Source organism: Lathamus discolor, chromosome 4, assembly GCF_037157495.1.
Source record: "Lathamus discolor isolate bLatDis1 chromosome 4, bLatDis1.hap1, whole genome shotgun sequence".
NCBI classification, from domain to species: Eukaryota; Metazoa; Chordata; class Aves; order Psittaciformes; family Psittacidae; genus Lathamus; species Lathamus discolor.
The window spans coordinates 38,586,471-38,728,266 of record NC_088887.1 but is presented as its reverse complement, the minus strand read 5'-3'; the positions used below and the strand labels follow the sequence as shown (position 1 = coordinate 38,728,266).

General features: G+C 52.8%; 2 protein-coding genes across 8 annotated transcripts; both read right to left on the bottom strand.

Annotated features, from left to right (window-relative positions):
- Positions 1–27,208: 27,208 nt before the first annotated feature.
- Positions 27,209–109,492, bottom strand: BCOR (BCL6 corepressor). Of its 7 annotated transcripts, none has more exons than XM_065677147.1 (15): positions 109,279–109,492; positions 66,592–66,722; positions 65,077–65,155; positions 61,337–64,165; positions 60,607–60,660; positions 59,966–60,149; positions 51,846–52,127; positions 51,100–51,453; positions 44,448–44,776; positions 43,857–44,126; positions 38,188–38,354; positions 31,155–31,300; positions 29,886–29,963; positions 29,526–29,676; positions 27,209–28,343 (listed from the first exon to the last, which is right to left on the bottom strand). In XM_065677147.1, exons 2-15 carry the CDS (start codon positions 66,675–66,677, stop codon positions 28,049–28,051), a joined length of 5,304 nt encoding a protein of 1,767 aa, XP_065533219.1. In that variant the 5' UTR covers positions 66,678–66,722; positions 109,279–109,492; the 3' UTR covers positions 27,209–28,048. The 7 variants fall into 7 exon arrangements, with proteins under 7 accessions (XP_065533219.1, XP_065533220.1, XP_065533218.1 ...); XM_065677148.1 differs by lacking the exon at positions 109,279–109,492 and adding an exon at positions 85,813–85,867; XM_065677146.1 differs by lacking the exon at positions 109,279–109,492 and adding an exon at positions 85,207–85,742.
- Positions 109,493–111,013: 1,521 nt separating this feature from the next.
- Positions 111,014–119,224, bottom strand: LOC136013376 (uncharacterized). The gene is made up of 6 exons (XM_065677134.1): positions 119,195–119,224; positions 118,434–118,594; positions 116,441–116,522; positions 115,743–115,860; positions 115,061–115,101; positions 111,014–114,904 (listed from the first exon to the last, which is right to left on the bottom strand). Exons 1-6 carry the CDS (start codon positions 119,222–119,224, stop codon positions 114,602–114,604), a joined length of 735 nt encoding a protein of 244 aa, XP_065533206.1. The 3' UTR covers positions 111,014–114,601.
- Between the last annotated feature and the right edge of the window lie 22,572 nt (positions 119,225–141,796).

Below are 141,796 nucleotides of genomic sequence, written 5' to 3'. Positions count from 1 at the left end.
GATAGGTGGAACTTGCCCACAAGCTCAGGAAGTAGCTAAGTGGGGAACATGGACCTCTCAGCATACCTAACTAGATGCCTGAACACCTTAGCAGATTTGGGCCTTATTTTAAAACTTTGCTACATACACGAACCAAATCAGACCAGAGTTGTTCTTCATGAAAGCTCTGCAGATAAGCAGGAGACTCAGCCATCGCCTTTCTCTTCCTTGCTGTACCAAGAAGGAGTTATGCAACTTTAAACTGTACTGATGAGGGTGTACAAAATAGACCAAGCCCTTCCCATAGTGTCACTTTGCCATCTCATGAGGCCCTAGCATGCGTGTTTGGCTCAGTGTCAAGCCCCTAAAAGAGCTCGGGTCAGTCACAGACATCAGCAAAACATGACTTGAGAACTACGATTCCTGGTTCGCAGAGTACTGCCATGATGCCATCCGACAAGTAGCTAGAAGTTAGCTACACACATTGCAATGAAAATGGACACACGAAGATGCTCCTCACTGGTTAATATGGCTTGGGTTTTGTTTTTTGGGATTTTCTGTAAGAGAAGAGGTTTTGGGTGGGTGTTAATGACTTTGCAGTGAAGCATCAGGAAAGCAAGTCAAATAGAGAAGCAGTAACGACTTCAGCTTTAACATCTCTTGTCTCGAATCTCAGCTTTCCTGCGATTAAATTGATCAGTAGGAAAATCTGCACTTAGTTGTTTCTGGAAGTTAAAATGAAGTCATTATGGCTTGCATGCTATGTTTGCTATTATGAAGCTGCAAACAGAGCTGCAGAACGGGCATTTAGTGGGAAATATTGTCAGCTGGCAGTCTCAGGCACTTGAGTACCCTCCATAACATGCGTAACAGAATCAATTTAAACCTACTGAAATGGACATTGTCTGATAAAGTAATTCCTCTTTGAACACAAGATGGCAGCCTTAAATAAATGCAACCCCACACAGCTTTTAATCTTACACATCATTAAATTCCTAATTTACACATTATGTTTTCATGGGCCAACCCATAACTCATTAGTGTTGAACTCATGAGTTGTAAAGACCAACACACGAGACAAATGCTGGTTTCTTTATCCGCTTTTCTTTGGGTGGCAGTTGTCTTTCGATTTGCCACAGAGCCAAACTTCAAATTCAATGTTAAGAAAGCTTTCTGATCTTGTATGCTTTGTACACCCTCTACCCCAAAGAAAAACCTCTGTGATTACTGCTCTGTACCCGCAGATTTTACTGACGGAAGGTGGGGTAGGGATTGGGGAATACCAAGGTTTTTTCTCCTCGTTCAAGGTACTAGAGTTCCTTGGAAGATGTATCCTTCTGAGGGAGGATTTCAAACAGGCCTTGAAGTCAAAAGCGAAATGGACTACAAAAAGCACAGGGGTTTGAGCTGGTCTTCCCACTTTTCCACAAAAGTTAACACACAAAATGATGGTTTGATCTCTTGCTTTTCCATTCTCTTGTCTGGGTGTTGCCTGAAAGAAGACAAGTCACGAACGCTATCTGAAGAGGAGGGGCTCCATAGTGCCTCAGTACCACGACACTAGAAACAGCTGTACCAGAATGGGTAGCAATGGCAAGAGAAAGGCTACAATCACTTTCTCTGCCTTGGAAATGATGGGTCAAAAAATGTCAAGCGTAGAAGTCTTTGCAAGAAACCTGGAACTGCTGCTTCAATATTGCTCCAGTATATTGCATAACTGGCTATTGGAGCAGGTCAGGCCAAGGGCCCTTTCAAACCAGTTCCCGGTTTCGATTTCCCTGTGCAGGCAGTGGCAGCAGGAAGTGTGAGTCACTATGTGGGGCCACGGAACGCAGTGCAGCAAGGCAAGGCTTGAGGCTAAGCTTGTTCTTCCTGGGCTGGGCTGCAGTGTATCATGGCCACAGGTCATCAGTCTGCAAGAGCTACTACTTTGAGCAAGATAACGTCCAGCAGCCAAGGGCTCTGTGTGCCCTGCGGGAACTGGGTTGAGGTTCGCAGGTGGCCAGGAATGCTGCACATGACAAGGAGAAGTTCAGAGTCATCCCTTTCCACCACAATTGAGAAAATGCTGGGGAATGTCAGTACTCCTCAGGGGAATGTTCTGCTCTGCTATTGCCCGAGAAAAGCACAAACTTAAGACCAAGTGACAGTGATGAGGAGAGAGGAGCCATATTCCCACCTCAATCATAAACAGTTGCAGGATCTCCTTCCCATTCTCCAGTAAGCCAAGTGGATGCCATCTGCAACACCAGTGGAATAAATCTTGATGAAGGTCCTCATCTATTCTCTTGCTAGTCATGTCTCCAGCAGCTCACAGTGTTTGCACCACTGGACAGCTTACAGACCCTTCAACCCTTTTGGAGAATGACAGTGCTGACACAAATCATCTGCTCAGTATCCCCCTCTGGCTAACTTCTTATTCTTACAGGATGGATGTCTTCACCCTCACCCAGTCCCTTTTTCTATTTATTTCGTAAGTATTTATTTTTCTCCGGGTTTCTGCATCCCTCCTTTCTCTTTTCTTTCGGTGGAGGATAACATAGTTTTGTTCATGAGGAGCTAATGACCATCTAAAGGGGGAAAGGCAATAGAGAAAGACATAACAACCAGGAAAAGTATCTGTCTTTCTGCTGATACAACTTTCCCAGTGGAACCTTCTAATGAGCTTGCGGATGATGAGAGACAGTCAGTGTGCAGCAGCGGTGGATGCTCCTGTGTGGCAGATAAAGGGACTGTGTGTCTTCACAGAGAGTAAACGACCTGGGGAAGAAGGTGGGCTTGTGATGCACAACTGAACATCATTATTAGTAGGTTTTTCTTTTATCTCTGCCACAGATTTTCAGTATGACTTAAAATCACACTGGGCTTCTCTATGCCTTTAGTTTACTCCTAGGGGAAAAGGGTCTACACGTTGAGACTTGGAGACCCAAGTTGCATTCTGTCCTTCCTCCATATCTTCCTCTCCAGAAGTGTAATGCAACCTCTAGCAACATCTATACAACCTCGTAAGGACGTAATTTTGAAACAATGGGTTGCACAAGCGGACCGGGAAAGGATGGATTCCTTTCGTGGTTAAAGCGCAGCAGGAGGCCCTCGAAGATTTAGGTTCCATTCTAAGCTCTGCCCAATGGTTTGAACAAATCATTCAGTCTTTCCAAGCTTCCAGTTCCTCTTTTATAAACAGGGAACAGCATTTAACAGGGATGGCGCTAATTCGCTCCACGTGAAGGAGGTGAGGGTTGTATTCCTAGATGCATAACAGCGAGCACTCCCCTTGGCTTGCCAACTCCCCTAGAGTCCTGCCAGTGACGGGACACGGCCTCCAGAGGTGGCAATTACAGCACCGCCAAATATTGCAGCAATGCGTGGCACAGGGCACGGCACCCCTCCTTGGCAGGGCGCCTCTCCAAACAGGGCTGAGCCGCACAGCAACTGCTCCGGGGCGAGGCAGTGCCCTTGCAGGCAGCCCAACCCTGCCCGGGCAGTTCTGGGCGGCTGACAGGCTCAGTGCCCACTGCCTCTGCTGCCCTCAGCGCAGTGGTGGGGCTCAGTGCAACCTGGACCAGCCCCTGCCTTGCCTGCCTGCACCTTGCCTCTGCCCCACACACCCTGCCTGCCCTGCCCGTGCTGCCACACTGCCTGCTCACACTGCCCTGCTGCCCCTGCCCTGCCTGTGGCACTGCTTACACTGACAGTGATGCTCCCCCATAGCCTTCTGTTCCCCCAAGCCTCCTAGTGTCCCCCACTTCTGCACCCCTTTTCCATCGCCTACAGCCATTCTGCAGCCTCCTGTGGGCCTCCTTTTCCCCACATGCAGCCTCTTATCACACACAGGGCTCAGACAATCCTTTACAGGAGGGCCAGCCCCTGCAAGCCTCGCCAGGGTATAAACGAGACATGCCCTTCAGCTACACACTGCCAAAGACAGCACCTCACACCGTGCAAAGGGTTCCCTCTCTTTTGGCCTCCTTTGCATACCAGGCTTACTTCACACCCCTTTGCTGAAGAATATAGCCACAGACAACTGAAGTGTTGCACACACCTGTAGATCCAGAAGCACAAACAGAGGTACATATAATCCCTCTCTTACAGGCAGGAGACTGAGTGGGAAAACAGCAAGGCGGTGGGATCAGAGCATTAGTGAAGAGAGGTCTGAAAACCCAGCCAGGAACCAGCATGCTACCTTTTAGGAAATTGTATTGCCACTCTCGCAACTGCATTCACCTCAGTCACAGGCCAGCACATTTATACACAGTGCCGCAAGGCCTTCAGCTGCACTCACCGCTTGCCCATACCCTGCTGACATTTGCCATCCAGGCTGTTCTCAAACACTGCTATAATGGACAAATGCTATAGCAGAAACGAATGCTCTGAATCAAATGTATCCCTCCACCAGTCATGCTCCAAGTATGCAAACATGCAAGCCCTGGCTCCAGGATTGTGCTGCGTATCTCCCAAGCACTCCCTACCTAATTCTGTACCAGCCTACTTCACAGCCAGTACAAACTTCTGTAAGTGTCCCAAGTACAGCCCCTACACTTCCACAGGAGTGACTTCCCAGACTCTCTCTGCAACTCAGGTACAATGAGTACCTCCACACATCCCGTATAGATTTCCACTCTATCCAAGTCAATAGAGTTCTACTGGCAGGGCAAGTTACACTGTGGTTGCCAAACCAGGAAAGAGATCCCTTAGATCTTCCTTAGAGGTAGCTGCAGCCTGCTCAGAATGGAGCCTCAGACTTGCTTAGGGCTTTATTCAGCTTATGCATTCGTCCACTTGTGTTTAACGAATTAACAAAAAAAACATATTGTAATGTTTATTTCTATTTTTGCTGCAAAACCTACATCAGGAGCCCACTGTGTCTGACTCCCTATGAAAACAGACCAAGAGCTGACCCTCACACTGGACATAAGATATACCAAATAAGCGAGAAGACACAACAACCAGGAAGTACTAGAGATGATGGCACTATGTCACACAGACCTGTTCTGTCCTCTCCTCCTGCATTACCACACGCACCTACTTTCAAAATCTCTTACCATTCTTAAGAGTGCAGTGGGCTGCTTTATGCCTTCCTGCACTTCGGACGCTAGAAAAAACAGGTTTTTTTCCTCTCTGACACATCAGTGGCATAATCAGCTCTGCCTTGGTTTTCTCTGGCTTCCGTCTCCAGTTTCTGGCCATGAGTAGTGCCTTTGGTGAGATTCAACCTCACTTTATGCCCTTTCCATCGTCACAAGGTCAGATCCTTGTCCTTGTGACAAGGTCTCTACTTCCTTGCAAGTAACCTGCTGTGGCCAAGGTTGTTTTCCTTGACCTGGTTTATTGCCTTTTAAATGTTTTAGTGTTTTCACTGTTTCTCAGGTTGAGCACAGGATGTTTGTTGCGCTGGTAAGAGGTTAGTACTGTGAAGCCTAGGGAGTGATATATGGATGGTTCATACTTTCTTTTGGATTTCATTTTTCATCCCCTTGTGCTCTGTGGTGAAGGGAGCGTTTGCTGCTTGCCTAGGGAGACACCTGACATTTAGACTTCATCTTCTGAAAGAGCTTGGGCCAAAATTCTCTTCTCTGACTTTGGGAGTGGCAGAGAAGGACACACGATGGAAGAGAAGGAGGGGACATGGAGGGGTTTGTGCCCTTCACATCCCAGGCTGCAGTAAGGAACCGCACAGCCCCCTGACAAAAATCAGTTGATCCAATATAAAGGGAGCTTTCATTCCTCAGACACCTTGCAGTTTACTCAGCAGAAACTCCTTGTTCCTACAGTATTCCTGGGCCTTGCGGTGAAGAAGTGTAACTTGAGCTATAGTGTTCTGCTGTCACGTCCTAACCAGGGGAGTGCCCTGCTTTCACTGTCCCTGCATACCCGAGCAGAATACAAGGGCTGAAGAAAAGGAAAAGAATCTTCCCCTGGAGTACTTTGTGCTCAGGCTCAAAGCACTGAGATGGAAATGCTCAGGGTTTCCTTTCTTCTTTTCTGGCTCTTTTCTTTTTTCTGGCTGAGACCTAATTTTGCATTGTCCTAACCTGATTTGGCTGCCCCTGCCCCTGGCTGTAGCTCAAGTCCTGAGCCAGTAATGGTGATTTAACAGAGACAGATCTGACAGGAGCAGAAAGAACAGGGAAAGGAGACCTTCCTGAACATAACTCTCCAGTGTAAAATAGATAGGTATGTGAATCTTCCCATCTCCAGGGGCACCAGCAAGCAACGATCACACCTTCCAGAGCACTTGCTTTCCAAGAACTCAGCACACTTGGCTTTCAGAAACTCTCTCTTTAGCTACTTACAGCTGGTTTGCTAGATGGGGCTAACTCCGAGAGATGCTATAGGTATAGCTCATCTTCTCACAGCTCTTCACTCCTTACTTCCTCCACTCTGATCAGCCACAGCAGTAGAGGACAGTTCAGAAGGAGAGGGCAGCTCTGTGTGGCATACGAATGGTTGATCATGGGTCAGAGATGCCAAGAGAAGTTTGTTCTGTGAATGAAAGGTGGAAAGTCTGTGTTCCTCACGTGTAAGAAACAATCATGCCTGCACCTTCCCAATATTCAGACATCTGAGTTGCAGTGACTGACGGTCCATTAATACCTGCTGTACTGCGCTCAGCTCTGGGGACCTCAACACAAGAGGGATGTGAACCTGCTCAAGCAGCTCCAGAGGAGGGCCATGAAGATGTTCTGAGGGCTGAAGCACCTCTCCTGTGAAGACAGGCTGAGAGAGCTGGGCATGTTCAGCCTGGGGAAGAGAAGGCTCTGGGGACACACCATTGCAGCCTTCTGGTACCTAAAGGGGGCCTGCAAGAAATCAGAAGAGGGACTTTTTAAAAGAGCAAATAGTGACAGGACAAGGGGGAATGGCTTTGACCTGACAGAGGGGAGATTTAGGTTAGAGATTAGAAGAAATTCTTCACTATGAGGGTGGTGAGGCACTGGCACAGGCTGCCCAGAGAAGCTGTGGCTGCCCCATCTGTGTCAGTTTTCAAGGCCAAGTTGGAAGGGGCTTTGGGCAACCTGGTCTAGTGGAAGATGTCCCTGACCATGGCAGGGATTGGAACTGGGTGATCTTTAAGGTCTCTTCCAACCCAAACTACTCTATGATTCTATGATTGATAGCTAAAAAGCCCCCTTGGCACAGTTGCTAAAAGAGGTGTAAACTTTCTGTAAGTGACACTGTGCTATAGCTGTTGGAATAAATGCTACTTTGCTCTTTTCCCAATTTTAGATAAGGATTTTGTGTCTTCCTTGATGTGCTCATGCGATAAAGGTTCAGTGCGGATGTGTTCTGTGGCTGCCACTGCTGGCCTCCCTGTGGCTTATAGTAACTGCTTGCAGCACAGTAGGTTGCATTTATCTTTTACTTCATCAAGTGTGACAGGCTGCAAAAGTTAGACCTGCAACTTTTACACCTATGTAAGAAGCACAGAGTCATGCTCTGTCCGATTCTTTTTATGAGAAATTTCACAGGCAGGTTGTGCCTATGAGGTGGATTCTTCGTAGCGCGGAAAGGCTGGTGAGCTTTCTTTGTCATGCTTTAAAAGGAGGCCTGAATGTCCTTGGTCTGATAGAATTTAGAGTGCGTTTAATTTCCATGTCACTGAAATAAAATAGTATTTGTTTTAGAGATTTTGTGAAATACTGTTGTTGTTTTCTAGGCTGACCTTTAGAGGCTCTGTATTGCCGTGGCAGTATGTTGCTATGGGGATCACCTCACATGGGTGAGAGCACAAACCAGTACATAAAGATACACTGGGTGCTTTATGCTGCACCTATTCAATAGTGCTGTACAATTGGAAATTGCTCCCAGAAATCTAGTAGGCTGACTCATAAACACATAAGGAGTGCTCACTTCAACCTACATCTTTTTTCATTATATTTTCCTGTGTTGTTTAGTGAGGGTAACTTTTTGTAAGTTAGTTACCTATTTTCAGTGGGGACATACGTTTTGCTTTCATAAAATCGTAGAATAGAATCATAGAATAGTTAGGGTTGGAAAGGACCTTAAAATCATCAAGTTCCAACCCCCCTGCCATGGGCAGGGACACCTCACACTAAACCATGTCACCGAAGGCTCTGTCCAACCTGACCTTGAACACCGCCAGGGGTTTATCTTCTATATACAACTTCCAGCAAACTGAGGACCAGTCCTGGAGGAGTCAGATTAAGTCAAGGGTTTAAGATATCCATATCTATAATGCAATTAAATGCTTTCTTCTTTTTTTTTCCTTGTGTTTTATATTTTAGCATCACCCGTAAGGTAAAAGTGTACCGGTGGTTAACTCCTCCTGGAGAAATCCATATACTTTGAATACAGAAGTACTTTGCTGTTGGACAGATGGCTGAAAGGCAATGATTAATCTACTAACCTTGGATTTAGGAGATATGGATTTGACTCCCTGCTTGCTGCAGATTTTCCATGTGACACTGATGCATAAATATCCCAGAATATGGCCACTAGCCTCTGTGCTTGAGTTCATGGACTGTAAAATAGCATCACCCTGTCTCTTAGGGCAAGATGAGAAGAATGAAGGCACATGTCCTCAGCTGGATAATCCCAGATTCTTTACAAGGGAGGATGCAGGCCCACAGCAGCAGGCACAGAACATGACAGGGAGAGAATGTGAAGTGTGAGTAGGAGAGAAGGTGATGGCAAAATATTTTGTAAAGTTTTGGGGTGCTGTAGACATATATTAGAAACCAAAGCTATTGGAGGCTGTGGGGATGAGTACCATACAAGTGCCTGGAGAAAGCAGGACTGTTTCCAAGAACCAAGACCACAATTTGCAACTGCTCATGATGACACAGATTTTTCTATAGTTTCATGTCTTGAGGACCCTTCTGTTCTGTATGGGCATAATTAGTGCCAGTGACCATCTCCCAAGGGATTGTCTGAATGGGAATGCAGCCATCCTGAAGATAGAATATCTTGAGAAGGTTGTCTGAAGATAACAGGCACATCCTCCTAATCCCTGCTCTCTTTCTCCATCCCCATATCCTATATGCAACCTCTTTTTGTACACACCCAAGTACTTATTAGTTCCTCAGCTACTCTGAAGGACAGACCCGATATTTGACAAAAACCTCTTTCCTTCTTTGGCACCCTACATGAAAGACGAGACACACTATAAGCTAGCTATAGGGACCACATCCACTCTTCCAGTACTACCATACAACTCAAATGCGCAAGTCCTAGAAAAGGAGACTTTGCATGCTGAGCGTACTTGTTAAACATGTGTGATAGCCCCTCTAGTGACTAATCCATACTGGAGAATGGTTCATGTTTGTTGCTACACATGCTATCTTCAGACCCTCCTAAAAAGCAGAGATGAAGGCACACAAACCCAGTGTTCCACATAGTGATTCACACATCTTCCACAAAAGCATTCTCACCCCAAAACAGGGCTTCTCTCTGACTTTTTCATTAAATATCCATCATCAAAAGTATTTATTTAAGTGAATCCAGAAACCAAGTCTTCGAGCTGCTGTCTTCTGCAATTTCCTGAGCCAATCCTACTTCTCTATACAATACATCATTGCTTTGTGCTCTTTCTACTCCCAAGAAACATTCAAAGACATAGAGAACAGGCCTTAAAGGCACATGTGCCTGCACACGGCTGTCTCTACACCTCCTGAAGCTGCATAGGCTGAATTCTCATAGGATTTCAAGCTTGGTGGAGGAATGCATCCAGCAGACATGTCGCCAGCAGGGACTGGAAGAGGTATTGCCAGGTTTGAGTGTAATGGTTGATCTGTTGGAGAGAAAAATCACAAACGTTCCCCAGCAACTGGGATCACGGTCCATCTCCAAGTAGGGCTTCACATGTGGAAAGAAATTGCCTGTGGGTAATTGGGTTTGCTAGGGTTGCCTCTCTAATTAATAAGTGATTTGACTTGGAGATTGGAAATAATAGTTGAAATGATGGCATAAGCACAGAGGCATTTGGGCTGCTGCTGCTGCTGTACTACTAAGAAAGGACTTTCCTTGCACAGTCTAATGACACTATATGGCAGTTTGAGGAATGTGAAGTTGTTTGCCCAGGAGACCAACAATGTGATAATATTGGCATATAACCTTCTAGTATTTGAGTAATTAGTTGCTTAGCTACTTTGGATAGGTCATTATTTTGCAAACTGGAAACATTTGCAAGTGGTGATATTTTCCTCGGTATGGTGAAAGAGCTAAACCTATTCTGGCAGTGTTCAACTCCTAGAAATATATATGCATAAATTGTTTCTAATGAGACCATCTGCCTTTTATAGCCCCTTTGGAACTAAATAGTACCCAAAGACCACTCTGTCTTTTAGATATCTGTGGTCAGAAAGGCTGCTCCTGGCAGTAACAGTAGATAGTTTTTTGCAGACAGAGAAGCGTTTTGATTCCTACATTTCAAGACGTGTGTTTGTGTGTGCATGCACACATGACACTGTTTACATTTGTTAAAATTATTAGAAATCACTGGCCCAAATCTCTTCAGAGATAGCATCTGGTAACTCATCTGCTAAATTAGGATTTTCAAAGATAACAGAGAGTCCAATATTTCACTTATAGGGCTGGGGTAAGCTTTGTGAAGCTTCTTCACCATGTCAGTATCTTACTGTATCTGCAAGTGAATAGCATTATTTTAAAGGAATTCCCTTAATTTAAAGCCGCATCTGAGTTGCTGTCTCTGGCTTCTCACACTGAAGCACTCATGTATTGAGACTGGTATAAAAACCGCAACGTGCAGGGAGCTGTGCACTCATAGATCCTGCTGAGCTCGACCTGTCACCCTGCCAGGAGGGGATGGGCAGGGGCTCAGCACCTCAGTCTCCAAGCAGCATGTCCAATGCTACATCTGCATCCCAGTGCTAGGGAACAGGTTTCTTCTTTTGATTGTGTTTATAACCATACATCAATTTCTACAAAATAATACGGTAACCCGTAATTCAGCTCTCGCCTCCTCCTCGCTTTTTCTTGGCTGCAGCCAACAGGTGAGAATAGAGGAGTCAGGTGTTTTTCTTCATAGCTAGAATCCCCTTTCAGGTCCTTCTATGGCAGCACAGACCTTTAAAAAGCCTGCACTGAATGTTTGTTTGTTTGTTGTTTTTACTCTGCAACCACGTGGATGTGTTGGCATTAATCTGAAGCTTCCTAAAGTCATACTCTATGTTATTTCTCTTTAAGAAATCCCCGAGGTTTCTGTCTGAGGAGACAGCCTTAGGTATGCACTGACTGTCTCAGGGGGAAGGTCTGCACAGAGCAGAGCAAACCAGTCCCACAGTGCTGCAGGGAGCATGGAAGGATGCTAATGTGAGTGCGACAGGGTCGCACACAGCACTGTCACCTGGGTACACAAAACCATGCATTTTTATCCTGGTGATTTGAACACGTACAGCATCAGCTCCACTTGTACTGGAGGAGATGTCTCCCCATGCCCACAGCTTGCTGCCTATGCTGCCATGCCTCACACAATTCCCATCATCTCTGGGCCAGAGCTGGCTGCAACTGGGCATACTGGGTGTTCTGGGTAGGCAGGGGGGGACCAGGGGGATAACCCACACCCTGCCCCCGGAGGAGCAGCAGTGAGAGCAAAAGGAGCCAGGAAACCTTGTGTAGCCATAGCCTTGAGCTTGTTTCTGGATTAGCTCAACTAAAAGCCATCAGTGCCGCAGGGATAGCTCACTGGAGGGGTTTTTCAGGGCATACCTGGTAGGTGACCGGGCCTGCGGCAGTCAGATGTTTCCATGATACTCTGTCTTGAATTAAATATTATATGCCAGGTCATGTTAATTAACATTCCATCTGTCATAACCCAGCAGGGTAGTGAGCTGAATGGGGGAGATAAACACTTTCCTATTCACTACCTGCTGCCAATTAGCAGAGGAATTAAATAATAAAATGTTAAAAATGGCTTCACTCTTTTTGAGGGTTGTGAATCAGTGCTTTGTGCTAACTTGGCTGCTTTGGGTCAATCTAGAGTCTCAACTATACCCAAGACTGATCCAGAACTTCAGTCAGTGAACCTAGCGCATATTCTTGTCTTAATTACAGCCCGACAGTAGCCACGCTACGTACCGCACAGGACAAATGCACATTCAGGAGGCTTAGGGCTGGAGTTTTTTCAGCCATCATCTCTGATGTCTTTCTTTCAAATCTCACTTGCCCTATTTCCTCTCAGTGGAAAGTTTTTCTGGCAAGTTTGATGAAACTCCTTTGGTGTTTTTAGAGCTGGAGTGCTTTGAAATGTATCTGAACTTTCCTTTGCAGAACTTTTTCTTTCTTTTTCCATTTTTCCTTTCTCAGCTCAAACACGCTCCACAATTGCTTGGCCTTGTTGTGTACCTGTCTGAGTTAGGCTAACTATAATAATGAGAATATCCACGAGTTAGGGGCTTGTTCTATTTTCTTATATGCACTGAAATCCCATCTTCTCACATCAGTTGTCCAGTAGTCACTACAGAAATTGTTATTTAAACTTACATTACAGATAAGTATTTGCATGTGTCATTGCAAGGGATAACAACACACAGGATTTCTTATAAGGCAGATAGCTCTAGACAGAGTGCGTCCACCACCACAGCCACGCCAGTTGTGCGAGAGAGTTGGTGTGATCCTGCCTCATGCAGGCACGTTCGTATCAAGCTAACCAGTCATGGTGCTGAAGCTACTTGTTTTGCTCTTTGTCAGTGCTGTTTCTGCAGTTTTATCTAGCCAGCTTTAGTGCTACATCTGCATTCACAGTAGAAGCTTTTTGCAGTACAGAATAGGGTATTCCCCTACCTGCAGAGCACCCCAATGCAGATACCCTGTGACTTAGCTCTAAGAGGACAGCTCTGACAATGTGCTTGGTCCCTGTTAGTCTTTGTTCCTGAGATAATGGGATTCTCAAGATATGGAGAGTGGAGAGAGAGTTTACTTGTTCTTTTGAATATAATGGCTGGGCTTTATTTTGGTATTGTTTCCAGTGAAACACACTTTAAAGTGGAACTTGTTTTCTTCTTGAGGAGCTTGTTTGTTTGCAAATACAGAGTCTCTATCAGCAGGCCAGGTCTTCTGCAAACATGCTCTTAGTGTGGTTAAAGGCCATTACACACAAAAGTTACCATCTGGTTTGTAAACTACAGCTCCTGGGATCAGAGGGGGTACTTCCCTTGCAGCTTTTGTCAGAACTTCAAGACGCCTTCCTCTGGACTGGGTCACAGCTCTGAGCTGCAGGAATGTCATTACGTCTCTTTGTGCGTTTCAGTGAAAATGAGCAAAAGTTGACATCTTGGTCAAGAAAAGAAATGTGAAGTGCACAGAAGAACATTCAATCATAAGCAGGAAATACAGCAGTTCAATATAAAATTCAAGACATCGGCAGAGCAGGGTCCATGGAAGTGGACGATCAGAGGTGGAGGAGGTCAGGAGCAGGGAGGAATCTGTGGAGAGTCCAAGAGCGTATTGAGTTTAGTCCTTTTTCATTGTAATTGTAATCTGCTTCTGTGACAGATCCCCTGGAGAAGAAGGGGAAATGACAAGACAAATGGCTACATTCATTTTCATAGGTTTGGGCACTGAAGGGAGGAATTTGAATTTGCAGAGTAGCTTCTGTCTTGTGGTATTTCACAGGGTAGAAGCGCCAGTAGGAATGTTTACTCCTTGCCATCTCCAACATGAGGTGTGACTAGTACCAGAGGTAGACAAAGCGCTTATGTTTTAGAGAGCATGTCTTCCTTGTGCTGCCGTGTACCTTGTCAGTAATGAGCCTCGGAGTTTGAGAGGGTAAGATGTACACAAATGCCCTTGACTTGACTAGCGGGCTGGTTTCTGACCATGCTTCTGACCCAGGCCCACCACTCTACCTGCAAGCAAGCACTGTGTGCATCTTTGCCTCACACTAAGCAACTGAATATGGACGGGTTAATTTGGTCATCAGACAGGGCAAGATCCTAAACCACTGGGCTATCTTCAACACATCTCCTTAGCAAGTTCTCCAGTTCAGGCATCAAGAGAAGCAAAACATTACACAGAGTGCACACAGAGTTCAGCACTGCTTGTCGGCTGAGTGTGGCTATCTTAAACAATGCAATCATAGTCCCACTATCAGCATTAATGAGGAAATGTTCTTGCAGTCAGCTTTCTGAAGGTTATGCTGGTAATTTTCCCTCTTCTACCCAGCCATAGGTGAGCTGTGAGAGGCTGAGGGTCTATGTGGACTGTCTGTATCAGCGCAAGGGGACAGAACTGTCCTTCTGCTTTTCTTCCTCAAGTACCCCCTTTGGGACATGAAGAACATAGTTGGAAGCTTTTCCAGAGGTAAAAGCGTCTTTATTTCTGGCATCATAATGAAGTCACGAAGGAAAGTGTCTTCACCCTCACCTGCCAGTGCAGACAACACACACAGGTTGCTAGAAATAGCAATCCTTCCAATAAGCCCTGGCGCTAAAATGTTACATAAAGCACAATGATTGGCAGGATCCTCTCTTTGTGTTACCTTTCTGCCTTTTCTTCCTGGTCTCCAGTTTCACCTCTATCTCCGTAGTGCTGCTCCAGCCCTTTCTGATTTTATCCTCTTTACACAGAGGCTGTTTTCTTTTCGGACTTGTCCCTGTTCCCTGAACTATTTTTACTGGTTCCACCTCAGCCTCTTCCCCCTCTGACTCACTGCTGGGAATCCTCGATAGTTCCTCCTTCGCTCATCCCCACAGTGTCATTCCACCTCTGCTAGAGGATAGAGCACGCTTCTCAATTCCTGGCTATAAGGAAAGCGGTATCTTGGAAATCCAGTGCCTGAAGGTGGATTGGCAGTTGCTCCTTCCAAGGCAGAGCAGACAGGTTTCCCTGGCTTCTGCAGGGCTCAGCCAAATTTCCCATCACTCATCAGGTTTCTACACTGAAAGGGGAAGTGTCCTCAGTGTCTCTGCTGGGTTCCTCTGGGTTGCCCTTCAGATGTTATGCATCTGCCAAAGGGCCTGAGCGCTGGGTGGGAGCTTTAGACTCCTGCATGGTTGGAGACAGGCTGGAGCTGACAACATTCAAGGGCAAAGCTCCCTTTATTGCTCCTGCCTCCCAACATCACTCCTGCAGAAAGCTGTTCTCCTTGTCCTGTTAATAACTTTTTAAAGGCAATAGATCTTCACTCCTTAATAATTCATTTTCATATGATCAGATCTCAGGTAGGTTTTGAGGCTCTTGCTTTCTCCTGGGACTTTCTGGATGACAAGGAGCCTGTAAGCCACACCATTTAAAAATACCTGTGCTCAGAGACCTGCCCTCGGCCTCCCTCATTGCCTGGGAATTGCTCGGGAATTGCTGTTTTGCTTGCTGGCTCCAGCTGCCTGACAGCAGAGGCGCTTGGTGAAGCTGCATCTTTAAGAGCTGCATCCTTTCCCAATGCCATGCCTTTGGGGCTGTGCTCCCTCCCCCAGACCTTAGATTCCCTCTCTGTAGGATGTCAGCTGTCCTTGTCTCCTCCCTTCTGTGGGATGGCTTCCTCTGCTCTTACTGTGATAAGAGTTTGTTTTCTTCTCCAACATACCCTGGGCTAATAGCGCGCTCTGCATTTTTCTGCTTTGATAGCTGCACTTACGTTCTGATTTCTGCCACCCTCTCTCCAGGGGCCACACTGTTTTTCTTTCCTCACCCAAAGCAGCTCTACCATAAAGACAGGTATAAGTAATAGCACTGGGCTTGATCAGTGAAGGAGAGTTTGATTTACCCTTTGCAGAGATCATTCAGAATCGGGCACAGGCAAGAAACATCAGGCTAAGATTTAAGTGGGACCGTTTTTCTAAATGGGTTCCTTACTTCCCTGTTTCCATGGAGCAAGAAAGCTGCCAGCATCTGCTCTGTGCCTGATACCACCTCCTGTTCCTCCACTAGGAACTTTTCCCAAGGAACAGGAGCCGGCAATTTCCCAGGCCCATGGGGTTTTTTGGATCAAGGGCTCCATTTCCACCAGGGACATAGAAAGGTGCAAGGTGTGGGTTTGCTCTGCAGCTCCTGGTCATGCGCAGCCTATGTGAGCAGTGCATACCCTTTGCTCCAGGCACCTTGTACACCACTTGCTCCCCAAAGGAAAGGGGAGACACACATTGAGAGGTCAGACCTCTCAGAGGCTGCCTGCAGTGAGCATGGGGGCAGAGGAGCTGTTGCTTTGCTCAGGCACTATGCATCTCAGCATACCCCATGCTCTTCAGAGAGGAACCTGTTGCTGTTGCTTCCATTGCTATCGTTGTGCAGGTCTGATGAGAGATCTGATACTTTCCTTGCCCAAGCTGTGGCAGCCCTGTGTCCTGTGGGACAAGCAGCGTGTCCAGGGCAGGATGTGCACTACATGGTGCTCCCCAGGGCTGGGGCTGAAGGAAGACTCCAGCAAGCTCCAGGGAGACTCTTCTACACCCAGTCTTCAGCTAGAGGGAAATGTGGGGTTATGCCTAAAAGTTATGTGTTTTACAGCTTTTGATATGTGTGCTAAAGCTCTTCTGTGTCGCATGTGCTCCCCCCTGCATGGCTGTGCTACATCCTGGGATTTTACTGTGCAGATACCCCTGCCTTCAGATGGAAGGGGATGCGGAAAAAGAGGCTGACTGTGTACTAGCCCTGTAACAAAAGAAATGGAGCGGGATGTGTTAACTTTTGTTTTATTTAACTTTGCCAACTTCCAAGTCAGCTCTCAAGCACCCAGAAGGTTTTAGAAAATGTTTAATCTAACTCAGGCAGTTTCCTGAACTCCCGAACTGGACCACCCCATTTTCTGACACGCTGCCAGAAGGCCCCGGCGTGCTGCTCTTTCACAACTCCTTGCTGTCCTCTCACCCCCACCTCCAGCCGTTGTGCGCGCCTTAATATAGTCCAGAAAGAGGAACCTCCTCGGCCTCGCTGTCAGTGGCTGATGAAGCAAGCCCTGCCGACAGCCACCGATGTGCCTGGTGAATGATGGGCTCCAGCACGCTTGGAGGCTGCATAGAGCATGAGCACACAGCCTGCCTGCTCCAGGTATGCCCTGCCCACCCTCGCAGATCCCCCCTGTCTGCAGTGTGAGCCTCTAAGCTCTGTGACTGTCCCTAAAGAGCCCAGGGACACCCCCTGTCATAGAATCATAGAATCATAGAATAGTTAGGGTTGGAAAGGACCTCCAGATCATCTAGTTCCAACCCCCCTGCCATGGGCAGGGACACCTCACACTAAACCATCCCGCCCAAGGCTTCATCCAACCTGGCCTTGAACACTGCCAGGGATGGAGCCCTCACAACCTCCCTGGGCAACCGATTCCAGTGCCTCACCACCCTAACAGGAAAGGATTTCCTCCTTATAGCCAATCTAAACTTCCCCTGTTTAAGTTTTAACCCATTGCCCCTTGTCCTGTCACTACAGTCCTGGGTGTACAGGACAGTGGTGTAGTCTTCCTTCACACACACATGTCAGGCTTGCTGCCCTGATGTTTGCTGTCCTGCAGCCACTGCCTGTGTTTGGCAAAAAGCAAACCCTGCATCTCAGAATCACAGGACAGATGATGCAATGGGGAGCATCACCTCTCTTCTCCCATCTCCCTCATTGCTGCACTGTTTGGTCTATGCAGCTGTCCCAGGGCAGGAAGCAAGGAGGGACACACATAGCACACAAGGATGCTGTGTAGATGCCAGAGCCCTCAAAGATGGAGTTTTCAGATAGACATTAAAAATGATTTATTTTTCCAACAGAGCTGGAGCACAGCAGTTTTAACAGAGCTGCAGCTCACTGGGGCTTTAGTCACTCCCCCACTGAGTGCTGCTTGCTGTTGGTGGACTTACCACCATGTGATGAAAGTTTCCTCCTGAAACTTCATATCCTGCTCCTCTCCTGTACTTCCCTCTGTTGTCCTCCCATATCACTGACTCCAGATCATGCCAGTGAGCTCCCCAGAGCTCTCCAACACTTACTCATCCCCTATTCTTTCTCTTCTGCCTGATTGCTTGCCCTGTCCCACCTGGTCATAGAGGAGTTAGGATGACATAAAAAACTGGCTCAGCCTTTCCAGGGATTTCTGGAGGGATTTTCTCTCTTTCTCTCCCTGGACATGGACCTGACTGACTAATCTTCAGGATTTTTATCGGAAGAGATGTCATTCATCCACAAACACAAATGAAATAAGAAGTCAGGGGGAAGAGGATAAAGGCAGCAGTAAGAAAAGTGATGAATTAAGCTGCTAGGGTCACATGTCTATCTGCAGCTTCTTGCTGCCACAGAGCGCATCAGAAGCCACCCGAGCTAGCCCTGCAGCACAGCCCTGCCACTGGATGCTCAGTTCCAGCATGTGTAGGAAGCAGGGTGACATTCCCAGCTCCCCAGGCGGAGCTGGTGGGACAATGAAGCCTCCAGAGTGCAGGGCTTTCCTGCCCGGGGAGCAGCGTCGCTGCAGGGAACACACTGCAGGCATGCAACAGCAATTTTCTCGAGGCAAACCTTTGCCAAGGGCAAGGGCTTTCCTGGGGGCAGAGCCATCTGGGACTGGCAGGGTTTCACTTACTCAAGATGGCTGGCTTTCCTTGGGGCATGCAGCTCTTAGCAGGTCAAACCTCCTGCTTCCACTTGCTGAAAGCCTCCGCTCTGAGCATGGTGGCACTCAGGGTCTTCCGCAGCTTCAGAGTCAAGGAGTTATTGCTCAGATATAATTTCCCTATCCTTCACAGAATTATTGCAGGAGGGAGAGGATTAACAGGTATGCAAATCACAGCGGATGGCGGAGGGAGAGCCATACTAAAAAATTAATAAATGCCACAGTGGTATTGCTGTTCAGGCTCTCCCGTGCCTTTTTAGGAAAACTAATGTGCTTGCAGGGTGACTGCAGGCCTGATGGGCAGAGAGAGCCAAATTTCCCCCTCCTGGCTCCTGTCAGGTAACAGGATCTCCTGCACAGCTGGGGCTAGGAACAAGCAGCCAGCACCCCCTGCACATGCACACACACACCACAGGCACATGCACACACACTGTGCAGAACTGCAGCATCTCCATGCATCAGATGCTCAGGGCTGCTGCAGATGATGACAGGAGCACAGCAAAGGCTCCCTGTTAAGAGCGAGGGGACTCCCTAGTGTATCCCTTGCTGCCTGGACTGACCGTGGTCCTTGGCACACTGGGCTGCATGAAGACCTCATGTCATGCTGCAGCCACAGTGCATGCCTGCTCCAGCTGGATGGCTGTCATCTGTGCTGGCCAGCACCAGGCAGCTGAGACCCTGCTTCACCACGGGTATCACTCCAGTCACCCTGTCCCTGCTCCCAACCCCCTGCCCAGGTCTGATTTACACAGGAGGCAGCACATCTGCACCCCCAGCTCACCTAACCAAGACAGTATGCACTGGTGGGGGGGGGGGCTGATGGCAAGCTAGAGTGATTTGACTAAGTCAAGTCCCTTAGTGCTTGATCTCAATTTCTAAATAAATCTGCTTTAAATTACATCGATTTATGATTCACATATTTTATTTGATCAGCCATCACTGCTGCAAAACCTTCAGGCACTTAAGGTGTTTCTAGTCTCTCCATCCTGTCTGATGGAGACACCGCGTGCAGAAGGCTTGGGTTTAACCCCTGTATCTACCAGCCATTCCGCCAGCACCAGCCAGAAGCCTGTTTCCTGTCCTTTTACTGGAGCCATCTCTTTTCCTGGCTTTTGTACATCACAGCGGCCCAGTGTGATCATTGCACAGATTATCTATCCAGCATCGCTGGGGTCCCCTGCTGCCACACCGGGACACTTAACATGAAACTGGGGTGAGGATATTCTGGACACTGATGGTGACAGTACGCATCCCTGGGAGTTTATGTTTTAATGTTTGTACCAGGGAACCAGCTCGCTCAGTGTCACAGGGGTAGAAAAACACCTGATAAAGAAATAAACCTGTCAAATCAATTTGCTTTGCAAAAAGACCAAGCTCCGCAGAAGTCTCTGTTGTGTATTTTAGAGAATGCCTTATGCCTTCGCAAACAGGCTGCCTGGGATACCGCATTCCTCCGCGCCCGAGTGCTGCCGGCAGCAGCAGAGGGACTGTCCTTGGGGCTGTTTTGCTGTGATTTGGCACCAGCTGCCAAGCAAACCTGCTCTGCTCCTCCTCCAGCGCTGGCAGGGTGAGGGACACAGGGCTGTCTCACCTTGCGCTGACTCCAAAGCAACACCAAGGGCCCCACTAAGCACCGAGAGTTACCTCAAAGTGAAGTTAAAGGCAAACACCGGGCAGGAAGGACTATAATGTGTTAGAAACTTAGCGGGATGTTTGAAGCCCTGGCTAGTCAAACATGGGCTGAGCACAATGAGCTGCCTTTTCAAGATGACCTGTAGCTGTAGAAGTAAAGCTGGGAAGGGGCTTTCTGGATTACTCCAGTCTTTGCTGCTCATGGCATGGCTCCTCTGTGCCCACAAAATAGCCCAAGCCCACTTGCTTGGGCAGCAGTGGACTGCTTTCCTCCTGACAGCACTTGTTTACTGTTAAATAACCTTGAAGACAGAGACACTGCTTTGTGTCCATGGAGCCATGCGCTGGTCTGAGCCACTGGTTCCTCCAGAATAACACCCTCCCTTCTCTAATGTTTCCCAACAACACTGATAGCGCTACCCAGGGCCTTGACTCCCAGACTTACAAGGCACCTTTTTGCTGCAGTGTATTTGCATCTCTTTGTTGACTTTGCTAATCAAGCTCACTCCTAAGCCTTTGAAAACTGTAGGAGTCAAAGGCACCTCTTCAGGCATGGCAGCCATTTCAGGAGGGATAACCCCGTGAGGACCAGGCGCTTTTGGTCACTAGACTGTTAATGGTTACTTGGGGAGCTGGCGGATGGGCAGAGCATCCTGGCTCTGGAGGAGGCACATTCACCCATCTTTCTGAGCCAAGATAATGCCACAACACTGCCACCAAAAGGGCAACACTTCATTACCCATCCCTGACCCCTTGCTCTTCACCCACAGCCAGGCAGGACTGCCTCCTCCCCTTGCCGGGGGCTGGGGTGCTCTCCCACCCTGTACCCCCCGACCTAAGGGTCTTCTGGCCTGGCTTCTGCTGGTTTAGTGAGTGCAACCAGCCCATGGGAGAGCCCCGAGTGGAGCACCCCATCCAGCAGCAGTGATCCCTGGGATGGGCCCTGCTTTGTTGCATACCTGTCGCAATCACTGCCTTGACGAGTGAGGTGCTCACTGCAACAGGTAGCATATGTATGGTCCCTGTGCTGGGGAAGCCGAGTTGGCCAGGGCAGCTACTGAGCCACCCTCGTGATATGGAGCTGGGGGGCAAAGGATGAGCTCCACTGCTCCCAGCTCCCATCCCATGCTGAACTCTGCCCAAAGGCTGGACAAATTCAGAAAAGAGATTTCTTTTGTGTAGCCTGGCATACCGCACACACACTTAGAGCTGGTATTTCCCCCAAGATGTCACGGAGTCTGGAGATAAGATATCCAGCCTCAAACTATTTATTTCAGTTCCCTTGGCGCCTTATGCCACCAAGGTTCAGCATCGCAGCAAGGGAGCCCGAGCCTGGCCCCACCATGCAGTCAGACACCAAAAGCCCGTGAGATTCCTGTGGTGGTGGAGGAACAAGCACCCACAGAGCAGGGACACGCCACGTGGCAGTCACAGCCCTGGTCTGCCCACTCCCAGCGCTGGGCCCTGTGATTAACGGTGGTGGTTTGGGAGCAGCCAGGCCCGGCTGTTAGAGAAGAGTCCCTTCGGTGAGTGTTGGCTCCGCTGCTAAATTTGCATACTGTATTTGCCAAGGGTTATTAGTGTTGATCAGCTGTTAAATAACCTGCCCTTTTCATTTCAGGAGGCCTGTCAGGACTTGCCTTCGCATAGGCTTTAGTTAAGCAGGAGGTTTATGGCATATTGGAAAAGGGTTTTCTTGAGGGAGCCTTTTCCTTGAAATTTCAGCAGCTACAAATACCGAACACTGTCTCTGGCGCCACAAGCATCTGCCACATGTGTTGCCTAACCTCCTACACCCTGCATGGCAAAGGCTGCAGCCATGGAGCAGCGGAAGTCAATCTGCAGCCTTCACTGTGCCAGGGGAGGACCTGAGAGAGGAGAGGGAGACAAGGACAGATCCCACATCAGAAAATGAAAGTATCACTAGATTGCTGTATGCAGGTTTTAAGAACAGCCTCACCTGCTTTGCACATGCAGGGCTATAGTCTTTGGGGTGACTTAGGGCTGCGTTGCACCATCCTCAGTTTTAGCTCTGCCTCTGCAGGGCCATGCACAGGGACTAGCAGTTCAAAGGAGGTGTCTTGTGACTCAGAAGGAAACAGCCCGATGGGGTAAGAACTGCGCCTGGCCCCATGGTTAGGCCACACCATCAAAGGCCCTTGGAAAGTCCAGGAGGAAATAAAATAACCTGAGGACTGAGGGGAACTTTGCGATAACTCCCTGGTTCCCATGTGTAATTGTGCCCAGTACACCGCACATTTTTGAAGAGCCAGAAAGGAAGGAAAAATTCAGCAGGGAGCCAAAGAGGGATTTGGTACACATACTGGCTGGTCTTGAATAGCCCTATAGGAAAAAGTTGTGCTACTTTATGGGCAAAGGACCTTCACTGTTACCAGGAAGTGAAACAAGATACCCACCTGTATGACATCTCCCATCCCTCCTGCCTGCAGATTTTGAGTGGCTGTTGAACTCCAAGGCCTTTCCCCTGGTTTCTTCTGCATGAGGATGCATCTTATCCACTGCCCCAGGCAGAGCACACTGCTACAGCACTGCCCTCCTCCTCCTTCTCAGGGCTCGGCCACTACTGGTGTCAAGACGGCACCCACAGGGAGTGCCTGCCTGCCGGCAGAGATAAGGGAGAAAGCAGGGGCCCTGCAGAGCTGTGATGACCACATTTCCCTCAGCCATACCGAAGAGATGCGAGTAAGATGGGAGGGCAGCAGCGGGTGCCACACCATGCGGTCTTCACGTTCTCTTCCACCACCCTTCTGGGGCGAGGAACCAAAAGCAGCTAAGAAAACCCACACAGTTTGACTGTAAGAATCCTAAGACATGGAATCAGCTGTCTGCTCCTCGCTCACCACACTGGTACAGGGGCTTGGCCGCGCCTTGCTGGTACCGCCTGCGTTACGGTCATCAGGCGACAAAAGCCAGCAGTTAGGATTGATTAATTGATTTGTACATTAAATAGGTACTTCTGGTCAATTATTGGCAGCTTTGTTAATAGATTACTATTTAAACGGTTCTGATATTTTAAATTACATGGTTTTTTATAGATGCATGTTTCCTTCAAAAAAAAGAGCACCCCTTGCATCTATTAACATATTAAAGAGAAAATAAAACATCCAGACTGATATAATGCACAATATGGCATTACTCTGGGTGCTTCCTAAGCCAGGGAAATCTTATTTGTTTAATAATAAGTTAGTCATGAATATGCAAATCTGCATCAGTGCAGTACCTCACTGCTGTCACTATTAATGAGTTGCAAATTAATGTGACAACAAAAGGAAAATCTATTTACAGGCAGATTTGTGGTTCGTACCTGGCTCAAGAGAACAGCCATCCACAGTCACATTGGTCTGCTGGAGCAATATGTGCACATGGTGTGGACAAGGTTTGCTTTGGGGCTGGCAAACCCTTCACCCCCCAAGGGTAGAAAGCAGCATTGCTCCTAATGATCCACCACACTGAACTTGCAGGGAAATACAATCTCTTCACGCTACAGCCATGGTGAACCCATGCAAAGCACGCTAGCAGGTGAAATGCAGAACTGGCATGACTGATGTAGGTGGGAAGACAGTGGGGACATCTAGACGCAGTTCTTAAAGAGAACTTCATCTTCGTCAGATCTGATTGGGGATGCTTTTCCCCTGACAACACTACAAGCTCACAAACTGCAACCTGTTGGATTCCAGACATTTTCTCCTGACTCTCCTCCTAGCAGAAATGCAATGGTGAATGAGCACACTGAGAAAAGACCTAATACCCATCTTCACGACTGTGGCATTCAACTCTTCTGTCTTGTAGTTGTGCCAAGCCCTGTCCTACCAACACTGGACCCGTGCTGAAATGAAAACATGATGTTCTGCAAACAATTTTAAATAGATACACTATTTTTCCTTTAGCTCGCTTCTGTACAAGTTTAAAGTAGCAACATGTGCCTTTTTCCTATCTATCTGAACTGGAGAAATGATGCTGAATGTTTACCAGCAGCCCTGCAGAGCCTGGGAATGGCAGCTGCCTGCATTTACCACTCCCTGACACCTTGTTCATATTAATGCACAAACGATGGGTTTCATCTATAGTTTTGTTATTTAGCACAGAGATGAAGGGAGGAGTCAACTTCAAACTCTTTTGATTCATGCCATGAGATCACCCCTGGGAGCAGTTTTTAAGACAATTTCCATTCTGCTCCTGTGATCCTGCAAACTAGAAGATGGGTCGGGCTTTCAGCAGGCATCTGGGCTCTCCCTTTAGGAGATTACTCCCCAGAGAGCACAAACAAGGACCAAACGTCTCTGGCTCTTGCTTGCCACTCACTGTAGCGATGTCTTTGGCCCAAGTCTATGGCTAGGCCATCAGAGCAAAAAGGGGACACAACAGCAAAGCAGAAGAAACAAGAAGAGTGTCTGGAGGGAGAAACAATCCAAACGGGAAACCCTCTGTGCAGAACTCAGAACTTCTTGGGTACAACACAGTGGCAAAGGAGGAGTTCAGTATTTTGCGGTGCTCAGCACCGTCACTTATCTCAGGGGAAACCTACCATCCATGCCCGTGCTGTGGTTCCCTCCCACTGCCAGGCTTGGAGCTGGGTATTTCCTGGGATTTCCCAGCCAGCACCAAGTCAAAGTCTGACAAAGGTAACTCCCTCCAGTCAGGCTCCCCTGCCTGCTCCAGCTGGAGATCAGGTTTTTCCCTATTGCATCAGCAGTTCTTCAACACCTCCATGGAGCACAAAACCTCCCAGACACGCAAATCCAAGTGATAAGCAGGGGAAATGCAAGGAGACACCTTGGCTTGGGTCCCAACAGCATCAGTGCTGCACTTTCACCTTGCAGAAAGCAGGACACAGGATTGGCAGGGTTTTCCCATCCCCAAAGGCTGAGTTTCTGTTTCCTTGTATTTTATGAACCTGGAGCAATGCCAGTGGTGTGAAGCGATTATCTTTGGCCCAAGAAGGATGCACAGGAAAGTGCTTTACAGGAGAGCAGCGTGAGTCCAAAAGCTGAAATGCTGAACATCAGCCCACTCCCTGACGCGCTGATTGGAGCCAGCTCAGTCCCCAGCTCCACACCACACAGGATCCAGCCAGCATCCGACTTCCCTGCCTGCACTCACTGTCACTGAGTTGCTGCCATCTCTCCTCTCCCCAGGGTAGCTATCCCCTGGGCTTGCCTACTACCTGTGCAGCCAGCCTCTCCCATGACAGTCTCTCAAACAACCTCAAACAGGATCAGCCATGCCAGCCTCGGGCTCCCAGCAGCACAGGATGCTGCCCTCCTTTGCTGAACCCTCCATGCGCTCTCAGGCACGCTCACATAGCAAAGTCTCTTTAAAAAAGTGCATCCTAGGAGATAAAATGGTTGCGTTATGTTAAGGGACAGCACTGCCATCAGGTGTTCCCTGCCACGGCCCTATTTGTAGAGCGCAGATGTGCCGCAGGGCAGGCACACGCTTGCATTGTGACAGCATGAGGCTGTTGCTGCGTTTGAGCATGGATGCAAGTGCCAGCATGGAGAAGGCCCAACTGTACTCAGTGGAGATAGTGGAAAGCTGACTAAGCAGAGAGGTTTGGTGAGCACGTGCTCAAGATTACTGGAGGAGAAGCTGGCCTAAAGAGGAAGCCACGTCAATCTCCTGCTTGCCTGCGGGTACGGTGAGAAGTGAGGTGTCTGTCATGCACCCATGGAAGCGGTATAAAGCTGATTTATGCTCAGCTCAAACCATCCAGGCATTACGTAGCTCATCACGTAAAGGTGTCTGTAACAATGGCTTTTAATGCTCTCTTTCGCCTCAAGTTTTTCTGGCCCATCTCTGCTTTCTGGGAAAATCAGGGGTAAAAGCAGCCCGCACTGGGGAACAGGGAGGTCTGGGTTACAGTTCCTTGTGAAGCTGGAGGATGGCGTAGAAGGAAACCCAGGATATGCGTGTAAAGCAGTACAGAAGAAACCATAATCATCTTTATCCAAAGCCTGGAGAAAGATGTCAGTGATTGTATCAGGACGAAAAATTCCCTGTCCTGTGCAGAAACAGGCCTTTCAGCTGCCAGCAGCAGTCACCTGTCAGACCCTTCTCTTGCCTCTTGGCTCAGCTGCAAGACCACCTTACCCCCAGAAGCAGTCCCACTGTAAGCCACACAGTACAAACATTAAGATGGCAACTCACCACAAGAGGCATCAGTTCTGCATCATTCCCTGTGGGGCACCTTCAGGAATACGGTGTCATTCTCCCTTTCCTTCAGGATGAGGGTATTTGACCCTTTCTTCACCTCCCCCAAGAGCAAAGATGTAACTTGCAGTACACAGTCCATTAGATCACAACTCTGAGCCTCACTGCTCCAGACAGATTAACTTTTTTCCAGAGGCTTTTCTCAGATGGGCCAGGTGCTCTGCTCGACTCTTTTGGTGAGTGTCCTGGCCCTCATCAGGAGGGAAACGTGATTCAAACATCACAGCTGAAGCGTTTCGCTCTCACAAGACATACTACTGACAAAAACAGCCCCAAAGCAAAACTCCAGCGTTTGGGTTCACAGCAAGTCCCTTCCACAAGGGGAAGAGCACACCCAGACCCGTAAGAGAGGATCTGCCCAAGCCCAGGGAGCCCAGCCTCTTTGATGGAAGTACCTGAGCCATGTCAAAGCGACATTCTGTGCCTTCAAGTTCCCCCAAAGCACGCTCATAGCTTTAATGCTCCACATTCAAACTGAGGCATTTACCCTAGTGCTATTTTCCACCCCTCTGCAGACAGCAGTGAAAAGAGAATTCAGCCAATTCAACTTCAAATGATGATAAAGGAGGGAAAATAATTGCACCTATTCACAACTCTTCAACAAGAAGGCAATGCAGAAAGTGTTGTGAACACTGCTTTCAAACCGCTGTCCCACAAAGGGCGCCCACCCAACGTCTTCTTGCAACCTTGAATTTCGAAAGCCGATGCAGATTCTACGTCAGATTTCATCAGCTGCTCATCAGCACCCGTGCCAGCCCTGCTCCGCTTCGGGAACTGCTCCCAGAGCTTCCTTTCGTAGACGTTAATGCGTCAGAGCTCGTTTGGCACCCAGGCACGGGATTAATGGGAGTCAAGTTTAGCCTCTTCATTTCTCAACAGTTTTATTGCCTTTAAGAAAATTTTTGTAAAATATAAATACAAAGGCAGGAGATTTACTTACAAAGTTAAAACACAGATCTCAAACATAAACACACAATTCAGAAAATTTAGTTTATGTACAGTTTCAAGCAACTTCAACATATGTTAGTTTTTCAATATTTTACAAGGTACAGAAAAAATAGTTCAAAGTCTTCTTTAAATAAAGAGCATAAAATGTTTAAACATATATAAACAATCCGGTTTGATGTGTGAAAACTAAATTTCACAGCTTTTAAATTAGGATATAAAAGTTCTTACAATTAGTTGATGCGTATGGATATGGTTTAATTTATATTACAAACTATTGAATTATATTCAATAGCGGCTTACCTGGCCAAAGCAGGTAATTCTGTAAACAAAAAAACAAAACTCATATCACCAAGTGCCTTACCGAATTCTACCTCCCACACGAGCCACACGACTTTGATCACATCACCTAGAAAAGGTATGTTCTGTGTAATCAGTGCTTTGTATGAAACAAAGTCAATGTGTGGGTGTATTCTTTTAAAAAAAAGGAAAAAAAATGTGTTCCGAGTAATAACAAACTTATCCCAAAGCCTGTGTGCATTTTAAAGAAACATTATATAACAATTCCGTAAAAACTGACTGAAGTTAAAAAAAAATTCTTCCAAAATCCATCCAACAACTGGAATTCAGATCTCTTATATAAAGGAAAGATATTTTCATATTTAATAGTGTCCTTTCTTTACAGAAACAATTGCATCTGAACACATATACATAAAGAAGTAACTGTATAGATCACTGTACATTAAACGGCCTGATGGTTCACCAGAGGATGTCGAAGGGAGGGTCCTCGTGCGGATGCAACCAGTGAAGCGAGGAGCCAAGCAAAGTCTTGAGTTCGCTTGTGAACTCAACCAAGTCCAACAGCTCTTTGCTCTCTGGGTTAAAAGCTTCAAGGTCCATGGCGCAAGAGAACAACTGGCTGAGAGCAGTCTGTTTGTAAAACTCTGCCTCCGTGATGGTGACGACTTCCAGATTGGGGAAGTTGCAGCGGAAGATGCGAGATGACATTTTTAGCCTCTTCACCACGTCCGAGAGCAAAAGCCAGTTTCGTGGTCTGTGGAGGTGAAGGAAAAAGAGGCTCCAGTAACTGACATTTCAAGTCACAGGCTTGTTGACTCTTCACTGTATTTTCCTGTGACAAACCCTCCCTGACCATACCTGCACAAGCAACCTCCCTGAAATCAAGACCATTGCCCTAAGGGGTGCAGGTGCATACTTATTTACTCATAGTACTGCTGTCCATAGCTTTGAGGCAGGAGAGGGACCAGGCATGCAGGGGCACTGAAGCCTATAAATTCAGGGCTTGTGAGCATGCACGTGGGTCAGCAGCCACCCTAACAGCTGCTCATACGGTTAAAGGTTCACCTGCTGAGCCTGGCCCTCATTTAGCAAGTTAGGAGACGGCTTATACTTATAACCAGAAATTTCGGCACCTCTGACTTGCAGAGATGCCAATACTAGATACAAGTCAACAGAGGGCTGTTTTTCTCAGATTAAGAATGCATTTTTTAAATTCAATCGTTGCACTTGTCCATTTCAAAGAACTGAAGTTACATCCATCACCCAAATAATAAAACCATGCTAAAACCCACACTCCTGCATGATTAATATCTGAAATTGTTTTTCCCACAGCTGTCATAAAAATTGGTGCAAATGACAAACGGGAGCTGTTTACAAAACTAATTTAGATCTTGATTACAATAGATAATAAAACTTTCAGGTCTTTGCTTATTATTAAGTATCATAGCGTCTTCTGTAAGATATGTATTTGTTTGATCTAATTCAGATCTTTAAACCAGCCTTGATGCGAAGTCTAGAACAGCAGTAATGGTGTTCTTTCATTACCCACAGAGTGTGTCCACTCAGCAAAACAAACAAGCTCATTAAATAAAATTAAGAACACCTTACAGACACAATAGCCAAATTTAAGTGCTAGAAGCACTTGTATTTTCGGATGCTATACCAAGATGCCTGCCTGGGATGAGGGAAGGAATTTGTGTTCAAACGTCACTCATCCCATTCTGCAGTACGGCAGTCAAAACACAGCTCTGACAAGTCAGCCTTTCCCCCTTTCACCTCCTATTAGCCTATTTCTAAAAAAGCATGGCAGTTAAGAGTACTGCTCTCTCATTTACGCTACATGAATTCAAACGCTGTTCCCTGCGGACACAAACTGCCGCCATCCCGAGCAGATTGTCTCATCTATTTTTACCCCAAAACCTGTATTTGTTCTTACCCCTGAGAGAGACACACTTGAATGTTGTAACATGGCAAGGGAGGCTCATCTGAAAATTCAAATTCAAACACATCGCTAAAACCATCTTCATCTTCATCACCTGGGCCGGGAGGATTTGCCAAGATGTCAAAGCCAGATTCATCTTTTGGATCTAAACAAAATTGAATAAAGGTGCCAAGTCAGCATTGAAGAGACTGTTGCACGTCTTTGCTTTTTCTTCCAATAACGTGATCTGTAAATAAAATCAGTTTGCTTCCTTCCTAGCTTCCTCCACCATAAAAACAAAACAGCCCCCACCCCCACATGCACATGTTTTGAAAGTCTCCGCATACAAAGAAATAAAGGGTAACATTTGCTCACCGCACACAGAGCTGCCATAGAAATCCCAGTACAAACCAGGGTCATCAACGCTTCGACCTTGCAGGTCAGTCAAATACTCTGGAGAGGGAAAAACAACAACAAAAACGTAGCGATGAGAACAAAAAGCTGGCAAATTCAGCAGACCATGTGTCATACAGTCTCACTATGCATCCTCCATCAAAGAAACCCACACCGTATATCCCGACACACATGCTACAAACAACAGCATATACACACTGTTCTCGCCAATAGTCCTGTAATTTGCTTCTCTCCTGCATCCTTTCTCCCAGCACATCACATAATCACCCATCACATCAAATGATCAGTCACAGAGTAACAGGGACAGACCCAACCTCAAGCTTCAGAAACCAAGAGTGGCGTTCTGTTTTTGTGACACATAGGATGTACCCCACTTTTTAGCCTGCACAGTTATTCTGGACACCAACTTGGGGGTGAAAAAGGGGCCCCAAAGAAACTGGTAGGAAAGGTTTTTCCATACATTTATGTCCATAAGATGCCATTCTTTCCTGAAGACATAATTTGGGAGATTTGCTAGCTGAGTTGATGGAAAGATACTGAGACTCAAGATGTTAGGAAGTGTGTGACACTGGACTTTACTGGAGTCCTGACACACCTATGCACATTCTACACAGCACCATTTAAAAACAGGTAAGTGGATAAGTACTTAAACTGATTGACTGTGAACATTGCAAACATTTTCAGAAGTGAGTTATTAGGGAGTGTAAGTGTCTTTATCCAAAACTAACAGGAAAAAAACTAAAACCATGTTAGAACATGGACATGTTTAAACACAAGAGCCTTTAATACGGTTTTACAGCATTTTGGATATAAAATGAGGCAGAACTTGCAAAAAGACAAGTGCTAGCATAAAAAGCAAGACCATGGGAATACATGAATATGTTTATCAAACAGCTACTTGATTTGGTAAGTTTCTTATTTTCATTTCAAGCAGAAAACCGAAGGCACTGAAGCAGCCCGCTGACCGCCTACCTACCTATCAAATCTGATAGAGGCATAATCCTTATGACTTATTAAGAGTTTCAATTAGAAGGAGCCCCCATGCATGGCTGTGCCTCCCACCTGCAGCCACTGGGTTTCTGCAGGCAGAGAGAGAGCTACTGCAGCCTTCCCTAATTAATGCTCCTTGGCGTGGAGCCATCCCCATCACACAGCAGGGACTTTGGGGGGCCAGGGAATATCCCCCCACTTGCCATGACCATCAAAGCCCCACACAACATGGCCACAAACCTGTGAGGAAAGTCTCCATGAGCTTACTGTGGGTCATTTTCACGATGGTCCTCCCAGAGTAGGTCGCAAGTGTTGGATCAGCACCGTAAGATAGTAACAAGCGGACAATCTCCAAGTGATCGTTTTCGACCGCGTCATGGATTGGTCTAGGGAGAAATGAGAAAGATCATAGCATTACATTTTGACTCAACAGTATTACTCAAACGTGTTTGACAAGAAACTTCTGACTTCAGATCAAAGTTATTTATAGCAAATAACACTTCTAATACAGCTGCCGATTATCTTATTGTTGGTTTCACTTGCACATCATCCCCTCCCCCTTGTCTTTTCACAATCATACTGCTCAGGGCAGATATTTCTTCTATGTCTATTCATTGCTCTACATATTTTGAAGGCCAGTAAAATAATTACACTACTGTAACGGAAAGCAGAAGCTTGTGTGAAGCCTCACAAGTATCATTTTGGTGCAAATCACTCTACTGTTCCAAGCCTCTGACAATTTAACAGCGTGTTGCGGAGTAAGGGCTAATTGCCTCCGGACAAGCATGGAAATCAGTTACCCAAAGCTCCTAAATTATGCACATAGAAATAAGTTATGAAAATTTGCTAGGAATTAAACTTCTGTGCTATACCCTCTTTAAGCAGTACTTGTGAATATATTTGCAGCACAATTCAACCCTTCTACTCAGAGAACAGAAAAACATGTTATTTTAAGTTTAGTCCACCCAGACATTAACGTATTTTACATGGCGTGAGCAATCTATACAGGCTCAGACAGAGATTTTGTGAGCCTACAGATTATTCATTAATACACATGCCTGCAATTCCAGGTTTAGAATTCCTTATCGCTAATTATAAGTCACATTAACTTTTGCCTTTAAAATTGATTATACGGAACGGGAGTTGTCTGGGAGTAGGACATATTACCCTTCAGACTAATGAAGATGTGTTAAAATCCCATCTTTTCCTTAAAACAGCAATGAGCAGGGAACTGAAAAGGGAGTCAAAAGCATGGCTAGCAATCATGGCAGCTCAATTCAACTCTACACTCCTCCTCCTTGATGCTGTCAACACCGCTACCCCACAACAAGGCTTTCAAGCTCTCAAACAGATGTATTAAAAGGCAAGGGAAGGAAGGACTTTAACCAGGATAACATACTGCCTTCCTGGAAAGCTTTCGGAATGGTGTTACAAGGAGAAGTCATCAGGAAGCACAGAGAAGGAAACCCCTCAGCTCCACCTACCAAACCACGACTAGCTATCAACCAGGGCCTAAACTCCCCCCTGCAAAGAGGCCGCGTCCCACCACTCCTTCTTCCACGGGCAGCACATCACCTCTATGTCACCACAGACACCCCAGTGACCGCAGGGCAGAGGAAGGGCAGATCAAACCAGTCAGAAAAGGAAGGCACACCACCGTTCTCCCTCTATCCCACAGTGCTGCTGGTAGGAGGGGGACTCTAACCCATCTCAAAAGGAAGCATGCTCCAGGTGTGTTTACTCCAAGTACCTTTCTAGTAGGCTGTGACTGAAGGTGATTAACACCTGTGACACATGAAGCACTCTTGCTTGCCCGTCTTACTTGAAAGCTGCATGCGGTTTTGGTTTTGACATATGTACGCCATATACTGACATGAGGAAGTGCACTTGCAGAGTTTGCAGCTCATTCCCTATGGAGAAATGGCTTATCCCAAGCTGCCCCTGCATCCTGCACACCCCAGGGCACCAACACAGCGATCAACCAGGTCATCCCTGAGCTGCTGAGCTTAGTCCTCAATCCAGCTTGTGCCACCCCTCAGACACCTGGCACCAGAGACTGCAGCACATGCATGCCTTCAAAGACCCACATGCCGCTCTTTGGAAAGTCACTTTCAAATTTTAAGACTAAAGAGGTCCGTGAGGATCACTTGCAAAGTGTGAGGATATCCCTTCTCCATTTCTCAGGGAAGTCTCTAACATTACACTCACACTATGTGATGCTCTTGAGACAGACGGTGCTGGAGAAGCCAGAATCCCCGGGGTCCCACGCAAGCCTTATTCTCCCACCTCCTCCTACTGACTCAGTGCTTCCACACAGAGACAACTGCAACATCATGTGCCTACACAGCACCCAGCACCCAGCATATCCAGGATCTGGCCAGTGCTAAACATCCCAGGCGATACAACACAAGAGGTAACAAATAATAGGGGTGATGACACGGAGGCACAAGAAGTATCGGGTGTTTCTGGCTGTCAGCAAGCATCTGAGGCCTGAGCTGTCAGGTCACGACACGCTCAGCATCTACAGCGGGAAAGGTCAGCCTTGCTGCAAACCCTCCTGTCCCCCACTGGGCATGAAGCATCCCTGGCTGACAGTCTGGCAACAGGCACCGAGAACAGATGAGAGTGACGGCTGCCGCCAAATGCTAGGGACACTTTTTCTCCCCCAAGTCCCTCACTTTAGTGGAGTCTTTAATTTTGAACTGTTTTCCATTTTATTTTAGAATTAGGACTTTCTGGTTTTGCAGGGTGGGGGTGCAGGGCATTGTGGATTTGTTGGTTTGTGGGTTTTCTTGTTTGGCTTTTTCTTAAACTGAGTCACCTAAGTGGCTTTTGAAGCAGTAATGAATTCAAGATGATCCCTTAACTTATTAAAAACAGCATCTAAATTACCGCCTGGTGTTTCAATCGATTTAACAACACCCGGATGAGTTTATTAAAGGGCACCTGGGCATTCCCCAGGAAGGAAAAATCACAGCACATTGGCTGTAACTCCAGGATGGGACCCCCTCCCCATTTCTAATAGGTCACCCAACCCAGCACGGTGGTGCAGACAGGAGCAGACTGCAGGACTGGCAGTGGAGCAGGCAGCAGGGTAGGCAGACCAACCTTTGTTGCCTGCTGGAGCACAGAGAGGCTGCCCCAGGCATGAGAGAGGACTTTATAGAGGCAAGGGGAAGGAAAGGCGCAGTAAAGCCATGCGGAAGGAGGAAGAACAATAAATAGAAGTGAAGGAAGGAAAGAAAACACTGGCAGGGAGGGGGGAGGAGGTGGGGGGGGGTGAAAGGGAGATTCCCCATAGACAAAGCAAGGGAAAAAAAAGGCAATAACAGAGAGCTGACAGACTCTTTTACTGGCTAGCACAGCTTCTTGGCAAGCTTGAGCAGGACCATGCAAAGGCACAGCTACTTGTTTGCTTCTCCCACCAGGGCCAGCAGAGGAGGGAGTATTTTTCAGTCTTGGCAGAGTTTAACCATCCTATTTGTAGGATGCAAAAGTGACTACTGGAGACAGCAACTGCTTCAGATGTGAAAAAAAGATCCCCGGGAGTCCTCTCATGGGCTGCTTTGCCCGTATCATCTTTTCCACCCTGAGCATCGTGGAAATAAACACTCTATCCCTAATGGTACAGTTAATGGTAGTACATCTCATCTCTGAAACAAACCCTTTAGAAGGCCCCAGAAGGATCTGAGGACATTCGAGAGCTGCAATATCCTACAGGAGACACACGTCTCAAGCCTCTCTTGCGTACTCTCGAATTCTTTCTACTATTTTTACCACTACTAGAGTTAGGAAAACATTTCACTGGGGATTTATCCTTCCACCACCAAAATTATAAACTATTTAGACCAGTCAGGGTTTGCTCTCAGCCTTCCAGGCACCACCAGAATTTTCCTCACTGCAATAAGAGGTTTCCTAACTCACCAACCAATACCATGTCTCTGGCATCTTATTTTACTTCCATCTACCCTGTTATGCAATGCTGCCCCACGGAAGAGGCAAAGGCACAAGTTGCAGGAGGGCAGCTACGCAGGATGCCTCTTCTTTAATGCAATTAGCTGCTGGAGGGTATGTCTCTGCCAAGACCAGCTGAAAGGACACAGGAAGAGAGCCATCTTGGCATGGTCCTCCCAGGGAAAAAATAAAAAAGGCTGAGCTCATCAGCTGCCAGCAAGAAGGATAAAGCAGAACTGGCTTCGGAGAGCAAGTCTAGCGAGGGAACTCTGAAGCAATAGAGATGCCTTGCTAACAGGCAGGAGATGCCTGTAGTTTTGGCATGCAGCTTTGTTTTTAAAGTGATGCCGGTTCAGCTGAGAAAGTAAGAGAAGGACAAGGAGGTAAGGGCAAATACACCAGCAACCATCCTTGCTAATGTCAGGCACTGGTCGGTGTGGAGCTACTGCATTTACTGGGGTCCCGTCAGGGAAGGAAAGCCTCGCCTCTTAAGCACGGTCTATTATTATTTATAGGTAAGACGATTAAGAGCCCTTAGTGACTGCGGCACCTCTGAGACAGGTCTTAAAGATCTTGCCCGGTTCTACAATAATCTTTGATTAGCCACTAATTCAGTGGCAGAGTGCTTGTGTATTCAGGGTCTGCAGCATAGAGTTTAAGGGGGAAAGCATGGAAGACCACAGTATTTAGCCGGGCCAGATGTGCTGTAAACACGGCAGACAGAGGGACACCCTGCACCACAGGCAGCAGTAGGTGTGCAGGCAGAGCCCCAGCTGAGAGCGAAGGGAAGGACTGCACCATACCTACACCCCCCAGCCACTGTCACCCCCTTGCCCTGCCACTACAGTCTGACACTTCCTTTGTTTTTGGCTTCACCGAGATTTCTGATAGCATTACAAACTAGAGGCTGAAAGCCTACCTTATCTACTGAACTCAGACATTCTGGCTGCATAGGTGCATAAAAGGCAACACTGAAGCAAGAGGCTCAGGTCTTTGCTTCTCTTTCACACATGCAAAAGCACCGCACTGATCAGAGCACCTGCAGCACTTCAGAACAGGACTGAAAGGAGACGCACGGACTTTGCAGAACTTCACTACATCCTTCACAACCATATGGACATTTTGCTTAGAATGAAGCCACATCCTCACTTGTCACAACTTTGCAGAGTGTCATCCAAAACGTTAACCGCAGAGGTGGTAGGCAGCTAGTAACACAGACCGAAGCCTCAGGCACCCCGGATCCAGTGACACCCCCGGGTGCCATGCCAGCAAACCCAGCGTGTGCATCGCAGCTCACACAGTTACAGCACTCCTCTATGCACACTGACCTTAACTGGCTGAACAGAATGAAGCATATCCAGTGCCGCTGTCTGGAGGCACAAGAGCTTCCAGCACGACCAAAAATATCTTTGGCTAGTGGGCTTGTGAGGTGGGAGAGGCAGCAAGAAGGCATGTTTGGTGTAGTTAAAAAAGCAGGGGAGGGGGAGAAGTCATTGATGGTGGGTTTGTTTGGGGCTTTTTTGTTTTAAGATCTTACTATCTTTCCAAAGGGTGAACGTGTTGAGGAACTTGAATTTTAAAAGCAACACAGTTGAAGAAGACACACTTTTTTCCACCTAAAAGTTACAGGAGAAAAACTTACTGAGGCTTCATGAGAGAAATGGGATTTGCCTTACGGATGTCATGATTTACTCTATGGAGACAGAGAAGTCCGGCCCTACCTAATAGCAGAGGATAACAAAGTTCCCTACAGAAGCTTCTGCTCTCTGTCCTGCCCAACTTGGGGCAGCTAGACCATCCTTCATCAGTGTATTAGATGTGGTTTGGATTCACAACGCCTGCTGGGCAGCTTTTCAAACAAAAAGTGTGTCTGCCATCAGAAAAGACAGGGAGCTGCAAGACGAGTTCTGACATTACCGTCTATGATCAGATCATTATTACGTTAATTTCCAAAATGCATTTTCCCCAAAACAACTTTTCAGGGTATACAAGCCAAGTTTCTTTCTTGAAAATCAGCTCCATCTGTGAATTGAATTCAAAGGTGGACTCTGAACTGGTGGGTAATTAAAACTGGTCCAAAAACTTCCTGGGGTTAATTTTCTATACAGGTTATTCCGGCAAGTGAGGCAAAAATAAATTGGGATTCTTTTTATGGCAACTCGCTGCTGCTGCATAGGTCACATATTAAAACTGGAGACAGCAGAAAATGTGGGGCTGTTTTTCAGAGATCTAAGATTTCTTACAAAGAAGTGGGAGCTGGTGAAGGAATCAGACAAGCCACCCAGAGTTCTCTTGTTTATCCAGAAACGTCTCTTTTGGGCCGTGATGGGCCGGTAACGACTGACCATCATGAACTTCTAACGGGCCCACTTGGGACTTTTGTTTTCCTGGCTCCTCCCTTCCCAAGTTAATAAATAAAGAGCTTAAAAACAAAAGAGGCAGACTCTTAGTTATGCTGATTTTACCTCCCTGGCTATTTGGAGGGTGATAGTGAATGGGATAAACCATTTGAGATAACAAGCTGCAGGGGAGCTTGACAGAATACAAAGCAACCAGTCCCCAAAATGCATAGACTGGATAACGTTCTGCATATGGGGAGGACAAATAACCCCGAAGTCAGCCCCGCAGAGGTGGTTAAAGAGGTACTTTAGGAGAGGCACAAGACATTTAAAAGAGGTGCGGGAGCAGCATTTGACAAAGCAAAAAGGAAAAGCTCCTTATACTGTGAGCACAGGAACTAAGCACTCCTGACATTCTGTGAAGGAGATGAAAAAAGGCTAATTTGGGATAAAAAAAAAAGAAAAAAAATCAAAAATATCTAATGAGAAGATAGTTTAACAGCTCCGGAAAACAACTTTTTTATATAGCACATATAGGACTCACACACCCCATCGCCACAAAAGCCTCAAGTGCTCTTCAAAGTAACCCCACTAACAAGGCGAAGCCCGCTCTTTTGGCACAACTCAAAGGACCTGGAGCGCATACATAAGAGCAGGGCTGCAGCTCAAGTATCACTCCTTCCTGCCCTGCAGCTGGCAATTTCACAAAAAAAGCACAACTTATTAAAATTCCCCGAAGAAAACATATTACACTGAAGTCGAATCACAACAAACACATACCCCCACCTCTCTACTAACGTCTCCTGCCCCAAGACCAGCAGCAAGGAGGACACCATGCAGGGGGGTACTGTGGCAGTATTACCTGCTTTGGGGATTTCATGCAGGATGGGGAGGTCAGACTAGGGGATTATAAAGGAGAGGCATAAAGAGAGGGGGAAGGGGTGCTTCCTCCCAGCATCGGGGCTGGCGGTGCTGCTAACCTGGTTCCATCCTGAGCGCTGCAGTTGACGTCAGCCCCGTACTCAAGGAGATGCCGCACGATGCTCAGCCAGCCTTTGGCACAGGCCTCATGCAGGGCACAGTAACCGGCGTTGTCACGATGATTCACATCACACACCTTGTTTTCCAAACAATACAGAACTACTTCCTGGAAATAGGAGGGAAAACAGATACATACAGTTATTTCTTTATGTCAAGATGCAGAGATTTCTCTTCTTGAAGGAGAGCGGGGTGGAAAGGGCAAAACACCAAATCCCTATGATGCCTAAATTACCCTTTTTTGAGAGGGGTCAGTCAAAAGGAAAACAAAAGGTGGAGCCATTGAAAGTCGTTTATTCAGGAGGCATAGCAGAGACCGCTTGGTCAAAGCAGCACCGAGAGCTCCGTGCCCCCCAGGGACCTTCCCGTAGCCCCGAGCATCAGGAATCGTTGCAGAGGGAACAAATTTCACAGACAAAACTCACGCACAGCTTTTCGCTTCTCAAAACTTCCACACGTAAAGCTAGCGGGGAGGTTTTTACTCTTACATCTGCATTTTTTAGTAGAAAATTCTGCAAGCACAACAGCAGCACAGCCGACGTCAGTTTGATTTTAAAAAGAAAAAGTGCATGACCCGAAACAAAACACATTTAAGACACACAAAGGACAGTTTGCTATCGGCAAACAAAAAAAAAAGCCCGGCTCTATCAAGATCAGGGAAATCCCATTTTCACCCACTGCAGTTTTCTGCATGCAGAACTAAAGCCAGGCGCCAGGTTCCAATAACGAGCCCAGCGCCGTGGGAAGCCATGTGAATTTAACACAATTCATCTTGCAGTCAAATATACCATGGTCGAGAGCCTAAGCCAGACTCAGCTCTACGCTGCCGTGCGGCCTTGAAACAATGACTGCTCCATCACTCAACCGAAAATTTAGGATGGTGTGAGTCTTCCTCGATTCGTGTCAGATGCAGAAGAAAAGACCACCGCATTTCTAAGAGATGCTGTATGTATGAAATAGCCCCCGTGTTCCCAGATTAGTGGCAAGCCATTAATTTTGCATTTGCTCCTCTCAAGGGCTGAGCGACATCCTCGCAAAGCCAGACATGGCACAGAGAGGGTGAGTGTTTGCTTTGCCAAAGCAAGAGAATAAAACAATCGCTGGTTGCAATGCATTTATTATTCTTCCCGTTTCAAAATCTACCGGAAAGCCCGCAATAATCTGTGCTCTGGGTATACCTGACTCGAGAGCCGGTATCCAGGATACAGCATGAAACTGCTCTTTTAGCAGGCCCTCACTAACCAGGCTAAAGCTAATGAGCTGCCTGTCCCAGGCACCAGAGCATCCCCCTCACCTGCCACGGGGACCAAACAGTCCACCACCTACACCTGATGCAGCCATCGGCTCTTAATGTTCCTGGCTAATCAGACCAAAGGCCAAAAACTGGTCCAGAACGGATGCTGTTTACCCTGCGCTCACTCGAGCCCGTAAGAAAGGGTTGTGCAAAATTATACCCCGGAGGTATGAATTTTCCTTCAACACCAGACCACCCCGCCAGGCAAATTAGCAGATGGATATAGGTAGCAGAAGCAGCTGCCATATTCGGCTCCGCTTTTAGCATGCATTTACCATTTAAAATAGATTCTGCAACTCAAAATAAAAGACCTTTCATCTATTTTTGTAGAAAGGAAAGGCTCGCTCATCCTAGGGTGGAACACCTACTACTGGACGAAAAGGCTAATTTTGTCGGGCAATTCTGTGTTAAGAGGCTATAAGAAGAATGTCATTAACCACAAAATGTAACCATAAAGACCATAAAACTCTACATTGTTAATTAATTAAATGCCTCATTAACTTTTTTTTTTTTAGCATGATTTATTCAATTTACAAAAAAAATTAGCCATCGCTCCGAATGCAGGAACACGTGGTGCCACAAACGCACTTTTGGTTTCGCTAGAGAAAGGCTGTGAAAGTGCCACAAGGCAATTTAATGTCTGTTCAGGCGCTCTGTTTAAACCAGCAATCTGAGACTCAGCTGCAGTTAATCCAGAGAGTCAAGCTAGCACATCTCGAGCCAAGACATGTGCCACCACTGTTTCCGCTGCCTGCATTTTGTTAGCCAAATTGCAAACAGCAACGTTAAAAGGTGCATGGAAATAAATATGCATGCTCCATCCTCATCTACAAAGAGGTGCACTTCACTTTAGTCTCTTCCACCCGTGCCTTCAGCAGCTCCTGACCCCTTGCTCATCCCCCATGTCCTGGGCACACACGCTGCCACGAAGAAGCGCTATTCCCTTCTATGCGACCTCGAAACATGCCTCTTAGCTGAGGCACTGCAAGCCCCACATGCCAAATCCCAGAAATGATGCTCATTCCCAGGCAGGGTGCAGGAGACCTCAGGGAGCTGTGCAAGTGCCTGAGCTCCTGTGACAGTGCCACCAAGGACCCAGGCCGAGACCCTCATGTGAGGCAGCTCCAGCGGAAACCCTCTCCCCTCATCTTCATGAGTGTTTAAACCCTCTGGAAACACACATCATCTTTCCCCTACCCCTGTCACGTACTACACACTCCTCTGGTTTCACTGCCTTCCCAGGCAGCACTTAATCCCAAATTCACCAGAAAACTTTCCAAGCCCAGACACACACCAAAAAGCAACAAGTGGCACAAATACAGCCAGTATTTCCTCTCCTGTCACATTCATAACACAAGCCTTTTGTGATTTTTTTCCCAAAAAGACTCTACACTCCCTGTAATTCCCCCTTCACAAAAAGTAAATTACAGTTTTAAGACTACTATTGTCTGAACTCATTTGTTTCAAATGGGGGAAACAGAATGGACTTGAGAGTGCTCATACACTGAGATGGGTTGCTAACACCCTGATGAAACCAGGCCCAGCACAGAAGCCTAGTGAAGGCAAAGCTTCTCACCAGGTTCAGCAGGGTTCTCCTCAGACCGCACAGATTTCCAGAGCTGAAGCCCATTTGCCGCACTGCCTTTAAGTAGCCTTGTTGGCTGCCGCCCTGCAGTTTATCTGACCAGACACAAGCTGCATCTGTCCTTCAACATTTTGCTGTCATGTCAGCTTTTACAAACAGAGTCGTAACCACTTATGTCCTCCTTCCAGCAACTAGCCGTGGCACATCTGCACTGTGAGACCCAAGAGTGGGGCAGAGGCACCTGAGCTAGCAGCATTTGGGCTCCCTGTGGGTAATATATACAGTTTATATATATATATATACACACAGCTAATATATACAGCTCACCAGCACTTCTGCATGCCAAAGGTGACAACGCTGCCTCTGCGTTTGGGGTGGGATCTCTGCACAGCTGCAGGGCATTCTTGCTGCAAAGGCAGGCAGGCAGGCTGCCAAGGGCAGGCACAAGCTCACTCAATCTCAGGGCAGAGCTGCTGGTGCTGCTCTGCCCTATACAACATTTCTGCCGCTGACAGGGCTCAGCGGTGCCCTGCGGTGCCAGTCACTTCCAGCTCCAAGTCCTGCATCAGCACTCAGCATCCCTTTGCAAGCTGTGGCCCTGGTGGTGCAAACTCATCTGCCTTGCCTGCCACCAAGCTGGCAAGGGGCTGCAGGCCTGCATGATGCCACTGCAGCAGCCATGAGAAGGCCCCACGTGTCCATGAGCACCCAGCGCTCTGCTTCGGCACCAGCTCCCGACCATCACCCTGCAGCCACCAAAGGTTGCTGCCCTGCTGACAGGGACGGCAGAAACAGATGTATACAGCTGCCACAGGTCACAGACCAGCAAATTGCCTCGACCCATCCAAATTTATTTATTTATTTTTAAACGGAAGCATTTCTAACTTCTTGACCATTCTTATTTTTCAGGAGACAGAGGAAATTGGGCTTTCTACTAACTGCAGTAGTCTGGTTGCTAGCAAGAAAACCACCACAGCTACAGCGGTTCCATGGCTGACCAAAATACAGCAGCTCACCAGAGGCCTCATGCAGTCCCAACAAGGCAGCACAGCCACACACCACTCTGGACCTTGAAAGACACAGACTATGTCAGATCCCAGCAGCAGCTCAGGCACATGGACCGGGATCTCTCCCCTGTCCCACACTCCAACAACAAGGGGACCCACTGCTGTGCTGTCAACACCGGCCAGCCGATCCAGTCAAACAATTGGACTATTTAAGCCTATTAAAACCGTGGTGTTCACTTGAACTTCAAGTCGGAAAATCAAAGTCCCCCATCAGCTGACGATGGGAAGGCATGGTGTGCACTCAAGGTTAGGCCACAGCCCAAGAATCCCCATCTTGGTGAGCCCAGGCACCCTCAGCTTACTGCAACCAGCCCACTAATGGCCGATGTTGCAGAGAGCTATCAGCAGAGCAAACAGAGAGCCCCTGGCCTCTGCTTCAGCAAGACCTCGGCCCCTCACTACATTTTGGAGCTGCTCCCATTTTGCTGTGCTCAGCAGAGCGCACCAGGCACGGGAAGCGAAGTGCCCATGCATACTCATCCCGACAGACACCGTGCAGGAAGATCGCTAGGAGCACATGCTACGACTTATTCTGACTTTGGATACGTAGAAGATTTTATGTCTGTAGGAACCGAAATCATTTGAATTACGGAGCAATGTTGTTAACAACCACTTCTCCTCCTCCTAGCTAGAGCTGAAGTGCCCTGGGTTAGAAGAAGCCTTTGTCTAGGGTAAACAAAACCTTTCCAACAAGCCCTGCCTTCCAGAGCTGGAGGAGGCCTCTCCTCACAAAGCTCTCCAGCTGCACAAAGGCCATTTTGAGGCTTCAACAAATCCCCGAGGCTGGGCAGGCCCACCTGGGCCCAGGCCGATGCCATCTTCCAGCGGGGGCTCAACCGCAGCTCTGAGGTCCAAGCAGTGCTCTCACTGCCGGGGTGACCCCCGCAGTCACACCAAAGGCAGCCATCGCCCTCTGCAATGAAACACCTCTCCTCCAGATCTGAAGCTGAGCCACAGCGACGCTCATACCTACATGCCCATATTTCCCCAATAAAAGTGTGCTTCAAAACAGCAGAGCCAGGCGATTCATCGGTTTCTGATTTTTGTAGCAACAGGGGGGCCGTTTCATTAGACAACATTGTTCCAGCTACGCCAAGCAGCTCCAGACTCCGAGCATAAAGCATGCAGAGTGCTCCTGCAATGCATCTGATCATGCAAGAGGACACTCCAAGCGCTACATCCTGTGTCACATACCAGATACTCCTTGGAGGAAAGAACAAAAATAAAGCCCTTCTCCTCAACTACGCGCTCTTCACAAATAACAAAAGCAGAAAAACGTACAGCTCATTAAAGATCGCCGTAAAGACTACTTAAAAAAAGGGGGGGGGGGAAAGACATTCATTCTGTTTGCAGATGGTTTATATTTAAGGGGAAGCAAGGGTTAGCAATAAAGCTTTACCCTTTGCTCATTCACACAGGATGCTGCTGGGTCCCCACCAGCTGACCCAGCAGTGGTGGGGACTCATTCCCACAGTGACCTGCCTCCAAACCCCATGTGCCAGGGAAGGGAAGGCAGCAGGGGAAGGGGGGGCCCTGCAAATTTCAACCACCAGCTTCAAAGCCGCTGCTTTGCAAAACTGACCTCTGTAAAACTGGAAATTGGGGGTTAATTTTCGAAACGAAAGTAACAGCCATCAATCCAGCTGGGCGCTGAGGGTCCCTTACCTCGTACCCCAGGCGCGCAGCCCGCTGCAGCAGCGTTTCCCCTGCGTTCTTATTGACAATAAGCCTCCGCGCTTCGGGCGGCATGGGCCGGCTCGGGGTGGTCTCCTGAGGGGGGCTCGTGATCGGCAGCTGCGGGGGCTGTGAGCCGGGTAGTAATGAGGGAGTCTGCTGCAGGCGATCGTACAGCTTCTGCTCATATGGCTTGGCTGGCGAGGAGTCGCAGTCTGAAGTAGGCTCTGGTCGCTTCCTGACTTTCCTCGTTACCGTGACCTGTCAAAAACCATCATTGAGGGGAGGTTTTTATCCTTGTTTTTAAACAATCCAGTGATGGGATTTTATTCTGCTAGCAAAGAATTACACTTTCCTACTCATACTCAATTTTTTGCGACAGCTTTTAAACGTGAGATGCCTCACCCCCCAACAGTGCCTTGAAGTCAGGTTAAGAAAAGCAAAAACAGAACGTGCAAAGCACGCACAGATGAATTTGAATGCAATCCCCCCTACCCTGCATGTATGACAGTGCGCTAGTTTTAAGCAGGTTGGCTCTGCCTTCCGAGAGGCCAGTGGACAATTAAGTCTAAATAAAGATACCTTATCTTCAGCATTTTCGATATCTGTGGTGTCATCCCCTGTCAGAGATGACCTCCTTCTCTTCTCCTGCAGTGCCAAGTGTTTTGTTTTACACTGACGTTTCCCTGATGGCTTCTCACACTCGCTGTATTTCTGCAGCAGAGATGCATGCTGGAAATCCTCCTCTTCGTCTGTGTACAGCCCATCTGTCTTCCGGCTTTCTTTAATTTTCTGCTGTTTGGCAGCCAACCTCGAGGCTGGAGTAGAGCTTGGCGGAGCCGGCCTTTTGCCGTTTGCATTGGTGGATGAAAGGCTCTTCATGTGCGGAGACATTGGGAATACGGGCAAGCCTAAATGGGAAGGAAAGGCATTACACATCGCATGGTGTGTTAAAAGGAAAACGCATCGCTAGCACTTAACACAAGCTCCTCGACTGCTGAAGAGATCTATCAATTACATTTTCAAATCATTAATATTTTAAGCATTCCACATTCAAATTGTAAATAGCATCCAGTTAACGTTATGTTAACGGTTGTAACGCTCTGATAAAAATCGCTAAACGAAATGCCCCGTGCCGGGGCACTGCGAAGGCCATGCCATCGCAGCCCAGCCGCTGCAGGCAGAGCGGAAAGCCGCCGCCTCGCTGCGGGGAAAACTCTCCTGCTTACCTGGAACTGCTTTATCTGAAAGGAAACCAACTCCTCCAGCAGCCTGGGCCTGGCCGGGCTTGCCCGCCTTTGGCTAGGGGTGGTGGCAGGGCAGATACAGGGATGGCGGGGGAGGAGGGGAAGCAAGAGAGGCAGGAAGCATGGGACAGCGCCAGAGGAAAGTTGAGTTTAGCCTAAAGATGGCAATAAGATGGGGAACATCTCCCTGGCAGCATTTTTACTAAAGAAACCAGCAAAGAGAAGAAAGGCTACTCAAAGAGACGTCCCTGCAGAAGCCCTGTGCAAAGCTCTATCAAAAAGCATGCGGAGTTCCCGGGAAAAGCAATCAGCTGTGTTTTCCCAGTGACTCCATCCAGAAGCGAGTCTTTCTACGAGACCACAGTCCTGGGACTTATTGGAGCTAAGGTACTGCTGCCCATGGCAGGGCTGTGTTCTCTCCAGGGGTTAGCTCTCACAAACTGGATCCCACAATCTGGGCCACATGCAAAAAGCATGGTTACTTTTTTTTCCCTCAGAGTGCAAGCAGGTTTGCAACAAAACAAGGACAGGAAAGTTGACTTTTTATAGTCTGAATTTCCCTTGGGAAGAGAATTGAGGTGACCTCAGAACCAACTCCTCTGCAGAAAAATTAAAGGTTGCTGGAAAGGAAGGGACACTTCAGCCAAACAATACCACACCACTGAGGGAAGGTGCGGAAAAAACCCTGAGCACTTGAAAGAGGCTCCTTTGCTCTCAGAAGTCTCTGAAGTGATGCTACTTTCAGAACAGAAGAGATGGCAGGAGCAAATAAGGCAGCTGCTCAGAAAGGAGAGATCTTTCCTGAAAGAGACTCGATCCAGAGCCAGTAGATAGAAAAGAAAATCTAGAATGCGCTTGGCGGGCAGCTTCACACTTTTGTCTTCCCTTAAATAGACCTGTGAAAGCAACTTGCAGAAGGCTTTCTACATTAAAAGATGAAAACAGAAATCCCTTGGATCTTTCAAGACACTTTCTAGCAAAAAATGCATAGCGCAGCCAAGCAGATGTCAGGGAATTTATGGGACACACGATGCGCAGATTGTTCAGCAAAAACCCACTGAGCTCTTTAGGCTTTGCAATCCTGAAGGAAGGCACCCAGTCGTAGGCTGAGCCTATGGATGCAAGGCTGTCTTTCCAACTCTGCAGACAGCATGGAGAAATGAATGTCTAACTGTCCTGGTTCCACACAAACCTCACTGGAGTAGCACGTGAGAATCCCAATTCCAATACCAAAATATCATCATTCTCTACTTAATCACCTATTAAAAGAATTCCCAAGATGGAAAGCAGCAGCAGTGAGGTCTGGTGAGTGCAAAGGGAAGAAAGGAACTGCTGCATGTAGAAAAAGTAGAACAGAAAGAGAAAAACCTCACAGGTCTGGAGAAGGATAAAAATAGCAAAAGGAAGTAGGAAGAAAATACACAGGAGGAGAAGCCTATCTCAAAAAACTGCAGGCTTGCCCATGCAGGGATGCCAAGGCATGAGAAGCAGACGTTTAATTGCCACGAAGTGTGTACTCTAGCCTGCAAGCTCCACACAAACTCTGTGCTCCACATTCACCCTCCACAGTGGTGACAGCAAGCACCTGGTTAAGCGTGTGTTGCAGCGAAGAGATGGAGAGTAGCAACGCTATGCCCAGCAGCTTCGGGATCAATAACGCTGCAAGAGGCCAGCATTATCCAGAAAAATCCAAGCATCAGCCTGGGAAAACGGACAGAGAAAAGGCAAGTGCTTAATCCTGGAATCCCACCCCATCCTTCCGACCACTATGTATGTGAAGGTAGTAGAAAAGAACAAGAGCGAGTAGGAATACCCCCAAATACCCATGGATAAAAACCGACCTAATCCAAACCCCCAAAACCCAGACCTCTGACTGATGTGGGCTGTGGTGAGCCTGACTCAGAGCAGGACCTGCCTCCCTTCCCACAAGAGTGGGATGCAGAAAGGTCCATGCAGAAAAGCAGCTGCTGCCGCGTCACCTGAATGCTCGTTTGCTTGGCTCCCACCCCTGCAACTGCCCCCTCCTGCTTGCCAAGCCAGCGGCCGCCGCGCTGCCTGCAACCAAAGGGAGCTCCAACGGGCAGGCAGCAGCTTTCCTAGTGTGCTACATCCTCCCAGTTCCTCTCCTCGGGGCTTTAGTTTCTGTGCTACCTGGGTCTTCTCCTTGTGCTGGGTGAGCGGCTGCAGCTTCCTCGGAGGCTGTTGGGGAGCTGGCTACCACGCCACTGACAGCACCAGAAGGTTATTCCTCAGCTAGGACCCCAGCAGAGACCACAGTTCCCACCTCAGCCACAGGTCCAGGCAAGCGGCACGATGCCCTGAGGCTGCAGGTATCCTAACAGACCTGCTGCACCCTGGAGAGCCAGTACGGCCAGCGTTACTAGGGAGATCACAGAACCATAGAATGTTTTGGGTTGGAAGGGACCTTAGAGACCACCCGGTTCCAACGCCCCTGCATGGGCGGGGACACCCTCCACTAGACCAGGCTGCTGAAAACCCTGTCCAACCTGGCCTTGAACACTGCTAGAGATGGGGCAGCCTCAGCTTCTCTAGGCAACTTGTTCCATTGTCCCAACACTCTCATACTGAAGAACTTCTTCCCAACATCTAATCTAAATCTATCCTCTTGCAGCTTAAAGCCATTCCCACCTTGCCCCATCGCTACTTGTCCTTGTAAAAAGTCCTCCAGATATCTTGTAGCCCCCTTTAGGTACTGGAAGCTGCTCTGAGGTCTCCTCTGAGCCTTCTCTTCTCTAGACTGAACAAGCCCAACTCTCTCAGCCTGTCTTCATAGGAGAGGTGCTCCAGACCCCTGATCATCTTTGTGGCCTCCTCTGGACTTGCTCAAACAAGTTCATGTCCCTCTTGTGTTGGGGTCCCCAGAGCTGAATGAACACAGTACTGCAGGTGGGGTCCCACGAGAGCAGAGTAGACGGGCACAATCACCTCCCTCAACCTGCTTGTTGGTCATGCTGCTTTTTATGCAGCCCAAGTTATGGTTGGCTGTCTGGGCTGCAAGCACACATTGCAGGGGCACCTTATCATTATGTTCCAGCATTTAAAGGGTGGCTACAAAGAAGATGAAGACTCTCTTTTTACAAGGAGCCACGTAGAAAAGAGGGGTAATGGGCACTACTTACCCCTAAGGAGACTCCGGCTGGACATTAAGAGGAAAATTTTTCCCAATGAGAATAAGCCATTGGAATAATCTCCCCAGGGAAGTAGTAGATTCCCCAACATTGGACACTTTTAAGATTGGACTGGACAGAGTGCTGGGACATCTTGTCTAGATCATGCTTTGCCAAGAAAGGTTGAACCAGATGATCCCTGAGGTTCCTTCCAACCTGGTATTATGTGATTCTATGACTCTTGTCAACCAACATCCCCAAGTCTCTCTCCTCAGGGCTGCTCTCAATCCATTCTCTGCTCTGAAGTTACCTGGGGCAAGCCACATCCCAGCTTTCATGATTCTGACCTGCAAGTGAGGCTGCAAGGAGGCAACAGCCAGAAGTGTCATTGAGGGAACATTTCCAGAGGCCACCACTTGGTCACCCAGCCAGCAGGCACTGAAAGGGGAACAAAGGGGTGGCAGCCCAGTGGTGGCTTGCAGTGCAGTGCATGACTTATCCACCTAAAATCCTGGGTTGAACACAACTAGAGCAACAAGCCCAGAAGTCAGCCCCCTCCTTCTTCCTGGAGATTCGCAGGCACAGGCAGCAAATCATCCCGATGTTGGGCTAATGCTTCTCTGGTGTACGAGCAGACTTGGATGCCTTGTTACAGCCCACTTCTTGGGATACAATCAGCTTCCCAGCAGCAAAGACTGCCATGTTCACAGGCACAGGAACCAGCTGTTCCCAGTCCCAGAGCACAAAAAGCTGCAAGAGACAGGGTATATTCTTGTATTCATGATACCTGCTTGTTTAAGGGAAGTCTGAGAACTAGTCCTGTGCAAGAAAGACAAGCTGAAAGTCTCCATCCCCATGCAACTGCCATGCAGGATGCTCTGTTGCACAACAGGGAAAAATGTCCTCATCCTGATGAACTAAGAAAAAGGAGATCCAAAGGTTTACACTCCAACTGGATGGAGAAGCACCAGCAAAGTGACCTCAACAATTTCCAATGCCTCTGCACCATGAATGGCAAGGCATAATTTAGTCAGGTTTATGGTTTTTGGGCTTCCAAACCCAAGAGGTTTTTCACAGCCACGGGGGAAACTGAATCTGAATGCCCTTGGGAAGGGTGCGTAAGTGCATAAATCGCAAGCCAAGTCTTTTTCTTTCCTGAGGTCATGTGTTACAGAAGCTCGTCGCTGCCACAGGAGGCATCACAGGGCAAAGTTAGAGCATCCTTAGACAACGCAGCTTCCCTCATTTAATCTCTACAAGGTGTCTTTTTCTGAACGTACAAAGGTGATGGGTAGGGGTGTTTGAGCCAATACCACGCTCGCCAAGGCAGCACATAAAGCAAGGGAGTAAGAGTCAAAGCTCCTTTTAAAGTAAGTTTTGATCTCCTGCTCCACAAATCCTTTTGGAGAACCTTCCCCATTAATGAGCATCAAAGTTTGGGGATTCCTGCCCTCAAAGATAACCCTACTGAGGGGAAAGATGGGTGAGGAGCGCTAGGATAGAAAGGAAGTCAATACATTTGCCTGTGACTGTTTTGGAGATGCTACCCAAGAAAACTCTCACTAGTGCAGGACGATCTGGACTTGGTCCTTTCCATGGCATGGAATAAGACGATTCACTCTATTCATGCTTCTCTCTTTTGAGGGAATCTCATCTGAACTACCTGTGGAGGGTGAATGTCTACCGGTTTGACGAAGTTCTCAGGCCTGTGAAGGAGAAAGGACCCCAAACATCCAATTCAGAGCTCCCCAAACCAGCCTTTCCTCAGAAGCAGGCAGAGGACTTGGAGGCGTAAGAGGAGGAGAGGAAGAAGAGTATTTGCAACCTGAAAAGCTGAAAGAGGAAACAAGGGCTCCCTGCTCTGCACAGAGGAGATGGGGATTCATGATGAGTTGCAGCGGACACACGAGGGGTGTCAGCTACATGACCTGCATGCTGCCATTCCCTACCAGTTCTCCAACCAAGCTACAGCAACAAATGTCACAGAGAAGGGGAAAAGCAACAGCAGACAATATGCCTGAGGGCAGAGGATGGCAGGGACAGGAGAGTGACCTGTCTGTTCAAAGGCAAAATCTGGAAGATTGGCTCCATGGGCTCTCCCCTAGGATACGGAATGACCAGAAAAGGGGGAGAAGATGAGGAAAAGGAGGAAGTGGAGTGAAGGGAAAAGAAGCAGCTGGAAAGAAGTCAAAGAAAGCTGATGAGCTTTGAGGAAGTGACCCTTTGGGAGAGAGCTGCTGGGAAGATCTCTGCCGAGGGGCCAGGGAGTGGGGCCACAGGAGTTTACAGGACATGCCCATGTGAACAAGCAAAGCATCCTCTTTGAGAGGAGGATGAGCTTTGCTCTTGAGCAATACGCCCTGGGAAAGGCAGGGAATCCCAGCTGTGCTGAGGGTGCTGGAGGCGTTGGGTTCCTGAGATCAAGAGCTCCTAGCTGCGTTTCAGAGGGTCACAGCCCCTCAAATACTACATCTAGTTAAACGCTCTTACACCAGCTAGCAGCCTCTTCACTGCCTCCCTCGCATGCCCATGTTGCATGCCCCCCCACCCAGCTATCCTCTAGAGACATAAACTTCATCTTCACGTTATCTATGAAAGAGTATTTAAAGCCAACACACACACACACATGCACAAACAGTTACACACACATACACAGACACATGTTCTGTCTACCGAATATCAGCTACAATGCAATTCTTAAACAGGAGTTGCCAGCCCTCATACAAATGGACATTTACAGAAATATATACATAATGTTTTAATAAGAATAAAAAAGCTCGACAATTCCTTAACATTGGTGGCAGCATGCGTCACTGTAAATGCTAAAGCCAGATGGTTTCCCTAGTAGTCTCTGCATACCTTGTTCATTGTCACTTGTTTTGAGGGACTCTTCAGACCAACTTCTATTGCTTTTGGCCTCTGACCTTTTCTTGGTGTGCCTTTCTTCTGTGAAGTCTTTGACCTTTGCAGTGGCCTCTGGCTGAACAGCCTCAGCTAAATCTTTCCTGCTTTGCCGGCCCAACTTGCCGGACGGGGATCTCTCTGGTGACACCTGCTGCTCCCATAGTTCCCTAAGATGCTGCAGGTGACGCTGCTTTTTGGGATGGAGCCCTGTTAATTCAATGCACACCTTCAGGTTGGTCACCTCATTACAATTGGGCTCTTCTAAGTGGTTAGAGGAATTGTTTGTCATTTCCCTCTCAGGCCAGTCATCTAATGGAAAAATAACTAAAAATTAATCAAAAAGCCCCCTCAACTTAAAACAAAAGCTACATTTCACTTTCGGGGCATATAGTCTCAGCTTTACCACCACACTATGCATTTTAAAGGTTCGCTCATTAAGGGTTACATGCACTACAGTAACTTGCACTGCTGTGGCTACAGTGTCCAGCGACTAGTGCTTTACCCTTATATACCAAGATTTTTATATATATACATATATATATACATACATATATATATATATATATATATATAATTTAAAGTGAAATGACAGTGCTCACATTAGTAACTATCAAATTCAAAAATGGAAACACATTAAGCCAAAGGGACATTCCTTTCACAAGACATTCCGTAAGAGAGACAAAAGCAAAATGCTGTCTTACCTTTGGAGTTCTTCTTCTTTTTTGCTTTTGATGTAAGTTCATCCTGCAGTTCATCCACAAAGCTTTCATTTTGGCTGCCATCATTTTGCACTCTCTCACCAGAGTGTTTACGCTTCCTGTCCAGACGCGGACATGGATGTTGGCTAATATCTTCTGTTGACTGGTCTTCCGCTTTTTCATATATAGAATGTCTCTCTAAGTAACATTTCTCATTTGAGAGATCTTTTTCCTCTGGACTTTCAAGAAAGTGACCTTGGTTGTTTTCTGTACTAGTAAAGTTACCTAAAGACAAAAAACAAACACCATGACCTAATAAATACAAAACAATTCATTGCGAGCAAGCTACGCTCTCTGATCTCTTCAGAGTCATCTCCATCATGACTTACGTATGCCTCATGAGGCATGCAAATAAACACAAAATTGTACTTTGGAACAAGTCTCCTCTGGTCAGCCTAAGGCAGCAGTTTTCTCACCAGTTAAGTACAAAACCTCCAACAGCACAATACTTTCTGTTGTTTTTACATCCATTTAAGAAGTACAATATTCAAAATACCTGTATCCATAGAAACATCACAATATGCTATTTCAAATAAAGAAACATCTTTGGATATCAAAAGCGCAGACCCTTTTCAGAAAGCAGCCTGGCCCCACAAAAACATGGTAAATAACAATAATACAAACTCCACTTTGCAATGACTTTGTTTTCAAAAATACCGTTTGATGATACTGAAGTATTATTAGCCTTTTGCTAGTTCGTAATTCTTCCCTAACTTCTTGCATCAAACTGCAGAGTCTGACTTAAAAGCATTTGTCCCTTCTTTTGGAGATATAAATGGGATATGGAGCACGCACACACTACACGGGAATGCCACCAAGAATAGCTGTGATATTTTGCAAAAAGCACTGCTTGAAACCAAGGTTATAAAAAGGTTCCCTCACTTCGAGTAATCAGCCAGTCACTGAACATCACATGATCTCTGTCACCTCCTCTTAAAAAAGACCTCACTTTTTTCAGGGAGTATTTCCAGCAGCAGCGAGCTATGAAAAGCTTACTAGAAACCAGTCTGACAAATGAGCCACAAAAACACCCCATGCTGCCACGCTTGCCCTAACTTCAGCTCTCCGATACTGCTGCCCCAAATTTAGAGACAGCTCAAGCACTTTCAAATGTGACACATAATCATCACCTTGAGCAGGTATTCTTTTCCTGGGTTTAACCAAGCTAGCCGAGGCATGGGTAGGCAGACACACGGTACAGACTGAAACACGGTTATAATCAGCTTCCTATTTACAAGTCTCACAAACAAGTTGTTCTTCCCATGTGTTTTAGCTCTCCTGGCTGACCAATCATCTTTCAGCACATCTGCTGCTGTTCGGCAAACTGCATGCTCCATCCTACTGCCCCCCATGGCTCACTGTCTCTTTTCCTCTTTCTCCTCCTTGCTCTTCCTCCTTCTCCCATTTCCCTTCTTCCCTTTCCTCTTCTCCTGTGCAGCCTGGCCCTCAACTTCTGCTCTTCTCCCTCATCAAGGCAGAAGTTGATCCCCTGCAGCCCCCTTTCCCCTCGTCTTCCCTCGGAGACCCACCACATCAATATCCAAGCACTGGCAGTCCCTGGATGCAGCCCAGCTCTACCTCACCTAACCTTGAGAGCACCTTCCTACAGCTCTGCCAACACCCTCTGGTTTCACAACTGTCCTTGAAGCACCTGTTGTCAGCAACGGAAGGCTAGGAGGGGGAGAACTCTCCTGAGACCACTCATCACCACAACTTGGAAACAGTTCCAAATAGCACCTAGGGTTCTGGAGATGTTTGCAGGCACCCCACCATCATTTTTACGCTGCTTGGGAAGCTGCCTGCAGGGTTGCTTTATAAAACAGCAGAAGATATCTGGCCAAGAAAAATCAAAACAGAAGTAGACTTTTTCCAGGCGAGCAGGACGCGCAGGCTATTCTGCTGTTTGGCGATGCTCCTCTCCACAAGGCCGCCTGGCCAACACCTGCTCCCTTCAAGACTTTAAAATGCAGTTTGTCACACTTCCAGCCAGCAATGCTGACATGTTGCAGAAAACGGGTATCCCAGCTTACTACGACTGTGCCTCTGAATCACCAGTGTCCTCCTGAACCAGAATCTGGCAACATCCCATGCTTGCACATGTGTCATGAAGATGCTGCCCGACAGCTGTATACGATAACCACATCAACAGCACCAGCAGTCCAGTTTCACACAGCATAAAAGAAGCTGGACCTTCCAAAGTTTTAAGTATCACTTTAGAAATTATTCTCTCCAATTCCATTTTACATTTTTAATGCTGCCTGCCATTTCCCCCCATTTCATAAGGAAATACAATACTTATATGGTCAGTTTCCCTAAACAGGTGAGGTAAGGGCACTCTCTGCCACACTCCTGCTGTTTTATAGCCTTCGCATCTCCAGCAGCACCAGCAGCTACACACCATGGTTCATGCTAAGAGTCACTAGCTCAGGACAGCTTTCCTGCTCCTAACCCTGTCTAGCCTGAGAAAAGGCAGGCACATCCTGACCAATTCCCAGGGAAGCTTTTGCAGGGTCAGAGGAAGTAGCAGGCTGGGGGGGTGGGAGGGCTGACGGTCTTAATCTTTGGGGCTTGCAGGAAACAGCAAGCTAATTCCAGCCCCAGCCTGCCACCACTGAAAGCGACCCGCTGCAGATTAATTCCTTCTCTATCTGCAAGAGGACTCGACACAAGGATGCCAAGCGCTGCTCACTCAGACTGTCCACGCTAACGAATCAAAAGGAGGGGAGAGACATTTGCCGTAACCTCACTAACAGCTTGTCAGCGTTAGCATTTCTCTGGGGCCCCACATGCTGGGAAGAGCAGCACACACCTACTGAAGTTTATCCAGAAAGCCCCTGCTGCCAGCAGCTCTGCAACACCTTTGCCTCTGCTCTCCGGTGACATCTGAGGGGGTCCCCTGAGGCAACCACAGCTACATCTCCCTGGCTCCCGAGCCAGAAATCCCTCTGCACACGCGTCTCTAAAATCTGGCCCCCTAGATGTGGTTAAGGCCATTAAGATCAGTGACATCTCCGCACATTAATCTGGGTTGTGTAATCATCCTGCATTGGCACAGGAGGACAGCGAAGCCGTGGAGCCATGCAGGACGCGTCCTTGCCTGGCTGCTCCGCTGCTGATGCTCCCTGCCTCTTCCACAGCCGGATTTTCACCACGAAAGAACAAAGGTCAGTTGCTGTCCAGGACACAGCATAACCCACAGGCTGTCAGGCTCCCTACGCAGCTTGTACCGACACGTTGCATGCCCAGAGGTTTTTCCCCTTGGCAGAGCAGCGGCCGCCTACAGGGTGCAGGCTCTATTAATGTTTTACCACCGGATTCCACTCTGTCCTCAAACTGTTTTGCAAGCAACCCAGATCAGACGCAGTGTCTCCCCAAATTAAGATATAAATGTCAACAAGAGGCACAGCAACATAAGCATATCGTGCAAGCCCAACAAGGACAAGGAGAATTTATTTGCTTTTGTTCCCCCCTGCCATGTATCTACAACATCCTTTTCTCTATGCCAGGAAGAAAACAACAACAAAATTCTTGTGAGTTTTCGTATCATCATTATTCAAACAGTGACGAGGTAGCCAGAAACACAGGATAAATGCCGAGTTCTCATAGCAACACACCTCAATGAGTAAGGAGATTAAACTCTTAAATGTGTTCCTTCCTCAAGCCTCCAGCATTTGCCAGTGTCACACCAGCTGTAAGAGCCAGCACCAACAATTCAAACCATTTCTCACTGTCCTACCAGTCTAGAAACAAGGAAGAACTAAAGAAGATGCTTCTTCACATATGGTTTCTGCCTGAAGCAGTATCTCCTCCTTAGCGCAGGGCTACAATCACGCAAGAAACAGTTACACACACACACAAACACGCTATCCACAAAAAAACTTTCCTTCACTTTTCCATCTTCCTGTTGCTGTCAGCTGCCTGAGAACAGGCCCTCCCATGCGATGCAAACAAGGAAACACATCTTAGTGTTTAGGCTGCAATTCTCTTGTTCAAATAACATGGCAGCTAAAAACAGCCTTTCCTCTTCCCTGGAGCAACCTCTCATTGCACTCACTTATAGAGGCACCCTTTATTCATCCAAGGATGATAATGACTATCCAAATGCTAAAACACAGTATTCAGCATAGAGATCACAACATCAGTAAGAAATTCCATGAAGTCACCTTCAGCATCCAATTCTGAGTACCCCACGGAACAGAGGGAACCCAGACGAGTTCATTTTTCCTTCCCAGTCCCTCTGGTTGGGAGCTTTCCACATTTGTTTCTTCCTGCCCAAGCCTAGCACACTGCACAAGCAAGCAACCACCATTCTCCCTGCATTGGTTTTTGTTTCTTCCCCTTTTTCTTTTTGCACTATGTCCTGTGGCAGGAAGGTAATAACTGACCAGGGCAAAGGACATGTTTACTGTCTCCATCTTTCATTTGTTCAGGTATACACACAGCCCAGATTGGAAAGCAGAGGATTACCATGCAAAGGGACACCGGCGCCTCGCTCGGATGCTGAACACCAGCTCTAAAGGCTTTGGCACATTATACCAGCTACTTTCACACACAGAAATTGGTTTAACTTTTTCCCCGTGACCTCACACCTTAAGATCAGGCTTTTAACATGTCAGGTTTCATTTTCCCCAGATCAGATTTAAACGGGCAGCGTCTTCCTCTTAGAAAATTAGATACACAGGTAAAATCATGCTTCTAGATCAAGAAATTCACAGCTTGTAGAATTTATTCAATCTTTCGCACTTCGGTATGATTTTCAGTACCACTACAAGAGCTTTGTTATGAACCGACATGAGACCATCACATGCCCATACTGACGCGCATGTCCATGCCAATAGCTTAAATCACTTGATCTCTGAACAATCCTATGACTCATGACATATGCATCCCATAATTTATCATGTTTGTGCTATGGAAATGCACCAGAGCAGCATCGCCTCAGCAACATTTACGAGTCACCTTGGCAACAAAGCAGCTTCGAGGCTGCTCTTAGAACGCCCGGCAAAACCTAAATGAGATGGGAGAGAATTAAAGCACTTCTACGTTACTCCTCGGCTTTAACTGCTCATTAATTAGCTAACACAGCTACCTCCCTTAAATTGGGCCTTTTTTAAAAAACAAAACCTGGAAAAAATAAAAACAAAGAACAAAACCCCACCTTCTTTACCCTTCTCCAGAAGGCACCGTGAAGCTTAAGAAGGCTCTTGGTACAGCAAAGCCATGTACCGCCAAGTTAGAGGGAAAGTTTAAGGAATCAAATGTTTTGCCTTCATTTACTTCCAAAAACGTCTATCCCTACATATGCTGTACAGTTACAAAAATGAGCAGGTCCCAGAGCAAGCTAAAAAAAGAAGTTTCCACCCTATCAGATGCCTCTGTAAGCACCACTTGCCTGTTATTTAGCCTTTGTTGTTGTTGTCATTGCACTGGTAGATTTAGAGGAGCCAAGGGGTTGAGCAGCTGCTAGGACCCAATGGGCTCCTGCACTCCACACCAAGGCAGCAAGCACGGAACCCCCCGAGCCAGCTCCGTGCTACAATCACAGTTTCAGTTGTGGTTTTCCTCTTCCCCACCAACACTGGGCAGGTGAAGTGCTTGTGTCCAAAAGCTCAGTGGTTTTGCTCGTGAATCTCCCGCTCACACACATAAAGGCACGTTGCTTGCTTTCAGGCAGTGCTGGATGAACGCTACATAAAATGAGGTGAAACATCTTTTCAGCAGCAAGATCACTTGCAGGAGGCAGAAAGGAAAATGGAAGAGGCTGCAAACCGTAAACTAGTCCCCACTGAAGAGCTTTAAAGCCAAACACACCAACAGCGTGGTGAGAAATTGGAGGTAAAGGGAAGGCAAGAGGTAAGTAGCTCTGGCTCTTGCTCGTGGTGAATGAAGGGAAGAGCAGGCAGAGCACATCACACCTTTGCTAGTTGCATCGTGAGAGATGCATCACGACCACTGACGACTCAAGCCACAGCAGAGCACAAGCCGCTACACCAGAGGCATTGAAGAAATCTGATACCTGGCTTCTTGATTTATCAGCTGCTATCCCAAGGGGCAGGAGGTGAACCATCACAATAAAAAACTTTTACTGAGACCTGAATCTGCACCAGTAAGTATTTGCTGCTATACAGGCAAGCATACAGAAGAGGAGCTCCCTCAGCAGAGCACATCTGCACCTCTAGGAATTCAGACGTTCCTCTCAACTCTGAAATAGCCTGTTAAGTCAGAGCTAATTCATAGAGGAGACAAACGTACTAATGTAAGACTGAACATACTTTCCCTGCATTTAATAGTCTCAAACACACTTTAGCCAGCAGATTCAAGTGCTGCAGACCTCACTGAATGATGAATTTAATGAGGCACCGTATTCAGCCTTTTGCAAGGATGGAAGGGGGTGTTTCAGCAAACAACGATGTTCTAGTGCTCTTCCTCCCCACAGCCCCACTAAGCAGACTCTCCTTCCCTGCCCTGCACTGATCCCTACCCCACAGACCACTGTCCCCCTCTCATCCCCTGCACCCCTTTTGCCCTGCAGCCAGACCAAGCTGGCAGGACCCCACTGCTCTGCAGCTCTTTATGCTTTCCAGCACACTCAAGGTGAGATTTAACAGAGCATATCACCAAGGCACCCTGAGCCCTCTGACAAGCAAGGAAGGCTGCAAGAGGGACAGCCATAGCAGCAGCCTGGCAAGCTAGTCTTTAGCACAGGGACAGCAAAAGCAGCTGTGCCTTCCTTCCAAAATCTGCCTCAGTATCACTTAGAGAAGGGAAAGCCTACTTGGCTTACAGGAGCTCAGCATTCCCCTCCCCACCCTGGTACCTTCTCTACTTCCACAGTTAAAACTTCCCCTTGTGATTTTGCCAGGCCGATTTTTGTTGAGGCTGTTATTTCAGTGACAGCAATACCACAGTAACTTGATTTAGGTGAATAACCGAGCAAGTACGACTGACCAGCATGCTCTCTGCCAAAAGCATTAACCAAAGACCAGAACAATAATTCAAAGTTATTAAATTGCCTGAACAAAATTTTCTACTAGCCCAACTCATGAATCTCCACCTACAGAAGAGCACACTCAACCACCGAGTTACACGTGCACATGCACACACAGAGTGCAGTCAGCAGTGATTCCTCTTGTTTTGCAATACTTTCAGCATAGTCGGGTTTTTTTTCCCCGACTTGTTCAAAACAAAGTAGCAGCAGGAAGAACTGATCCATTCCTTAGTTATATAGGTAAAAGAGAAAAAAAAAAAGGAAATTGATGGAAGCCACATGCTTACTGAGATTTTTTAAAAAAAAGCTATTTTTCTTTAACACCATAAAAAAAAAAATCTCCTAATACCGTTTATTTCTTGAAGTTTCTCTTAAGACAATGTCACTAGCATGCATTTTCCATAGGCCTCCAACACCTTGCCACAGCCTGGAGGGACAGCCAGCCCGATGGGGACTTCTGCAGCCCCCCGCCAGCCCATGAGGACCTGCCGCACACAGCCCCAGCCACTGCAGCAAGAAGTCACCCAGGCAAACCAGCTTCTCATCGCCTGGAGTTTTACAGCCAGCTTTTATAGGTAAGCCAGCCTGGGAGATCACGTCCTTTCCCACTCTCCACCACCCTTCTGTTCTCCATACCTGCTTTGCCTGAATGCTGCAATACTGGCATCTCCCAGCACTAAACCAACTTCAGGAAGTTGAACCCCTTTTTGCCTCCCTCTCTTCCCCTACTTCCTTTCTCTTTCTGCATTCAAAATATAATCTTGGACCTTTGCCTCCCCGGTTGATGTGGTACCGCACCAATTAAAAGAACAATCTCTTTAAGGTGGCAATTTCAGTGACAGTCAACTATCTCCTGACAAGCAGGTACAACTCTAATCATTAACTTGCAGACCCCAGAACAAGCACAGAGAGCCCCATCCATGGCAGCTCCGTACCTGCAGAGCTTGAGGTCAGTGACTTTAACCAACACCACCCTAAGAATACAAAGATTACACTGCCCGTGCGGCTTTGCCACAAGCTGCCATGGCACAGAGACACACATACGCGTTTTAGAAAGCCATGTAAATTCGCTTACATCTGTCATTGTCATTTTGGTCAGCAACGGCATCTTCCAGAGAGACAGGCTTTGGCTTCTTTTCACTGTTTCCTTTCAAGTTTTCCCAGTCTGCCTGGCTGAATCTGCAGACCTCTGAATCTTTGGTAGCTGTTTGGCCTTCTCTCTCTTTCATCTCCAACTCTGAGAAGCGCATCATTGCACGCTAGAAAGAGAATTGATACGAAAAAAAAAGTCTTGCGATAAAAGCGACTTCATTTGCCTTACCTTATATGAAAGCATTTCCAAAGAATAATCAGCTCGAAACCAAGCTTTCAGATAGATAGCTAGGGTAGGAGCTTAACACACCTGACTTGTAAAACAGTGTTCTAGCATCTATATGCAAATAACCACACAATTCTTTCATATATGTGTATATATATATATAAGATATATATATAAGATATATATAAATGTATACTGTATATAAAACAAAAACATTCCATTTTGGAGGTAAAAGGAGACAAAAACAAAAAGAAAAGAAAAAGAAAATAAAAACAACACAAAACTGCACAATGAATAAAGACGACCATGGCCCACAAACTTCCCTTTGTGTATTTGGAAATGAAATTTAACTCAAAGGTTTATGTAAGAGTCTAGTAATAAAAATTTGAAGAACTGACCTCACAGTAAGCAGCAGGTAGACATAAAATACTGTCCTCTTGTAATCCTTCCATCTATGTAATTAAAATGGGCACTCAATGGATCATTTAGATAATTTCATCCATTTTTATAAGCATAAACCAATTCTTTTCTTAACAATGCAAAACAATTTGGCTTAACTCATCCCTTCATTTAAAGTAAAATACCTTAAGGATATTCCTATACAGTATCTGTCATCCCTCAGCATCAACCTCAGTACCGCTCCTACTTTTCCCTACACGTTTGCTTGGCGCAAATGTTGCCTGAGTCCCGTTAATACATGGCTGCAACTCCTCTCTGCCAAGCTGCACGTTTGGCATGCGAATCACAACTTCTGGGTATGCTTTGCTAGCTGGCACTACAGGCCAGCTGAGAAATTACAGCGCCAAGGGAGCATGCATGCCTGTCCGACTCCCCTCCATAACTGCACAAACATTTCATATGTACATTAACATTTTTACCAGATCATAGTAAAAGCCCTTTAAAGCTTACTAGCACGTACATAGGTAAAAACCACACATACTATTCTTTACTCTCATCAAGAAACTTACTCTGCTATTTAAAACCGTTTTTCTGGCGAGCACACCCTGACAAAAACACCTCCTGATTTCCCCACCTGTGTTGCTTCTCTCAACTTTAAAACTTGACTGTGACTTGCCATACAGAAATAACGACACAAAGCGCGGCGGTCATTGGAGCGCGCGGACTCACCTGCAAGGCCCGCTGCTCCCGGCTGAGCTGGCTGGAGTCCGCGTACAGCTCGGTCGTCACACACTTGAACCGATCACCTACGTAACCAGCAGAATTTGCGATCCTCTTGGCCAACTTCGATGGCTTGGGTTTTAATATTTTGCCATCAGCAGATTCTGTATCATCGGCTCCATCTTTGGTATAGGTCTGGCTGGTGTCAATACTCGGCGGTGCTGTCCCCATGCAGAACGGCTTCGCATCCTCCTGCACCTTGCCAAAAGCTAGAGCCGGAGCATCACTCTCATGAGCACCTTCCAAGTAAGCAGGCGAAGGCTGGACCACCACTCTGTCTTTAGGCTGGCTCACAGACAAATCTTCTTTCCTCAAGCTGAACATCGATGAACTCTGGGTTTGCTTGAAATTATAGGTTTCTTGAAGATCATTATTTCTTCCAAACTCCTCTCTCATTACAATAAAATCTCTGTGCTGCGACGCCTGCTCTACTTTGTGCTTTGTAGGGTCATTAGCCTGATTACTGCTTTCTGCAGCAAAGCTGGCTTTCATTACGTTTGCTTCGCTTTTAGCCTCTTGCTCGTCTCGCAGATCTGGGAAGAGGTGTTTGTCACTTTTGGATGAGTTTTTACTGTGGCCAGAGCTCTGGTGCAATTTCACACTCTTCTCACTGGGTACTTCAAAATGCATCTTCCCGCTGCTCTCCAGGAGCTCTGGCAACCGGCCCCGCATAGCTGGGTCCTCATAGCGGACCCTCTCATGAGACCGTGACCTCCTTTCCACCTTCTCCTCCTTATTGATCTCCAAAGGTGAATGCTGCAGCAGCATGGGGTGTACCATGCCCATCCCCAGTGCGTCTTGGTAGGTCATGAACTCCCCTCGACCTGCTGGCAGGCTGTAGGGAAGGCCAGGTTTGGGAGCCAGGTGGCCGGGGTAGAGGCTGCCATTGGGCAGCAAGACAGGGTGCGGATACACGTGTCCTTTCCCATGGAGCGAAAGAGGGCTGATGGCTATTCCCTCCGGCACGGGGTATGGGATGTAACTCCTGGGGTAGGGCAGAGGTGGGGACCGAAACGCTTCATTAGGAGGCAGAAAGATGGGGCTGGAAGCGAGGGCAGTCTCGCTTGCCTTGAAGTTGGCTTCCTGGCTGCAGGATTTGGCCACCTTACTGCTGTGTTTCGCAGGGGTGGCAACAGGCTGCCCGACATGCTGTATAACCGATGCGGTGCTCTCTGCAGAGCTCCTGGCCGCCTTGGTGCAATCCATGTTGGCATTGGGAGCTGGCGATGCCGACGCCGGCCGCCCCCCCGCCGACACCGTCGTTGAAACACTGCCAACGACCGCCTCTGTGCCACCCATCCTGGGGCAGGATGAGCTCCTTTGCTGCGGGATCACCCAGTCCAAAGCCTTGTTTTTCAGCTGTACGCTCTTCCCGCTGTCCTCATTGGGGCTCGGACCAGGAACAATCCAGGAGGATGGTGCCGTGCTGATAATTTCAGGCCTGTAGATGGGGCAGCCATTCCCAGGAGAAAGAGTTTCTTTCTGTATTATATCGCTGCCAGGCAAGTGCGTCCCCCCTCCCGCCCTGCCATGCACCAGGACTGTCGGCATCATTTTCTTACTGTGGTCTGACTTGCCGGTGGTTTCCGCATCAACAACTTTTGCTGACAAGTCCAGTGGTTTGTCAGCAACGTCTTTGGTCGGGGTCTGCTTTTCCAGGAGCGGTGGGGACCTGCCGTCTTTTCGGTCATGGCCAGCTTTCCTCACATGGGGGGCAGCCGGCGGGGGTGCCTCCCCAGCATCACTGCCTTTGGGAAGCTTCCCATTGGAGAGGCGGGAGGGCGGAAATTCGCCTCCAACATTCACGTAGGGCTTTGGGAGGGTAACAGCGGAGGAGGGAGAGGTGGTGATCCTGGGGAAGTGTTTGTGGAAATCGGCGTAGGCATCCCCGACCTGGGCAGGCAGGGGAAGGCGCGGGGACGGCCGGGGCGAGTGCGGCAGCAGGAGCGCAGGATCCGCCGGGATGTTGGCAGGAGCCGGCTTGGCGGCTGGGACCCGGGGCTGCTTGCTGCTCTGGATGTGGGGGTAGGCGTGCGCATCGACAGGGTTGCCGGGGCTGACACCCATCTTCCACGACAAGCTCTTATCCGGACAGTGCACCAATGGCGGGATCGCCGGTGAAGCTGAAGCGGTCGAGAGCCTCATGGGCGACGCCAGTGACGAAGGGATGTGAGGGGCAACGTAGTGGGAGGGAGGCAGGTATAAAAAACGCTCACCGTTCGTACACACGGGTGAGTAAGCCAGGTGCTGTGGTAAGCTGTAGGTGGACTGCTGAGGTAGCAATGCCTTGTACATGTTCAATGAATACTTATTTGGTGAGTCAAGGAAAGGGTATATGGTGGGCGTCGCGCCCTCCATATAGGGGTTTACCCAGGGGAGCCTTAGGTAGCTAGCACCATTGACACCGAGGGGACTCTGCCTGTCACCCGCGGCTCGGTCCAAACCCAGCGTCTCCCCTGTCGGGACAGCAGAGGTTTTTTGTATTCCAGGAGGTGTTTTGTATATGGCGCTGAAGCCGTTCGGGGCTTTTCCAGAGACAGCTGCGCTTTCTACCGCTTCAGGGGGATTAGACTTAAACTGTATCTCTGGATTTCTTTCAGGAGTAAATCCGAGCCCAGCTATCGAACCCGTAGCATCCCGTGATTTTTCCGAGCCGAGTCCGCACAAGCTGGAATAGACAATACTACTGGGGACTCTGAGTCCTTCTCGCATGAGTCCAGACCTGTCCATACTCAGAGCTGCGAGACTGTCGATGCGATGTGCTGTAGTCGCATCCACCTTCACAGAACAAGAAGTATGTTACTTTCACATTTCACTAACATGATTCCACTCAAGCAGATACATCAGCATTTTGGAAGAGAAACACCACCAAAGCAAACACATTGCTCGTCATGAAAACGTACAGAGGCTGATCACACTGGAAAATGGGAGAACAGGAACCTATGGAGCAATATATATCATCACAAATACCAACACAAATCTCTCTGCACCCAAAACTTATTGGCTAGAAACAAAGACATGAGGCCCCACAGCCCAAGCAGCCAGAAGTGGCCCAGAGATGATGCTCAGTGGCACCACTTCTGTGCAGCAACTGGCTCCTCAGCCCCGGCCCTGTCAGAGTAAGAGGATGTGGGCTGTGGCATGGAAAGCAGGAAGAGAAGGATAGAGAGCCTCTTCTCCTCTTCCTCCAGGACCTCTCCCGCCGCCACAGCTTGCCACCACCACATGATTCATAGGGCAAGGTGTGTGAGGATGTACAAGAAGAAAGGTCTGCCATAGAGTTTCTTCCCCACTTGCCACTCCCAGCATACGCACGAAGAAGGAGAAAACCACCAACTTTGTTGAAACATGGATGTACTTAATGCTTACATGAACTATTTTCGTTACACATACTGGTATGCTGTGGGACATAATTCACAGCAGAGCGGAAGTAAGAGTATGACATCATACAACAAAACACAACACAAAGTCAGTGTCAAGAGATTAACAAGATAAATAAGGCCCCATTTCACCGTTTCACAGAAACAGCTCCCATGTGCCCAAGCCCAGCTAGAGCTGCAACAGAAAGGTGTTTCAATCATTTCTTCACGTGGATCATGTAATAGCACCCAGGGACATCCAGGGGTAGGGAACAGGATGGGGAGGACAGGCACAGATTCAGCCACACCACGAAGCTATTAACTTCTTACCACACTGTGATTCAGGTGATTTTCTTCCCTCAACTCCAGTCTGCTTTTCGGTGCATCACCATCATTAACGGGAATTTTCCTGTTAAAAAACAGAAGCTTACTACTTGAAAGCATCCTCTGCATCTCAGATCAGTACGGGATTGCATCACCTCCGTACTTTGATTGCCCTAAAGAAGTCCCGCATGATACCGTATTTATCTTTCCGCATACCCATGCACAGCGGCTACTTTAGAAAGCAAGGACTATTTGAAAACAAGCATAAAGGGTTTTGACACCAAGAGCACATCAAGCACATCTCAGAAAAGCCTCTTCCAATGCAAGTGGTTTTTGTCAACGTCTTCTCTTTTGCCTCTTGCCCTTCTCTTTTTCTAAGGAGAGAATATGCCATTTTAAACATACCCTGCTCATGTAACATCCATAAACGCTGCTGAGGAAAAAAATTAAAACACACATGCTAATATCATGAATGTCAGCTGTTTCATGCTAAAGAGGGAGATGCACATCTGTGCCATACCAGTGTTGCAGCACTGGGACTTGTTATCACAGAAAGCACCGATAAAGAATATACCTTAGTGCCAAATTTCAAATCCCAGGGATAAAAATTGCTGACATGCAGCAGAAGGAAAGTTTCAGCATTCCCCAGAAGAAGTCCTTTCAATCAAAGTGCTTAAAGGCACATCATCACCTTTAAGCAGAAATGCGATTTTAATGGATCTGTTTTTAAAAGATTCAGCTTTCCTGCAAGCAGCACACAGAATTATTATCCCCAAGTAACTGGGAAGAAAGGGAGGAGGGAGGGTGTGGAAGCAAAGTGAGACATTTGGCCATTTTCCTTCAGCGCATGTTTGCAAATAGTATTCCCTACAAAGACCAAAAAGTTTCCCCCGCCTCTCAGAGGCTTTCCACAAAACAGCGAGAACACGGGCTCAAAGAGAAGACAGAAAAACACTAAAACCACACAGAACCACAGGTGTGCCTGCCGATTCTGCTCAGTGTCATAAAGACTGTAATTTTAATCATCAACTGAATGATATTCAGCAGGAAAAAAAAGGTGGAGATGAAGAGAGAGTCACCTGTAGGGGATGGAAAGGCCGCTGTTCCTATTTCACAAGACAAACTGTTGGGCCAAAGGCAGGGAACACGAAGCCACTTTGCAGAAGCCCCTCTGCCACAGAGTCACCGCAAGAACACATGCACTATTTGGTTTAATTCCCCTTCACAAATATGAATTAATAAATTAATTGTAAAAGCGCATTTAAAGGCTGCTTCAAGTAATCTCCTTAAAGGGCGTCCGAACTTCACTGACCCAGGTTACCTGTTAAATAGTAAATCAGCGACTGCTCTACTGCTCTCAGGCACGTCTTATTTCTCCCCCCTGCCCTCCCTCCACGCTGGGCTGATCTCAAAGCAGGGCAGTGAGCTATCTGCTCCAGTATTAGGGCAGTGAGTAAACTCCAAGACGTCAAGCTGCAGAATTACAGTGTGGTTTAACTTGCCTGAAGCTTAAATATTTACCTGTCTTCATTAATTCCACACATGCGGACCCTTTCATTGCTCATCCAGCTATGAACGTTGCCATACAGGGGAGTTGCAGAAAGCATGACGTCTTCTTAAAAATCACCGCTTTTCTTCTCGGTTTTTATATTCTATTGAAAAGAAAAAGGAAAAAGAGAAAAGAAAGTTGAGCAGATTTGTCTAGGAGGAAGTGCAAACATCACGGCGGAGCAGCTAGCCTCCCTCCGGGTAATTAATAATGAATGCAGGATTGGTGCGGGGAGAGAGCTGCCTATGTTAACCGCTAAGGGAGATACCCTGCAATAAAGGAGCAAATTGAGGGCATTTATAGGTCAGAGGAGATGGATCTTTTCCCCAGCGCACATCCAGAAAATTAAGAATCATTCCAAGCTATAGACAAACAAAAGTTTCTCCGCTGCATTTCATTTCCACAAGAAATGACTCAGCCGGCCAAGTACACACTGGTCCCCAAATATTCATTTCACACAGGCTGAACTGGGGAGGGAGACCCCACAGGCTGAGGGAACATGCCAAACTACCCACATGCGCTCACAAAAGCCCTGCATTAGGAAGGCACAGGAGCAGGCGTGCGGAGCAAGAACAGCCACATCCCATGTGTATTAGCTACGCTGATTGTTGACAAAGCTTTCACGCAGGGACTTAAAACGGAAGAGACGCTGCTAGAGAAGGGATCTAAATAAAAACTCAGCTTTAGCATCTGCACATGACTAACTTGGAGAAAGGGGTTAAAAATAGTAAGTGGGTTGGCGAGCTCCACACCCCTTGATTTGATTAAGCATGGAGCCCTGGTGGCTTCTGCATCGGAGCTGCTGCTGCCGCTGCTGCTGCTGCTGCTGCGAGTGCTTTCAGTAATTCAATGATGCCGGCTCACTCCAGGGAAAGAAATCATTAGCGGGCTCACTGGAGAAGTATTAGCAGTCCGAGAGGATCTGCCCCGTGCGCAGCCGGAGAGGCAGGTGAAAGGTAACCGCATTTCGCGTCCAGTTGTGGAGAGGGAAAGGCTTTCCGTCCCCTGTACCTTTCCTAATGCCACCTTCGCTGGCATTAAATCCTAGTTTGCTGCATGAGCGAAGTGTCAGGACAAGCTGCGTTTTATTAACAGGATTATCGCGGCGCATGATTTATTCCAGTGCAAGATTTTAATTGCTCTTCGGAGGTTGAGTCGTTTCTTTTGACTGAGCTTCAGCCTGCATCCTGCTGCTAAATGCTGGGTTAATAAGTAGGGGGAGCCTTTAATGCACAGGATATCCCTCAGCTCTTCCTCTCTCACAAAAATAGAAGCTTTTAAGCGGGAGGCATGATACTCCTTTTACACACACACACACACACAAGCCAGTAACGGGCGATTGACCACTGGGAGTTTAATGCCTAGCGTCTCCCAATGCATCCATGCTTCCCCAGCAAACTCATTTCCTTTGTCAGGCTACAAATATGCAAATGATCACTTTGGCATTTAATGGGGAAGAAGCCCAGATTGGGCCTTTAACACAATACTTCACACACGTTCAGAGAGGTTTAAGAGCTGAAACGGCAGGAAAGCCTTGTTCCCCAACACTTTTTTCTCCCCTCAGAGAGGCCTTTTGTGCAGAACTCCACGTCTGGAACAAATGTATATTAATGAAACGGCATGTTGATCCTCCTGCCTCCACAACGGTTAGCTTTCCCTAATGAAGTCCACAAAAATCGCTGTGAGGAAACTAAAGTCCACTGAGATTAGATACCATGCTATCATTCAAAAGGAATTATTTCACTGGAAAGACGGTTTCTGGACAGATTTACTGGTTTCCAGATGCGCCGCTCGTAATGTTTTCAATAGAGGCAGCAGCAGCATGGCGAGAGTGATTTAGGGGTTTACGTAAGGTTAGTAGCCACCCCGTGCGCTGCCTCATCCATGAGGGACGGACACCGGTTCAGAGGACACGGGCCTCAGCAGCACACGAGGCCAACCCCCCGCTGCGCCTTGGAGGGGCCGCCTGCGCCTGCCTGGTTTCCTCGGTGGAAGTGTATCATTAAGATAAGGCGCAGTGCCTGAATTAGAGCCCGTCAATCCCCTGACATGTGCAGATAGCAAAATGCTGAAGTTGCACGGGGGGCCGAGAGCTTCCCCAGCCGCAGCAGCGTGGGATCTGGAGGCCCCACATCCCACCACCACCTCTCGAGGGAGGCAAAGTCCACCAGGAGGAAGGGCACGGAGAGGCAGTGGGATATCCTGAGGCCCACCCAGGCGGGTCAGAGCCTGCACCCCGACGGCTGCCGGCCCTTCCCCAAAGCCGCCCTTGGTGCTCCGCGCCCCGGGTGCGCGTGTGTGCAGCTATAATCACCGCCCTGATGAACTTCTTGTGAACTGTTTAAAAGTGGAGGTCTGCTGAACGAGCAGCGGCGCCACTGCCAGCCATAATTTCATTGCAACGAGCAGCAGACTTTTAACTCTTCACACGCCCCTTCCCTCCTCCTGCTATCTCCCTGCAAGCGGATGCCCATCAGGGCCAGCAGCTCGCAGGAGGCTCGGGCGGCTCAGCCAAACGCTGGCAGCTCCACAAGCCCTCGGCAATGCGGGGACGGGACGAGACCGGGGACTCGGGGAGACACCGCTCCTATTTATACCCAGCTTCCGCGGGAGGGGCTGCAACCGGCCCCGTTATGCAACCCCGACGGCGTGCTGAGCGTCCCGGTGTGCGGAGGAAGCCGAGGACACGTCTCTCCCTCTCTCCTTTCCTGCTCCTCCTCCCCTCCCGTCGCAGGTCCCCCTCCCCCCACCGCTGTCAGCGCACCCCAGGGTGCCGCAGCTCCCCCGCCCCCTGCGCTGCGCTGCGCGGCAGGGTGCGGAACGGAGCGGGGCTCGGCCGCCGGAGAGCGAACGGCATTTCCTCCGGGAGGTGTCTGGCCGATAAAGCCATCTGCGGCTAAATATAGACGGTGATGCACGGAGGAGGGAAGAAGGGAGGGAGAGAAGGAGGGTGGCGGGAGGGGGGGCAGACGCGCAACACACACGCGGTTCCGCAGCGATGCCGACGTGTGAAACCAGTTGTTTAAAGCGCCTGCAAGCACTAACCTGCCTCCCGGCGTGCTGCCGAGCAGGGCCCCGGCGTGCCGCGCTGTGCCGCGCCGAGCAGAGCCCTGTCGTGCCGGGAACACCCACGGCCCCGCGCTGCCCCGCGCCGCAGCGGCAGGCAGAGACACACACCGCGCTGTTTGGGCAGCTGATTAAAAAGGGAAACGTTTGGGTCTCCCTCGCAACGTCAACAGACTTTTGGCAGCCATTGACGCCAGCAGCAGCAGCGAAGTTTTGTTAACGCACTCCTGGCGTGGAAACGAGAAAAACCCGATGCCCGCGGGGGGGGAGGAGGAGAAGACGCCGATTCTCCGTGCCTCGGGGGAAAAGAGATGGGGAGGGCAGTCCCGCCCGGCCCGGGGCAGCCTCCTCTCGCCCTCCACATCCCCTGCTCGGCCCCGGGGTGCCCGGAGGCGAGTCAGGTGAAAGCCGGAGAGGCGGTGGGGGGGGCGATAGAGGAAGCCCTGCGGGGCCGGCGGCTGCAGCGAGCCAGGAAGCGGGGTGGGAGGAGAATTGCAGCGGCGCACGAGTTCCCTTTTGGCGCCTTTACTCTTTTCCACCTCCGAGCTCTGCCTGGCAGCCCGCCAGTTTCCACTGCACAAGCCACAGAGCCAGCAGCAGCGGCGGCGGAGGCAGCAGCAGCGCAACGGCAGCCGGCGGGGAGGGCTGCGAGGGTGAAAAGGAGGGGAAAAAAACACCCCTAAGCCTATGAGAGCCTGTGGCACCGACGGAGCGACAGGCGCTCGGGCAAACAACCCGGCCCTTCGGAGATTAAACCCGAGGCAATAAATTGTACAGCTCTGATCGCCACCCCCCACCCCCGCCACCCGGTTCCAGGCCACTGAAATGATCATTTCTAGATTTGCGAAAATCCCTGCGAGAGGAGTGAAAAGCAATCGGGGACTCGTGGCGATCCACTTCGATTAGCCCTCAAAACGTTCATCTGGAGCTTGATTTAAAGGGCAGCGCTTGTATGGTATTTATGAGCTTAAATATGGGCAGCTGCTTATGAATGTGTTCAGGTACCTCGTTCATCTTGTACCTCCTGCTTACATATCTACAAGTTCTAAAAACGCGCAATGCCGCGGAGAGAAAGGAGACTTCAGAGGCACCGTACTGCTGCACCGTTTACAATGAGCCGTTTACAATGGCAGGAGCCAGGGATCTAATATTAGACAAGTGCTTAAAGAACAGGGGTGGCTGCGCTTTAAGAAATACACATACAACTACCTACACCGTAAGTGATTTTCTGCCATCTCCACACAGCATCACCGCTAGTGCCACGTCCTGTAACCCAGAGGAGGAAGCTGCAGACTAAGTAGCCGCCGCACGGATCCCAGGATTAGAGAAGAAGTTTGACCTTTACCCGGGACGTGTGGCATTTCATTTAACCATAAAGCTAAAGCACAATGCGCCAGCGAGATCGCTAAACCGATTTAAAATACATATTGAGTCATGCACGACCGTAGTGCATTTCGGTGCAGGCAGTGTAACGGGGGTCGAAGTCTATTCTAAGGCTGCTGCCGCAGCCACCCCCGTCATGTCCCCGTCGTGTGTCCCCGTTGTCCCACCGGGGCTCCCACACCGTCACGTGTCGGACGGCAACCGGGACTTTCTGCCGTGTAAACACGACGCGGCGGAGCCGTTCGAGGGCAGACTCGGCCGCCGAGAGAGCGCCAGCACCAGCGGGGTATCCTCCCGCCGCCCCGGGCCTGGCTCCGGCCCGGCGGAGACTCCCTCCCTCCTCCTCCTCCTCCTCCGCCCGCAGCAGGGCTCGGAGTGTGTGTGGGGGGGGGGGGGAGTTCCCCCCGCACCGCCTGTCACGCCTTGGACCCTACACACAGACAGTCGCTGCGTCGCAGCGGCAGCGGCGCTTTCCCCCTTTCCCATATGCTGCGAGGCGAATCATCGTATCGCTCTCAGCGCCGGCGGCAGCCAAAAAGGGAAATAAGGGGGAAAAAAAGAGGGAGGGGGGAAAAAAAAGTTTTCAATTAATGATAAGCCCTAGGAACTGGGGAAGGGGGCGGGGGAGGAAGCCAATAAGGAAAGTTAAAATGGCTGGCGATCCTTCAAATAACCCTGGCCGCCTTCCCCCGGGGCTCCCTCCGCGGCAGGCAGTACCGTGTGGGCTCCGGGGAAAGACCCGCACCCCCAGACACACGGCTCCTTAGGGAGGCCCAGGAAAAGGGGGGACGGAGAAGGCACACGGCGATGCCCACCACACCTGAAGGGTACGGGGCATTGCAGGGCGGGCGCCCTCGTTCACATTCCCACCTCCTCCCCCCCGATCTCCCCATTAAAACGGATCGACGGGGCACGATAGGAAAGGTGCACGCACACCGGGAGGGATGGGGGTGGGGGGAACGAGGCAGCTGGTACCCAACTTCCAGGCATCACTGCATGAAGGGTTTCCCGGGGATTCGCGGGGAATACCGATCCCGTCCGCAGCAACGGCAGTCCCGGACTGCCGCTACGGCGCTCGCCGCCACCCCCACAACCACTCTCCCGCTCCGACACGGGCGATGCCTCCGTGCCCAGCGCTCGCCGCGGCGGCGGGCGGGCTGCCCTCGCCGGGGGGGAGCCGGAGGGACCGGGGGTTTCCTCCCCTGCACGCCCGGCCGCTCAGCCCGCCGCCGAGCCGTGAAGAAAGCTGCCGGCGGAGGAGGCGGCGGCGGCAGCGCAGAGAGCCGCAAACCGGCTTTGCCGCAGGAACCCCCTGGCCCCCGCGCAGACGGGGCCCCCCGGCGAGAGCCCGGCCTCCCTCCCTCGCCCACCCGCCGCGGCATCTCCCTACCCAGGGAGTCCGCGCCATTTTAGAGGCACACACACACACACACACACACGCACGGGAGCGAGGTTTCCGCTACTGCTGCCAGAGACAACAGGCAGCAGCCGAGCCCGGGCTGCGAAAGAGGGGCAGCGGCAGCAGCGGGAGAGGGACACACGCACGCACGCACACACGCACGCAGAAATGTGCATTTCAGGTAATTTAAGGCCGCATTCCCGGCGCGGGGAAGAGAGCGCAGCCCTGCGCGCCCCCACCCCATTAACCCGCCGCGCACTCGGCAGCCCGAGAGCCCTTCATTGTTGCCTTTATTCCGTATGGCTTTTGCTTTTCAGGAGAGGGAGAGAAAGAAAAGACAGAGGGGACGGGGGGTAAAAAGAAGAAGAAGGAGAATAAAAAAAAAGACAAATACCACCAAGCCAGCCCCTTCCCCCCGCCCGTCCCCCATTGTTCGGCCGCGGGAGGCTGGGCGAGCGCAGCGCCATGGGCTCGCCATTCACCGGGCTCGCCGAGACCCGCCGTGTCCCGCTATCTCACCCCTCATAGCCTGGCAAACTTACGGGACTGGGGAGGACACACACCTCCTTCCCCCCGCTTCCCCCCCCCCCCCCCCCATATGAAAGTCCCAGCGCTCCAGCGAGAGAGAGTTGGGCGAAAGCCTGCGCTCACTTCCGCAACGTTATCCCTGCAGAAATACCGGAGCACAGCCCCCGTTTCCTTCCCCCAGCCCCCGCCGCAACCCCGGGGCGGGGGGGGAAGGGGGGGCGGGCGGTCTGGAGTGATTAACGGGACGTACGCCCTTGGTTTCCCTCCGGCCACCCAGCGCAGCGCTGCGCGCCGCGGCACACCAGGCGGGGGCTCCCCCCCCCCTCCCCGCATCCGTCGGGGACGTTGGGAGATATTGATCACGGACGACTTCATTTTGCATAATTGCGGCTGACAGGGCCTGTGGTTCCCTCATTTACGGAGCAACAGCTTCGAGGGGCTGATGGATGGGGAGCGGCTCCCACCGCCCCCCCCCAACCATCCCTCCCGCGGCAGCCCCGCCGGGGGCACAGGCTCGTGCCTCATGCAGCAAATGGCCGGCGCACAACAGCGAAATATTAAACTTGGGGTCTCCCGTTTTACCTAGCGCGGCCGGCCCAGAAGCCTCCCGCTCCCCGCAAGGCTTTGTTCGCCGGGCTGCTCCCCGGTGCGGTGGGACCTTCGTCGGACGCACGTAAGAAAAAGTGCTTGGGAAGTTGGGGCTTTTCCCTGCCCCGTTTTTTTCTTTCTTCCCTCCTCCTCCCAACAACAAACAAACAGCTCGGTTTCTGCTAAACAATGCATAAAAATCAGCCTCGCCCCAAAGTTTATGTCGGCTTTACGGTGCTAACGTCTCTCCTTGACGGAAAACGCTTTGCTGAACGCTTCAGGAAAGCAGTGTCAAGCCCTCGGTTCGGAAAGCAGCACGATGAACCCCCCCCCCTCAAGAAACGTCTCCGCAACTCAGTGTCCCACGCCACATCCTCACGTCTCCGCAACTCCGTATCCCAGCCCCGTAACCCCACAAACCAGAGCTCACGCACGTCCAGGGCCGGCAGTACCGGCGCGCCCGCCTCAGCGAGTGGAAAACACCGGGGGGGGGGGGGGAAGGAAACTCAACGACAAGGCTCGTTTTCCCCGTGGAAAAATAATGAAATAAAGAAAAGGAAGGAAAAGGAAGGGGGGAAGAAAAGAAAAAGCAATCCAGATGCCCCTCCGGAGAGGAGGCCGCCGCCGGCCCTGCCTTCCCATCCCGGCGCTCTGCACCGAAACAAAGCAGCGACTCAACTGCGATGCAGATGGGCGGCTATGAATTTTTTGCTGCTGCTTAAAGCTTTAATTACTCGTTCTTGATCCGTGGGACTACGACACGACACCGCCAAGGTTAAAATGCCCTGAACAGCTCTGAGCAGATGTGAACGAGTTGGCAGACGCGCAAATGAGGTCTGCCTCTAAGCATGATAACAAGTGACTAATACATTGCATATCGCTGAAAGAAAATTATTTTTCTCTAATTTGCATTAGCTTTTTTTTTTCCTTCTCCTTTTTTCCTTTTTTTTTTTTTTTTTTTTTACGCCAGCGACATTCCCTCCTCAGAAGCAGCAGCATAATCCTGAAAATATTGCTCCGTGACTTTAAAAGATTTGGAAGAAGGCAGAGGTTGCCAGTGTTTTGGCTATGCAGGCTTGTTTATCTTTCCGCCTTTGCTCGAAGGCGAAACTAGTTTCGCAAGCTGTATTCTTGTACAAAAAATGGCATATATCATATAAAACACCAGTTTATAGAAATTGATGAGAAAATTATGTTGCTAATAGCACAGCGTAATCCATAAAGGACCAAGGGGACAGTCAAGGCCAAAAGAAGGGGAAAAATATATACAGATTGGAGAGAAATAGAGGCAACACACTGATGACCAAGATTACAAAAAAGGGGGGTGGGGAAGGAAATAAGCATCTCCTCTTCCCACCTGCTTTCCACCCTAGAGCTGCCTCATTAAAAAGACAATAGTACGTGGAGGTCACTTACTATATAAAACACAGCGATTCTCTTAAGTACCAGAACTATGTCACGTACAAATATAGGCCGGAACCCAGTTCTCCAAGTTCCCTCGACTTTCCAGAGGCTCTTCTCAAAGAGCCGGGAGAACACTTTGGGTACCAGAGCAAACTTCAAGATCAGGCAACATATTCTGTATCCTGTGCTCAAAAGGCAAGCCACCCGGCTTAGATGCAGTAGCTTTCAGGAGAAAAATAGCTGCCTGGTGTATTTATGCAGAAGCTTTTCCACTAAAAACCTGTTATTGGGGTCCCTGCACGTCCAAGCTACCAGAGGTGCACGCTGCCCGCTCTAGAACTCCTATGCCAACACGTGTTCGGGAGGCAAACACGCTGCCAGCCTCAGGCACCACTGTACTATACCATGCTATGCCATGCCATGCCCTGCCCGAGGCCGCAGGAGGCGGCCCCAGGGCTCCCGGGACGCCTCGCTCGCTGCTCCCACCAAGTCACCGCAAACCCGCCGCCGGGAGGGATTTCCCAGCTCCGAAGCCGGTCGGAGTCAGGCGCGGAGCCCGCCGCTGCCCCCCCCCCTTCTGCCGCTAGTAAATCAGCCGGGAAACGAGGGGAGGGTGGAAGAGGATGGGGTGGCTCCTCCGCGCCCGGCTGCGTTTGCTCCGGAGGCGGTAGGGGAGTGAGCCTCGGCGCTCCGCCTCCCCGGATGCCCGCCGAGCCCCAGGGGTGTCCGTCCGGGCCCCGAAAGCGGCCCCGGGGGCTGCTCTGGCCGCAGCGAAGAGCTTTTGTGTGCGAGTGCCGGCGAGGCGCGAGCTCTTCGCGCTCCAACAGCTGTCACATTATTTGCACTGGCTGTAAACAGCCTTCGCTCCCCCCCTCCCTCGCCACGGAGTTAAATCCCGACTAACAATCCCCAGTTAGAGATCAAACCAACAACAGCAGCATTGTGTCTGCCTTCGCTGCTTTACCATCAACTACCGCAGCTGGTTTACTCGGAACAAGGAACACCCTCTACCCACCTCCCCCTCCCCGGGGCCACAAACGTGCTCGTTCCCGGCGGTGGGTCAGGCAGAGCTCCGGGGAGCTTCCGCGGCCGAGGCGGAGGCTGGCGGGTACTCGTTCCGCCAGCCCGATGCCGGTGGAAGTCCCGAGCGCTGCGGGGCTCCCCCCCCCCCCCGACAGCGGCGCGGACTTTCCAGCCCGCCCGACGGAAAGTGTTATCAGTAATCGAGCTCCGCTCTCGAGCTGGCTTTGGGAAGGGCGAGGAGAAGCCCGGCAGCAGCGGGGAAAGCCGTACCTGCAGCCGCGCAGCGGAACACGGCGAGCTCGCTCCCCCGGCGCGGCTCGCCCCTGAGCGGCTCTTCAGCGGGAGCGCCGGGCTCACCCGGGGCACTGGCCCCGGCTCCCGAGCTGCTACAGCAGCAAACCAAGCGCGGAGGGGTCCCTCCGGCCCGGCCGGCCGTGCCCTGGGGCAGGACCCCCGCAGATACGCGTTCCCACCTTTAGCCCTTTCCCTCGTAAGGGAAAAAAAGCAAGAAAAAGCCCCGAAACCTAAAACACGAGTTGGACTTCGCATGCGATACAACCACCTGCACGCTCCCAGCGGGCCTTTTGTTGGGCACAGCTGGAATTTGAGTGTCAATGCTCGTACCTCCTTCTCTGGCCTTACTTCTGTATCAGCAGCAAAGTTAGAGCAGAGGTGAATTACTGAACAGGAGCGAGGGGAACATAAAGGGACTGGAGGAACCCTTCCCTTGCCCAGGTTTGACTCCTAACATTACCCAAATCATGCGTCTCAAAGGCAAAACCCACAATATATCAACTTTTTCTGGTACCACACGAACTCTTTAAGAGGCCACCGGATCTGGCAGCACCCTTTTTAGGTGCTTGTATGCAGTTTGAGAGCCAGCACCAGCATGGGAAAGCAGCTGATGTCAGAAGCACACCTCCGTCTTGGCCTGCTCTCTACCAAAGGGCAGCACTCCCCAGGCAGGTAAGGTGCGTCAAACTGACGTGATACATCTCCAATCAACTTCTCAATCGGATTCTCCAACGAATTATGCCAGTATGTACTCACAGGTCAGTATCATTGACTACTCATTGCCCATACGTAGCTAGAAATCTGCTGGCCTGGTAAAAACCACTGCTAACAAAACAATGTCAGCAAAGGCTGCAACACACTCTTGTGAGAGACCGGCGATTCGTGCCTACTGAGGCTCTTTCAGCACAAAGGCTTTTAGAGGAAGAAGAGAGAGAAGGGGCGGAGGGGGGAAAAGGAGGGAGGGCTCTCGTGTTTCAGGGCTGCTGTCCCCTGGGAACCAAGAACCAAGTGTAGCTTCAATCAAATGCTGACTTCTCCTCCGGGAGCTCAGTCAGAAACCTGATCTCACTAGCTCATGCTTGCCTCCATGCATATAGGCTGGGTTTTCTTTCATACCAGCAATTTGTATAAAGAGCCAATACAGTTTATTGCGAGCAAGATCTCGCAGTAATGGATCTAGAGAGGTATTTCTGTAGCTAAAATAAGACAACCTTCAGCCACCTGCTCAGGGCAGGCTGCGCAGCAGCCACCCCCAGCTCCGCTGTGGGTGCCCCTGGCACAGCACAGCACGGCAAGGCACGGCACGGCCTCCCACACATCTCCTGCATCCTCCCCAGCTGGCAGCAGCCGCCCTGGGTTGGGTTTTTCTGCAATGCCAGGTTACACTCCCATTAAAACGTTTACCCTGGGAGATCACTTCCTGCTCGCAACTATTGTTCCGGCTTCCCCTGCTGCTCGCAACTTTAGCTGGAGCTATTTCTCTCCTCACCCACGGTGGCACGGAGACCCTGGGAAGCATCCACCCCTGCCCGCTGGCCCTGCGCTGCCCTGGCACGTCACAGCACAGCACGGCATGGGAGGTCTGCACTGCGGAGGCAGGCAAGTTGTCCCAGGTGGAGCTCGGCATAACTTTGCACTTGGCTGCTTAATTCTGCATGGGGCTTTGCTAATCCACTTTGTGCCCAACTACTGAAACGGGAGGAAACGAAAACACTGCGCAGGGAGCGTGGCCAGGCCAGAGCAAGGTGAGCCAGGGGGACTGCAGACTGTGGGAAGGGCTTCCCCCAATCCCCAGCTCAGACTCCTGCTGCTGTAGGCAAGGTGCAGAGGCTTAGAGTACAACCCAGCATGCCGGGGCGTGGGAGCAGAGGGGATTGCCTAGGGATCAGGGATCCCTGTAGGATCTCTTCATAGCCAGAGGCTTTCACATGGAGAAAGTTTGGCTCAGAGAGGGAATTTACACTTAGAAAGGAGCTCAGCCCATCCCTTCTTTTGCCATTAGCGAGTTCTCTGTGAATTTCAAGGAGAGCTGAGAATACGCCCCTCCAGCTTTGATTTCACTTCTTCGTCCCTACCTGCCACCACAAGAAAATGCCATCTATCCTCAAGCCACGGCTAAATGAGTCCCCAAAGCCCTCACACCCCTTCAAGAGCCCCCCATCTGCAATGCCAGCCACTCCTGGGAAGCGTGGGGGAAATGCAGCAGTGGGTGAGAGACAGGCAGCCCCCCCATGGTACTGGTGCCACACAAGCACAAGGACAACCATCAGGCTGCCCCAGGCACCAGGTCTGCCTCCTGTGCAAGTACAGGCATACTCCTCTCTGCTACCAATTGTGCCAGGCACCAGCCACTTCGATACTCCATGGAGGAGAAAACCTGACTTTTATAACTGAGAATACAGGCCCAAATGTTTTGCAATATGCAAATACTGAAAGACATACAAGGCCCATAGGAGAGGTATTCCCGGGCGTTAAATGAACACCTGGGGTAAGAGCAAGAGCTCATCCAGCTGAAAGCGAAAAACAAAACACGCTGAGAAAGAACAGGCTGGCTGTCAGTGCTGGCAGACCGCAGCCCACCATGGGCCATCTGGAGGTGCGTGGGGAATGACTGACCCTGCCATAGAGCTGCACGGGTGCAGCTCCCAGCCTCAGGAGATTGCTCCAAGGGGCAGCAGGAGCCAGGGAGAGGAGAGTGGGTTTGGCTCGGAGTGTTCTCACCCCTCCTGGCCGAGGAGCAGGCAGAGGAAGCACAATGCCAGGCTTTCCCGGTGCAGGCTCGGCCACAGAGCGCAGCCCCGAGCCTCCCCCTTTCCCCAGCGCTCCATTGAACACACTCGGCTCTTTATATGAGCCATTCCCAGTGTGGCTGGTGGATTCTGCGCTTTCCACTTTAATTGTCTTATCCAAATAAAGCTTTGTTTTCCTTAGCACGACAATCCCAACATTCAGGCCGAGATTTTCATTGGACAGAGGAGATATTTTATTCTCCGATTGTTTAGAGAGTCGGGGCTTACACAGAACAGCCCCGGCTTGTGTGCCTCCGCTCACAATGGGGTCTTTGCAGCCCCAGACTCCGTCATGCAGATTCATTTTCCGGAGCAATTGGGACGAGAATCATTTTCTCCGTATTTCATAGCTTTCCAAGTTTACCCCAGACTTGTGACAAGTCCTTTAGTTTTCACCTAGACAATAAATTTAGTTTAATTTCGCTTCCGGTCTTTAATTTTAGCAGGTCTTCTTTTTGCATGCAAATCAATATGGCAATTACCATCTAAAAGCTCGCCCAGCCCTAGGTCAATGTAAATTGATCATTGTCCGCCTTCTACAAAATAACACCGGGAGTCTGTGGTGCATAATGAGATTATACTGGAAACTGTCTTTCAGATCACAAATTATATTTCATGCTGTCAGGATCTTCTCCAAGCAAACTTCCTTGCATGTCTAATCACACAGCACCAAATCCACCAGCTCACAAGGTAGGTTGTTTGAGGTGCGAGGAACACTTGTATGCGTAGGGAGAGTCCCGAATAATTCAGACAACAGTTTAGGCAATCGGGAGAGGAGGTACTGAAGCATCCTCTTGCTTGGTAACTTTTCCAGTGGTGGACGAGAGGAGGGAAAAAAAACTCCACTCAGCCAAGAACTGCTGTCCAGCAAACAAGGAAGAATGAATTCCCTGCTGGAATGCAGCAGAACTTTCCTAAATCCACATTTCCAACAAGTTCTCAGCCTCCTCCTTTCCATCCCCACCTCATCTGCTGGGCCATTCAAAGGAGTACTGGCTGCCTGCTCCGGAGACATTCCCCCCAGAAAAGGATGGAGACACCCTGCCTGCCACAGCCTCCGGACCTGAGCGGGTCAGGTCGGAGTTTACTCCGGAGCAGCGGCTCCTGTAAGCTGGTTCCCTGAAAGGACACGAGGATTAACGGGAGCTGCTCAGGGCCAGGGAACTCCCCCTGCCTGCAGCCCGGGCCTCGCGCTGTCTCCTGCAAGCAGGCACACACACGCACGCAGGCAGGCAGAGCTGCTCGGCATGGATAACAGAGCTCAGCCTGGCTTGCCTCTTCAGTTCAGGTGATGGCAGAACCAAGAAAGAGGGGAGCAGGCCCGCTCTGGCCATCAATTATTTCTAAAGCAACAGCAGCCTAAGGAGGAAGTATTAAACTCAGCTTCATGCTGCTTTTCCAGAGCCCACACTAAAGCATGATGTATTACGGCATTCGGGGGAAAGACAGCGTATTGCGTATCACCTGTGCAACCCAACTGCACCGCAGAGTCCCAGCCAGAGCCCACACCTTCGTCAAGACATGCAGAAATCAGAGCCCACCTCTCCTCCGTACTGAGCACCTATTTACTCCAAGCCACATTTCCTCCGAGGGCAACACAGCTGCTAGAGCTGTGACCTGAGCTGGAGCAGGCCTTTTGCCCCTCTTCGCAGGGGCCGCTCACCGGTCAAAGTTGAGACCTTTCAAACAACAGCTACAGATTGCTAAAACTACTTTGGTATGCGCAGCACTCATTTTGGGCTGTGGTGGCCTGGGTGCATTTTCTCCCCAAGCAGAAACCCAAAAGCATGTCAACAACTTTGCGTGGTCTCGCAGCTGCACAGATCCACACAGTTTGCTTGTGCAAGAGCATGAGGGAGGCCCTGGAGCTCTGTGGCCTTGCGTTTGGCATCCCCATTAGGGGACCTTGGCTTCTTTATCAACCTTAAAAAAAGTGGATTGCAACAAGGTGGGGGTAGAGCAGGGAAAAGGGACAATTCTGAACTGCCCGAGAGGCTGCAGCTCTCAGCACGTCCTGGTAAAGGCAGATACGGTGTGTGACACAGCGCCTGGATTGTCCATCACTGCAAGAATAAAGCCAAAGCACCAGTATTGTTTCAAGACCCAGTCCATATTTGGGCATTCTCTTCACACATCCTAAGTATTGCTTTAAATATTAGAATAGACAGTCGCCAGTGTGGTTCCTAATGCACTCAAATGGGAGAAGTAATTTCTGTTCGGTCTCGGATTACTGGCTTGGTCTTGCTGGTCTTTTTTTTTTTGGGGGGGGGGGAAGACAGGGAAACCCTGCTGAGTCTGTTTGCACTGGTCTCTATTAGATATGCAACAAATCTGCCATTTCCGGCATTGCTTCTATCTAATTAGAGATGTATTTAGATGTGACGTGTAAATAAGCACTGAGCTGCCTGCTGCCCTGGCTGCGCGGGCTGCTCGGGAGCATTTCCAATAAGGCTGTAGCGCCCGGAACCGGGGCTCAGACAAAGAGGAATGGGAATGGTCTGCGCTGCAGGCGAATCCAACAAAACCAGCTTTTATCCATCGCTCTAAAGCCGTAACTGCTTTTAATCTGTACCGCCCAGGCTTGCACGCCACGATCGCATCTCATCTCATCCACCACGGAGGACGCCTCGGTACAAAAGGAAGCATGCACTGACGCAGGGGCTGCAAACAGCCCCCGACCCACCCAAGCCCCCACAAAGACCCCGCTCCCCGTTTGCCTTTTCCCCCCACGAGGCATGTGTGGCCCCATGGGCTTCCACATGCTGCAAGGCGGGTACGCTCGGCCTTGGCATGCATGGACACGGGCCGAGGGCTGCCCCACGTCCTAAGCACACCCGCGGTGGCCCCGTGGTGCTGAGGGCTCTGGCGGTGAAGTTGATGGGACCTGAAGGTGACCGCGGAAAGGCGCTCCCCCTGCGGGGACGGGAACCTCCGCCGCTGGGTTTCCCCTGAAGCCCCGCGGAAAGGGGGGGCACGGCGGGGCCGGGGAAGGTGGAGAGCCGCTGGGGCCCCCCCCCGCCGCTGGGCACCCCCTGCCGGCCGGCCACCCCGGAGACCTCCCCGTTCCCCTCACCCCCGGCCACACAACCTTGGCTCCAAGCGCTCCTCGGAGTTTCCAACGGGAGAAAACTCCTGCGAATGAAATATTCTGGCGCTCGCCTCGTGAACTCTTTTCCTACTGCGGGAAACAGCTCGGAGGAAGCCAACGGATGGACGGGGCAGCGCCGGGGGCCCGAGGCGCACTGCCCCACCACTCCTCGTGTGTGTCTCCCCCCCCCGCCCCTCTCCGGCAGCATCGCTGTGACTGCTGATGCTCCCGCATCCTTCCAGGCCGGAGCAGCCGACCCTGATCCGCTCTCGGCTTTAAGGGTTAACAACCATCGCCACCAGGGAAAAAAAAAAAAAAAAAAAAAAAAGAGGGGAAAAAAAAGAGAAAAAAAGAAAAAATATCGCGGTGACCTTTTCCTCTCCGGCTCCCCCCACTCTCCCTTTCAGGCTCCGGTTCCTGAGCTCGCAGGGAGCCTGAGCGGCTGTCTAGACCGATCTATCACAGACGGACAAACAATACCAGGAGAAGCCCCTGCCCGGTCCCTCAGCCTCTGCCACTCACCTTAGAAATGGCGAAGAACAGAAAAGTGACCGCGATACAATCCTCCCCGGTATATTTATAGCCTTCCACACAGCCCACCTTCATGCCTGACAAATGAGATTTTGTCTGCTCTCTCCGCGTACGCTCCAATAAACACACACTTCTTTTTTTTCTTTTCTTTTTTTTTTTGGGTGCCTGTTTGTTTTTGGTAACATTCCGGGCTAGTCCCTCCGGCCCTGGGGCAACGAGGGCTCCCTCGAGGGACAGGTCGGATAGCCGGCGCCGGAGGGTCTTGGGAGGGGGATGAGAGTTAAGAGGGGACCCGACCAGTCCTTCACAGGCAAGCTCCCAACCTGGAAACTCTTCAATGTCCGTATTCATCACGCCGCTTCGCAACCAGCCCCCCCTCACCCCAAGTGCTCCCTGGTCCCTGCCAGCCCTCCGGGGTGCGTATTTAAAGAGGTCTAAGGGGCGAGGAGCCGGAGGTCCAACGCTGCAAAAGGCTGGGGAATAACTAATGAGCTGTGCAGCCCACTGATCCGGTGCATACTTCCTAATTAACTCTGAGTCACCTATTTGTGACAGCAATTCAAAGAACTGCACCAGGGATAAACTGCAACCCCGGCGCGCGAAGGCAACGGGGGGGGGGGGTGGAGAGGGGGGGGGGGGGTGATGGCTAAGAAAGGGGGGGGGGGATAGGAATTTGCTCCTAATCCTCCTAAAAGCAATTAGGGTGAGCGCTGCGCTGGCTACCTCTCGGGAATAAAACGGGGGGAGGGAATCCACCGAGCGGCTCCGACAGCAGAACCGAAAGGAAATGAACCGGTGTGTCGCAAGCGCGGCAGCACTGGGCTCCAGGCAGGCAAGGACCCGCGGCTCGGGGGCGAAAGTAGCCAAGAGAGGCGACCGGAGGGAGCGGTGCTCCCGGGCTCGGAGGGCACCGGCGCGCACAAAGCTGGAGCGGAGAAGGGGGGGGGGGGAAGAAGCGGAGGGAAGAGCGGGTGGCGGCGAAACCACCGGCGGGGGAAGCGGGAGCCCCGTCCGTCCCCCCCAGCCGGGACCGAGACCCCGCACCGCCCGCCCGCTCCCAGCTTTGTTCCCAAGCGGCCGCGGCGGGGCATGGCTCTGCCCCGGCAGCCCCCCGCGGAAGGGACACGGAGAGGGGGGAGGGAAAACGGAAAATATAATTTAAAAGTTAATAGAAAACCTTTAGAAAATCCGGGCTTGGCTGCATGGTGCGGGCTGGGCTCCCCCAGCTCCCCCCCCCCCCCCCCAAACCTTTTAACACAAACACGAATACAAAAGCTGCGGGCTCCAGAGAGCAGATGAAAGCAATGAACGGAGTTTCTGGAAAAGATTCATTAGTGGGAATTAATGCTGCGAGGAGCTCCGAGGCGATACCATTAAAGCCAGTCCCCACACTTTGGCAGTTTTACACCGCTCGCTACGGTCGAGGCGCTTTTTTTCTTGTGGTCGGGGAAAACGGGGAGGTGCTCTCCCTCCCCCATCTCCAAACCCGAGATCCGACAGACATCGCGGAAACGACAGAGAGGGAGTAAAGGGAGGGGGGGAACCACACAACATACACACATAGAGCAAGAAAGAGGAACGTGAACGCTCCGCAGCCCTCGCCCCCGGACTCGCTCCGCGAACATCAAATACATGCCTCATATGCTGCGCAGAGCCGCCGCACTTGGCCCCGGCTTCACAAAGCTGCCTCCCCTGCCCGACCGGCCCCCTCCGGCCGGCCCTTTGATGGCAAGCCCGAGCCCCCCTCCGGCTTGCTCTCCTAACTCCAAACTACATTTTAGGGCTGACTAAACTTCCGTGTCACGCCGGACCTCACGCCAGCCACAGCTCCGCGCACGGGAAAGCCCCGGGCCGCCCTGCCCCACGTGCGCGGCGGCGCCCGCCCCGCCGAGGCGGAGGGAAGCGGAGGCGGAGGGAAGCGGCGCCCCGGGCTCTCCCGGTGAGGGGAAGGCAGCCAGCAGCCGGCTCTCCCCGCCGCTCACCTGCCCGCTGCTCTCCGCGGGCACGGAGCGCGGAGCCCGGCTCGCACGCCACGGGAACCGTCCCCGCTCCGTGTGTCGGCAGGGCCCGTCCCCCGGGAGCCCCGCACCGCCGCTGCCCCGGCGCCTTCCAGATCGCGAAGTGCGAGGCGACGGGAGCACCACGGCCACCCCCCCCCCCACACACACACACACACACGGGCGCACCGGAGCCGACAACGCGACCGGCAGCTCCCCCCGCCGCCCCGAACAGGCATCTTTACAAGCAACTGCTTCCAAACTTCCCCTCCCTCACAGCAGCCCCGGAGCCGCACTGCGAGACCCCCGCACACCTCCGCCCCGCCGCCGCCGGGCGCACTCCCGCCCGAGCCTCGCTGACCCGCGCCGGAACTTTCGGCTGCGCCGCCGCCGTCCCCGCGGCGGGCTAAGGGGAGCCCCGCGGCCGCCCGGTGACCGCGGGACCCGCGGGCGGCGCAGCCTCCGCACGGGAGCTGTTCGCGGAGCGGAGCACTGACCTTCCTGCCGCGCCGCGGGGCTGCGGCGAGCGCCGTCCGCGCCGCGGGTCCCCGCTCCGTCTCCTCGCCCTGCCGCTCTCCCGGGAAGGGCAACCCCGTCGGGGGTCAGAGGTGGAGAGAGGCGAGAAAAGTTTCCCTATCGCCCTCCCCGTCTCCGTGGGTGCGTGTATCGCGGCGTGCCCCGGCGCAGGCAGGCCGGGGAAGGGGTGCGGGTAGGCACCGAGCTGCGGGGGACAGGAGCGCGGCCGCCGCCTGCGCCGACGGGGCAGGTGCCCGCGGGAAGGGCTTTGCTTCCCGGCTCGGCTGGGCTCAGGAGCAGTAGTGGGAGCGGCAGCCCGCGATGCTCATTCCGGCTGCCGGCTCTGGTTTGGCAGCGCCATGTTGCTGGCTTGCTCCGGGCGAAGTTCCTGCGCTGGCGAGCGCGGCGCTCCCCACATCTCGCCCGCGCCGCCGTCTCCCGTGCCCTGGCCGCCGCGGCTTTGTGTGTGTGTGGCTGGGGATTTAATTCTCCTCCTCCTCTTCTCCTCCTCTCTCTCTTTTTCTTCCCCTCTCTCTCTCTCCCCCCCCCCCCCCCTTTAGTCCGCCGGGAAAGCCGCTCTTCCTCACCTTGCCGCTGGGAGACCGGGCTCCGTCTGCTGCACGCTGCGCTCCCCTCGCATCCCCCCTCCCTCTCTCCCTCCTCCTCCTCCTCCTCCTCCTCCTCCTCCAGCCGCCGCCTCCCCTCCCTTCCCCTCCCCCCGGGCAGGCGCTGCACCGAGGGAGCCGCCGCCAGCAGCAGCGGCAGCAGCGGCAGCAGCAGCAGCGCCGCCACCGCTTTTTCCCTCTGCAAGTTTCCCCCTCCCCTGGCTGCGTTTCCCTACCCAAGCAGGGCTCGCCCGGCCGCTCACACCGCTCCCCCCTCTTGTCCTGGCTAATTGATTTGCCCCCCCGTTCCCCCGCCAGCCCCTCGCTTCGCTGCGCCCGCTCCCCCCCCCCCCCCCGCCGCCCCGGTTGGCACAGGTCGCTGCCAAGCTGCGGCTCCCCGGGGGGACCCCGCGCTCCCCAGCCAGCAGGGAGAGGAAAGCCGCCCCCCCCCGCCCCGCAGATACCCCCCTCGCTCGCTACCCAGAAGGCCAGTGGAGAACCGCAATTACCATAAAGCTCCGCTCACTCCGCTCAGCCAAGCTGTCAAAAACCCGGCGGCGGCGGCGGCGCTGCCAGACATCGCTGCTAGGCTCCGTGGCCGGTCGCGCCGCGCTGACACCCCGTGTCGCCCCATTCTCCCCCGGTCCTCCCCGCCCGGCTTCCCCGGGAACAACCCCCGGCGGTGCAGCCCGCGCCCCCCCTCCTTCCAGACCCGCCGGCTCCGGGTTCCCCCCCTGTCGCGCCAGCGCAACCCCGCCACCCCAGGACCCACTGAGTGCTCGCAGCCTTCCTACCCCCCGCAGGGATCACAGCGCACACCGACCCTTTCGACCGCAGCCTCCCACCCGCGATGGGGTGTCCCCCCGGGCCCCATTTCCCCTCTCCGGTCCCACCCGATGCCCTCAGTTTCGCGTGGTCCGCGACTCGACCGCGCTGATTTCCGCGCTTCCCCCCCCCCCCCCCCGGGGCAGCCTCTGCGAGCTCTGAATCGGGATGGGTGGAAAAAAAAAGCCATTCGTCCATCAGCGGCTGCATTGCGGGGGGAGCTCATTACAGCGCGTTTTCGCCTCATCCGGCTTTGGCAGCCCTTAACGCGCTTTGACCGCGTGTGAGCGGTGTGGCCACCTCGGAAGCGGGGGGGTAAGCAGGGGGGGAGGGGGGGGCTGAAGCACCGTTTCCCTCCGCTGGCATTTCTACGGCTGCTTTAAGATTTCTGCCCGGGTTGTGGAGCCCTTAAATCTCCGGGTTGGTAGTTATCGGCTGCATCTATTTACTTTGGCAAGGCAACTTTTGGCTTGGCGAGCTCCACTCGTAAATTTCACGTTCATAACGCCCATCCCTGCCGATACTCCCAGGTTTGGTCCCGCCGAGCCCGGGGCGCAGAGGCAACCGGGGGGCGGGAGGTGAGAGGCCTCCGGGAAAGGCGTGCGCTGAGCCCCGCAGCTCCCCCGCACCGCCCGGCGCCTGCCCGGGGAAGCGGGAGATTCGCCGCTTCAGCGCCGCCGCATCGAGCCCCCTTCCCCCGCCTGCCGCCGCCGCTCCGTGTGGGAGCGAGTGCCAGCCAAACGCCAAGTGATTAACGCGGACAATCCGCCCGGGAAGGGGAGGGGGGAATTCTTAATCGCCACGTTCAGGACACCGAGCGAAAAGGCTGCGGAGCTGCTGCGAGCTACAAAAGCCTCTCTCGCCGAGAGCGCACAGGCAGCGAGCGGGGCGACGAGGATTTAGCGCCGGAGCAGAACTGCCGGGACCGCCTGCTGTTGCTGCCGCTTAGCTCTGAAGAGAGGAAACCCGGAGTTCCCGAAAGTTGTCCCTACCAAAACACACACACACACCCCAAAAAACAAAACCCACCAGATTTCATTTGTTTCTTTTCGTCAGAATCTAAGGCACGTCCGTAAAAAACACAGGGATCCCCAGCTGTTTGGGGAGGGGGACACTGCACACAGCCGGGTGACGGCCAGAGGGGTGGCATTTCATGAGAGTGCCATCATGGCACTTCGGGTTTTCGCTAAGGCTCTCAATAGAAAAAACAAAACCAAAACCCTCGGCCGTCACAAAGCAGAAGTGAAATCCCCACCGTCTGAAACCCGAAACTCCAGCCGCACCACTCGGCTTCCTCGCACGGACCCCGGGGAGCCTCCGAGCGCAGTGGATGGGCTGCCATTCCTCCGTAGCGGCCAGCGCGGTGCACGGCCCCAGGCAGCGGCCCGGTTTGATCCCGGCGCGGCGGGCCGCCCATCTGAAAAGGCTTCTACACGTTTTTTTAATCTCCGATAACAAGCAGAAAGACACCTGGCCTCTTACACTGTAAACCTGTATTTTATAAAGATGTTTTAGGGCTAGACATTAAAAGTTACTAGACTGAACACACGTGAGTTACAGGCACACAGCTGGAGGAAGGGCCTGTGCTAGGTTGAGTTTTGTTGGGTTATTTTCCCCCTTTCCTAGGAAAAAACGAATTAAAATTGCTTCTTTCGGTAGGAAAGCAGAACTAAGCGTGTCTCCCAGGTCTCTGTACGCATGTACCTGGCCTTCGTCTCTCCCCACAGGTCTGGACCCGCGGTGCCACCGGCCCGCACTTGCATCTCAAAAGTCACCCGTTTCCCTTGCCCCGGGCTGCAAACTCCGGATTACATGTGTGCGCCGACAGTGTGGGGCTGCCTGGTTGGGGATGCTTTTAATTTTTATCCCCCTTTAATGATTTCAAGTTATCTCGGGGTAAACTCGCCCCACTTTTATTTTTAACCGTAGTTAAACTTTCTTTGTGCACTCAGTTTTCTCCGTGGCGGGGAGGAACAGACCCGCGCTTGTTTGCCTCTGTGCCTTTTTTGTTCCCCGGGTGCCCGAGCTTTGCAGCGAGAGGCCGGAGGCTCTCGCCGAAGACATTGGGGCTTCAGTTTGCTCCCCTCGCGGCCTGGCTCGGCGGGCACTGCCGAGCTAACCCCGAAAAACTCAAGAGCATGCGGATTACCGGGCCGCCTCCCCCCGCTCCCCCCGGCCCCGGAGGGAGCTGACCCCTGGGTCAGGCCGCTGCACGCTGCTCCCTCCCCTGGAGCAGAGGGAGTGAAGCTCCGTGCACAGATGCTCGGGGCTCTGTGCTGCAGCCGCCGCGGAGCCGGGTGAGGATGCGCTCGCTAGAAAACGGCTGCTTCGATAATGCGAAGTACTTAACCTCCTCGTAAAGACAAATCCACTGTTAATGGCAGAATGGGCTTCTCGCAGGAGGCTTCCAAGTGGAATGGCTTGACGCCGTCTCTCATTTACCTCCAGCACCGCCTCTAATTGGAAGCCTCCCCCCCCCCCCCCTTTTTCCCCGCACACCTCAGAAAGTTGGGAGTCCAACCGTGTGAGCGGCGAGGCCAGGCCCCCTCCGCGCCAACGGCAACCGGAGCACACGGGTCTCCCGGGCACGGGGAAGGAGAGAGGAGATGGGCGCTGCGGAGGTAAAATGAATTAATGCGACCGAGGTGCTCAGACAGCTTGGTGATGAGTGCTACGAAAAGCCTATAAATAACAGATCACTGTCCTAAGCTCTGAATTGCTCTGCTTGAGTGTGTCTTAAATCAGACCTTTATCATTGGTTATTGTAAGGCTGTTTTTAATGGAAGAGTAGAAATCTGAATAACAAAACAAGACAAGCCTCATTTGGCGTTATACGGGGTCTGCGGCGCTTCGAGCCCTGACGCGGTGCCAGCACATTGTTACACCGCCGTGCAACACACACACACCACACCGCACACCCCGCAATTCAGGGGGGTTTGGATAGCAGAAGTACTATAATTTCACTTCGTAGTTCAGGGTATTCAGTTGACAGAAGATCGTTTCTCTCTCCCTCACCCCAAAAGAGCCCGAGACGCGCTCGGTTCACGGACTAAGCCCCGCTTTCTCACAGAGGCGAATGACAAATCCCTCTGGTTGTGCTTGCTTGGCTTAGCACTCTCTCCCCGCACCACAAAAGAGAGCGGAGATACCCACAGCCCGCCGGGCCCGGTTCGCCGCTCGGAGCGGGCAGCCCGGGAGGGATAGGGAGGCAAACACAGACGCACGTCTCCAGTCGGGAGGGAAGCTCGACGCGGGGCCGGCTGCCGCTGCGGCCGGAGATGCGCTCTCCGGGCCCGGGCTGGGGACGGGGATAGAGCAGCTCCCGGGGGGGAAGGCAGGCTGGCTGCCAGCTGCCCCCCCTCCACCTCTTCTGCTTGCATGCCTCGGCCATTTTGTTTGCTTATGGCGCGCCTGTGTCCCGCGTGTGGCCCCCCCCCCCCCCTCCCCGAGCCCCGGCAGTGACCCCTCGGGCAGGGGGCTGCTGCCCCGGGTGCAGCGGCCAGGCCCTGGCGCTGGTGTGGCGTGCAGGAGAAGGTGAACGCAGGGCCGCAGGCAGTCCCGGCCTTCTCCAGCCAACGGGGAGATGCAGCCGCCAGGCAAGGCCCTGCAGGGGAGGGGGCGTGCGCCGCACAAGTCTGGAGAGGAGTAAAAATAGCGCCGGCGAGCTCGTCGTTCTGCTCCTCGCCTCCCCCCAGCCCGGGCGGCGCAGGGGGGCTCGGCGGGGAGGGCCCAGTAGCCGAAGCCAAACAAAACCCCGGCCCCGGCCGGAGAGCGGTGAAAGGTTGTCTTCGCCTTTCGAAGGCGATGCGCAGGAGCAGGGGGTTGCCCCCCACCTTTTCCCGCTGAGCTCCCTCAGCCCCGGCGGTCGCGGTGTGCGCCCCGGCCCAGTTCTTTTTCGGCCCGGGAGCAACGGCAGCGAGCGGCAGCTCCGCGGAGGCACCGCAGCCTCCACCCTCCCGTGTTTAAATAGAATACGGCGGCCGGGGGAACCGCCATGGTTTGAAGGTGTGTTTGCAGACTACAGCTTGTATGTTAATAATTGGATACAGTCGATGAATCACCTCCGTCCTCCTTCTGGTTTTGTTTTTGTGTTGTGTTTTGTTTCGGAGGGGGTGGGGAGAGAAAGCGAGGAGACGATGCCGTGGCTCGGAGCTGAATACCAATTCCTCGCTCGGGTTCATAAACACTGAGGTTATTCACTCCGCCCCAGAGGTGACAGCGGAGGCCTCCGCCGCCCTCCGCGCCCCGCGGCGCGGCCCCCGGGCTCGCCGGCGTGCGGAGCGGGATATGCGCCCCGGCTGGAAGCCCGGCAGCGGCGGGTGGCTCGCCGGGGTGCATCCATATGAAATGAGAGCCTGCAACATCAAAGCCGCAGCGGAGCGGGGGCAGGGAGGCGCTCTCGGTGTATGCACGTGTGTACTTTTCCAGAGAAAAGCCCCTAATATTTCAAATTGTATCCTCCCCCCCCCTCCCCCCCGGCACGGCAGACACGCGGAGAGATTCTTTAAGTCCTGTACTTAACACTTCGCAGTGTTTTTAGCAATTAAGGCGAGAGGGGGGTGGGTATAAAGATAAGCCACTTTTTCGCCCTGCAAGTGTGAAAGATAACAGTAAGCTGGGGCAAAACGTCTGCTTACAACCTCCCCCCAGCGATTCTGTTCGGTCACCTCTTATCGCAGAAAATGTTCATTTCGAAAGCAGCTTCAAAAAAAAGAAGTATTTTCCGCTCAGAAATGCCATTTAAACCCCCCATCCACACTTCATCTCGCTGTGCTGGCCCCCCCGCCGCGGTACCCAAACCCGGGCAGCAGCCGCTTCCTAGCGCGCCTCTCGGAAACCAAATCACGCAGGTAATCAGAGGACTGAAACCTGCCAGGCACCGAGATTAGCAGCGCTCCCCGGCCGTGCCCGCCCGCCGCCCCGTCGCAGGCAGGGGCCGCGGTCGTCCTTAAGGCCACTCGCTGCCGGTAAAGCGGACAGGGAGCTGAGCTGGGGAGAACCCCACGGCAGCAACACGCGCGGTGGCGGGTGAGAGAGAACAAGAGCCGGGCTGCCTTTTCCAGGTCCTTTTGCTGCACAGAAACCTCTACACTCCCCACGGCACAGAGCGATGCTCCCCCAGGCTTGCCCCCAGCCAAGCTGCAGCATCCTCCTCCGGCGGCGGTGCTCGGGTGCGAGCCCCTTCTGCTCCCCCCCGCACTTCCCCGACCTGTCCCCGGCCGCTTCCTACTCTGCCCCGCCGCCCGCCAGGCACAAGCGGAGGCCCCGGTAGGGCATGGGCCGTGGCACACACTTCGGAGGCCCAGCCCTCCGTGGCACCTGGCAGGGAAGGTCCCGCTGATCCCTCTCCGGCCCCGTGGACAGGATGCGGGCGCCGCTTCTCCCCGTGCAGCAGGGCTTCGGGCGCCCACGTCTGCTGCGGCCACGGCCGGGGCTATGAGCTGCTTCCCCGTCCCCCAGAGCCTCCCCACGAGGCTCGGAGTTTCCATCTCCCGTCTTTGAGCCGTCGCCACCTGAGATAAGGGGAGGCGCCGAGGGGAAACACCTCCGAGGGCCAGGCGCGGCCGTGTCCTGTCCTCGCTGCCCTGGGAAATCTCCCCATGGGCCTCCACGCGAGACGGAGTGTGTGTGTGTGTTACGGGTGTACGGGCGTCCCCTCGTCGTCGTCCCCCCCCCCCCGCAAAGCCACATCCAGAGTCCCTCACGGGAGCCCGGACAAGGGGGACCCCCCGCAGCCTCGACGTGCCCCGGGCAGGAGCGGAGCCGGGGCGGCTCGGCAGGGTGCCGAGACGGTGCGGGGGACTTCCCAGATTCACGAGACATTGCCCGTCTCCTCCCGTCGCCCTTCTCAGAAACCCGTCGATGCCGTGGTTCTAGAAGTGAGTGGGTCAGCAGCTGATGACAAGGGGAAAAAAGAGAGAGCGAACGAGCGAAAAGAAAAACACCCTCCCAAACCCCAGCCTGGCGCGATTACTCATCCCGAGTTCCCCTAAGTCAGAGAAACTTGGCAAAATCCCAAACCCGAGCCGTTAGCACGGTCGGAGGCTCCCCGGGCACCTTCCGCCACGGGGCCGAGGGCGTGGGGCACGGCAAACGTGAGGGCTGGGGATCAGAACCGGGGCCGGCGGGGACTGTGAGTCCCCATCCTCGGAGGCCTTCGCGCTCAGGTTATTGTGGAGCGTTTTATCTTCATAGTCACATCAGCAGCTAACGAAGCTCGGCGGCTGCAGCCCACACGACTTTGGTTCTCTGCATTTATCCTTCAATAAAAGCCGATTCCTTTATTAGAAACAGGAGACGTGTCTCCTACCGCCCCTATCAAATCCCAACTGGCAAGGCGCAGCCGACACCTCCCCCTCAGCCCCCCCCCCCTGCCCGAGAGGGGCAGGCGGCACCACCCCACGGCCTACGCCCCCCCCCTTTCCTTAGACCCCCCACTGCGAGCATCCCGCTCTCACCGTCTCCAGCCTCCCATCGAACCGGGGCAGCCCTCGCCCCCTCCCCGAGCCCAACCCCCGGGCCGGGGCAGCCGCCTCCCGCCCCCGCCCCGAACACCCCACGCCGCCATGGGCAGCCGGCCCCCCTTCGCCAAATCAATCGTGTGTCGTCGTCCCCGTCCCCCCCCCGTCCCCCCCCAGGCGCACCCACACGACTTTCGTTCCCCTGCATTTATCGTTCAATAAAAGTCGTTTCCTTTATTAGAAACAGGAGACGCTTCTCCCACCGTCCCCATCTCATGCCCCCTTCGACGGAGCAGCCGGCGGCCCCCCTTCCACACCGCCCCCCTGCTCCCACCACCGCTGCCCCCTAAAAATAACAATAACAGTAATAACAATAATAACAGCCACCGTCCCCAGCAGCCGCGGCAGCCACCCCCTCCCCTTCCCTCTCAAATCCTCCATCTCCAGGCGCAGCCAACTCCCCCCCCCCCCCCCGCCCCGCCTGCCTTTCCCCAGGCGCAGCCAACGACCCAGCAAATCCCCGCGCCAGGCACGGCTCGGCCCCCGCCCGCCTCGCAGCTCCCCCCGGGCACCGAGCAGGTCTGCGCGGCGGCGGCTGCTTGTGCGACTCCGACCAGAGCTGCTGCCCCTGCCGCTACCGGGCGGGGAAGGTTTCTCCGGGCGCCGCCGAGAAAGCCGGTGCTCGGAGAACGCCAGCCCGCCTCGCCGTGCTGTGCCGCTCCGTGCCGTGCCGTGCCGCGCCCCGCCGCGCCGCGCCCCTCCTCCGCGTCTCGGCTGCGGGAAGAGCGCAGCGCCCGGCGGAGATCTCCCCGCCGAGGAGGGGTCGGGATCGGGATGGAGCGCGCTCTGTATCGCATTAAATTAATCGCCCTGCTCCGGAGGAGGCAGGTGATTCTGCCAAACACAATGAGGGGTTTGAGCGCTGCGGAATAAAGCACCCTTCATGGGGCTCTGGGCGGCGGCAGGGCCCGGCTCCTCTGCGGGACCGGCTGGTCCCGGGGGGGGGGGGATCCCGGCGCTGCTCCCCACCCCAGCGCGGGGAGCTCCGGTGCGGCGCACCCCACCCTCGGGATGCAAGGAAGGGGGGTGGGGGGGAGCGGGAACAGCGAGCAGAAGCCTCCGGGAACGGGAGACAGGAAGGGGGTTACGCTGCAGGCAGGCTCCCCCTGCAGCCGTGCGGCCCCGAAGGGGTGGCCCCCGCGGGTAGGGGGTGAGCACCAACCCTCCGCGGGGAGGCAGGGGCTGGGCGGCGAGGACCGAGCAGCCCTCAGGGCCAGGCCGGGCTGGGCCGAGAGGTCGGCGGGGCCCGCGGACGGGCGGCGCGGGTCGGGCGGCGCTGCCCCGGTTCAGGCGGTGGCAGGCGTTGTTTTCCTCAGAGAGCGAAGGAGGAGGAGGAGGAGGAGGAAATCTCCGGGATTTTAATGAGGGGGTGCAGCAGGGCTGAGCGCTGGGATTACGCGGCGCGGAGATAGAAAGCGGGCTGCGTGTGTGCGCGGGGCTGGTCGTCTCCGCCCGTCTGCTGCTAATCGCACGTTTTCCGCTGTTAAAAAACCGTGAAGCTGTGGCCGAGCCCAGCGCTGTGTCTGTGACTGTGACATGAAAAGATGGCGCTCTCTCCCCTCCCCCAGCCTCCCTCTCGGCTTACACTTCCTCCCCAACAGCTTTTGCCTTCCAGTTTTAAGCCCTCTTTTCTCCCTTCCTTTTTCCCGGCCGGATACCATTGGCTTCCCAGCCCATCGGTGGGTCCCTCGGTTGCGGCGTTTTGTTTATCTCTACCTCGGTATTTTCGCCTCGCCCTTTTCTCGGAAACCTAGATCTCCCTCTCTTTATGTCTTGCTCTTTTGTGAACTTCAGCGGGTAATGGGAGGCAGTTAACAGGAGGAGGGGGAATATGAGGAAAAGCGGGGAGGGGGTTACCCCGCCACTTCCCTCCCTCACACACACACTACACACACACACACACACACACCCCCCATTTCCTCTCTCTCCCCCGAGGCAGGAAAACGAGCCTGACCGCGCTGTGTGCCTATCGTAGGGGCAGGAAGGAGTCTCGGGGAAAGGAGGTTCCGCGAGGTGCCTGCCTGCGCCGCCGACCCGATCGTGCCGCGACGGCCCCTAACTGGAGAGGGTTACGGGGGGAGGGTTCGGGAGGGAGCCGTAGCGGGAGGTAACCCCGTCGGGGGAGTTCACTTCTCTAGCAATGCTTTACGGTGCTGTGCGCACTAAGATGGTCCCGGCTCCCTGAGCGGGCCTGCGGGACCGGCCGTGGCCACTGTCCAAGGCAGGAGGGCTCTTTCCACCTCGCTCCCCGCGTTCGTCACCAGATTGCTCCAACTACTAAGTTGGGGGGGTTCCCTTTTGTAAGCCTGAAAATTACATTCAGCGCTGCTCTCTCCTATTTTAGTGTCTTAATTGCGCTCGCCAGGGATGCGCTGCTCGCCAGGGATGCACGAAGGCCTCGGAGCCTAACCGCAGGCTCCTGGTCGGACTTCTGCCAGCTAGCAGCGAGTTTGCGAGGGGCTGCTGGGGAATTTGCCATATCCCGTTTGTGCTTTCGGGGTTGTGGTGCTGCCCTGCCGGGCGGCTGAATGCCAGTCCAACGACTCTTGGCTGGGAGGTCAGGATGGCCGCAGAATCTATTTGCGTAAGGATTTGCATTGCGGGAGGACAGGTATTTTTCCTTTCCGTGGGTAGTAATGCAAAATTAGCGCAACTGTTTCTAGGCAGAGACGCCACGATTATGTGATCCTGCTGAACCTGTCGGTTTTGCTTTCGGGAGCGAGCAGGGAAACCGGACACCTTTATCAATGACTCCCGGGGCCGTTCTCGCGGGCACTCTCCGTCCTTATCGCCATCTGACCCCAGGCAGTCTGCGAGTGCCGTGTCGCAGCCCCTTGCCCTGCCATGGCCAGGGATGGATGTAGAATTACCCGGCCTCGCCACGAAGGAGTGGGCATGTGGGACTTTCCTAGATGTGTCCCTTATCGTGACTTTTACTTCATCTATTCCTTATTAGGGGACGGCATAAGGAGTGACTAAGCCTAATAAGTTGTCCACTTGTTCATTTCAGGAGCATTGATTTCTGGTTCCAAGGCATTCTGTTCTAGCACTGGCTACAGCTGCGGGGCATTTCGCAGCTGGGCTTTCGCCTAGACAAATATCATCGAGAATGTGAGCGTTATTAGCCACGTAAATAAATCATTAATGTGCACACAAATGTTATTTTAGCATAACTTCCAAGGAGAGAAGACTCCGGCAGGGTAAAACGGAGAGGTGCGTTGCGCTTGGACTGGCCTCCACGCAGCCTTGGCCGGCACCGGCGGACGGGGGTCGGCGCCCCCCGACGAGGAGCCGGGCGGAGCAGCACAGTTGCCTTGCTCCCGGTTGAACATTAACAGGGCACGGCCGCGGGGCCTTGCCTCGCAGACCTTTGTCTGCTCTCCAGAGGCCGAGCGGGGACGACGGGCGCTTTTCTCCCCGAACGCGACGGCACTAATGAGATTACCGTCCGTCTGCCCGCAGCTGATGGTGCGAATCGCCGAGCCCGCGGGCAAGCCCAGCCTCTGCGCCTCGTTAACGCGGAGCCCACGGCAGAAACGTCGCTGCCGCGAAGTGCTGCGGGCTCCCCCCTTCTCCTGTGCCGTGCCCAGGGGAGCCGGGAGCGGGAGCCGCCTCCCGGGCCGCGCTCGCCCTGCCCCGCGGAATCCCACGGGTGCCAGTAAAGCCCAGTCTGGGAGCCCTGCCAAGGCGGTCTGGCTTTGATACTCCGCGCCACGGCAGCTCCACCGCTCACTCCTAATCACGCAAAGGCCGGCTTGCTCCGGCACTCTCCGGGATAAACACGGAGCGCGTTTCGCTGGGCTCCCAAAGTAAATACTGGGGCGGGGAAGCGGGGCTTCGCTGCGAAGCTGAAATCTCCCACTTTTCTGCGCTTAGCAACCGAGGGAAGCGTTGTGCACTCCCTCCCCCAGCCAGGCTCCGGGTGATTTACTTGCTGGTTGCGATGCAGATATTCACTTGTCAGTTCAAGGGCAGGACAGAAACTGTGCAAGCGGAGTCTTGTGAACGGAAATCTCCCATTTACGAGATTCTGCTCCACCACCAAAAGCCACCCTCCAGCACCTTTGTTCTGCATGCAGCTGCTTTTAGTCACCACCAACACCCCCGCCGCCCCAGCCACATCTCCATCCCATCGTTATTCCCGCGTCTCCTCAGCCTTTTCCCGACTGACCCTGAGTGAGGCGGCGGGGGGCAAATAGGGAGGAGACCGGGAGAGGTTGATGATGAATGACAAGGCAAACAAGCGCCGAAGCGACAGCGAAAGCGAATAGATGCGGTCTCCGCTCTCTCGCAGGGCCCAGCCCCGGCCTCGGGAGTTGCGCGGGTGCCGCGGAAGCACGGCTGGCGTCCGCAGGCGTCGCCGGACGAGATAAACACATTCTGGTCACGTGGCGAGCTCGTACGGTGCCATCCGTGCTCTCGTTCGCCTTCCCCGCTCGCTTTCCACACTAACACACCATCCGCCAGCCGCCTCCGAGCCCAACCTCAGCTCCCTGGCGCCCGGCCAGCCCTCTCGGGGCCCGGCCTGGAGGGGAAAAGCAGTGCCTCCCCCTGGGGAGCTGCACCCCGGCCTGGGGTCGGCTGCATCCCGGTTTGCGGCTTGAGTGAGGACGGGCTGGACCGTGACTCGGGGACGGGGTAAAGGCTGGCGGCTTCCTGGCTCGGGGATGGGGCAAGAGGTGGCTGCGCCACATCGGGAGCAGGGGCCAGGGCTGGCCGCATCCGCGGGTCAGAAAGCGGTGCCTCGGCCCAGAGGCAGGCCGGGGTTTCGCCTCGGGGCCGCAGGTGGAGGGCGGCTGCGGGCTGCGTCGATTTAGGGGTGGGAGGGAGCCCCGCATCTCCGTGAACCACGGAGGGCACGCAGTGCGTTCCACAGGAGGGGAGGCTGGAGCACTAGCGGCCAGACGCCAGCTTTACGGCTTTAAAATGGCTGAAGAGGGTGTCCCGGGGCATCCCCTCCCCTCCCCTGTAGCAGCAGAGGAGGGTCCCTTCGCCCCGAGCACCACGGTCGCCTGCGGCAGCCCCGGCTAGTTCCGGGAACAATAAGGCATCGCGGGCGCGCCGTGTGCCTCCCGCTGCCGGGGCCGGCCGGGGGCAGCGCCGCGGGGCCGGCCGAGGGTTCGGGCACAGGGAGAGAGGCGACGGGGGGGGGGGGGCGGAAGCGGGAGATTGAGCCGGCCAAGTGCGCCCTCCTTCTCCCTTCCCCCTTCCCCGCCGGCGGAGCGAGCGTGCCGGTTAATCCCTTTATCCCCGCTCGCTGGTGGCGGTGCGAGCCGCCGGGCCGGGAGCCACCCGCCAGCCGCCCGAGGAGGCGACGTGCTGGCTCCGCGGCGCAGATGTCGCCGCTTGGGAGCAGGGAGCCAATCCCCACCGGCACCACCTTCATTCACCGCGTAATTCTGAAAAGCGGCGGGGGACAGGAGGGCGGCCCCTGACGACCCGGACACCGCTTGGGCACACTGCGGGGTTCTCGCCCTTAGGAGCTCCCTGCCGTCGGGCATCGCAGCCGTGCCCCAGCACCCCGCCCGGGGCCCCGCGGCCTCCGTATCCCCGCTCCCGGGGTGGGTCCCGCTGTCTCACCGCGGGGGCACGGTCTGCAGCCTCTCCCTCTCTCCGGGCCTCGCCGGGGCCCCCGGGCGGTGCGAGGAGCAGCCCCCCGGTGCGGTGCCCATGTTGGGCAGCAGCCGGTCGGCTGCCCGTGCTCCCAAATCCGGCAATTATGCAAATGCTGGGAAGCTCTCCCCTTTGATCTGAACTTCCTCGGAATTATCCCTTCTCATTACGGAGCATGAAAATGCTTCTCGGACGTGTAAAGTGAACGACGGAGCTCCTTTCATCCCCTTTTGTTACCCGCACCGGGCTTGTCCCTCTACCCCCACATTCCCCAAACGCCGAGAAAGGGGGCGGAAAGGGGCTCCCGGGGGGAGACGGTGGGACGTGGGAGCCGCCCGGGCCGCCGGTTGTCATGGCGAGGCCAAGCGTCTTCCCAAGTTATGTGCAGCTAATGGGTTTGTGCCCCGCTCGGCTCCCGGTTCACCTTCTCCCCCGCTGCCTGGCTCCCCGCCGGCCCCCCGCCTGCTCCCCAGGAGGCAGCGGCGCCCCGGCGGGCAGCGCGCCGAGCCCCGGGGCCTCGTCCCTCTGATTCACCCCCTGCCTGCCCATCACAGGCTGCGGGCTCGAGAAACGGAGGCTGGATGGGATGGGGGAGGACTCCCGCCGACGGGAGCGCAGTCCCCGGGCAACTTTACACTCCATCTTTGGCTGCGCTCCTTCCCACCTCTTGTTTCAGTTTTGATAACTGAGGCTAACGAGGCACCGAATGTAGCGCAGGTTTAGTATGTCCACGCAACCGTGGATATGATTTTCAAGGCTCCCGAGAGCCACGGCTGGGAATTTTTGTTCTCTTTCTTTGCCTTCGAAGAGATATTAAGAAAGTTTGTGCTGTCTTGCAGACTGCTCCTCCCATGTAAGAAAAACATCCTGACCATTTGCTGGAGGCCATTTTATGAAACCTCAAGGAGGTTAATAGCTTGCATCATTTCAGGAATACCAGGTGTCTCCTTAATACCTTTTTCGCCTTCCTTGCCATTCATTCGGCCAAGCCAGGAGCTCCGTGACAGACAATGGATTCCCGAGGGGAATCCGAGGGGCCTGTACTAGAAAACAGGGACTTCTTCCCTGCTCTGCTCATGCACAGTGTAGAGAGAAAGCCTGCGATGTATCTGTGAGACGAAGGAATACACGTGAAGGAGGGCACAAAGTGAGGGGGCTGCCCTAGGTATGTAGGTTGTTTTTTTTAATTTGGCTGGAATTCACAATTTTGCCTACAGAAGCACGGGTAGGTGCAGCGTTGATGAAATTGTGCCACTGCAAAACCACAGCTGAGCAAACGGGGAAGGAGAATTAGCTGAACTGGTTTTAAAACGTTGCCATGTTTGTTGAGAGCTGCTGAACTCTGGTCCTTTACAAGCGCTTGGAAGTTTTATTAACGAATAATAAAAAAAAGCAATCCTCCTGCTTGCTTACAATTAAACAATGACAGCTTGTAATGCATTCCTTTGAGACCTCCAGTAATATTGGGGCTCAGGGGACTTGAAATACCTAATTCACAGGGGTTTTTTAAACCAAGAATGGACCTTTATGATCAGCTGGTCTGACCTGCTACATATCATGGGCCAGTGAGTTTCAGCCAGACGTTCTTGTATCAGACTCATAAATTCTGGCTGAGCTTTTAACCTGGCATCCAGTCTTGCTCTGAAGACTTTTAAGTAACAGCAAACCCACTGCTTGCCTCAGTTGTTCCAGTGCTTGTGTTCCGTGTTTTGTTTTTTTTTTAAACACCTATTTCTGCTCAGAATTCATATAGCTTCATTTCCAACATAGGCTCTCATTATGCCTTTGTCTGCCACATTAAAGAGATCTCTACTATCAGAAATCTCCCCATAGAGACACTTAGGGCACTTAAAGACTGTGATCAAACCAAGTCATAGCCTCCTCTTGGATAAATTAATAGATGGGATTTCTTTAGTCTTTTGCAATAAGATGTGATTCCCAGAGCTTGAATCACTCTTGTAGCTCTTTTCTGATCCCATATTAATTTGCCAATGCAATTTTAACATGCAAACACCACAACAGAGCCGGACACAATATTCTGGCAATGGTCTCCATGTCAAAAGCATTAATGGCATCATTAAGCTTACTTGTTTAAAACCCTATGCAGATTACCTTTATAGATAGCTTTAGCAATACTGACTTTATTAAAACCCCATTTAAAAAGTCACCTGTCTTCATGCAGACTAGTGTTGTTCATCAAATTCACAGTGCTGAGCATCATTTGACCAAACTGCAAAGATAGCTTCGTTTTTCTAGCTGGGGCTTTTTCAGTGTCCATCAGCCCTAGTCTTCAATAGGGCTTCATATGTTTCTGCTTTTGCTGTAAGAAGCAACTGCTACATATACTCACAATGGCACTAGCCCTGGCTGTGTACTGTCAGAGATGAGCACAGACAGAGCTCCACTACACCATTCCCTCTCCTCCCTCTTCCTCTCTTGCAATGCTGAAGCCCCAGTTAAGTTCCAGCAAGACCTTCACTGTTGTCTTTTCACTGGCCGTGGTGTGGCTCAATTTTGAGACAGTACTTCCAGATACTTTACAGACAGCTTCCACAAGGGCTTCTTCAACCATGGCAAACAATCCCTTTCACACCCGAGCCCATTCCCCATTCACCTTCACATGAATGCTCCAAAAGACAGACACTAAGCAGGGTAAAGCTCTCCCACTAGACATTAAATGTATCATCTGATAAATAGAAGCTGCCATTCCTCTGCCCATCCTGGTGATGCCCATCCATTTTTCAGTCTACCCCAGCTTCTGAAATAGCCTTGCTGAGCAACGTCAGTATGGAATGGACATGGAAGGTCCATGTATTACAAAAGCATTAACTGTATTGCTCCTGTAACTTCCAAATCTCTGATCTATTCAAGCTACATCAGGAAACACTGCATGCAGTGAGAGCAACCACACTGGGTGCTGCAAGCCTGGACTCTGCATGAGATGGCCTGAGCTGTACCCTAGATGCCCTGGATTATTTGAGTGAGACTGGCTTCTAAAAGCCTCAGCTGTAGTTAGGACTGTGTTGTGCTGGGCCTTGTGTAATGAGGGTGAAACAAAGATCTCTTTCCATATTGTGTCCTCAAACACAGAAAATCATACAGGACAGATAGAGTCTTGGAAGTGGCTGAGCCTCAGCCTCATCGATGAACCCTGTGCTTCCTAGAAGGACTCATACCTGAGCAACACTCCTTTTATTTTCCTCCCATATGATAGGTCTTCTTCCATAGCCTTGGAGATTCACATCAATCATGATATTGTGGTCATGCATGAGACCAAAGGTGCTTTCCCCACCAGAAGCAATCAGACTGGCCTATGGCATCTTGTAACTCATTTATTCAGTTCCCCAGGCAGTTCCCACTGACGCATCTGCCCTAACAGAGGTTGTGGCACATGCTGGAAACTGGGTGAGAATAGTGGGCCTGCGCCATAGGCACCTTCTAGTGGGAAAGCAGCTATATGGAACCTGCCCAGGAAAGCTCGTCCCCGTATAGGCGTGATTCTCCATCTGCACAGATCTGTTTAAGGGACTTGTATACCACTTACTCTGCTATTGCCTCCAGGAACATGGTGCCAACACAGCATAAACCCTGTGTAGCTATGCTTTTTACCCTGGAGTGAACTCTTGATGAGGCTCATGTGATCTTAGAGGACCTTGAAGCTGCTACTGCAAACCCCAGAGAGGCCCAGCCTGCATAAACCAAGACAAGGGCAGAACAGGATTAATGGTTAAGTTGCTTTTGTGCATATGCTCCACCTCACATTCTGTGCCATGCAGTTGCACCACAACTGCCCCTTTAAGCTTAAATTATCCACAATAAAAGATTTTTCCCATGACACATGTCACAGCCTTCATGTCCTACTAGTAGCAGCCCTCCCTTCGTTTATTCTTTCCACGTGCCCTCGTTTTACTATGAGTCAGACACACTTGCCCTCTCTTACTATGACTTACACTTTCCTACCTCAGAGGACATTTATATCAGAAGACACATCTGATGGCCCAGTTTATAGACACCTTCTCGTACAACTGGCATCTCTCCTTTCCAAAACCATTGCCAGCCAGCCATCGAGTTTAAATCAAATTCTCCATTAGCCTTGACCGTGAAAAAGCCAGCACAGAGAAGTCACCTTTGTTATAACAACACACCCTTCAGTTGCACTTAATTCTAGTAAGCAGCCCATTATCCTCACTCACTGTACCAAAATGCAATTTATAATTTCAAAAAGCAATAATCATTCAAACCATCAGACCTGCAGTTTTGAGGCTCTGTGAGCCGCAGGGTGGGATTTCTTCTCTTCTTTCTAATTTACCTGCAAGCGCATGCCACCCAACCACTCGTGACAACCCGCTCTTTCTTCCTTCCTTCCAGGCTGCTGCAGACAACAGTATTTGGGTCTGAGTGACTGTTTTGGGGTCTGCTCTAACCCTCCAAGGGGTTTGTCATTAGTTTTCATGGAGAGCAGAACGAGGCTGTATGTGGAAAACCAATATTGACATTTCCTTGTTTAAATATCATACATCAGAGGGGGGTCACGGGAGCCAAGGCCACCAGAAAGGGTTCCCCCACTAGCTATTATTTCCTTTTAAAAAGCACCAGGGACACAGCAGCCTCCACTGGGCCTCACACCCGCATGTCTACTCCTCTCTGCGAGCTGGCTGACTGCTGCCAGTGCCACTTAGCAAATACAGATGTTCAGGTCTTTTTCTTTCACCACGGGTCTCACTCATCCCTGCACAGAGGCCTGGTACTAAATGAATGCCTCGTTTAAGCCCTCTTTTCAAGGCTATGCGAAATACATGCCCTATCCACGCTCACCTCTGTCTTTGCTTGCAAGAATCTACGGCGCTTTCCTATCAGATGTGAAACAAATGGCATTCAAACTTATTTTAAAAATTAATTGAACCAATACATCAACAACTTTCATGTTTTCAGAGTCTGCATGGCTCTCGCCTGGGAAATTAGAACTGCGGGAGGGTAATTTTGCATTTAAATCAATGGAGCTCTCTTTCCCTACAAGATTGCCTCCACACTTTGTAAAGCCAAGCAGTCCTACCGGGCTTTAGAAGAAGGAAGCCCATGAGGTGTCCCGCATCTATGGCACACCCAATCTCTTTGCTGGGGGAGGCTTCCTAGGGGGCTGGTAGTGGGGGATACAAGCCCTCCATTAGCACCACCCAATGCAATGCCACTGGGGGTTACTTCTATACTCTACACCCTGGTTCCCTTCTCCTCCCATTTATTTGAGCAGCACCTCACCTGCTGTGCCTTAATCCTTGTGTTTTCCCCGCGTTCCCCATGTGAGAGTGCTTCACTCTGAGAGCAGGCAGGCTTTCAAGGTGAGATCAGATGCTGAGCAAGGAAAAAGGGTGTTTGGGGACCGCTCGGAAAAAAAGAGCAGAGAAAGCAACGGAAGACATATCCTTTCCCAGGGAAGGAATGGCTGCAGGATTTCTCTTTTTATCCAAAGCCCTGAACGGATTTGCTGCTAAAAGAAAGGTAATCCACATTATGTAGAAACAAAATTACATTCACATGAACACACGCATACAAACGCACACTGTTCTAACTGCAGGACACAGGCTTTGGGAGCTGTGGCCTTGGAGAGCCACGGCAAAGGAGCCTGCAGAGGAAACCAGGAACTTGCCTGCCTCCCTGTACCACTAGCATCACTCTCCTGGTCATCTGCTGTTGTAGGTTTTTACAGTTTCGCTTCTGTTTTATAGGCAAGCAGAACGATCTGCCTTCTGTGCCTACAGAGTGCCCAGCATGCTAAAGCTGCTGCCAGGTAACACAATACTTGTGGACTTGGAAAGAGAAAATACCACTGAAATTTAGCCCCTATTTATCTCTATGCATCCTGAGCCTGACCTGAGTTCAAAACTTCCCACCACTGTATTGTGTTTAGGTGACAGCCACAGTACATTAGATGATGCAGGACAGAGTAAAAGCCCCACAGGCTTACAAATCTAAACAGAACCCAGAGAGGTGGCATACCTAGAGGTTGTAAGAACATGAAGACATCATTTAGGTGGTCACATAGTGGTCTTTAAGGGTTTTTGGTGACAGGACTTTTGAAAACATTTTTCCTCTGCTCGGGAGCATTCTGGAGGCAGTGAGATGTAAGGAAGTGATGAAAAAGAGAGATGCTGCGACTTGACAGTCACTGGGTGAACGATGAAGGTGCAAGCCTTCCAGCAAGAAGGGCTGCAGGCTGTTTTGGATGGGATGCCTGCAGTCTGTGAGTGCTGGCAGGAAGGGACTGGGGTCAGGAGGGGAGCCTGGGGTGCATCTGTGCTCGAAACTGAAGCAGCGTTCATACCTTTCAGTGCCCATACGACCACTGCAAGCCATAGGGGTTTGCTCATTCTGCATTATGGGTGCCCAGTCCCTCTAAATGTTCAAGACCAGGCTGGATAGGTCTTTGAGCAGGCTGGTCTAGTGGAAGGTGTTCCTGCCCATGGCAGGGGTGTTGGAACTGGGTGATCTTTAAGGTCCCTTCCAAACCAAACCATTCTATGATTCTTTGATTCTTTAGTAGTGTTCTCTACTGCTTTGTTTCTGAGGCTTAGCCATGGCCACATAACAGCACTTCCAAAGAGATTTTAAGATGCCTTTGGAGCAGTGAGGGACAGCAGCAAGACAACTATCTGAACCACTTTGGTCTAAGATATTGGGACTTAGATCCATCCAGGCGTTAATTCAGTGAAAGCCAGACAGGATCAGGCTGAAACTGGCATTATGCGCTGTTGGAGGCAAATCCACATAGTTTTAAGCACAGGCAAAGCATTTTCTATGGGGACCTGGAGTGCTTTACAAGAGCGCTTGAGGGACCAGGTGACTTTTAGCATGGTGAATTTCAGCAGTGTAACTAAGGCTTAACGTTGTGGCCATGGCCCTGCCTGAGGTAGGGATGACTGCAAAGGCCAAGTCAAGAAGTTGGAAAGATTTTTTTTTTCCTTTTCCATTGCCACTGTTTTTTTATGGCTTCTTATGTATATTGCTTGAAGAAAAAAGCGCTGTATCTTACCATCATGACACAAGCCTGTGTTCTTCTCTGCTTGCTAAAATGCTGGAGGTACCTAGCGAGAGAACAGCTCTGTGCAGAACCCACAGGGAAGTGAGGAGACCCTGGGGCCATTTTTGCCTACTGCTCTTCAGGTTGCTCAAAAGTTTTAGTCCTACCTTCAGTCAGTGAAGAACAAGGCCTGGGGCTAGAAACATCTGTGGTGTGTAATACCTATGCAATAGCTCTCCTATCACGTCACAAGGCAGGGACCCGTCAGCTACACCCAAAGCCCATCAGGCTGCTGGAAAGTGGGGTTCAGTATTGGTTTGCCACAAACCTGACCCCAAATACAGAAGAAGGACCTTGTCTCAAGGCAACCTGAAACAGCTGCATAGATACACACACATCTGCTGTTGTTCTTGCGCTCTTCCTTCAGGTGCTTCCTTGACATGGGACAGGGTGTCCCCAAGCCACCACTCACAAGTACCTACAAGCACTGCTCCCCAGCAACAGCTTTATATTCAGCTTTCCCCAGACAAGAGTTACTCTGACATCTTCACACACACATGCACACACAGAGGGATCTTTGCAAATGCTGTGTGCATGGTCTTTTGCTCTCCCGCTCCCCAGCAGACTGGGGCCCAGCCTGCCCAGACATGTGCCACCCCATACTTTGTCAACCATGCTTTGCCCAGAGCCTGTCCCCATCTCCTGCTCCTTCCGTAACTCCAATGCCAGCCACATCTGCAGCAGCAGAGCAACTGCATGAGGTGCACGGAGGACACGAGTCATTTACTTCCTACCCAGCTCTGTCTGCTGTGCTCCAGTGGGAGTCACACAGTGCTCTTGCTCCCAGTTCTTTTGTGGTGCGCAGAGGTATAGGGCAGGTTATAGATTTTTTTGCCTCTCTCTGGCAGTGCTTTGTACTCAGCAGGCCTCACGGTCTGCTCAGCTGCACAGACTGCTGGCTTGACGGCTTCTCCCTTCGCTTCCTCGGCCTTCCGCGATGCATTAAAACCTCCTCCAAGGCCAAGGCGAGAGTCAGAGGAAGGGGGTGCAGAGGGAGGAGGCAGGCTCCGTGGGGCACTGAGGCTGGGAATTGCTCCAGGGTGCTATTGACAGCCACGGAAGTGCCCGGGCTGCTCTGCAAGTGCAGGGCAGGCAGAAGCAGTGGTCGCGGGCAGAGAGGTGTCTCTTGCATGACCCGGGATTGAGGGGGCCAATCACCCAAACGCCGGCTCCTGTCGGGCTCCCGTGGAGCCGGGCATCGCCCCCAGACCCACGACCTGTCCGGGGACCCGGCCATGTCTCACCGGGATGTCTCTCGGCCACGCAGTCCACCCTCCCGGCGAGCTGGCCCCGCGGGACACCTGGGACAGCCTTGCCCCGCTGCTGCTGCTCCTGACCCCGGCCCCGACGGCGAGGCGCGGCCCGCCTCTCCCGGGACTGCGAGATGGTGCTGGCCGTGGCCAGCGGGTGCTCCTTGGACTTTGGGAGAGACCTAAATCGGCCCGAGGCACAACCCCAGAGGAGCACGTCAACACTGTAGTGGGGGCAGCCCCCGATGTCCCGCCTGGCTGAGGGTGGGGGCGGCTCCAGAAAATACCAAGTACGTGCTTGGACTGCATCAAAGGTATTTTTGATTTTCCCTTGGCTGTAACTTCCACCGTTCCTCTTTGGTTTATAGCTGCTCAAGTTTACTTGCAGAATTAAGACAGATTTTGGGGGGAGGGGGAGGAAGGGGGGAGGAAGCCTTTGTTCTCCGGAGTGTGCTTGTCTTACTTTTTGCATCATGTGGCCTGAGCGGCACCCCCTCTCCGCCCCGACCGTATTTATTCTATCTCGAGTGAGTCCTTTGAAGGAGAGGGCAGAGTTGTCGTTAACCCTCTGCGTGCCTGCTGGGCCCGACGCCGGCAGAGCCGACCCAGCGGGTCCTGGATCCCAGAGTCACGGGTACCGTTTCGACGAACGGCGTCAGCGTCGTGTGCCCCCACGCCCCAAAGCCCACCCCAAAGCGCCCGTCCCGTGGCCGGTCTCCGCGCCAGCCGTGCACCCGGGGAGCCAGCGGTGGTGGGCCTCTCAGAAAGAGCCGGGGATACCCCCTTGATCACTAGCAGGCTAGCCCGCTTAACACGAGGTTGGAGATGCCTACAAACTGGAAACAGCTGCCGGGCTTCGCTCTGGCCTGCCTGCTAAAATACGCCGATCTCCTTTTAATCTGTTTCATATTCACAAATTAAGCACTTAGCCTAGGTAATAAATCATGAGGCAGTTTACGAGGCTAGCAGGAGACAAACAAGTGGAAAGGGAAAACAATCGCCTAAAAGTGCATTAAATGGAAATGGAAAGACGCGCTCTGAAAGCCCAGCCCGCGCTTCCCGGGGCGGCGGCAGCACTCCGGGGGCCCCGGCCGAGCCCCGCCGCTGGCGGGGGGTGGGGGACAAGCCGAGCCGAGCCGAGCCGGGCCGGGCCAGCACTGCCCGCACTTCTCCGCTCCTCAGGGCTCCGAAAGCAGCCCGGGCTCCCACCTTTGTCTCCCCGGTCCCGGCCGCCCGTACCGGCTCCACCTGGGAGAGACTCCCGCGGCAGCCGGCCTGAAAATGATGACTCGGGGTGGTGATAACCCCGTCTCACACACACACACATACCGGCTTGGCCTCAGCCGGGGCGGGGGGGTGAGGAATGGGATGCTGGAAGAAATGAAGCGCTGGCTTGCTTCACGCCGAGCCGCTCGCAAGCGCCAGCGGGGGACGTGGCGTTCCCCGGTATCCCGGGGGAAGGCAGCCCGGAAAGGTGCCAAGATGTCCGGAGAGCACATGCCCGCCCGGCTCGCCCCGGGGCTGCCGGGCGCGGGGGCGGGGGAGCCGCTGGAAAGTAGCGCTGTGGTTACCGGAGTTGCTCCCCAACACCGTCTCCGGGACGGCCGGGGGAGGGGAGCACCACGGCCGGCGAGGGCCTCCCCCGGTCCCCCTCCGGCTACTGTCACGCTCACCACGCGAAGGGGCGGCGCGGGTAGGACGGGGATCCAGCGGGCAGGGCTCAGCCCTTCGGTTTCTGTGGCGGGAGAGGAGAACCGGGAGGCGGGGGAGCCTGCACAAGTGCGGCCGGGCGCTGGTAGCGGGGGGCCGGGGCGCCCCCGCGCTTTCCGCGGAGGCTCTTCCCGGGAGAGCCGCCAGCCGCCCCGGGGGACGCAGACGAAGGCCCCGAGACAAAAGACCCAGCGCTAAGACCCCTCCTGGCAAAGGCGCAGCCTGCCGAAAGTATTTCAGCAGAGACTTTTCTCACCCCATACTACCCCGGCGGGGCTCAGCGCCCGGCCGGTGGCTCCACGTCGTGTCGAGCCGTAGCAGCGGGAGCGAGCAGGGGAGTACGTGCGGGGCCGGGAGAGGAGGGGGGGGAAGGTCGGCAGCATCCCCCGGGAGAGGTTGTGGGGGGAGGAAGCGGTGATTTAAAGGGACTCCCGTGAAAGGGAACGACACAGACCTGCGGCCGTTCGCTGAGTCCGATCTGCCGAGCTGTGGGTGCGAAGAGGCGCTGTCAGGGGCTATTTATCTCTCGCCGGAGCGGAGGCTCCGGTCCCCGCATCGCCCGCCGGTAACAATGGCAGCGGCCGGCGGCGGAACGGATGGCGGAAGATGCCGCCGCGCTCCGCTCAGGCGGGCTTGCTCATGCATCCCTCTTGGCCGGAGCCTTTCGCTACTGCTTCTCCGCCGAGAGCTGCAGCCCGCTCCCCTCACCCCCTCCTCTCCACCCCACACCGCCCGCCCTTCCCCAATTTTCCATTTTCGGGACTTTGGCGCGGAGCCAGAAATGTCAGGAGGGGATGAAACTTGACACAGAGATCTCAACCCAGAGCGATTTCCTCCATCCAACCCCCCTCCCCCCCCCCCCCCCCCCCATCCCCCGCCTCCGTCCCCAAGCCCTTAACTTGAAGATAGTTTGGCCATATTTCATTTTGAGAAGAAGGGGAAATTGCAGGTCACTGGTGCATGGTCGGGCCGGGTGCATTTTTTTAATTTAAAACGGTAGACACCGAGGCCTGAAAAGCATCTGCAGCCCGTGCACTTCAGCTGCTCCTCCCGGCTGTGGCTCGGTTAACCCCTGTGTGCCCCGGCCGGCCGCCCCTCAGCGCCGGCAGCACCCCTTGCCCGGGGGTACCTCGGCTCTGTCCGGGTGGCCGCACCGGCTTGGCTGCCCCCCACTTCGCCACCAAGCTTCGGGGCTCGATGGTATCCGCAGCCTGTTGCCGGAAGGGGGGGGGGGTCCTCGCTGTTTCCAGGTCCCGCTGCTCCCCAGCCCTGGGCGGCCTGGGACAGCGCTCCCCGGGGAGCCCCCGCAGCTCCGGCCGGGGACCCAGGCACCGGGAGGGATGCTCGGAAGCTCCCTCCGCCCCCAGCCCTTCCCCAGTCCCCCCTATCTGGGACCCACAGGGGGGCTCCCCTCGGCCCCAGCCAGCTGGGCGTGCTGATAAGGGCTGGGGGGCAGGGGACAGAGCCGGGGCGCGGGAGGGAAAGCTCCCGAAAAGAGGAGAGCAGGGAGCAGGGCCCGAGCTAACTCCGGGAGGGATGCCTCAGCACTTTCTCTATTATGCATTTCCAGCACAAGGAAAGCTAATTCCTCCGCTGAGGGCCTCAATCAGGCATTTATTTGACACTCATGATGCATGAACGGCTAAACACTAGTCTAAGCGGAGGATCAGCCGCTAGTTTATAGCTGGAGAGGTGGGTTTTTTTTTAATGCAGGTGAATTATGTTGATCTCCGAATGCCTCGTATTCCTGGAAGGGGGGGCGGGAGGGAGAAGGGGGGAGACAGAACGAAAACAAGGGGAGAGTGAAGGGGAATGAACTTCTTCACGCTCTTCTCCCGCACACCCGGAAAACTCTGGACGAGAGTTCTGTCTGGCACTACTCCCCACGGCCTTCTTTTTCCCCTGCTGCCCCCCCCTCTCCCCACTGCGCTGCGTGCTGGCCCGGCAGAGCCCCATGCGCATCCCGCTCGGGCCAGGCCGAGCCGTGATACGTGGCTCGCCCGTGCCACGGCGGGGAAATATTCCCCCGGGGGTTCAAGGCGTAACATGGAGCGGGGAGAGTCACGGAGACAACATGGAGTGGGGGGGGGGAGAAGAGGAGGAGGAGGAAGAGGAGGAGGGGAGAAACCATATGGAGCAGGAGGGAGGGAGGCGACGCGGAGCGAGCTGAGCCGGCAGAGCAGGGGAAGGACAGGGGAGCCGGGGCCTGGGGCGCTGGAGGGAACAGGGGCAGCCGCGGGTGGAAACCGGGGAGACTGAGTGGTAGTGGGGGCATCCGGGCCGTGCTGCCCGCGCTCCCGAGGGGCTGCGCCTTGTCGCCATCTCCCCTGCGCGTTCCCGGGCACTGCCCTTTATCCTCCCCGCTGAATTTATTTTGAATTTATTTTTTTCCCCTCCCGCTGGCCTCTTTCCAGCTGTTGTTCCGGGACTGAAAAAAATAACTAAGTAGGAGTCATGTCTTGCGGCTTGCACCGTCTCTTCTAACGCCTGAGTTCAATTTTACACAACATTTAATACAAATATTAAAAATCAATATATCAAGGGGGTTGTTAATGAAATGTTGAGTATGTGCCACCAGATAGGATTTCGGTGGGAAACATGTCTGGTTTCGCAAAAGCTGAATGCGGTTGTATTCTTTATCCTCCTGCTAGGAAACAAAAGATAAAGGTGTTCATTAAATCATATCAAATCGAATTAAACTCTGTTGGCGGGTCCCTCCAGCGAAACAGAAGTCTGAAAAGCAAGGGATATAAAATGAATCTCAGTGCATCTCTTGACAACGGAACAGGAATCGGAACGCATTAAAAATAAATCAGAGCGCTGCTGTAGGTCACAACACGAAGATTAGACTGTACTGGAATAATGGGACGGGAGACAGAAAGGCAGAGACTACACACTGCAGGTACACCCCGGCACTGGAAGGGGAAGCCAGATTCTTTAAGCGATAGGTCACACCAGGTCTGGAAGAGTCTGCCCCGTTCAGGCTGCTCCTTCACCGCCACTTCCCTGGCTCTCGGGACTGCAGAGCTCCCCAGGTTCTCGGCACGGTGCCAGCTCAGCATTTTGCAGGCTGGTGGCCTTGCCTGTCCTCTGTGTGTGCGTGTGAGTCCCGGCTCTTCGCACCTCTCCCTTTGCTCCACGCTGGCCGGTGCCCTCTCTCCCTGCTCGGCCGAGTTGCCTGCCGTTCCGTGCGCAGCCTCGCGCTGTTCAGCCATTCCCCATGCCCCCACTCAGCCCTCGCAGGAGGCCTTAGGAGAAGTCTGCGGAGCGAGCTGCCAAAACCCCGGCAACTGCCCGGGCGGCGCGGAGCGGGACGCCGCTGACAGCCGCCGCCGCCGCAGCCCTGCCCGGCCCCCGTCCCGGTGGCAGCGCCCGTTGTCTCCGCGCCCAGCTCCAAGCCCTGCGGCGGGGGAAGGGGGAGAACGATGGAACCAGGGGGGCATCTGCCCGCTGCCGCGGTGCGGCCGGGAGATTCTGGTGACGGTGGGAGCCCAGGCCGCGGCCCCATAGGAACCTGAGGTGCACGCCTTGCTCCTGCACCTTCTGCTGTATCGGGCTCCAGCCTGGGTTGTGCTCTGGGGGGAGCTGAGGGCAGCGGCGAAAGCGTCGGGAAAGGCCTGTGACCGCCGGGGCGGGGGTTGCCGGCCTCTCTCTGAACTATCGCTCAGCTTCCCCAGGCTTGGACTTCGCTCTTGGCTCTCCTGGCCCGGTTCCCTTCGCTCTCCTTTCCAGACGGCACGTAAGGCCAGTCCCTCCCTCCCCACAGCTCCACCGTCCCGGTTTGTCGGTGGGTGCTGAACAGGAGGGGTTTGTGCTCGCCAAGCCCTACCCGGGCAGAGGGGCTGCACAGCTCCTGTTCTGGTGGGGGTCGCCTTTCCCCCCCGTGGGCCTGCAGAGGATGGTGCTGCAAAGAGGCACGAGAAGGGACTGAGGGGCTGGGGAGTGGTGGAATGGTCATTCCCTTCCCCGGCGGCCCCGCCACAGGCGGCCAGTGCCGCCGGGGAGACCGCGGCATCCCTGCTGCCGGCGGAGCAGGGAGCGAGCGGTGAGGCAACGGGGAGGCTGATGCGCGGCAGCCGGGAGGGAGTTCTCGGCACCAAGCCCGGAACGCGCAGCGACAACGGGAGCGGCCAACGGGGCCGGCATTACTGAGCCCTGCCGACCCGGCGGCGGAACGGGAGCTCCGCGAGCACTGCTGCAAACCCTCCTGCCGCTTCGCCATCGGGCGGCTCCGTTTCCCCCCATTCCCCGCCTCCCTCCTCCCCGAGGCCGGCCGTGCCGCACGGCAGCGGTTAGGCGTGCATCCGCGACGGAGCGCGATAAACAAGGGAGGCCGGCTGTCCGCCGCCCGCTGCCAGCCCGAGGGCACCGTCCCCGGCACCGCAGGGAGGCTCCTTACCCTCTCCCGCTCCGGTCTCGGGGCGACGGGAAGCCGCCGCGGGACCCCGAGAGCGGCGGAGCGGGGCGAAGTGGGGGGCCGGGGACGGGAGGTCGTGGTGGGGGCGTGTTGTCGGTAGGAGCTCTGTGCGGCGGCTCCGTGTGCGGCTGCATCTCGCCCTATGGACCGTGCTGCGGGCTCCTCTCGTCGGGAGCGCAACTTCTGCTCCGACCTGAAGTCGCAGCTCCTCTGTTTATTTCCCCGGCCGCGGTGGCCGGCTGCCAAGCACGCCGACCTTGCCTATTAAAAACCCATTTTTCTTGCCCTGCGCGGAATAGCAGTTTGCTTGCTGTGCTTCGTTGTTCCGTTAAAATAAAGCGCTGCAAAGTCTGCTCGGGGGTACCGGGGAAGGGTGAAGGGTGATAGGGGTTGGCGGTGAAGCTGTGTTCGCCTCATGCGTCCTGCCCGGGGCCCTGCCGCCTCCCGGGACGCCCGTGTCGCAGCCCTCTGCTCGGCCGGCCGCCGCCGTGCCCCGGTATCGCGGCGGGGGCCGGCCCTGGCTCCCCAGCCAAGTCACTTCCTGCCCTCTGGAGCCGCGGCCCTCGCCGGCGGCCAAGCGGTAGCTGGGTCTGGCTGGGGTACGGCGGGCAGAGGTGCCGGGCAGAGAGGCGGCAGCGGCGGGCTGGAAAAATCAACACGCAGCAGCGGTGGCGGAGGGCGGCATCTGATCCCATTAGCCGGGCTGAGCCGGAACACAGCGGTCACCGATGCCCGAGGCGTCAGAAGCAGCGGGAGGGCGATGCTCTCCACCCCGGTGTCCGCCCCGGAGCCTCCTAGCCCTTATCGGCGGCGTCAGCCGGTGCCCCTCACCCCAGGGGGACGGGAGCCCGGGGGCTTTGTGCCGCTGGTCCCGGTGGCCGTTTTGCCCCGCAGCTTAGTTCAGCGGCGGCGCTGCCTCCCGGGGCACGCTCCGGTGCGCCCGCCCTGGCCAGGCCCTGGCTCGCTGCTCCCTGACCCTTGGCATTGCCCCTGGGCTCCGAGCTCCCTTCGACGGCCAAGGGCAGCCTCTCTTCTGTTCTTCTCTAGGGCAATCTAAAAGTCGTCTGAAGCAAGCTGCTTTTAGAGCAGATACAATAAAGTATATTGAAATAAGGCTGTGGTTGGTGTTTCCAGCGATACTTAATGGCACTCGCGGTAAACAGTCCCTCTCTGTGCTAGCGGGGAAAATCATCCAGACACAAGCACATTCCACCCTCTTTAGGGCTCCCTGGCTGTTATTATAGTTATTGCATTACTCTGGTGTAAGCCTTTTGTAACTAAGCTTCTATAAAGCCCCGCTTACAAGCACCCTGATTAGAATTTTCCTTGCCAGTAACCAAAGGCCACCCGCTTTCCAGTGCTATACAGAGGGAGCCGTCAACAGCCACCCCTCTGAATGTACGCTTTGTTCCTGGCAACAAGGCAACGAGTGGGCTTCTATCGGGGAGAATGCAACCCTTCTTTTAAATATCGCACAGCCGGAGCTGCTGGGGCACCGGACTCCAAGGGTGGGGGCCTCCACAGAGGGAGAGAGGGGCGGCGGGGTCACGGGAGCGCGGTGTGGCCGAGCACTTACGCTACTCACGATGCGTCTCCAGCTCAGCCGATGGCCAGGGATCGGTTGCTGATCCCGGCTCAGGGGCGGGGAGAACGGGAATGGGGCCTGGATGGAGAAGGAAAGGAGGACGCCGGATAATGGTTTCCCTGCGGCACACACCGCTGCGGCACCGCGGCTTCCAGCTCCCCTGGTGCAGGGTGGGAAGCAGGGCCAGGGAGGACCCGAGCGGAGGAGACGGACGCGACCCCGCGGATGCCCCACCTGGCCACACCAGCATCCTCTCTCCTCACGACCTGGCGCCCCTGGAAAGCAAACACCGGACGGGTTGCGGGTTAGACATCGCCGTTTCTTGCAAACACGGCTTGGCTGCTGGGCATCCCCCTCCTCGGGGACGGGGAATCCCCCAGCCACTGGGAAGGAGCCCGGCGCACCCAGGGAGCTCCTGCGGGCAGCTGCAGGCAGCGGGCAGGCTGCCGGCCGGCCTCCCCCAGGCGGGCTCCGCAGCCAGCCTGATTATTGTGAGCGCCCGAGAGCCCGTCTGCTCGGGTGTAAGTAATTCGTGCTATGTCCAACATGTGACATTACTAAGGGGGTGAGAGCTTGGCGCTCAGAAGGCCGAAACGCTGGGCTTTCACTTTCATTCAGGATGTGTGTAACACATAGTCTTTTCTCAGCTCGCCCGATTTTTAACTTCCTCTAAACCTCTCTTTGCTCTGAGAGCAACGAGAGACCGAGAGGAAACATGCTGCTGCTGTGCAAAATGTGGACCATGTGTGGGAACTATTTACTCAGAGTGCAACTGCAGGCACCAGGCGAGGGGCTGGCAGGGCCAGGAAGCAGTGGAGAAAAAGGCTACGTCTCTCTTGCTTTTCTTTTTTTCCCTCCCCTTCGTCTTCCCTAAAGCCAAACCACGTCGCTGTGTGTAACAGTGCGTTTTACTGACTTCTCGCTGGGCGCGTTTGTTGGTGGTTTTTTTCTTCTTTCCAGGCCAAGGCTTTCGCGATCTTTTTGTGCTCACCCACCTCAAGCCTCAGCGGGCAAAGGGTTAAATCTGCGGAGCCCTGCAAGGAAGCAGCCCTGTTTCAACAGAAGGGAAAAAAAATGGGAAAGAAAAAAATACGAGAGGGGGAGAAAGGAGCGGGAGCGTGAGGAAGCAAGCAGAGAAGGCTGCACGGTCCCCTGATCGTCCCTTTGGCTGCCGTAGAATAATAACAATAATCCCCAGCCTTTCTTCTATTTGGCTGTATCAGGAAGTGCCTCTGGCCTTGAAGCTCCCTATTACCTCTTCCTTCACTTCCACCCCCCCGTCCTTTCTCTGGGAAGTGAGAAGAAAAAGGTCTGCAGCTGACAAATATTATCCATCCTTTTCATCGATCGGAGCATATACAGATGTGATAGCTTGATGTACACTGCAAACCGGCTGATCCATCGCTTTCTCACTCTCTCGCTGGCTCTGGTTCGCCCCCCTCCTCCTCTTCCCCCTTTGTTCTCCCCCCCCCCCCCCCCCGCCTTTCCCTCTCTTTAAATAGATTTCAAGGCGCTGCCTGTTGGAGAGCAGCTCTCCAGAGAGAGCGAGCTATTGCTTCCCTGCCGATAGCCTCCCCCCTTCTCGGGTTTCCAAACAGAAAACAATCTCCCGACCGAAGAACCTGTAGTGGTGCTGCAGGAAGGAGTTAAACCAGCGAGCGAAGGAGCCAGCTGCCTGCAGCATCTCTTTCGAGCCCTGTGTAAAGAATAAAACCGTAAAACCGGCGGTCTCCGTTGCGCACCATCACGTGCGATAGGGGCAGCCTGTCCCAGACCAGTTCCCGGCCTGGCTCCTGGCCCTGGCGAGGCTGTCCCGGGCCCCTGTGTGGCCAGCGGAGCGCGGCTCGGAGCGGGAGGCTGCAAGGCGGCTGGCTGCGCGGAGCGAAAGGGTTAAGCCTCCCCTCCACCGCCCTCCTCTCTCGCCAGAGAATAAGCGCTCGCACCAAGCGTTTCTGGGGAGGCAGGCTGCGAGCAGGCCTTTGGCCATGGATCCATGGCTACCTTCGCTGCCTGTCACAGAAGCGATGACCCTTCCCCGGTGCCCGGTGCAATAGGGCTGGGCTGTTAACAGGCACTTGCAATCAGTTTTCCGAAAGGTTAGCCAAGGTCCCCGGTTCTTGCAGACGGGAGGCGTTACGAAACCGCCTTTGTATCTGCATGCACTTACATAAAAAAAGGCGAGGAGGAGGCGAGGGAGAGGGATCGGCCCTCCCCAGGCGGGGAGCCAGCCGGGCCGGGGGTCCGGAGGTTTCCCCAGGCGGGCTTGGGGACCCCCATCGGCATCTCCCTCCGCAGAGGCACCCGACCACCGGCCGGCAGCTCCCCCGCCGGAGAGCTGGGGTGACCCTCACCGCCACCCCTAACCCCCCCCTAGTCGTGCCCGGTGCTCGCCCGGTGCTGGAAAGAGTCAGCCGGCGGCGGGTCTGCCGAAGCGCAAAGGGAGTGGGAGGAGGGAAAAGCGCTATCCGGAGAGCTGTTGTGACAGATGCTAAGCTTTGCCCTACGCGTGCTGGTGAGAGAAGGAGTAAAAAGCAAGCTGCTTTTTCGATCGAGCAGCTTCCCCGAGCGTCGGAAGGAGCGGCTTGCTAGAAAGCCGTCCATCAGCAACCAGTCCAACCTGCCCGTGATAATATGCGATCAACACCAAATCACCCCCGCTAGGCACGATCCATCATCGCTACGATGCAATGGGCCCTTGTATGGATGTGTCTACACGGGGGGCGGGGGGGAGAGGAGGGAGCTGAAAAGGGAGAGGGAAAGCGTGTGTGGATGTGTGTGCTGGGGGGGGCAGCATCCACCGGAATGGGAATCGCCGCCTCCCCCGGCTCTCGGCGCTGCCCGAGCCAGCGGAGCTTAAAGTTCCTGGGCCGGGGCTGAGCGGGGAGTCTGGCCCTCGGCCTCGCCGCCGCCTCCGACTGACATCAGCCTCCCCTCCCCCCCCGCTCCTCCTGGGCGAGCTTGACTGGCGGAAAATTAATAATTAATACGGTGAAATTGATTAAAGGGCTGGGCGCGCAGTGGGGGCGCTCGGTGAGCTCTTCCCCTTCTTCCCGGCCGCGCCGCATCCGCCTCCCCGCCGGCAGTGGCCGGGAGCGGGGACTTGCCGCCGCCGAGGCGGGGAAGCTCCGGGGCAGCCCAGCCCGAGCAGGAAGGAAGAGGGCGGCGGGGACCGGAGAGGGGGAAGAAAGCAGCGGCTGCAGCAGCAAACCCCGCTGGGTGGCTGATTGAAACCAAGACCGGCCGCGCTACCAGCAGCAGCACCGGCAGCAGAGGGCTGCCTCCGAGGTTGGCTCGGCGCAGCCGGGAGGGTGTATGTGTACAAAGCCGGGTCCCGAGAGCTGCCCGAGGGCGGTGCTCCGCACACAAGGCCAGCCTTTCCCCCCGCTTCCCCCCCCCGCCTTTATCCCCTACCGCGATCGGTCTCTGCCACGGAGGGAGTGGGGAACCGCAGGGGACTCGGCCCGGCCAGCGCAAGCCTCAATCTCCACCCCCGCGGAGGTGGGAAAGGGTTAAACGTCTATGGGGACGGGGAGAGGAGGGCGGGGGATGGGGCGAAAGGGGAGGGGGTTCCGAGCACAGCGCTGAGCGCAGGGAAACCACAGCGCACCTGGGCTCGGCTCGGGAGCCGGAACGAGCCGCCGCCTCCTCCTCCCTCTTCACTCCCTCCTGCCCGCCCTTCCTCCAGCTCGGTGCCTGTCTGGCCCGTATCGCGGCTCTGTATCTGCAGCAGCGGGAGCTCAGCTCCTCTGTTCCTATCAGCTGCTCCCTCTAACCCTAGTGACCCAGATAAGCGCTGCAGCCTCGCCTCTTCCCCCTCGTCCACCCCCCGCCCGCTAGCGCACCGGGGGCCCCGGCCCGGCCCTCCCTGCCCGCCGTGTCATCTCCCGCCGTTTCACAGCTGGACTGTGGGCCGCCCCCGGCCCGTTCCTCGGCCAGCAGCCACTGCGGGCTCCTCCTGTCCCCGACTTCGGGCGAGGGGGGCAAAGCTGGCCACGCACCACCCCCTCCCCTGGATTGAAGAGGCGCCCCCCCCCCCCGTGCCCTTGTCGTTCGCCCAGGGGCCATTGTTGGCCTGCGCTGTGCCATCCCGCCGTCAGAATAATAAAGGCAAAACAAACACCCCGATCCGGTCTTTCCTGGCCACGCGGGTCGGAGCCACCGCAGCCCGAGTGTTGTTATTCTTGGGCTGGAAATAGCCCTGGCTCCGCCCTAGACAATCGCCTGTCAGAGGCTTCTTCTCTCCGCTCCCCGGAGGCCCTGCCCTGCTTTATTTACTTTTGAAGTGTCTGGATTGATGGACAACTGCGGGCGGCACTTTCTTTCCCTGGCTCCCTCCTGCACCGGGGTTCCGGCGGAGCCTCCGCTTACCGCACCCGGCGCTCCGCGCCAGCTCCGCATGACCCAAGATAACCCAGCCCCGGGGAGGCCGTGCCGAGCGGGGGGAGGGCGCTTCGCAAGCCAAATCAAACAGAAGAGATCGATCCCTCTGTGCCCAGCCGGGGCCGCGGGAGCGCCTCTCTCAGCAGCGCCTAGGCGGGAGAGAGGGGGCAAAGCTGCGGTCCCCGCGGATGCGGAGCGGCCCGTCCTCCCCACCCCCGCTTGCCCGCCCGGAGGCGAGGGCGGAAGGGAGATCGCGGCTGGGCCCGTAATGACACAAGGGATAAACACCAAAGTTATCACCAGCCGTGACCAAAATAAATGCCTGTGATAAAAAAGCACTGACAGGATGATCCATTACGCGGGTGTCACTGCCTACAACGAGGTTCAATCAGATACGCCGGTTGCTGTGGACAACGGGGAAAGCGGCGGTACCGGGCTGACGACTTTTCTGGAGAGGGGGGTGGTGGCTGCCATCAGGGAGGTGACACGGCGCGATCTGTACGAGGGTGGCCCGGCGTCGCGGGAAGGGACAGACCGCGGCGGTCCCTCGCTGCCGCTCACCCCGCGACCTCTCCGACCTGCCGCTCTCCCGGGAGACGGCCCCAAGTCACCTGCACGTCTGTGTGCAGAGGAGTGTCCTCCCCACGGGCGGCCCCGGGGACACGCCCAGGGAAGCGCACTCTGCCGTCTGGGGTGCCGTCGGTTACTTCCCCAGCTCATCCGCCCACCCCCAAGTGCCGGGAGCGCGGCACGGCACAGCTCAGCCTGGCTCTCCGCTCCCCGGGCGCCGCGCGTTCTTCAGCAGCCCGGAGGTGGAAATCAATGAGCGTTTGTTCCCGTGCGGCGCGGCCGTCTTCTGAGCGATGCCCTGTTATTAGCGGGGGAAGGGGAAGGGGGAGGGAAGGCAGGCTCTCTGCGTGCTCGGTGCTGCACGTCCTTGCCTCTGGCGGAGCCGCCTGCAGGTGCTGGAGTGGGGACTACGGAGGCCAGGGCTGGCTGGCAGCGCCGCCGGGGAGAGCCGTACCCCAGGGCGTGGGGCTAATCTCACGGCATTTCAGCTCGGCGGGACGCCCGGGCTCCGGGCGGTGTGATTAATGAAGGTTTAGAGGCAGTAAGGACAGGCTGAGGGCCGGCCTCCCTAGTGCCACATTCCTCCGGGCCGGGCTGGGCATCGCTCCTCCCCGGGGAGGGGGTGAAGGTGGCGGGGACAAGGTCCCCTGAGCCAGGCGGGGGACGGACCCTCCTCCCCCGGGAGCAAACAGTCTTTCGAGGACGCCCGTGCCCGAGGTGGAGGGCGATGGAGCAGAAAGAATGCCCCCCCACCCGAGGGAGGAGCGATGCAGGGGCTCTCCTCGCCGGTGTCACCGTGCGTGACACGCCAGCCCTGTGCCTGTTCAGGGCGAGAAACTTCCCGGCTGCTGGCAACGGGTAGCTGCGCCGCCGCAACGCATCCTCCGGTCCCGAGCTCTTCCCCCCCTCCCCGCCGCCCCCTTCCCATCACGATTTAATGCTTTTCATGTTCTTCGGCAACTGCGTTTCCGCAGAGAAACCCCGGCGCGCTCCTAGCTCGGCTGCTCAGCTGTATTGTGGCGAGCTCACGCGCAGCCGGAGTGAATCCATTACGCCTCGATCCTACAATACAGGTTTATGCGGATACCCTCTGATTTACATTTAAAATAGCGCACGGGCATTGTCTGCGAGCCTGAAAAGAAAACAGAGCCCCATAACTTCAAATGACCTTCAAAGCAATGCAATTAATTCTCGTAATTATCAGTACACGCCTTTTAGAAAAAGACACAGGTGCTCGCCTCGGTGCTGTTCCACCTGGTTAACCAGCCTCGTCCTACCAGGGAATGATGCCCCTTTTCACACACACATCACCCCCCACACACACCTTTGCAGTGCCCAAATGTGGGACTCTCTCCACCGTTCCTACATTTCGCAATCTCCCTTCGCCCTCCCCTTCCCTGCCCGCCACCCGGGCGGAGGGACAGCTCGCTCAGTGCGGCGAGGCTTTGTCACGCCGCCACACACACACACACACACACACATACACACCGCCACCTCGCTGGCTGCTGCCAGCGACGGGTCTGCTTTTCCCGGCTCCTAAAAAGCTCTTCTCTCCCGCTGTGTGTGTGTGTGTCCCCGTCCCCTCCCCCGGACCTCAGGCTACGCGGAGGCAAAATTCAGGTTGATAGGATGGGCTTTGAGCCGTGGTCCCCTCCGCCCGCCCATCAACCCGAACGACATTTACTCCCGCAGAAATAAATGAATAGCCCCGAAACACCCAGCCGGTGCCGGCGCCCGGCCCCGGGGGTGCGCACGAGTAGCCATTCCCCGGTGGCTGAGTGTGCAGTGTGACGATGGTTCCCACGGCCCGCGGGCAGCACCGGGGGGTGGCGGGGACGCGGGCAGCTGGGGGAGTTGGTGGGGGGGCTGCGGGAACCCATGCACACCACCCCCTTCTCCCCGCTTTTGCACACACACACACGCACGCATACACAAAATAAATAAATAACGAGGCGGCTGGAGCCATCTGGGGTTGGATGGCTTCTCATCTCATTACAGAGCATTAGGAGAAACAGGCAAATACACAGCTATTAAAATTAATCGCCTCGCGCTGTCAGCTGAACATAATGGAAATTATTTATAGGCTGCCTACGATGCCTTTCTCGTCACGGAGGCTCGGGGTGGAGAGGAGCACTCGCAGCTCCCAGCAGAGAGAGCCGCGCGGGGGGTGCCGTCCCTGACCCCCGAAGTTTGGGAGCCTGGGGCGGCGAGGGAGGGGGAAAGGGAAGAAGAAAAGGCAAGAGGCAGGGATGTTTGGAGTGCCAGGGTGGCTCGTTTTCAGGCAGCTGGAGGGGAAGCAGCGAAGGCGCAAATCGGGCAAACCGCGGTGCTGGGGGGGCCTCCTGGGCTGGTCTAGCGCAGCGTCCTCGGGGCGGTGCAAGGCAGGGTCGGGGGCAGCGGGCGGGCCCCTCCTGAGAGAATCCGCCTCTGTGAACGGTGCTGAGCGCTTAGCAGCAGCCGTGCGATGCGGCGAGGGCACGCCGTGGGAGGGGGGCGATGCGCTTCCTGAGCGATCTGCCTGCAGATCTCTGCTGCCAGATGAAATGCTAATTGTCAGCCCTTCCGCTCCTGCCTCTGGAGCGGGCTTTCGGAGCCTTTTGCTCCTGCTCCGGGGGAGACGGGGTCTCTTCCGCTGGGGTGGGGGTGTCAACACTAAACCCAAGCGGCTATGCCAAGCAGAGCTGGCCTGTTTTTCCGACCGATAGAGAGCCTTAGGGAAGCGAGGAAATGCTGCCTGTGCATCTCCCGGCTCCGTCCCGGGTTGTTTTGGCCAAGAGAGCCTGCTCCGAGCACCTCGGCGCTCGCCGCTCTGCTCTGCCCTACTGAGAACCCCCTCCGCAGGGCCCGACGGAGGCAAAGTACGGCTGGCAACGGGCGGCGGGAGTCGCCGGAGGAGCCCGTGTGGCACCGGCTGGTACAGGAGGAAGGTGCGAGAAAGCCCGAGCGACAGGCTGGAAGCGCAGCTCCGCCAGGCTTGAGAGGTTAATAAATACACCCGTCCCCTCTCCCCAGCCCGCCTGAGGCTAAGACTCGCAGCTCAGCGGGTAATTGACAGTCTCAATCCAAAATTGAAACATGTGTTAACAACAACGCCACGCATCCTAGGAGCTACCCGGGAGATCGCCACCTCACGGTCTTTATATATTATTTGAATCCACCAGGGGAAAGTGTCACGAGGTTTTCAGAGCACGTTTCACCCCTACCTGTAAATCAGCTCTTATCACTGCTGGCTGCTCAGACAGAGCCAGCCTCTGCTTTATAGCGCAGGAGGAGGAGAGCCATTGCTCCCTCGCAGCGCTGTTGCCGTGCCGCCTCTGGGCGAAGGCCGCCGGCATCCCCCGCTCGATTCCCGGGGGGACACCTTGTCTCCTCAAGGGTGAGCCTGGTGGCGGGGCAGCGCCGGCTCCCCTGTGTCCCGGTGATTCGCGGCATTCCAGCACGACGCTGGGAGAGCAACGGTGGGGACGTGGCTCTTGGAAAAGATGTTCTTGCACTCCGCACCCACCCACCCAAACAGCTGTCCTCCCTGCCAGGACAGTCAGGACCAGTCACCGAATCTCTTCCGTGTCCCTGTGTTTTTAGTGTCCCTTCGGGCGAGGGTCACACAGCCACTAGCAGGAACCGCAGCATCTCTCCCATGGAGTTTCCCGTGTTTCTGGGCTCCAGTGGAGCAGGAGCAGCCTCCCGCACCGAACTGAGGGCCTTTCTCTCGGCAGTGCTCCAACAGCCGCAGAGCGGCTTCCTACTCCCTGTGGAGCAAGAAAGCTGGGTACCCCTTCCCCCCTCCCCCGAAACCCCTTTAAGTATTTCTGCTGTCTCCGGCAAGAGGGATCAGAGACGTTAGGGCAGGGAAAGAGCAAAATTGTGCCGAAGTAGTTGGACGTGCAGAGGCAGGACAACACTGGCAGGGCTCCCCGGGAAGGGCAGATCTCCAGGGCCTTCCCCCGCGAGCGTCCTCCACCGCAACCTCCTCCTCTCTCTCCCGCCCCCCCCCCCCCTTCCAGCCGCTGCCATCGTCCCTTTTTCACACCGACAGCCTGTGCGAGGAGCAGCCCCTTCCGCCGGGCAGGCGGCAGCATCTCCCGCTGCTTCTGCAGCTCGGTCCCGCTCCGGTGGGCTGGTGCCTCCGAGCCCTGCGCGGAGGTCTCGACCAGCAGAGCAGGCAGATGGAAAATCCCAGTTCCTGCCGCACATAAACAAGGTGGGGACGGGCAGAGCGGTCCTCAGCGCTGGCGCGGGAGGGGAAAGGCGTAGGGTCCCTCCTCCATGGCCCGGCGCCCGCCCAGCCACAGCTCTTGCCCCAGGAGCTCCCTCCTCCGGCGAGTGCCGCCCGCGCTGACGTGCGCGGAGCCGGGTGGGCCTGGGGGGCTCCGATCCCGGACGGGGCCGCAGGCGGGGAGTTTCCTCCGCTGGGGGCCCCGGGGGCACGAAAGTGAGGTTTCTGCCTGGCAAGCTCGGAGCCGCAGCGCGCCCGCCCGCCGCTCGGCAGCTCTCTCCCACGCGTGCACTCACACGCAGGCTGAGTCAGACGGGCACGCCGCCTGTGTCACGCACACGCTGCGTGTGGCACACGGGCTGCCTCGGTCGCGCCGTGGCACGCACACTTCCCGTGTCACACACGCGTTGATTGCCACGCACCCCCGCTGCCTCCCCCGGTGGGGAAGCTCGCAGACGCATTCCCTCTCTCACACCCGTGTCACACGGCCGTACACACACACACTCCCTCCTACCCGCCACGCTGTCACACACGCTCAGGGTTCCCCCCGCAGGCACACGCACGCCCGCCCGCCGCCTCCCTCGCAGCACGCTCCCGGTCCCTCACGGGCATCGTTTCGCAGGCGCTAGCCGCCGCAGGCTCCCACACGCGGAGCCGCACGCCCGCTGCTCCCCGGGCACGCCACACCCGCACGAACACGGGCTCGTTCACACAGACACACAAACACACGCGGAGCTGCCGCTTGCACGCCGGGGCGACCCCAGCGCCGTGCCGGGACGGCCGCGTGTGTGCGAGCTTGCGGGAAACCCGAGGACCTTCCTTCTCGGCGGGCCCCTTGGCAGCGCTCCTCCTCCACGGCTGGGCCAGCTGCGTGGCCCCGGGCAGGAACAGCGTGTGTTTGTTCCCACCAGACGCCCTGGCAGGCGGAAGCATGAGGGAAGGGTCAGTCGGCCCCGCGCTGTCCAGCCCGGGGCAGCGGGCACGGCGGGGCGCGGAGCCTGAAGGACGCGGAGCAGCGGCAGGGGCTCCACCTGCCTCGGAGCATCCCCGCCCCGGTGACACCCCCCCGGCCCCGCTCCTCCGCCGCTGCTAGACTTCAATTCTCCCCTCCCTGATGCTGGAGCAGCGCTCCGGCCCCCGAGAGAGTGTCCCCTGCGGAGGCCGCAGCGTGCGCTTGGCGGTGAGCGTGCTGCCAGAGCCAGCCGGGGAAAGGCCAACAGTGCCCGAGGCGCGGGCAGAGGTAGCGCGGCTGATCTCTTGGCAGATCTCAGAGCGATTTGGCCGCCACAGCCGGGAGGCCGGCCCGGATTATTCACCACGGACGGGCGAACACAATCCCTCCCCCCCTTCCCCTCCGCAAGCCTTGGATACTCTGTCCCGGCCGTGCAAACAATATTCAACTTGTATCCTCTTCCGTGGAGGCACTGGGAAGCCGGCGGCTGCCAGGAACAGGCTCCCGTGCAGCGCACGGCAGCGGGATCCTGTTTCCCTCGCAGCCGGCAGAACGCGGCTGCTCGGCGGGGAGCGGGTGCTTTCCGCTCCGGCCCGGCGCTCGGCGGTGGCCCCCGGGCCCTGCCGGGCGAGGCCCCCGGCGGGGGTTGGCCGCCACCCGGCTCCCCGGCTCCCGGCCGCAGGCGGGGACCCCCGGCGTGCCGCCGCTGCCGCTTTGCAAACCGCACGATGGCAGCTCTCGGAGGGCGGCGCGGCGCTGGCAGCCGGCACTGCCTGCCCGTGCCAAGCCGCGGGCACAGCGGGGCTCGGCGGCCCCGGGCGCAGCGCTCCGCTCGCCAGCCAAAGCCGGAATAACAGCCAGCTCCGCAAACGTCCCCGGGGTTTGCCTGGCGCCGGTTTCTCCTTTTCCTCTCCGCAGCCGCCGGGGAAGGGCGGGCCTGTCCCTAGCGGTGGCCGCCGCCGCCGGCGCTGGGGAGGGGGAATGGGGGGAGACCGATAGGCCGACCTCGCCCCGGTCCCTTTCCCGACCCCACTCCCGGGGGGCTCCCAGCGCTGACTCCCCAGGCTTCCCTCGCCCCCTGTTGGAAACCAACGCGCGGTGCGAGGCCGCGGCGGCGGGGGGGGGGGACCCTACACCTCCCCCCTCCAACCGGGCTGCCGCCTCCGGGCGCAGGAAACGTCCCCGCCGCGCTCAGCGGCGAGCAGAGGGGGAGGCACAGCCAGAGCGGGGCCTGGCTCCGCGGTCGTGCTTCCCCTTCCATTTCTCTTCCTTCCCCTTTTCCATCCCCTCCCTTCACGTTTCTCCTTCCTTTCTCAGGCCTACCCCCCTCGGGGGCCACCCCAGGAGCGCTCCCAGCCGAGTGCATCTCTCTCTTAAATCAAGCCTGGATATTTAAAGCTTAAGTCCCGGTTTATTTTCGTCCTAGTCCAAAAGCGCTCGCTGCTTACTCGGGAAGCTATTTAAATACCAAATACACCTCCCCCCTTCGTCCCCCGCCTTTCCCTCGGGGTTCTGAACGTTTGCTGCTGGACAACCTCACCGAGGTGGCTGGTACCGTCGCACTGGGTCCCAGCGGGAGCTGGGGAGCATTGCCGGGGGCGAGAGGGGGGCCTGTGTTTTTGGGCACGGAAGGGACAAGACCTCCTTTCAGCCAGGGAATCGCGGTGCTTCACACTCACTTCGTGGTTTATTACTACGGGAGGAATCTGGTTATAGTCAAACCGTATTACACTGGGCCGTATCGATTTTCCAGCGGCACTCCCCACCGATTTAATTGTTTTTAGGGATGTCAGTTGCAGCTCTCATGTTCCCTGAATTCATCAGTGTTCAAATGATAAACCTCATCATCGCTTTAAATCTTAAGGCAATCTGCTCCTTACTTGCTTCGTGTGTTTCCGCTTTCCCTCCTCCCGGGCTCTATGTGTCTCAGGGGGGATTAAGCGTCATGCTCACTCCCTCTCCCCTCGCCCACATTCATAGCCCCTCCACTCCATCTTTTAACTTTTACTGTCTTAAAATGAAAGCACCGAAGAAATACACCCCGAAATTAGTCACGGTTCCTGCTTTCGGGTTCTCCAGCTCAAAATCCCCATTGCAGTGCAGACAAAACTAGAAAAAAAAAACCCAAAAAGCAGTCAACCAATAAATAAAACCAGCACAAAACCCAACAAAGCCCAAAATCCCAACGCACACAGAGGAGTCATCGAGTCTTTGAAAAAATAATTAGGAAGAAAAACAAGCTGAAACTGCGGACAAAGCGCTGGGAACTCCACGCTGCTGGTGGTGCTGCTACTCGGGGCTGCTCTAATCCCCACGGGCGGCAGCACGTAACTGCCTCATTCGCATTTGACGGCTCGAACACGCTTGGGCGCGCTTGGGGGGATCCCACCAGCCCCCCCCGCCAAGGTCACCGGGCTCCGAGCAGCGCTGCGGTGGCCCAAGGGGCACCGGAGGGTGGTGGTGGTAGCGGTGGACACGGACACGCGGTGTGACAAGCCCGCGGCAGGGACGGGCTCCCGAGGGCACCCTTCCGGGAAGGGAGGGTCGCGGCCAGCCCCCCGTTTGCTGGGGGTGGGGAGAGGGAGAAAAAGCGGGCGTTAGGGCTGTCGCCGAGCCCCGCTTAACGCAGTTATTTTGGCGGATTTTCTTCCTGCTGCTGCGGCTGCTCGGGAACCCCGTTTCCCCGTCACAAAATGTCCCGCGGGCAAGTTCAGTCCCCACGGCGGTTTCCCTCCGTGGCAACCTTTATGCGGGCTCCTTCCCCAAAGCACTCGTCGCTCTAATGTCCCGGAAATACAGTGAAGCGCCTTTATGGCGAGCAGTTTAATTTGTGCTGCGAAGTTAGCGGCTATCGCTTGGGGTGGCTGTGGTGATGGGGCCTGGGGAGGGTGTTGCGTGGTAGGAAATTGGGTGGGAGATAAACAGCATCCTCCTCCGGGGGAAGGGCAGGGAAAGACTTGCCACCGGTTCCGCACGGCGTCCGCCGGGAGGGCTGCGAAGCTGTGCGGAGCCAGGAGCAAATTGCGCCCCCGCGGTGTGCCAGGGGCAGGGAAGGGGAGTACCGGAATGCCCGGGAGTGTTTCTCACCGTGTCCCGTCCCCCCTACCCCGTCTCCGGGGACGGAGGATAGCAGGCGGGGGTAGTCGCGATGGGGCTGAGTGACGGGCATCCATCATCTTGCTCGCTGTCTTCTGCGGGCAGCCTTTGGCTGTTGTTTATTTTGTTATCAAATCAATTAAGCTGCCGCTCTCGTATGAAACGGGGGCGGGAGGGGAAGGAGGAGGAGGGGGTTTGGAGTAAAACTGTGACCGCTTCTTTGACATGGTCTCACCAAAGTAAAGAGCTCCTCCTGTTGGAGAAATGTTTTCCTGCCTTCTGGAAACCTTCCCAGCACGTAAGCGAATTCATTTTACTATTTTGTGTTATGTGGCTTTATGTTATACTTTTTCCTTCCCCCTTTTTTTTTCTTCCCCTTCCCCCATTTTTTCCTTCCCTCATCTGATGGTGGTCACTGCCACACCAGGCACCTGGTTCAAATACTCTCATGTGGTCTACTTCTCCGTCACCGCTATGTCTGGTCACCAGTGCAATTGGGAATGCTGGTCAAACACTGAGCCCAGAATGGTTGACCCTTCCTGTGCTGAGTGTAGGGGCCCAGCTCTGGCAACACCAACAGTGCCCAGACAATACTTGGCACTTTGTAAGTAGCATGTAAGATGCAGGATTTCTTGTTTTCATTCAAAGTCTCCAACAATCTGCAGAAATCAGTGTCCTGGTGGTGTACTCTCAGAGGCTATCAAATCAGTTCTTAAGCAGGGTAATTTCTCACCTCTGCACTATTAAGTCCATGTCCAGGATTACCTTAAAGTTCAAAACTTAGGGTTTCTGTTAAATGAGCTAGGCTGAACTGGGTAGCCAGTAATAAGCACAAGTGGTATTTTGGGGGGAAACCTTGGCAGAAAAAGCCAAGTAATTGATGAGCAAAGAGATTCTCTCAGAGCCTTGTGATTTCCTGGGAAGCACTGCTCCGAGCACACTGCCTGGCTAGGAGCATCAATCTGGCTGCCAGTGGAGAGTGCCTGGCCAGCCTGCCCTGAAAGGAGCTGCTGGATTTCAAGCAGGGGCTTTGGCTCGTCCTATTTAAATGAGCTCTGCTCTTTACTTCTCTAGTTGCTGCCAACGATATAAGCTTATACCCTACTAAATAGCAGTCTGTCATATTTGATTCTTTTGTAGTAGTGCAGAGACAATCATGATCTCCTCAATCACAGAATGCTATGGGTGGAAGAGGAGGCACTTGCCCATTTCACTCTCTCGTACCTAATGTCATCTCACTGGGGGACTAAGCCCTGTAACTGGGCTACTTTAATCCTGAGGTATACTGTAAGATGGACCCTGGCTTCTCTTCCACCCCTGCCTTTCACGAAGGTATAGGGCTGCTTACCCCAACAACCCCCACCCTTCTTTCACTCATTGAGTTCCCGGCAGCCACTGACACTGAGTCTCTTGGGGATCTGTTCTGCTTTGGCATGCCACTGGAGAAAGGAAGAGTTGTATGGAGGCTGCAGAGCTCCCTCCTGCAGCTCCCTGCTTCCCAGATAGGGAAATTATCCTGCTGCGCTGAGGAAAAGAGTGGCACAGTGGTGGTGAGAGCTTGGGGAAGCCACATGGGAGGCTGGGCATTGCAGAGCAAGGCAAAGCAATGGGGCAGCCCCCAGCATATGTAAGATGAGTATTGCTCATGCCTATGTTGCACTAACTGGCACCTAGGGATCATGCATGTTTTGAACTGTGATACCACTGGGATAGCAATGCTCATTACAGATACTGACATCAGGAGAAAAATGGTGCTCTTGCTCCCTCCCCAAGCTGTAAGTACTCTGAAGACAGAGTCCAGTGCACTGGATAGCTATCTTATGTGAGATCAGAAATAGCCACAGATTACGAAAGTCTTTAATTTCTGGGCACTCAGCTACACCTCGTAGGCAAAACTGCTAAGACATGCAGGTGCACTAGGGTTGGAGGATGGTGAAAGCTGTGAGTGGAAGGTGCACTTTCAGATATTTATCAGGCCATCTGCTCCTCCTACCCAATCCTGCAGCAGCCCGGAGCTTCACAAGGTGCTAGGGCTGTTTCCTAACCAGTGCACAGCATAATGGCAAAAAAGCACTCTGATGTATTCACACCAACATGGGGAGAGAAGTGGGATGGGGAAAAACTCAGTGAAGCCGATAGCTGTGACCTTAAGGTGTCAACAAAACAACCATTTAGAAAGGATGACAACAAAATGTTATTATGTTTCATGGTCACTCTTTACTGCCATGCTTGTCTTTTATTGAAATTCACTGAAAAGGGAGAAAAAATGTGTCTCACCTGTACCAGGCACTACCAGAGCCATAGCAATAATCGGTGAAGTTGCCAGTGTAATCCTCACCCAGCTCTTGCGATCTGCAAGTGTGATTTCACCTTCTCCACATGATGTCAGCCCCATCACGCCAGCCACATCTACCACCCACAACCCACACACCTCCTCCCTCCATCCCCACACAGGGTGTGTAATGGTAGGCTCAAACCATGCAGGAAGAGCGATTGTGTGGATCCTGTGAAGCAGGTGGGGTTCAGGGTGCTGAGGCCTGGTGGCCTTAGCAGCTGGTCCTATGTGAGAGGACTGTGCATGATGCAAATCTTTGCTTTGCTTGTAAGTGGGTGACTTACGGGTTGTAGGAGAGTTTGTAGTTTTGGGTTCTCACCTGCTCCCTGTGCAAGTGTGTGTGTTAGATGGTGCACTGAGGAAGTATGGTCTTGTGTTCTGTTTTCCTGTCAGGAGAGGTTTGCGTGCAGGGTTCAGGTTAAAGGTTTTGAGTGGGAAGGGAGGAAGGAAACCTGTGGGTTCTAGAAGTTGGTGGGGTGACATGCCGAAGGTGAAACTGCGGTTAAGGGCTACAAAACCTGAGCAAAGGCTTGGCTAGAGACTTCATAGCTTTCTAATGTTTTTGTTGGTGGGATGTGCCATGAGCAACTTCAACGGATCTTTAACAATATTTTTGGTTTGGTGGGATTTCTGTGCAAACATTGACAGATGGCATGGGTAGCTCATGTATTTTCATCTCTGTTCCTCCTGTAGTGTCTTGCAAAGCCCTAAATCTTCACATAACACCTCGCTTTCTGTATGACCCTTTTACTTAAGTCCCCTTCTCTGTCTTCTTTTCAGACCATGTCCAGGTTAATTCTATATTCTGTTGTTCCTAGAGCCCAGACTAACCATTTTCTCCCATTTTCTGACACTTCAGTCAGCTCTTTCACTGCTTGTTTGTACAGAATCACAGGAGATAGCCATATGAGTTGATATATTCTGGGCACTGAGAGAAAAATATAGGTGGCAAGGGAGCAAGGAAGGAGAAAGGAGACATGTATGGGATAGTAAGAAGGGCAGCATGAGAAGGGGTGGCAAAGGTATTGAAGTGTAGGTGGAAGCTTGTCTGTATTGTGCTGAGTTCACAGGACTGACAAGCTCCAAGGGGGAGGGAGACAAGAGAAAACTAGCTCTGTAGCCAGGCTGGACCTGAGCAGGTAGAAATAGAGGAACTATGTGCTGACAAAACCTGGGCAGCCTCTCTACCCTGAGCACCTTTCATGGGAGCTCTCCCTTCTCTTCCATGCTGCCTCACACAAGCCTACCGCTGCAGCTGTGCTGCATCCCCTCAGCCAAGAAACCATCATGCCTGAGGGAGAGACAGAGGTAGCAGAAACAGGGCTGGGGAGGCTAAATCTAGAAGTCTGCACCCCGCAGGGAGCAGCCTCAGAGGGAGCCCCTCACTCTTGCCTCAGCTTTGTGGTGCAGTCAGGGCTGGCATGCACCAGCACAGAGGCATGGCTCCTTTGGCATGAGCTGAGTGCAGGGGGAGTGGAAGGTGACACGGTGAGACATCTGCAAGGAGAGCTGCTCAAGTGCTGCTGATCTGGTGCAGTACCTCAGGGCCCGGGGCCAGGCTTAGTCCTTTCCTCCTCTGCTGCAGAGACACTGGAGCACTTGACGCTTAGCAGGGCTTAACCCCTTACACCCAGCACCCAGCCACTTGCTCATCAATCATGTGCACACGCACGTGCGCATATCCCACTCATCTCACTCCCCTGTTACCTTAAAAATCCACCTCCATTACTTCTATTATCAGGTGAGGAATGCAAGAGGCTTTTAAATTCACATTGCTGGCAAATGCAACCAGTCCCTTTGGCTAAACTCGGCATACCTCTGATCTGCTACCCGGAGCAGGAAGAATGACTTCCCGGTGCCTGAAATTTCCAAAGTACAAAGTAACAGAAATCATGAGGTGCCACAAGATCTTTTGTCTGTAAAGTTTAGTATTTATAACTGTTTAGAAATAAAAGTGAAATGGAAAGAGCATCATTTATAAAATTCTGAATACTAGGAAACGATGCGTTAACCTGTGCATGCCTTATGCGAGAGCTAGTCTCTAAAATCTCGAGATTAAACTCATCCAGGAAAGTTTGATACAGAGGGATTTGATTCCTGTTTTGGCTGCAGATTCCAAATCAGCTTTAACGATGGCCTCAGCACTGACACCCTCCCTTTTATTTGATTGAGCGCAGTTTATTTTAGCTAGTAGCCAGCTTCCCCTAATATGAATCCCTGCCGTAAGAAATCACTGACATCCATTTGAAATGCCGCAGAAAGCCTTTGGTCACCACTTGAGAGCAGAGAAGGTATTTCAAACAGAGAACACGACTGAAAACAGGACATGGAAAAGGAAGGATTTAATATGTAAGCCAGGCTCTGAATTCCCGCTATTACAGAGGCACCAGGAGCAAGATTTGTCCCTTGCTTTGCACTGTCATACACACCTCTGCACTAGTCATTATGCCTTTTTTGTGCTGTGAGCCAGAAGAAGAACTGATCCAAGCTTTCGAGAAACAGGCTGTACACTATCAGCATCACAGGGTGGATGGTTTGTTTATACAGCTCCTAATGGAGGTGATGGATTAGCCACACTTTTTGCACCCTACTGATGCTAAAAATGTTTTTGGCCTTACCTTAAAGGAAGACACTGTGTATTTGCCCCCATCTTCAGTGTTTTGAACCACATGGCCAGAGCCAGACAAAATGCAGGTGTAAGTTAAATCGCAAGAATGTAAACTTTTATGACAAATCATTCCAGTAACCTTTTTTCCTCTCACTTGACAGCTTAATGTTGCTATAGACCTTAGCCTGAATGAGACAGGTAAGAAGACTGGCAGGGCTTCGTTAAGCATCATTTTAAAAGCCAGATTAAAAAGAAATGCAAAATTTCACCAGGTTGTGGAAGACTGGGTTCTCCTTTGTCAGTGATTCTTATTGAAGACAAACCTTAACAGTATTCTTGTCTAAAAATACTCTAAAACCTGCTTCTTGTAGAATATAGACTTTAGGCCCCTGACCATAACAGTAAATTGCTGTCAGTGTCACAGCCTATGCATATTGAGGGGACCCAGCTTTGCCCTCTCCTTGACAGGATAGTGGGTTGCCTTGGGGTTCATCTGCTCATATCACTGTCATCTGTGATGACATATTCATATAGGACCCAGCTGCTGAAGCTTACACTAAGAAAGAAAAAATGTAAAAGTAATTGGTTGATGTTTATGTTGTTCCTTAGGCTACACCTGCACAGTCATTTTCAGGGCTCCCTGTTTGAAGAACAGTTAACCTTACATATATATACTGTCCTATATATTAAGGAATATGCCCTTGTACTGTTAACCTTTAAATAATGCAAGTGCAGAAAAAGCCTCGTCACTACTGAGCACCTCCCAGTAAAATCCGGCTGCAGTTTAATGTCAGCACTAAAAGCATCATAACATTTTAGTAAACTCGTTTCTGAGGTGAGATTGATTCTCCTAGATTTGCTGGGAGATGAGACATCATTTCAACTTGGGAGCTTTAGAAACACTCAGCATTGGAACCAGCAGTCTGAACAGGATTAAAGATTTTGTACTGGGGATGAGCTGGTTCTGGGGCTTCTCAACCCTACCCAAGGCAAAACTGTGTTCCACTATGGGAATCTGCCTCAGACTCACTCGCTGCAACAGAGGCATTTGGTTGCCTGTGCCTCCTCCAGTGCTCAGGAAGGAGATGATACCCCCCTGGCCCTAGCTCCCCTGGAAGCATTGGTCTAAGGGCTCAGACCTCAGCAAGGAGCAGTGAGGATGTTGGTACTATCCTGTGTATAGGAGTTATCCTGGAGAAGAGAGTGGAACACAGACTGGGTAAAGCATACGGCAGCAGCGGCTTCCCTCTGAAGTGGTCTCTCAAAAGGGTTTGGGTTAAATGATGCCAGACCACTGTGGTAACAGCAATAACAAAGCAATGATCTCTGATCTGAGTATCTCCAACACAGCAATGGGTCTTAAACATCACCATTAACCTGGCTGATAATGAAATTAAATGTGCAGCCACCATCTTTCATTTAAGGGATCGATTTAACTGAAATGGGTAGCTATGGAAAATAGGTAGAAGAGGATGCCTGTATGATAGGTAAAATAAACCACATGGACAATTTCAGGAAAGTCACAAGCAGTAAGCATAGCACTACTGGTAGCAGGACTGAGAAAATGCTCAAAGTGCTCTGGTGTTAAAGTGCTTCCAGAAAAAAAGCTGAAGCTGTAGCCAAAGAAATTTTCTCCTTTTTCTGGATTCCTCCTGCATTTTAGGAATCAAGCGTTTTCAAATAAACAGGGCTGCACCAAAGAAGTAACACAGTTTCCAATTTCAAATAGAAACAAATGCTACATTCTAGCCATGCTGCTCATGGATAGGGGCAACTGTGCACTGAAGAAGATGCAAAAATATGAACACATTTTCAAGGAATGAAAATTGTCAGTGCTCCCTTTTGATAACTCCCATGTTTTCTATGATACCTTAACTCTTGTTCTGCAAGGAAAAAGCAGTAGAAGAATCTTGCAAGTCAGCAATGTAGCAAAATGCCCTTTCTTGTGGTCTTTGGGGCTTGCAAATGTTGAGCCCCTGTCTCCTCTAGAGAAGTGGCCTCAGAGTACTGCTGCTGCCGGGCCACTCTGAGCCAGCGTAAGCTGCTGTGCACACAGGGCTCTGGCTGCTGCTGGCTGTGCTAAGCACTGCCTTGGATCCCCCAGCTCCCCATGGGCTTAGTGATATCAGCAGCATTGGCAGGGCCTCAGCCTGGGCTATGGGCTTAGGCAATGCACTCTCTGTATAGCAATGTGCTCTGTGTGTATGGTATTTGTTTAGGTGATACGTTACTAGCATTGCAAAAGGTTTATGGGGAGAGGGAAAGAGCATGTCCTCTTAACACAGAGACTCACACAGCAAAGGCTATATAGAGGAGAGCCCCATATCCCCCAAACACAATTTCAGATCTATTGTTAGAGTGTAAAAAGGCAGTAATTACGATTGGAGACCAATTGCGCTGCATTGCCAGGGAAGATAATTCTCACCACAGATACACATCTAGCTCTATTTTTATTGTGTCATTTCTTTTTTTAATCATGCTAAAAAACTCGGAGAAGAACAAATGACAAACAGATTTCAGAGGTGTCCAAGTAAAGTTACTTTTGAGCAAAATGTAATCCATCAGGATACCATTTACAGCATCTATTTTAGTAAAAGGCCCCAAACTAAGTTCTTTGGAATTAAAATAAATATTGATATAATGCAAAATATAGACAGCTGGCTTCTGGATCATACTGTGCTATCATCTATCACCGTAAGTAGTTTTTAATGTAAAAATGAAATATACATTCTGCTGCAGCTACTTCTGTTTTGCATGAGGTTGTTTGTTTGTTTTTAACCATATTATGTTAGATGGGGAACTGTCAAAGGGCAATGTTGAATATACATCTTTTACTATCACTAGCTTGAACGACTCCTTGTGTGAAATTGCATTAAATGAGACTGTGCTGTGCTTGGTGCATGTCATCAGCACCTACAAAGCCAAGGCAGACCGTGGCTGGGCACTCAGACTTGCTGAAGTGCAGTGCCAGAGCATGCAGGGGTGACATGGCCATTCAGAAGCCCTGACCCATTCACTGCTGCCTGTTGACCAGGCAGCTCCAGCCCTGTGCCTGCCTGCCTGCCACACCAGTGCAGGGATGTGCTCAAGTTCTGTCATGCTCATTACTCTAGCTCATGCGTTAGCAGGCTCTTTGGACTTGCCTCAGCATACCTCGATGTGCTCTCCTTGAAACAAAATGCAGAATGTTGCCACCTTAAACACAGCCAAATGTTACTTTTGGCCCCAATGAAAATGCTCCGTGAACAAAAAAGAAGCATCACAACATAGAAAAGCTCAGGAAAAGAGACTGGCTAGAAATTCACTGAGCTGAAACTTGTGTTTATATCATCTGAGCTATTGTTTGCTTTAGAATACAATAACCCCTGATCCCACACAGGTTTTTGTGCTCCACAAGTATATTTCTGTGTATCCTGGCTGTTATCGGTAGCTTCCTACGGTGGAGCATAGAAAACAAAAGAAGATCTGTCCAGAAGGAGCCCTGCTTTCCTCCAGTGTCAGCATCTGGAGGGTACAGCAAGAGCAAGCCACATCAGGACCAGCACTGGTGAGGCTTCAGAGAGATGGGAGAACAGATTCAGAGAGCTGCACAATCAGCAAAGCACCTACAGAAAACTCTCCAAAACTGCAGGTGAGAGATGCTGGAGGCAGGTTTAGGTAGCTGGGGATACCCAGGCACTGAGAAGCATCTTGAAGGAGTCATCTGTGCCACCTTGCACATCTGGAAAACAAGCTTTCTTCAGTGTTTAGGACAATAACTGCAGGGGCACCATCACAAACCTTCATAGACCGCTGAATATTGCTTTGCTTTTCTGGGTTAGAGAAATAGCAGAACTCATATTTCACTTGATTTCTTCCCCCCCCTTTTTTTTTTTTAGGGAAGTGGAACATGTTTCTTCTTTTCCCGACTGGCACAGAAAGACCTTTCTCTCTTCTAATCACCACTTGACAAAAAAAGAAAGGAAGAGCAAACAGCCTACATTTTCCCACTCTGATGTTCTTTGCTTCCTTTTATACCTTTCTCTTTGAAAAGCATCCATATCCCCCTGCCCCCTATTTCCCAGGGGTTTCCTGATGATCATATGTTATTGGGAGGATTAATGCAGGGGAAACTTGAAAGCAGCAAGAGAAGCCAGCAGGCTCTGTCAGGTATGAGGGATGGGCTGTTATCCCTCACACTTCCTTGTTGCAAATCCCATTTGGTGGTGTGCTAGTGAAAAGAAAACCTGCCCTTTGCAAATGTTTGCATCAGTCAGGGGAGAAAAAAAGCCTGTGTTGGGATTGGTTTTAGCAACAGAAGGCACTGACTTTGCTCCCACACTAGACAGCCCGCTCTGACTGGTGAGAGTCTTCTTGAGAGCCCTCACTGCTGCTTTGTCCCTCTCTGGGCTTGGCTTTTCTATCCACAGCATTTTCTGTGCCAGGTACAGAGCCTCGGCTGGGTACCTTGCTCCTACTTGGGCCTGCTGCCTGGTGAGGTGAGAGCTGTGGGACCCCAAGGTCTTAGCAGAGGCAGCTGGACCTGTGCTGAAAACCGGAGTGCTGTGCAGAAGGAACCAGGCAGCTGTCCTCTACTGGGAAAAAAATCTGCCCATTGCATCCCATCTTGCCTCTGCCACCATCAGTGGGAGCTTGGCCTTTGATTTGTATGAGCCTACTATTTTCTGAGCTCCTTCTAGTAAGTTCATGCTACCTAGGAATAGTCAGATACGTCGTAATAGTCCATCCCTGCTCACAAGACTACAGAGGAGCAGGTTTCCCTTCATAGAGGCTTGTGATTTACAACTCTTTAAGGCAACCTAGTACCAATGCTCTTTAGCAAATTATCTCTTTTCCACAAGCCGTTTGCTAAGGGCATTTACAACTTGCTATTCTTCTTGTATGGTTGGGCACAGTATCACAGGTGTTGTCCCCGTGCCAGTACTGTCCCCACCTCAGCTTTATCAGCTGGAACCCCCTCACTGCTCGCAGATTGTCCGCAAACACGCTGAATTGTTCCTTGGATCCTTTGTGCTTACCAGAGGAAAAGAGAAAGAAAAAGGTGATTTCCCAAACAGCTGCAGAGCTGCTTTTGATACAAATTCTCTCATGAGCACGGGGTCATGCCAGTACATTTTATTTCCTACAAGCACTCTGGGGAACAAAAATCTGATGTACCTGGGCACCAGTGAGTAGTACATATAAATCACTAATAAATATAGTAACATAATTAAATAAATATATATAATAAATAATAACATAAATATAAAAGAGATGGCTAATAGCAGCAAAACTAATGAGAAGGCTGGTTCCTGAGACTGAAAGATAAAGCTTTTCTGTAGCATTCACCTTGCTTACATAGATAGGACTGGAGAGTAACACTAGAAACCAAACATCCTTCCCAGCCAGCACAAACAGTTTAATAGTACGTTACGCAGGCTTCCTGAAATAGCTGCCCCCTGATTCCTCAGCAGCGCTGAGGAGGAGGTGGGAGGGAGTATATGTGGATGGTAAATGCCACCGCAGGCTCCCCTACGCAGGCACCCCCATTGATGCCAATTTTTGATCCAGCAGCACAGGGTGGATTAGCAGCGGAAGATTAATTCCTTCCTGTCATCTCCCTGGGGAGGTTAAATGATCTCAGGAGCAATTTCTCGTGCTAGGAACACTGTAATCCTGAAGCAGGCTGCTAACTGCTGCAGTTTACGCGGGGCTCTAATGCTGGCAAGGAGGTTTCAGGTTTGGAGAAGGGTCATCGGCCAAAGAGATGTTTATTTAAATAAACGGTAATCTCATGTGACCCTTCTTCTGTGTGAAACCTGCAGCTCAGAGAAACCATCTGAGTAATTTTTTAAATGTTTGAAGGAGAAAAACCTTAATTAGTTAAAATGGGAGTCCTACCGAGTATGAGCAGTTGAGCATGGTCCCTGGACTTGGCCTTAGCCATGCAGGCGACCTATCTGCATCCTGCCCTACTTACCCAGTACAGCTATTTGAAAATGAAACTCTGGTTTAAACTTTCTGGCTTGGGAGTACAATCCTTCTGCACCCACAGCTTCCCATGAACACGTTCCTCTATAGCCTGCCACGCCAAACTGCTCTGAGCCTGGTATCTAACTAGTGCTAAAAGATGGCCCAGAGGAGAGCAGATCAGCTGAGACTTGCAGGCAGCTGTGTGACGTCTCTGCTCCTGTTCTACCTTACTCTTGACACAGGAGGCTGCCTCACTGGTGGGAAGATAACTTAGGAGTATTCCTGGCTGCAGAATCAGGGATAATAGTTAAAAACTCATCATGGTGCTGTCCTGTCTGACTTCAGATGACGCAGAACCCTTTTCTCCAGGCTAATTCTGTGCAATGAGGAACATGCCATCACATCTTTCTGCAGAGCAGTGAGCACACATGGGGCTTCCCTGCTCCAGAGCATGCACTCACAGACAAAAATAAAATGCGGACCGAGAAGTGAATAGTAAGGAAGAGCTGAAGTGAGATGAGATGAGAGGAAGGCTTCTGGTAATCATGGGTTTGAAAAAGAGTCTCAAATAGAGATGGTTCTTGGCAGCAGGAAACAGAAGACAGCTCTAAGTGGGGAGAGCCGCGTGAGTGACATACAAATGGGAGCACAGGAGCTGCCAGCCCCTGCGGCTGGAGCAGCAGCAGTAATGGAAAAGGGGGAGTGCAGGAAGGGTGAGTGGAGCTGTCGGTAGACTTCAGATATGCCTGGTGCTGGAGGAAAGAGAGAAGAAGGTGAACTGGGGTCTATGGGCACTTTTATAGCGAGATGTACTGACATGTGGATCTACAGCACATCAGCCAGTCTAATGCAATGCCTGTGTGCCTGCTGTCCCCCTGCAGAAGTGCAAAGTAGGGCTGGCAGTGATATGGGGTGTATTGCATTCACTGCAGGTACCACTGGCTAAGCACATCTGCAACCAGCAACTTACTCCCATGCAGCTGATGTGCGGTAGGTCATTACACCCCAGCAGACTGTTCCTCTGTCATAGATTTTATCTGGGGGCCCAGTTTCAATTTAAATCTGGGTGGTAGGGGTTTAATACGCACCTGCAAATTACTGTCTCTTTAAGACTTCTCCCTGCACAGAATTAGTACCACTCTATTTTAAATCAGATACAAAACCAGTGGAGACCTGTCTGTAGGTACAGTGTTCAGCTAGATCCCAGGAGTTTATTTTGCCTTTTATGTTTTCAGGTGTAGTATAAACTCTCACCCGTACTTCAGCCTGCATGTGCCTTTTTTGAGGAAATGGACTGTTGTAGCTGAACCGCCTCGCTACCCCTGCCTTTGGAGATATTATGGCAGGGAGTGTTAGAACAATACGGGTGGAGGAGGGGGAGGAAGGCGAGGATATTTTCAAGTGAAAAGCAGTATGAGAGATGGGATGGACATTACAGAGCAGACCGTTAAAACCAGGGGTCTGATCTTGTCCTCTGCTAGGAATTAATAGCAGTAGTTATACGTATCTTACATAAGGGTATGGAATTGAACCTGCATTGCGAACAATGAATTTGGGGAAGATAACCAGCAGCAAAGGCAATAGCTTGGGGGTCTTTGCTGACCATGTCTTCAGTTTACGCACTAATCCAGTCAAATATATGCTTAGCTGTACGCACGTGAGCAGTTTCGCTGATTGCAAAGGCACTACTCAGTTGTTTTACAGGTAAGCGTAAGCTTGAGTGCTTTGCTTGCTTCATCAGGCTAAGAGCTGGGTACACAGCCTCTAAATCATCACATTAAATGATACCCCGACACTGAAATAGAGTCACTGAGAATTAGAACAGAAGGAAATCAGAGACATGCAGATGGATGTTTTTAAATAAATTGAATAGGTTGAAGGTGAACTTCCTATGTATATTAACAGTTTATTGAAACGGTTTACATGTGGATTTCTCCCCTAAAGTTGCAAGATTGCTGCTATTCTGTTAACCTCACAAATCACTAGTGGCACCCAGTGGCTAGAAGGGTTAATCAAAAATTTACCTTTGTTCTTCCTGATTCCCCTCACACAAAAGTTAGCGTTTAAATGCAAATACCACTGCCTTGGTATTACGCTTAGTAAGTCCAGACATAGTGATTCTTGAGTGAGGTTTCAGCTGGAAGGTATCTCCTAAGTAATGATTGCAGTTACTGTTCACAGAGGCAGTTAGCCTGCATGTTAAAATGCTTAGGCTTCTAGTGCAGCACATGGCAGGCTACAAACCGATGCATTTTGGTGTGGTTGTTGGATAGTTAATGCTTATTTATTCTGTGAGAGCACTAAACCTGCACAAATGAAAATTATGCCTGTTGTAAGAGTTCCAGGACTTTCCTCCAGAGAACACTTTCCAAAATTTGCTGACTTTCAGTACTTATGGAATTTCAAGAGCCAAGTGATCCATAGAAAAGTTAAAACCCAGCTAGTAAATGAAACAAGCAATTAACCAGCCTGATGAGAGGGAACGCTGAAACTCCATAGCCGTCGTTTCTGGGTCTTTAGCCTCTACTTGGTGCATATATAATGAAAAAAAATGTGTCTTCTAAAAGACAAGTAAAAACGACCTGGTTTACTACTGAATGATACATTAAATGGGCTTAAAGTACATGCCTGGTCCTGCAGGCTGCAGTAGTGATTTTGGTAGGATGAACTGTGTGACTCGAGTTTGTAGGGTTTTGGGTGTTCCAAGGTTAGGGTGCAGGCAGAGGCAGAGATCTGTTATCCCCATTCACTCGGTGGGCTGTGCTGAGGTAAAGCCCCTTTACACCATATTCTGGTCCTCTACCACAGCTCACAGCAAGTCAGAGCCACATCATCCCCACCTCACATTTCTGCTATCAGGC

What these genes read in the sequence shown, in the direction of transcription:
- BCOR (XM_065677147.1), bottom strand. Translation starts at nt 66,677, where the DNA reads ATGCTTTCTGCAACTCCCCTGTATGGCAACGTTCATAGCTGGATGAGC. An exon ending in TGTGGAATTAATGAAGACAG is followed by an intron (nt 65,156 to 66,591) that starts GTAAATATTTAA and finishes GTTTTTTAACAG; the next exon opens with GAAAATTCCCGTTAATGATG. An exon ending in TCGAAAATGCTGAAGATAAG is followed by an intron (nt 44,127 to 44,447) that starts GTATCTTTATTT and finishes GGTTTTTGACAG; the next exon opens with GTCACGGTAACGAGGAAAGT.
- LOC136013376 (XM_065677134.1), bottom strand. Translation starts at nt 119,224, where the DNA reads ATGCGGAGCTGGCGCGGAGCGCCGGGTGCG. An exon ending in GCACCACTACAGGTTCTTCG is followed by an intron (nt 115,861 to 116,440) that starts GTCGGGAGATTG and finishes GCTTCCTTGCAG; the next exon opens with GGCTCCGCAGATTTAACCCT. An exon ending in ACAAACGCGCCCAGCGAGAA is followed by an intron (nt 115,102 to 115,742) that starts GTCAGTAAAACG and finishes TTTGCTTTCCAG; the next exon opens with GGGCGCCAGGTCGTGAGGAG.